The sequence below is a fragment of the Neomonachus schauinslandi genome, chromosome 4 (assembly GCF_002201575.2).
Source record: "Neomonachus schauinslandi chromosome 4, ASM220157v2, whole genome shotgun sequence".
Taxonomy (NCBI): domain Eukaryota; kingdom Metazoa; phylum Chordata; class Mammalia; order Carnivora; family Phocidae; genus Neomonachus; species Neomonachus schauinslandi.
The window spans coordinates 155036028-155157923 of NC_058406.1; the positions used below are offsets into that span (position 1 = coordinate 155036028).

Consider the following 121896-nt stretch of genomic DNA (forward strand, 5'->3'; position numbering starts at 1 on the left):
CCAAGTGTTTGTAACTCACTCTCCTGTGTTTGAAAATGCCTTATTTCGTTGTTTTCTAGAATTGATTTCTGGAACATCCATTCTGGAGAAAATACTGGAAAGAAATATGGAGTTCCTTTGTAACAATTATCCCCTTTGTCAATATTATGACTCAGTCACTTTGTGGGGGAAATGAAGATGCTGATTCAAAGCAATGTGACCCTCTCGTCACTTCTAGTTCCTTTTTTCCTGTTGTATATCAAAACTCAGAGTCAATGGGAAGGGCACTTTTGCACTCACAGAAGAACCTGAGAGGAAGCTGTAAGTAAACTTTTCGAAAATTCTGTTCTTGGAATTGCTTTTTTTAATGAAAAAAAAAAAAGTAAATTGGAATGAACAGTTGAGACCTGACGATACTTTAAGCTCCTCCTCTACCTCAGACAGTTTATCTGTGTATAGAAATACCAGAAAGAAGTCTTTGTGGATGCTGGCCCGAGGGATCCAAATACCCTCATCTCGGAGCATGATTATCCTCTGAACAGAGCAGCTTGGGTTAACTTGCCCATTTCCCAACTTTTGAAGAATTGATACCTGTTGGCTGAGCCTCCGGGTGGTGGTGAGGAGCAGGGCTGTCCGGGCCGGCCTGGAAGGCTGCCAGGCCTCATGGACAATGCCCTGCACAGTGACAGACTGAACTGAGCCCTAAATGCTCTTCTGTTTACCTGGTAGCTTTCATTAATCTTTCCTTTCTTGTGTGAAGTTTGCTTTCACGGAGGAAGGCATTTGCTGGCTTTCCCAAGGCAAGAACGATGAAAAGAAATGAGGAATTCATTCCACCTCAAAAGGAGGCCTCTGTGCTTGTTCAAGCTCTTTTGGCCTCCTGAGAGAACAGTGTGTTCCCAAGCAAACTAGAAGTTTGCAAGAGGAAGGAAAGAAAGAGAGAAAGAAAGAAAAAAAGAAGGAAGGAAGGAAGGAAGGAAGGAAGGAAAGAAAGAAAGAAAGAAAGAAAGAAAGAAAGAAAGAAAGAACGAAAGAAAGAAAGAAAGAGGAAGGAAGGAAGAGGGAGAGAGGAGGGAGGGAGGGAGGGGGAGGAAGGAAGGAGGGAAGAAGGAAGGAAGGAAAGAAAGAAGGAAGGAAGGAAGGGCTGAGAAACCCTCCATTCTTCCTCTGTCCCACTTACAGGTACCAGGCTGGAAAATGTCAGCACCCAGGGCCTGATCTGCTGCTCTCCTGTGCCTTTCATTTCAGACCATTGGGCTAGCAGGGACTTTAGAACTCATCCAGCTCAAAGGAGCTGTGGTCCTCAGAGGTGAATTGACCTACCCAAGGTCACACAGCTCATTCTGGGTAGAAGGAGGCTAGACCACAGGGCTCCCATCTCCCTGCCGGGTACTCTTCTTATTCCACTCTGACCTTTGTCCTAATTTCCTTTCAGATGAGAGTCTCATCAAGTCCTAAATATCCTGAGAGAGGTACTGGGTAGGTAGGTTCCCGCAGGGGGTTAGCGGAGCTGGCTGGAGGAGCACAGAAAGAATAGAGAGATCAGCAGGCTGCGTTTACTTTTCCTCCCCAGGGTGTCTACAGACTGCAGCTGGGCCTGTCGAGCATAAGCCATTGGCTTCTGCGTGGGGAGCAGGAGCAGAAGGAGCTGATCTCACTTAATGGAAATGTTGGGATGTCAGACAAGGCGAATGTTCCACAAGTAGGGAAAGAGGGGAGCAACAGGGCAATCCCTGAGATCCTGATCTCTAGGTCCCTCCACAAGGAAGTCCGCCTTGATTTCTCCTGCATTTGCACTGAGCTTTCTGTTTGCCTGCCCCGGAGTGGCACTGGGGATTTGCGTCTCCTGTATGCCCCCATCTAGAAAGTTCCTGGGATAGGCCATTTGTTGGGAGGCTCAAGTTATTATTTCGTGGCTGCATGTGTCCTTGGATGTGAAGCAAGGATGCGGTACACCTTGAGACAGGATCTGTGCTCAAAGGACGGTGCTCAGGAGCGTTGGACCCGCTGACTCCCCCACAAAGTGGACGAGCAGGCTCTTGGGGGGGCTGCTGCGGGACTTCGCTGCTGCCTCTGACATGTAACAGTGGAGGCCGCGGTGTATGCCCCTCACAGCCGGTGTTTGCAGGCGCACACAGGGCTGATGGAGGAGCCTGGCCACTGCTGTTTCCCATGGCAACAGCTCAGCTCCGCGTGAAAGCAGCGAAGTGTGGGCTCCGGCTGGCAACGCACACTCACAGGCTGTGTGGCGCTTGGCTTGGACCGGGGCGCCTCATCACCAGCCCCGTTTCCTGCCTTGCTCCCTCCCACCCAGCCACCCCAAAATGGCTTTAACCCATGGAAGCGAGATGGGGCCTCCTCCGTGTTACTGCCCTGTGCACTCCAGCTGTGGTTCTCCCACCCAGGCTGTGGTGCAAACTGTAGCTTAGAGATAAAGGCAGCAAAGTGGTGATTAGTCTTGGAATATTACTGTGGGTAAAAGCAAGAAGCAGGTACTCTGTCCTGGGGAGACAAGGATGTTGAGTCAGATAATAAACGTTATCGATAATGGAGGCAAAACAAAGAGAAATTGCAGGTTAAAGGGATCAGGTTTGCCTTTCAGCAGCTCCCGGAAGAGAATAGAATTAGAGACCTTTGGGCAAAAATAAATATTCCCAAGGCATAGAGAAAAACCTTTATGCATGAGACTGGAAACTGGCCTACAGCATGATTTTAAAATGTCCCAGGGGGGAAAAAGAAGCAAAAGCAATTCAGATGAGTGGGAAAGAGGAAAATAAGGGAAGGAGGGGGGCAGAGCAGAGAGGAGGAAGCAATGACGATTCCCCAAAGACCAAGGTTTGCAAACCGACAGTCTGGTGGCCAGAAACCAGCCAGTCAGAGTATTTAAAAATCATTTGAGCCAAGTTTGTTTTTGTTTTTTTAAGTCAGGAGATGTCACCTCCCAAAATCTAGATTTCTGGCTTCTTTTGGAAAAAAAAAAAATCAGAAAATTTGGCCACACTGGGTCTCCATACAGCCTTGAAGAACATCTGCTGGGATGGAGGCTCCTGTCCAGACAACTTAAACTGGGGCCTGGGCTCTCCAGCCCCCCAAGACCCACCGCCCATTGCTCCACATCCCTCACCCTGAGAAGTATCCACACCTCCTGATTTCCTTTATTCTTTCCGGTGCTAGTCTGACCCTTGTAGCTATTTAAAATCCTGAGTGCTGCCCACCCGCCCTGATTTTCCTGTGCAACAGAGAGTGTGGGCACCAGCCCTGAATGTACCTCCTGGCTCCCTGACCCTGGGAGAGAGGGCTTTTTGAGTTGAGAATGAGGGCCCTGCAGCCCAGACCTCAGACCAGGGAGCCCAACGCCAAATGGGCTGGTTTAAGGGATGAGTAAGTCTGAGCCTCAGGCTGGCTTAAACAGTCTCTAAGGAGAACAAGGAGCAGGCCACAGCTGAGCAAAGGGTCAGCCCAGGGAGAGGAGATCCACAGCCAGCTCTGGAGGGTTCGGTGGGGCTGAGCTGGCAGCCGAGGTGGGGGACGCCGGATGCAGATGGCAGCGCAAGGACAGTGTATACCAGCGTTGTTAAAGCCACATTCCGGGATGCATGCATGACTGGGATTCTGGGCATATATTCCAAACAAATTTAGAAGCTGCTCTTTGAAGATCATTTTAAGAAAATCTAGAAAGCTGCCCATCCTGAACCCTCAGGGCCACTGGAATGTGGGTTAGAATCCTGGCTCTTCCACTTATTAGCTGTGTGACCTTGGGCACGTTATTTGACCACTCTGAGCTTCAGTTCCCTCATCTAAAATATAGAGCTATAAGAATATCTGTAATATCTAGAGCTGTGAAGATTAGAAATAATGTACATCAGACGCTAACACAGTGGCCAGGCACTTGGTTAACAAATTGATAGCTATTACTATTACCTAGTATTAGGTTGGCTAAGTCTTGGAGGCACCGACTGTAGTTTGTCCACTTTTCTAGTTATGTATTTGCCTGAAGGCAAATTTGGCATGTGGGAAATTTTACCTCCATTATCCAGGAACACTGGTAAGGATTTTAATTTTTTTTTTTTAAAGATTTTATTTATTTAGTTGACAGAGACACAGCGAGAGAGGGAATACAAGCAGGGGGAGAGGGAGAAGCAGGCTTCCCACGGAGCAGGAGCCCGATGCGGAGCACGATCCCAGGACCCTGGGATCATGACCTGAGCCAAAGGCAGATGCTTAACGACTGAGCCACCCAGGCGCCCAAGAGCTCTTTTTTATTTATTTATTTATGTATTTATTTATTTATTTTTAAAAGATTTTATTTATTTATTTGACAGAGAGAGACACAGCAAGAGAGGAAACACAAGCAGGGGGAGTGGGAGAGGGAGAAGCAGGCTTCCCACGGAGCAGGAGCCCGATGCGGGGCTCGATCCCAGGACCCTAACCCAGGACCCTGGGATCATGACCTGAGCCGAAGGCAGATGCTTAACGACTGAGCCACCCAGGTGCCCCCTGGTAAGAATTTTAAAATAGGGTTCATGAGAAGTCAGAGGTGAGATGCTGATGTGACAGGTTAAGTGGTGGGAACTGGGGTCTCACCCCCAGCTCTGTCTCCAACGCCAGGACAGGCTCTGTGAGTCCCTTAGCCTCTTTGGACTTTTGTTTCCTCATCCGTGGAAACCAGCCCACCAGGTGTCAGTCCTCTAGAGCTGGGCTGCTCAACACAACGACACCCACCACATGCGACTATTTAAATTGGAGTTAATTAAAATTAAATAATGTTAAAAATTCAACTCTCCAGTCCCATTGGTTCTATTTCAAGTGCTCAATCACCACATATGGCTGGTGCCGACTGGGTCGGACAGCACAGAGAGAGAACATTTCCATCATCACAGGAAGTGCCATGAGACAGGGCTGAACCCCCAAGCTTGCTACCCAGCGTCTGGTCCTCAGATGAGCGGCATCAGCCACCCGGGAACTTGTCAGAAAGGCAGAGTCTCAGGGCCCACTCTAGGCCTTTAGAAGCAAAATCTGCATTTTAACAAGTTTCCTTAGTGATCACAGACTCACGTTTAAGAAGCTCTGATCTATAAGATTCATGTTAGCTCTGAAAATAAAATTCAGGGATCTGGGTATCTGCTTGACAAAGTCGTTGGGAAAGAAAAAGCAACCAGCTTGTCCAAATCCTGATTTGCCTCAAAGGAAAGAGTTGGGGCCATCTGCCGAGAAAGTTCAGCAGGACACTCGCACCTCTGCAGGAAAAGAGGAAGGAAATCAGCAGCCATCTGAAGGAGACCCGGAAAGTCAGTGCTGGGAAGGCGGTGAATCCAGCTCCTGTTGCTATGCTTCCCATCAACTTGGGGCATTCAGTCCTTGCCTGAAGACCTTCAGAGAAGGGAAGTTCTCAATTTTTTGTGGTAGAAAAAAAAAAAACAAGAAATGGGCGGCACTTTCTGGCCGGGTCGTCTTAAGGGGCTTGCGACAGCTCCCCTCTTCAAACCTCACCAGGAAGGAGCTCGGCAGATCTTATATTCAAGTAGGGAAAATGAGAAACCGATTGGAGAAGAAATCAAGGCCTCATTCAACAGTGACAGGAAGGGCAGATTGAACACCAGCTTCTGGGCACGTGGTCCAAAGCCCAGGTCTGTGGTTTGAACTATAAAATAGAGAATGTACAGCCGGAGCGGCCACTCTGGAAAACAGTATGGAGGTTCCTCAAAAGGTTGAAGATAGAGCTGCCCTACGACCCAGCAATTGCACTACTAGGTATAGACCGCAAAGATACAGATGCAGTGATCCGAAGGGGCTCCTGCACCCCAATATTTATAGCAGCAATTTCCACAATAGCTAAAATATGGAGAAAGCCCAGATGTCCATCGACAGATGAATGGATAACAATGTGGTGTATATATACACGATGGAATATTACTCAGCCATCCAAAAGAATGAAATCTTGCCATTTACAACGACGTGGATGGAACTAGGGGGTATTACGCTAAGTGAAAGAAGTCAGTCAGAGAAAGACAGTTGTCATATGATTTCACTCATATGTGGAAGTTAAGAAACAAACCAGATGAACATAGGGGTAGGGAGGGAAACATAAACTAAGAGGAAATCAGAGAGGGAGACAAACCACAAGAGACTCTTACCTCTAGGAAACACACTGAGGGTTGCTGGTGGGGAGGTGGGTCAGGGGAAGGGATAATTGGGTGATGGGCATTAAGGAAGGCACATGATGTAATGAGCACTGGGTGTTATATGCAACTGATGATTCACTAAATCCTACCTCTGAGGAAAAAAAAAGAAAATAAATAAAATAGGAGAGAATGTTGGGGCGCCTGGGTGGCTCAGATGGTTAAGCGTCTGCCTTCGGCTCAGGTCATGATCCCAGGGTCCTTGGATCGAGTACCGCATCAGGCTCCCTGCTAGGTGGGGAGCCTGCTTCTCCCTCTGCCTCTCTCTCTGACTTTCATGAATAAATAAATAAAACATTTTTAAAAAATAAAAGATAAAATAAAATAGGAGAGAATGCATTCAGTCCTCTCGTTGCAGAAAGTTTTGGTGTCTTTTGGTGACGTGCTGTTTTGAGTACAAAAACAAGGAGGATAATATTAGATCTGTTGCTCATTAAGAAAACATGTGCCTCTTATGGGACAAAATTGCAGTCCTATATCTTATTTAATTGATACTAGTTTTTATTGCCCAATGTTACAGTTTTAATGTGTCCATAAATCCATTTCTTACTTTCAGAGAAATATCTGTATTAAGAACACACTGTTCAAGAATGAAGGCAAAAGAAGGGAAATATGAATCCAAAATACACATTATTAATTTTTTAGGAAGCAAGCAAAATGGTGCTTCACAAAGGATATTAGGGGGGGGGAAAGCCAGCTGAGATTTCTGATCTGCTTTAAAGAGAAATCTGCTGATTTGAGACACAGCTTTCCAGGGCCAACTATCTTGATGCAGGGGGAAAATGAGCAGATAGAAATGGGTTTGTGATCTACAGGTCAGCTCTTAAGCGGTCACTGGCAGAAAGTGTAATGTGTTTCCAGCAGACACACACTGAGCTGAGTGTCCTGTCACATACCCGGGAGTCAGGGAATCTGGCCACGGTGAGGGGGAGCGGGGAGCTGGCCCAGGAGGCAGGGAGACCAGGTCTGGATTCCACTGCACCACAGACTCTCTGTGGGATTGCTGACAGATTTCAGCAAGCCCTCTGAGCCTCAGTTTCTGTGTGAAATGCAAAGGGCATTTAGGATGGAGGGAGATGCTTTACGGAAGGTGAGCAGAATAGGCAGTGAATCCCTTTTAGTGGATCATTTAGTCAAATAATGGTTTGGGTCAAATCCAAAGCTGTGATGAAGAGAGCGAAGGGGGCCACGCCTGGGTGGGGAGGCAGCTCTTCTGACCCACTCGGATGCAGAGTATCCTGCCCGTGGCCCACCTGCTCCGCTGACTGATGCTCTCCTCCTGTCCGGGCCACGAGGCAGCTCTGACTCAGGTTGTCAGTGCTGGGGAAGGTTCGGGAGCACAGGAGCCCTTCGGAGATTTCCAGGGATCAGAGTGGGGTAGGAATGGGGTCAGTGCATGGGAGCACTGCCAACCTCTAAACCAACCTCAGACCCTAAAAGGAGGCAAGTGTGCAGGAAAAAAGAGCTTTGTCCTTTTGCGGGTCCCCATTCTAATGGCGATTCCAATTTCCCTCCGGATAGAGTGAGAATATCCTCTAATGTGGGATTCTGAATTTCTGAGAAGGCCGGTCCCACATGGTAATGACCCTTCTTCAATAGTTACTTTCTCTCCAGATTTCTTTTCTGTTCCGAGCCATCTCCCTTCACGTGACAGGAGTTGCAAACCTTCTGCATTATTGCAGGAGAAACAACCGCAGGTTTGTTCCTCACCTGCCCACTTCCCCGTCTCATTTCTGCCCTTCATTCACCTCATTCAGCCCGAACAGAAAAAGAATCGTTTCTTCACCTTGAGTCGCTCAGTGCATGCCTACTAGCCAATGCCTGGGCCCCTCTCACACCCTGGGTGTAATCCACTGGCTCAAACCATGTCCAGCTAATCCAGAAATCCAGCCCCAGCATATCTGATGTGAGGAGGGATGTATTTGACTGTGTTTAAAACCTGATCAATGTCTTCATTAAAATCCCATGCATATGGTATAATGCTCATTAGATGTTTTCCTGCTAATCAGGAGAGAAACATCTCAAATTGATTTTATGTGGTTCCAAATGAACCCAAGACTATGAGTGCATCACAGACCTAAATATGCATGACTGACAGGGTGGTAGCAGCCCCATAGCACCTTTGTTGTAATTATGCCACAGCTGGGAAAAAACAAATGATGATTAACTCTAACAAAATATTCTTATTTTCCTTGCAAGATTCTCCAGGGGAGAACTGCCCTCGGAGGGTGGGGGCGGGCTGGAGGGGTGTGGGTAGGATGCAATTGTCACAGCACAGAGGCACAATGGCTTCAGTCCAGCGCTACATCTCAGTTTGGATGCCCTTGGTATGCTTTCTGGTTTGCAAAATTAGAGCAGGAGAAAACAGATGACTATCAAAAGTGATTTTACATAATGCGGTGCATTGAATTTCAACCTATCCAATCAGCCGAGGGTTTATTGCAATTATTAAGGTCCATGATACAGTATTACTGCTTTTATCATTTAGCAATCACTGCCTAATAAAGCAGCACAGAGTTCAGTGGCTTAAAATAAATAAGCATTTATTACTACTAAAGTATCTGTGATCAGCTGGTGAGCTGGCTGGTGACCGGCTGGTCTGGGACGCCTCCTTCAGCTGTCTGGCAGTTGGCTGGCTCGGCTGGCTGTTGGTTGGTGGAACTGACTGACCATGTGTCTTTGTCATCCAGCAGCCCAACCTGGTGCGATAGGCTGAATAATGTGCCCCCCCGCCCCAAGATGCCCATGTCCTAATGTCCAAAACCTGTTAGTAGGTTATTCTGCGTAGTGATAGAGACTCTACATATGGGATTAGTTAAGAACCTTGAGATGGGGAGACTATCCTGGATTATCAGGGTGGGCCCAATATAATCACAGGTGTCCTTATGAAGGGAGGCAGGAAGATCAGAGTCATAGAAGATACAAGGATGGAAGCAGAGGTCCAAGAGAAAAAAAGGTGCAACATTGCTGGCTTTGAGATGGAGGAAGAAGAGTCCATGAGCCTCCAGAAACTGCAAAAAGTGAGGAAATGGATTTTCCCCTAGAGCCTCCAGAAGGAACACAGCTCTCAGGGCCCATTTTAGACTTCTGATCTCCAGAACTGTAAGAGAATAAATAGGTGTTTCTATCAGCCACTAGGCTTGTGGCTGTTTGCTACAGCAGCGATGGGAGACTAATACACCGGGGCGTGTTAAAAAGTTAGCAGGAGGGTGCCTAGAGAGAAGCAGGGGTGAATCACAGACTCAGGATTGGCACCGTGACATTTCTGCCACATTCTACTGGTCATAGACATCACAAAGCCACTCCGAAGTCAAGGGTTGGAGAAATAGACTCGCCTCTTGATGGATTCTTCTCTTTCTCTAACCTCTCAATGGGAGAAGCTGTGAAGTCACATTGGAAGGGGTGCGGAGATAAAGATAGGTAAAGAATTATGACCATTGTTGGCTGCCAGTCTACCACCATGCCCTTTGCAAAGTGACAGGGGACATTGAAAAGCAACGTCTGACCCTGGTTTCTTTTTTATTTCCAGGGACACAGGGAGCATGGGTGTCTGGACCTCGGGCACTGCTATCTTCCTAGGTCTTTGGGGGACATATGTGTCTCCCAGACGTCCTGGCTGGATGGCCTTTATCCAACATTGGGGAGTTTGCTGTTTTGTGGCTTTCATTTCAGTGGGCCTCCTCTCTCTGGCCTTTTCCTGGTTTCTGTCCTCATTCATAGTCTTCAGCACCTCCTGGGTGATCACCAGTGCGCTGCTCGGCGGCTCCAAGCATGCACGATGTTTCATTCTTCTCTTCTTCCTCTCTTGCGGACTGCGGGAAGGCAGGAGCACCTTGATTGCAGCCGGCACAGGGATAGTGATCTTTGGACACGTGGAAAATATTTTTCACAACTTCAAAGGTCTCCTGGACGGTATGACTTGCAACCTAAGAGCAAAGAGCTTTTCCATACATTTTCCACTTTTGAAAAGATATATTGAAGCAATTCAGTGGATTTATGGCCTTGCCACTCACCTAAATCTATTTGATGACCTTATTTCTTGGAACCAGACTCTGGCGGTCTCGCTTTTCAGTCCCACTGAAGCCCTGGAGGCACAGCTAAATGACACCAAAGGCCAAGCCCTGGGTGTCTTGTACCAGATGGTGACAGCGACAGATGTACTGTCCTCGCTGGGTCGGCAGGTACTAGCCCTAGCAGGGCTTCTGCTGGTGCTGCTTGGCACCGGGCTCTTCATGAAACGATTTTTGGACCCCTGCAGTTGGAAGTTTGAGAACATCTTCATTACCAAACAATTCGTTCAGTTCGACGAAATGGAGAGGGATCTACAGAGGCCCTGCGTCCTCCCGCTGAATAAGAAGGAAAGGAAGAACTATGTAGTCATCCCATCTTTCCGATTGTCTCCGAAAGAGAGGAGAAACCTGGGGCTGTTTTTCCTCCCCATACTTACCCACCTCTACATCTGGGTGCTGTTTGCAGCCATCGATTACCTGCTGTATCGGCTCATTTTCTCAGTGAGCGAACATTTCCAAAGTTTGCCAGGGCTTGAGGTTCACTTGAAACTACACAGAGAGGTAGGCGCATGTCTAGAGGCGTGTCCCGGCTGTTTGCTGGGGTGTCTTAAGAAGTACCATGAACCTCACAGACCAGGGCAGTGTCTTATTCACCCTTGGATCCCTGTGATGGCACAGTGCCTGGCATATTGGCATTATTGGTGCCCAATAATTGTTGGTTAAATTGAATCGAAGTCCTACTGTTAAGAGTCTGATTTCAGCCTGAACATCCTTGGTCACTGTGTTAGTTTCTCGGGGTTGCTGTAACAAATGAACACAAACTGGCTGGTTTAAAACAACAAAAATGTATTCCCTTATAGTTCTGGGGGTAAGAAGTCCAAAATCAGTATCACTGGGCTGAAATCAAGTGTTGGCAGCACCACATTCACTTCGGACTCTAGGGGAGAATCCACTCTGGCTTCTTTCAGCTTCTGGTGGTTTGTCAGCTTTCCATGGCTTGCGGCTGCAACCCTCCACCTTCATTTCTGTCTTTGCATTGTCTCCTCCTCCAAGTATGTAAAATCTCTCTCTGCTTCTCTCTTAAAAGATGAATGTGGGGGCACCTGGGTGGCTCAGTCGTTAAGCGTCTGCCTTCAGCTCAGGTCATGATCCCAGGGTCCTGGGATCGAGCCCCACATCAGGCTCCCTACTCTGCAGGAAGCCTACTTCTCACTCTCCCACTCCCCCTGCTTGTGTTCTCTCTCTCTCTGTCAAATAAAATCTTTAAAAAAAAAAAAAAAGATGAATGTGATTGTGTTAGGGCTCACCACGATAATCAGGGTCACTTCTGCCAAGTCCCTTTTTTCCAAATAAAGTAACATTTATAGATTCTGGGCATTAGGATCATATATCATGGTGGGTGAGCATTTTTAGCTTTCTATAGTCAGCAAACACTTAAATGTGGGAATCGGTGTCTCTGATATGGAACATGAAGTTGGTTCTCAAGCAAGAGTACTTGGCATGAACCTAGGCTCCTTCTTCATCTCTCTGTCGGATCTCTGCCAGTAGACTTTGAGCACCTTTTGGGAATGAGAACTTCTTTTCTTTGAATCTTGAGCCCTTACACAACACAGGAGGCCTCCCAATGCATCCACATAGCATTTAAGACGATGGGCACCGAAAAAAAAAAGGGGCTCCTAAATAACCAAATGTTACGGCTGGGGCTGGTATGTGGTAATACCCACTAAAGCGATGAAAACAGCTACCTTGTTTTTTTAGGTCAGTGGTGCTCAACCTTAAATGTGTTTTAAGTATTTCCTGGGATGGATACAGAGTCTCAGCCTTCAATTTACAGAGAATCCGTTTTCAAAAGGAGAGTACCTTTAATAAGCACTCCATGTGACTTCAAAGTAGGTGGTCCATAGACCATACTTGGAGACACTTTGGCTCAGGTGCCAACACTCAAGGACCTTCTAAACCAGTGGTTATCTACTGTGACTGCACAGTGTCATCACTGTGGACCTGAGCAAGCAAAAGAACACCCCAGAAATTGAATTCAAATGGATTGGGGTGAGGCTGAGGTGGGGGATTTTTAAAAACTCTCCAAGTAATTCTGATGTGTGGTCAAGACTGAGAACCACTGATCTAAACCCCACCCAAAAGAACGGAGCCGAAGGCCATTGGTGGATCTATGACAATCTTAATTAGTCAAGACGGTGTGTTTCTCTAAGCTGGTGCCCCCTGAGTCTCAGGGAATCTGCCTTTCTCTCCTTTGTTCTTACTCCTCTTAGCAGCTGTGTCCTGAGCTAAGAAGACCATGGTTTTTGTGCATCCCATTTTTTTCTTTTCCATTTTTCTCTGGGGAAAGTTTGTGATTATGTGGGCATTTCAGAGGATGTGGATATTGTCAGATATTGTCTTGATTTCTTTTAAACCCAGAAGTTGTGAAGCTGAACTAGGTGGGACGTGTGTGCACGCAGGCCTGTGTGTTTGCATGGTGTGTGAGTGGGTGTGTGAGTGTTGTGCGTGCTGGGGTGGAGTGCGCTAGCCTGGGCTGGTGAAAACACCAACAGCTGTCTGCACATGTCTGATTTTCCCTTGCTTTTGTCAAGCTACAGTAGGGGAACTCTTAGAAGGAAATGGCAGAAAGGGTGTCTGCAAGCCTTCCTCTGAAGCCCCACTTTCCATGGCTCTCTTCATCTCCGGGCCTGGGGTCCTCCTGTGGTGTCTACACTCTCCCTCCCTGCTTCTTCTGGCTCCGCAGGTAGCTGGGCTCTGCCCCTTCTAATTCTGGGCTGCTTCTCAGAGTTGATGACCCCCAGCACGAGCACTCCGCTGCCTCGGAAGAATTCAGTGAATTACAAGATCCCTGGTGCTCTAGCTATCTGGAGCAGGGTCATAACGGGAGCGGTGTTTCAAGTGAAAGCCAAACTAGACTTTCAGACATGCTTGATCCCGGGGCTGGCAGGTAAAAGGGCCTCTCCCCTCCCCTCCCCCAACGCTTTCTCCTTTGTCTTTTTTCCTTGTTTGGTTCTTCCTCCCCTTCCTTCTCTTTTTCCTCCTCTCTCATTCATTTCTTCCGCAGCCAATACCCATGCCTGCTTTGTGAATTCTCACCATTTTAGACAGAAGGAGAGAAAAGCAAGTTCTGCCTTCCAAAAAAAGCCCAGAAGCTTTCCAATGACAATGTCCTGACAAATACATTTTGGGGCGTCACTGGGGACGGGGGATGCAAGGATGTCTAAGCTGTGCGGGCTGCCGTGGAGGCTCACATCCTGGTGGGGGAGGCCCCCGCGAGCACAGCGACAGCAGGGCGGTGGGCGCTGGGGCAGATGTGGGTACGAGACTGGAGACTGCCGTGGGGGCTCCTCTCAAACTCTCTGCCGCCGCACCTAGGAGACTGCCGTCGTCAGCAGCTGCCTCTGGGGACCCGCCGGGCCCGCCCTTATCCCAGGATGCGCTGGGAGGCTCCTGGTCCCTCCGTTGTCACAGGTTTGCAAAGGAGAGGCTCAGCAGGGAGAGAACCATCACCTCAGGGTTTTGCCAGTATTTCTCTCCCACCTTCATATGATTTTAAAGAAGTGTTTTAAGTAAAGAAGAAGGGAAATGACCCAAAGTGAGCTAGCTGGATGGGTGGACATCGTACGGGAAAATAGCCAGCGTTGTTACTTTTCCAGTCCCTACTTGTGCACAGCACTGGTCTGCATTAACTTCTCAGGATGGTCTGATACCAGACCTCGGTCCATTCCTCAATGCTGTCTTGGCAAATTGTTTACTTAAGAGAGGTAAACACATTTTAAAACATCAGGGTACCATTTAGTATATTGCTCTGCATTTTGAGAGAATTCATTTGTCTTCCACATTACCCTCCGCCAACCCGGTACAAAAATGTTGACTCAATCTTTATGAAGTCCTGACTCCCAATTGCAAAATCCCCAGTTAGATTCCTAGACTAAGTAACTTCTTCCCAGACCGGACACCCACTGCTTTCTTATTGCAGGATTTCTCATCACTGACTCAATCGATGTGGTTGTTTTTTCAACCGTATTAAAAAGAGTGCATGCTTTTGCTCTGGGGACCGAAATCTCTCTCTTTAATTGTAGGCGAACTGTCTTTTTAATAAGAGAAAAGGAGAGGCAGCGCAAATGCTTTTCATTGCTTAGGCATGGGGCCATGGAAATTCCAGATGTGACTTGACGATTGTAGAGAGGTCCCAGATTTGAAGTGTCCAGAGTCTTCACAGGTACTGGGGTAGATCAAGGTGCACTCTGTTCTCTAGGCGTGGTTGTGTTCTTTTGGAGAAGTCATTTCCCTCTTCCTGGCCCCAGGGCTCTGGGGTACAGCGGTGATAAAAACTTACTAAGGACTCCCGCCTGTAAGGTTAATGCTCCATCCCCAAGGTGCTTAATTTACACAGGGAGTAGTTTATTCATGGGCAGGATCTGGTCCATTAATTCCTGTTTTACCAAATCAGAAAACAAATCCACCGAGAGATGAAATGACTTTCTCAGGTCAGGGGAAACAAAGAACTGAATCAGCACACACTTCTCTTGCTGGTGTCTTGGCTGGGTGGTTCAATGTCATCCTTTGCCCTCTGTGTCAGTCAGCTGAGGGCAACTGGTCTGTACTCTTGTCTTCAAGCAGAAAGGAATGCACTCCACCTGAGCATCCAGGAAAAATGAGAAAATGTCCTGTTTGAGACCTCTACAAATAGGATTTAAAGCCACCTTCAGCAAATACTATTTTTAGTATTCTTTTTTTTTTTAAAGATTTTACTTATTTATTTGAGAGAGAGAGAATGAGAGAGAGAGAGCATGAGAAGGAGGAGGGTCAGAGGGAGAAGCAGACTCCCTGCCAAGCAGAGAGCCCGATGCGGGACTCGATCCCGGGACTCCAGGATCATGACCTGAGCGGAAGGCAGTCGCTTAACCAACTGAGCCACCCAGGCGCCCCTATTTTTAATATTCTTACACTAAGAATAATTCCCCACCCCCAATGTCTAGAAGGTTGCTTTAGAACATAATACAATGCTTCCACATCTTTGTGACATTGTGGTCCACTGTCAGGGTGTTTGTCAAGATGGGGAGGATCTGACTGGGTCTAAGTTCCAAAAATCTTCTCCTCCAGTTGAGCTAAAACCATCTTTCATCAGTCCCACATGTCCTACAGGGTAGAAGCAGGTGTTCTGTAAAACTGGGTGATGTGGTCACATTTGTCAGGAGAGCCGCTAGCTGACATTAACTGGATTTCTTTGTCTTCTTGAGACTTCAACAGTCTCATGGGCATCCCGACTCTGCAAAGAAAGGACAGAGTAGACAAACTTATCTGATACCCTTCTCTCAAGGAAATCTCTGTTTCCACAAACCCACTTTGGAAAAACACTGCGGTAGCTTCCCGTAAGATTTGGTCCTCCTCTTTACTCTGATCCTAGCACACAGGAGGTGCCGGCTTAGCTGCTCCAGCCCGAGCTCCTGCACGTTGTAAGATAAATGCTTTGCATTGCAGGGCAAGATTGAGAAAGACCAGGACTGAGGACAACCATGGCATGAATCTTAGGATTTTATTCTTTCATTTTAGGAGCAAGGAACTCAAGACATCATCCATGATTCTTCCTTTCACATATCTCTGTTCGAACCCACCTGCATCCCTGAACCAAAGCTCCTTCTGTCTAAGACCTGGATTCCTCTCAGCTTCATTCTTGTGGTACTAGTGATGCTGGGCTTGCTGTCCTCCATCCTGATGCAACTCAAAATCCTGGTGTTGGCATCCTTCTACCCCAGCGTGCAGGCGGAGCGCGTCCGATACCTGCATGGGAAGCTACTGAAGAAGAGATCAAAGCAGGCAGTGGAAGGAGGAAGCAGTAAACAGCGTCTCTACTTCACAAAGGCAAGGCCAAGATGGGGGCATAACCTGTCATGAAGGAGATTTTGAGTTTGAAGGGCAAGTGGACTTTCCAAGCACTCTCCAGCTTCACGTTAGGGCTCACGTCCCCAGGAACAGATGGGACACTGGGAGGAGAAAATTAACAGATGTGCATGGCTAAGGCTCTTAGCTTCTTGATGTTGGATGCTGGTCCAGATGATTCTACAAGCTGTTTTTCAAAACACTGATTTTAAGTGGGCACATTCAGCCATAAGGTAGAGAGACTGGCAGGAAGACCCTCTGTGGTGATTATTAATGGACAGGGTCCAATTAGTTATTTATCACGCCAAGCACACAGAAATAACAGACGGAACTATCTACAACAGCTTGGTAAACTCTAAAGAATTTATTCATTCTCCAGCATTAAAATATATGTCTGGTGTGTGTAAATATATATATATATATATGATATTATGTATATGACACATATGCATATTTATACATATATATGGTAACCTAATGACTTCCTACACATAAAATGAATGCTCGTCAAAGACTTCATTTAACTAATTAACGAGGGAAGAGTAAGAAATTCCAACCGATTCAAACAACAATTCAAAGCACACGCATGTGTAAGCCATCAGGAACACCAAAACAAATGAGCTCACTAGATGCAAAACTGGTTTCTTCCCCAAGGTCGGTGGAAGGATTAATTGCACTCCACAGGGTGAAAGTCATTTTCACGTCCATGGACAAGAATCATTTGCATTGCTGCTCTCGGCTCCCAACAACTTACAGAGTTGGAAAATAGCTCATAAACAATGAAAGACTAAGATAACCCACAAGGATCAGTTTCTGCCATTCTGAAGTGTTTTTTTGCATTTTTCCTGATGCCAGCCGTCGCACGATGAAAAGTTTATGTCAGAGGCACTTGAAATGACTCTAATGCTCATTCATCTGTCTTCTTTGTCTCTTCAGATTCACTTCTGGCTTCCAGTCCTGAAAATGATTAGGAAGAAACGAACGGGCATTGCAGTTGAAGGCAATCCATGAGAGACCCCCAGGAGCTCCTCGGCCACACCACTGTGGCCGTTCTCCTGGGTTTCCGCCGACACAGGTCCCCGTGCCTGCCCCAGAGCAGATAACTGTGTTCCGTGCACCTGCTGGGGTGTGCTCGCAGGCCAAGCCACTTTTCTTCCTAAGGCCAAAGGGCTACCAGGTAAATGGCGTTGTCATCTGTCTTCCAAACAAGGTACATGATCCGGACTGTGTGACAATGTAGCAGAAAAGTATAAACCAGACCCCTGGAGGATGAGTCTCAGCATAGAATAATACTCAAGGAAAAAACAAAACAAAAAAACCAGAACAAAAATTAGAAAAAATCAAAATCACTACTAAAGGCTTATAGGCAAATGCCAAGGAGAACATACACATTTAATGCAAGGAAAATATCTTTAAACTCTTCTGTCCCTTCTCTGCCCTTTGAAATATCGTTCATAGCTATTCCCGACCCCCAGCACTCTCTGCCCTCCCCCTGTCCTTTTTCAAACACCAAAGACTTTCTCTGAAACCCTTATCTAGCCGCTCCTAATTTCTCTGCACCACCACCTCGGCTTTGACCCTCCTCTTTCCTGGAGCACTTTTGGTTTTATGTCTTCTATCAAATCCTCTATCAGGTATTTATTTATTTTTTTTAAAAGATTTTATTTATTTATTTGAGAGAGAGAGAGAGCGCACATGAGAGGGGGGAGGGTCAGAGGGAGAAGCAGACTCCCCGCTGAGCAGGGAGTCCGATGCGGGACTCCATCCAGGGACTCCAGGATCATGACCTGAGCCGAAGGCAGTCACTTAATCAACTGAGCCACCCAGGCGCCCCCATCAGGTATTTAGACCACATGTATCCAAACCACAGGAAATGCTTGTTAAAAGGACCATCTTGGGCCGCTTTTTACAACGCTCGGTGTAGACTACATTGTATAAGGGCCCTATTTCCTCTAAACTCCAAATACCCAAGAGGGAGAAAAACCTCCTCAAATATTGATTCCATTATCTCGAAAGCCCCTGAATGAGAGAGAAATAATCATTAAATTTTTCTAATATTTTAACTTTTCATTTTGAAAACTTTTCAGACTTACAAAAAAGTTGCAAAATAGTACAAAGTTCCATTTACCCTTCATCCATCATCCCCAAGAACCGTCGCACAATTATCGAAACCAGGGAAACAACCTTGAAAAAAATGCATCATGTACAGAGCTTATTGAAGCTGTCAGTTGTCCCACTAATACCCCTTTTCTGGTCCCTGAGTCAGTCCAGGCTCCCACAACACATTTAGTTTCTTAGTCTCCTCCCATCAGGGACAGTTCTTCAGTCTTTCTTTTTCTTTTATGACCTTGACACTTTAGAAAAGTACTGGCTAGTAAGTAATCTTGTAAAATGTCCTGACTGGGGTTTGCCTGATGTTTCCTTGCGTAATTCCTCCGGATAATATATTTTTGGCAAGAATACTACAGAAGCCATGATGTGGTCATCTCGGTGTCCCCTTTTACCAGGGGGCACGTGGTATGGACGTGTCTCATTTAGTTAGGATGGGGTCTGCCAGAGTTTTCCACGGTAAAGTTACTGTTCTTCCCTTTGTAATTACTAAGTGTATTGTGGGGAAATATTCAGGCGATGCAAATATCCCGTTTCTCATCATCCATTGTTAGCATCTGTCCATGCAGAACCAGGGTGTGGACACAGAGTGATTTTCTATTTACCTAACATCATCTCCATTTTTCACTGGATCTACACTATCCCCAGAAAGAAACATTGTTCCAAAGACCAAACTTTTGTTTCAGGCCCCAGAGTGGGCATTTTACATACGTGATCTCCTTTAGGTTTCACAACAATTCTGTGAGGTAGGTATTATTTCCATTTGATAGATGGGAAACCCTCACTCAGCTGGCTGGGGGTGGGGCCCTGGCGATGGCTTGTCTAAAGCTCCCAGGTGATTTTAATGGGCAGCCAGGATTGAGAACCACCAGTCCAGAAAGTTTTACAGAATTGTCTTTCAGTTCAGGTTCAACTGTGAAATTTCTCTAACAGAAGGAGCCTCCATTAAAAGCCTGTCTGATTCAGCATTTCCCAAAGTGTGTTCCTCAGAACACACCAGTCTCTCAGCTGTCCCATAAAAAGAGTTACATGAGTTAGTAAATCCATACCATCTGCCTTCTAACTTTGAAGATTCATAAAGCATGTTGGCACAATTCAAAAACTTGAGAAACCCTATAATAAAGAAATCTCTTTAAAACTTATTTTGCCCCAAATTATGAAACCCTGGAATAATTTTCCCTGCAACAACGATTAGCATCACGTAGGGCCAGTTCTGCAGTCCATACTCAGGCAAATGCTGATGGAGTTGGCATGACTTCCAACCAAAAAAGGATTTGAGAAGATGAAGATGCATTTGCAGTTTTGGTTTATTTAAATCAAATCATTATCATGATTTCATACCTTGTTGTGTTTTCTAAATAAACAAATGTATATATTGATACATGGATCCAATGTGTGAATGTTTGTATTCATTTTGCATTTATTCCTCCTACAGAGAAGGGATCTGTTCCATATTAACAAAGGCAAAGAATGAACTGCCAAATTTTTAGAAGGAATTGGATGCTTTTGTGCTTCTAAATTCTGTTAATTAACTAACTTACTGATCTACCTAACAGCATCACCAACGACTAGAATAAACTTTTGGGACAGGCCATGTAGAAGGTATTGGTGATGCCCAGACAGTTCACCTGGGTCCCTGCCTTTGGGATGCTTTCAGTTTAGTCAGGAAGACAGACACGTGCTTAGACAATAAATGACAATTTACCCTAGGTTTTGGAAAGTGTCAAGGGCACAGGGCAGGGGGTGCCTGTAGGGCGCAGGGGCCAGGTTCTCTGCCCTGGCCGATTACGGTTGCCTAGTTTACCCCTGTTCTCTATGAGAAGGGCATTAGAGAGATTAGTCAATTGGTTTTAATTCCCTTGAAACCAAAATTACTTTCTGAAGTAGCATAATCTCTGTTGTTTCCAATGCACTGTGACTTTGAACAGTTCACAAGGCTCCTGGAGAGTGTCGTGCTGTCCCTGTTAGGCATGTTTGCCCTGACTTTGAAGTGCTTGCCCCTATTGGAAGGACAGGCTGACAAAGAGGGGGTGGCACAAATTGCAATTTGATCCTGAAAACAAGATTTAGACTTGCTCATTAGGGCCAGTCTAACTGGGATATAAAATGCTTATTTAATTACAGCTTATCCACTTTAGATTTAAAAATGAACAGTTGGTTAAATTTCTTAAGACATCTATTGTGAAATGTGCCTTGTTGATCTCGTGGCGGTGGAAAGATACCACTCAAAGTAATTTAACAGCGCTTCCTTTTTCACCTCTAATTTTAATGGCTTATAAAAGATATTGCATTATTGCAGTCTAAGTCACTATTTCTCATCTCACGAACCCCAGCTTGGTGCCATACTCCTTCCGGTCTTTCAAGTGTCATTCTGACGTCCTCATTGGCTTCGCATCTGTTGTAGGTTGTGTCTCTCTGACGGTGAGATACACTAATTCTAAACCCTTCGCAGTAATAGATCTCGTTTATTGTTCTTTTTTTTTTAGATTATTTATTTATTTATTTATTTGACAGAGAGAGACACAGCGAGAGAGGGAGCACAAGCAGGGGGAGTGGGAGAAGCAGGCTCTCCCCTGAGCGGGGAGCCCGATGCGGGGCTCGATCCCAGGACCCTGGGATCATGACCTGAGCCGAAGGCAGACGCTTAACGACTGAGCCACCCAGGCGCCCCTCGTTTATTGTTCTACTCGGCATGTTAAACATCATCTTTCCTCTTTTGATTTGCTCTCTGCTGCTTTCTTGATGAGGACCTCATCAATCCCAATTACAATATGGGATATACTGAAGTCTTCACACACCATGTATTTTTGTCTTAATTCACCTTAATTAATAAACGTATCTCATCCTCTGAAAGTGAGAACTAGCTTTCTCACCCAAAGTCAGTCATAGTGAAAAGACCATTAATTTCAATTATTTTAGTTAACTTATACTATGGAAGAAAGAGGAACTGGTTAGAAAAAAAATGAATATGGGCTGAACGTGGTTCTATATTCATATATATTTAAAACCCTGTTTCCCCTGCTCCACCCCCCCCCCCCCCCCACACACACACAACAGCAGGGAGGAAAGATTTAAATTAATAGGTAGCTGAGACCAACAAACTTTCAGGGTCAAAGTCTTCTTTGGTTTTAATCTCTAATGCAGTGACATTTCTAAAAGCAGGAAAGGAAAGATGAATAACAGGGTACAGGAGATACGAGCCTTTTATCAGCTAAATTCTGGGTGTCTATGAACCTCACTTTTATAATCAGAAAACAGAAGAAATCAGAGTTGTATTTGTCATTTGAGGAAATTCATGCAAATGCAAATGGGAAGTGAAAAAGGCAATGATAGAAATCAAAGTATAACCAGCCAAATCACTGCAATGAGGGCACAAAGTGTTTGCACTACTTTCCCGGATACTGTGGAAACACAGTGTGGTGTGTAAGGTGCCCTGGCCCCAAGCCTCATTCAGTAAAGATGAGGAACAATGTACCCACTGCCCACAGCACGGGGCTCAGGAAGAGGAAGGGCTTAGAGGACACACAGGAGGACCAGGAAGGACTGTGACAAAGATACAGACGTCCATCCACTCATTACCCAGAGCAGAGTTCCCAAAGCTGGCTGATCATCAGAGTTGCCTCCAGAGGCTAAAGAAAAAACGTAAAATTACAGATTCCCAAACCTAAATTCAGATCCACTGACTGGAGAGATGGGGGAGGGTCCCGGGAGTCTGTATTCTGTGGGACTTCATGGGATGGAGCAGGGGTTCAGATGATGAGGCAAATTTGGGAACCACAGCTTTAGAGGACTGGAGCAAGCTTTGGAGAGGATGGGTTGCTGGTTAAATAAAAACACATCTACGATGGGATTAGCTGTATGGACATACACATAGAACTTCCGTTCTACTCTTTGCTGAAGGAGCTATTAATCCACCAAGATTTTTCAATAACGCAAAATGCAAATTGTCAAAAAAAAAAAAATACATTGTTTTCACCTTCTGCAGCCCAACTCCCCACCCAAACAAAAACAGAACTGATGATGGTATCATAAAATTAAATAATCATAATGATGAAGGAACAGAAGGCAAGCTGAGAACAAAGCAGAAGCTGACACCCCACAACCCCCCCACCATGGGATCTGTGTGACATTCCTCGGGCACTCCTGGCTACCCTAAAGGAAAAACAAATAGTTAACTGATAGAGATCACAGTCTTGCAGGACAGGAGTCTCCTTCAGTTTACAAAAGTCTTAGCAATTTATGAGGACAAAGCATTTCTATCAATGGCCTAGCTTCCAGAAGGGAATGTAGATACAATTAAATGCCCTTATAACCTGCGGCCCATTGACAGATAATTGAAGCGGGCGAGTGTAATGTTCCTCCAGGAAGCTCCCAACTATCTTACTGTTAATGCCTTCCTAGAGGGGTCAACAACTTTAACTTGACAATGGCAAGGCCTCCGGTATCTGTAGGTCCTCTTTAGCAGATGAAAGTTCTTTTGAAACCTCCCTTTTTCCTCACCTCCCCCACCCCATAGTATATAATCAGCCACCCCTCACAACCCCGGGGCGGGAGCTCTTTCTGCCCACGGGTCCTGTCCCCGGGGCTTTAATAAACCACCATTTTGCACCCAAGACGTCTCAAGAATTCTTTCCTAGTCGTTGGCTCCCGACTCCACCCCACTGGACCTCACTTACATTCTAAAACTTCATCAATAACTAGCAGTTAACTATCAAACATAGTTTGGTACCCATACTATTTTTTAATTAAACTATCCCAACTTAGGGGATGGTATATCACATTTTTTGAAAAATGAAAGTAACCTCAACTGTGACAGTCACATGATACACTAGAGAGAACAGATTTTTAGAATGGGGAGGGCTGGATTCAAATCCTATTTCTGCTAAATATTGGTGGCAACGACTTAAGCAACTTAGCTCTTACCTCTCTGAGCCTCAATGTTCTTATTTCTAAAATGGGGCTTAAAATAGGAATCGATAGCATCTTTTGAGAATTAAATGAAATGACACATATAAAGTCTCTCAAAAATAAATAAATGTTTAGCGTCTTGCTCCTTTCTCTTTGCTCCCTGTTCAATCTCACTTTTTTCAACTTTTGACAAGACTAAAGTCTGATACAAAAGGAGTAAGGGGCGCCTGGGTGGCTCAGTGGGTTTAAGCGGCTGCCTTCGGCTCAGGTCATGATCCCAGGGTCCTGGGATCGAGCCCCGCGTCGGGCTCCCTGCTCACCGGGGAGCCTGCTTCTCCCTCTCTCACTCCCACTGCTTGTATTCCCTCTCTCGCTGTGTCTCTGTCAAATAAAATCTTTAAAAAAAAAAAAAAGAGTAAAACAGAAACAAAAGAACAACAAAAAAGAGTCTCCACCTGGCTTGGTACACACCAGGGATCGGCAACCTTTTTTTTGTGAAGGGACAGACAGTAAATAGGTCAGGCTTTGCAGCCACGGGGTCTCTGTTGCAAACCCTCTCACCTCTGCTGGGGTAGTGAGAAAGCAACGCGCGGACAAAACGTGAATGCATGGGTATGACTGTGTTTCAATAAAACTTTATTTGCAAAACCAAGAGTCAAGCTGGATTTGTCTGCCTGATAATAAAGGAAGGCTTTTTAGAAATGCATGGGTTGATGCCGGACATGATGCAATGGGGACTCAAAGTCAGAAAACCCAAATGGGTTCAAAATCCCTTTTACCACCCACTGGCTAGATGACTTTGCAAAATTCACTTCACAATTTTCTCATCTGTAAAGACGAAGGAGCTGGGCTACAGAATCTCTGAGGAAGCTGCCATCCCTTGTCTCTGATTCTTTGAGAGATCACAGTCTCGTGGAGAGAATCACCAACACACTGTCACCCGAATTTCAGCATTTGTTTGTTCTCTCATGGTTGATCAGTGAATCATAAAGAGCAACAGAAGCTCTCAGGTCATAAGTACGATTTATTTGATGAAAAAGGGGAAAGATAGCATTTGGTCAAAATAAATGGTGTTTTCTCCACAGACACAAAGAAACAATCAGAACAGTTATTAAATTTAAATGTCATACGTAATTTCATACGGTTTCAAGTCGGGCTAAGATGTCAGTGGCTGAAGACCAGAAAATTGAAAGCCTTGTTTTTTTCAAAGCGAGCAGTGCACTTACTCTAACTGTGATATGTTAATTAGGGACTGAAAGAAATCGATCAAAACTGTTTTTCCAAAAGGAAACCATGTGGAGGTATGTTTGCACTAAATAAGGGCCCTGTGTTTTGCAGATGCAAATGCTAATACAAGAAAATAAATAAGTCATCATTTTAAAACAGGATGCCTTCAAAGAAAAAGAGCGTTGAGTTAGAAATCAGAACTGACTTCTAATTCTGTCTCTACTACTACCTAGATTTAGCCGGGGCGCTTCCCTCTCTTGACACAACTCAGTCCTTCATAGAAAACATCGTAATAGCCATGATTGACTCTCTACTATGCTGCCTCCCAAAGCGAGGCTTTCCTGTGTCCTTTCCCAGCTTAAAGACCCAGATCCACACGTGCTGTGAGTTCATACTCCCCCCACCGGGCATTCAAGCTCCCTCCCATCTGATCCTAGCCCCCACCATATTTCTCATTCTCCCTCTGCCCGAGCCCTTCCTTTATTAAAAAGCCCTTTTTGCCCGGCCCCCTGAAAGAGTCACCTGCATCCCCCTTCAGCGCTGTGCTCTCCTGGATCTCCCCTCCCCATCCCCTTCCCTGCTTTCTCCTGCCTTCCAGGCCCTACCTGAGTCCTGCCTCTCAGGGAGTGAGCACAGTGGGCAGAGCACGGATGGGGGTCGTGTGAATGGGGCCATGTCCCGGCTGGGTCACAAACTCTGTGTGGGAACTGGGAAACGTCCTTTAAACTCTCCTGGCCTCAGTTTCTTGATCATTTGAGTGCTGGACTCCATTTGCACTTTTTCAAACTTGTGAACTCTTTTCTTTGAAGCGGTAGACCCCTTCCCCTAGTTCACTTTCTAGATAACCAACTCCCTGTCCGGCAGACACAGGTGCCCTGCTCCAAGGAGAGGCTGAAGCCTGGAGCCACTCTCTGTCCTCTTGTCCACCTTGGCAGTTTGGGAGGCACCCGAGCGATGTGCAGACCAGAGCAGGAAGACACAGGGGTGGCTCTAGTCTAGTCCCACCTGCACTAGTTTGCCGCATGTCGGCAGAGGTCATCCTCTATCATTTACTTACATGTTCTTTAAACCAATTCAGCGTTATTACTTAAATAAGTTCATTCAAAAAAAGGAACCTTTATAACATCATTGCAAATGGAAAAACAGTGTCACCTTCCATAAATATAAAGTAGCATACATGCACACTCACATCATATGTACGTTATTTGTTATATACACAGATTATACAAAGATACGTTATACACACAGTTATGTACATTTTATATATACTACACAGATACACACACGCGCACTGAAAACAAAACAACATTATTACAGCATTAGTCTAGTGAGGTATTTGCCTGCCAAAGCCAACAGCCTACTTACTCTGTGAAACAGCTTGCAGAACCCGTGCTAGGGGTTATCCCACCGCGGGGCGAGGGACTAGGGTATTTGTACACGAACTCCCACCACCTGCTGGTTGGGGTTGCTGCTGCTTTGGGGTGGTTTTCATTCCTCTCTGGCTTTCCTCGGTTATGGAAAAAAGCCCCCAGGCAAAGGGATGCAGAGCCCGGCAGCTGGGGTCAGCTGGAGCGCCCGGAAGCGGTGGGGGGAGGGTGGGGGGGGCCCACAGCACCTGCAGCAGCTCCATCTCAGTAAAATGGGAAGGGGCTGCCTTCCACGGTCACCCAGGTGTCTGCTGACACTAAAGCCCTGTCATTGTCATGATGTCGTTCTTGCCTAGAAACCACTGAGAACCCTTGGCTCTCATTCCTGAGTCCGGTCCTCCAACAAAATGCCGATGCCTGGGGCAGGGGTATTCACCCAACTAGAAAATAATTTTGCTGAAACATCATTCTCCATGTTACCTACTGAAAAACAGTTGTCACTATGGAGTACAAACCAATCACAGGATCATTAACTCAGCTTAAATAAATGAATAATTTTCTTTGAATGTCTGCATCATCCAACCATGAAGGCCTAGACAACGTCCAGAAAGCGGTGGCCCAGAACTCCCCGCTCTGCAGAACCCTATTTAGAAGAATGCCGTGTGTGCAGTAGTCTTTACAGACTTTTTTTCCCCTTCTCAAATGTTCTTTAGCCTATGTAGATGGCATTTATGCCATTCAGAGAAAGGCGCCGCAACAGGATTAGTCAGCAACACGCCCTCTGACGCAGCTTCTGTGATCTAGTTAAAAATAGGAAAGAGGATGTTTTGCATAAGTCATCACCATTGTGCAGGATCAGAGAACTGTCCACTTTTTTTGGTTTCCACATCCTGTTACTTTACCTAAAAATAGATGAAAACTCTGTCCCCGGGATTTTTGGACAAGACGTTTGCTTCTGTGATATAAGCTCCCTGGTCCTTCTTGTCTGCAGGTTCTTTTGCTGGCTTCCCTTCACCTTCTGCCATTTCAGTCCTGCGGGTCAGCCTCGGGTTCAGGACCTCTGCCGTTCTTCCCCACTCCCCGGGGATAAACTGCAGGGCCCACCGGGGCCAGGCCGGGGATATCAGCTGTGAAGCCAGCCAGGTGGGCAGGGTAAACCATCCGAAAGGAAGGAACTCTTCCTCAGTTTCTCACAGACCAACCGACTTTTCCCAGAGCGCCCAGAAACCCAGAGTTTTTTATAGGAACATACCTAATCTGTAAATGTTAGAAATGAATTTAAATATTAATTTTTTAAAAATAGAGTAAAGGTGGAGCCATGAGTTTGCAGTTTGTAACCTCTGTTCCACATATTCTCCTTCGTGTGTTACCAGCTGTAAAGTGGGGGACCTACAAAATCTACCTCCATAGGTCTAAATCCTCCAGTTCTTGATCTCTCATTTGGACTAGGAGAGGAGTCCTGGATTCTGATTTTGGCTCCACCCTTTGCTAGCCATGGAACTTTGGTTGATAGCTTCCTCTCTCCGGTCCCCAGCTGCCTCGTCTGTGGAATGTAGGCCTTGGAGTCAATGACTTTGAGGGCTCTGCCAAGCTCTATTAGCCTGTGAGTCTGATAGATCCTCCTCTTCATCCCCTTTTTCTTGCCTTTCTTGATCTCGAAATATCAATTTCCTACCACAGTCTGTGACCCAAACGTTTTCCAGGTTTTCTCAGCTTAGGAGTCAGTTTTATTTGTAACTCTGCTTCTAGGCAACACCCAACCAATTCTATTGCTGCAACATTCCTTAAATTTCCCTTTTGACCAGGAATGACCTGCTACCATCATTTTCCTACCAAACCAGGAGATTTGCTTCCATCCCTCCTTGAGCTTCTCCATTACCCCCAGCTCTAGAACTCTTCCTCCAAAGACAAAACAAAAAAAATAATTTTAAAAGCATTTTTTTCAGAAATTTTCCTTGGAAGAAAATTTACAATGGCTCTTTATAATCTGCATTACTTATCACATCCAGCCTTCAAGTTGCCTTACTGCCTTTGTAGGCTAATGAGTCCCCTCAGGCAGCCATATTCAATTCATTAGCTGGGCGTGAGGGGAGGGCCCAGTGGTGTATAGCATGGTCAGGGGTGGTTCACAGGTAGCCTCTCATTGGAGTATCAGGCACTCATACTCCAGTAGGAGGTATAAATATTTAGGTAGTATCTCAAATAAAAGTGTCTAAAGCATTGTGGGTAATAATGTTACCAATGTCAGGGGAGGAGGAAATCTCTGTATTTGTTTGCTCACATCCAAAAGTAAAGAAAGTATTCTCATCCCAGAAACAAACTGGGCACGTTTCCATTTATCCTTGGGGGAGTGGAACACTGGAGGCAGAACAAAATTTGAGAGACTCAAACCTCTCACTTCTACCTAGGTTTCCAGTTGGTGAATGAATTATTTCCTAGGGCTGCTATAACAAATTATTACAAACTGAGTGCCTTAAAACAACAGAAATTTACACTCTCACAGATAGAAGCTGAATAAAGTCTCGAAGGAAGAATCCTTGCTTGTCTCTCCTCCCTTCTGGCTGGTTGCTGGCAATCCTTTGCTTTCCTTGGCTTATGGCAGCATAACTCCGATTTCTCCTGTCTTCACACTGACAGTTTTCCTTCTGTGACTAATATTCTCTCTTATGATAAGAACAGCAGTCCTTGGGCTAAGGCCCACCATAATCCGGTAGGATCTCCTTTTAATTTGATTATATCTTCAGAGACTCTATTTCCAAATAAGGTCACACTTGGGGAACTAAGGATTAGGACTAGAGCATATTTTCGAAGGGGACACTGTTAACTCAGTACAGGAAAGACTTTCCCAACCGGAATGACCCCACATACAGTAGAGAGAACCACCTCTTCAGAAAGTATTTTTCACAAATTGGTCACAGCACAACTGCACAGTTAGGATGAACTTTGCATATCCTCTGCTGCCCTTTATCTCTGCATGCAGGCATGGAAAAAGCAGGAGAAATCAAACAGGACTTTCGATGCCACAGAGAAAAGGTTTTCTAAGGAACTTGGCATTATACCTTAGCTACCATGAATGGTCCGCTGTGTAGAGGCTCCCTGAGCTTTGAGGAAAGGACGTGGATGTAAGACCTCAGTAATACACTGAGTTGAGCCGTGAGAGGTCTTGTAAGTGGGACATATCAAATGTGGGAACCAATTTGGCGCTTTATGAGAAGGCAAGGAATGGTGGTAAAGGGACCCCAGTGAGGAACAGGACTAGCTGCTGGGCCAAGGACAAGACAGCCTATCCACACGGGCTGCAAGTGGTGATTGCATGGCAGACCGTTCTGCCAGGGGACGTGAAAATCCACATCGAAAAGAAAAGATAAAGTGATCCTGAACTGGCATTAGTGGGTGCCATCTGAGTGCTTCCTAGCTCTTACAAGTTTACAGCTGAGAAAGAGACTATGGTCAAGGCACTCTCTGTGAGTAGAACAAGATGGAGTCTAAGAATGGGTTGGATAGATCCTTCCTCATTAAATTGCTGAAATCCACGTCAGGAGCCTTAAAAACAGAAATGGATGGGTCTCATAAAAATGACATGGTAAAATAAAATTAAATGTGCACCACGACCCTTGTTCCCCTATTTTCTTGATTTAGTGTTCACATTCCCCAGTATTGAGGGTGAGACGGCTGGCGATAAGATCCGGGGGACAGGGACCAGCAAGGGGTAGAGTCCCCAGATGTAGGTGAAAATCTGACAGCCAGACATTATTTGGGGAGCCAAATACTTCTGGAGCCTCCTTCCGGGGCTGGCATACACTATGTGTGGAGGAAACAGTTTTGAAGAGTCAATGACAAGGAAGCTTATTTTTTGGCAAGGAAGTTGTGGAGAAATTTTATATTTCCAGTTGAGAAAAGAAGTCATACCATAATGTGTTTCAGTGCATTTTTAAAGTTAATTCTGAGAAGACAATGTTCCCTTAATGAAAGACATTCTGGATCAGGACAGGACATAAACACGGCTGGGAACTGAATAAGGTACAGCAATGGCTGGGAATTGGAGACAGGCTGGGTATGGCATAATGAAGAAGCAAGTTGCCATGGAAACAAGCCACTGAGTGTCCGGCAACCATCTTGAATGCATACAACTTATAAAGAGAAGGGAAGGAGACTGGAGGCATGCCACCTGGCCGAGCGTTCTCAGGAGGGACAGTGAAGGTAGCCTTGGCATTAGCTATATGGCATTATAAAGAAAGCCAAAGGCTGTCAAAAGCCACCAAAAGGGGGGATAAAAATTCCAAGCTTGCTGGGTATCTTGATTTTGGCCTTATTCATTTGCCATTCATCTGTTGGTTTATTCCAACAAATACTGACTGAGTGCCTTCTGTTGGCCAGGCTACAGAGAGGACTGAGATGTCCCAACTCTCAAGGATCCTGCTGTCCCTCCGTGCTTTCTGGAGGAGCAAGACCTACACACAATTCTCTTGTCTCTCTCCTAGGAATCAAGCCTCGCATAACTCTGCCGCTCTGGTCCTGTTCCAGGGTGCCTGCCAGGCTTCCATCCTGCCCGGTGACCTCCTGGCCTCCTTGCCTAGGATTCCAGCTCCTTCAGAGCTGGTTTTCTTGGCCTCCACCGTATCCCCGTGGCAGGTCCGTACACCTGCTGTCAGCCTCCTCTGCCCAGACATCCTTTGCTCATTCTGACCTCCTCCCACGGCCTCCGGCTGGGCTTTCTCAGAACCTGCCTGGACTGTCCAACTCATTTTACCTCCTGGACCTCCCGGCCCTGCGTGTCTTCTCCACAGATCTTTGGCACAGTCATCAGCCTGGTGCCGCGTACTTATTCCTGGCTCTGGCTTTTGCATGTGACCCTCAGTGTGGATGGTCCGGTGACTCACAGAATCATAAGCTCACATTATAAGCTGTTACCCCAGCCTCATATCCCCGGCATGTCAGAGAACAAAACCTTCAGCTTCCTCCAGTGGGACCCAGCAACACCTCCTCCTCTGGCACCGCTGCTAAGCTTTCCGTTCAGTGTCCCCATTTCCTGGCACCATCGCTCCAAAAGTGCCCTTCTATGACTGCCGTGATCTCACCAATCTATTTGTAAACTCCACGGCCTTTACAACCTCTCTCCATCTGAATCATTTCTGACCACAAACCAACTTTCCAGAGTGACTGGCTTTTTGAGCTGGCCACTGATATTACAATCAGATTGTACTCATCACATGCGTATAGTTTCATTGTTCACAAATTTCATTTCATGAGGTTCTTCTGACAATGCAGGAAAGTAAGCACGGCAGGCATTATTATCATTTCCATTTCATGGATCTAGAAATTGAGGTTCAGAGAAGTTCTGCAACTTTCCCCAGGCCACACACGGACGAGGGCTAAAAGCCAGCTCCTCACTCGGAGCCCTGGCTCCGGAGCCCCGGGTCATGTGTCCTTCGCTGTGGGGAGGCACTGCCCTTTGGGCCTCTGAGTCTTTGCCCACACCATGCCTCACTGTTACTCTAACGGGGCTTCCTTCTTTGTGTTAAGCCAGGCTCCTCCAAAGAATCTGAATAATCAGAAACAGCGACTTGCGCCTTCATTCCCCTTTTCCCTGTAGATTATTTGGTGGCATAACTGTAGATGCTAGGATCCTACCACCAAGATTCAGGAAGCTCCATTTTTCCTTTGTCGCCTACAAAACAGGAAAAAGCCCAAACCAAACCAAAACCTACAACAAGAAAACCCTTTTCTCGGGAACTCTTGAAATGCCAGCACTTCGTGCATAGCATCCTTGCCCGCTCCGGGGAAGCCTAGTGATGCTCAGGAGCGTTTTTATCACGAGCTCTCCCAGGGCTGCCTCGACATCTCCCTAATGTGCTGTAGAGCTCGCTGCCTCTCAGCGGACCTGTGCAGAGCCTGTAAAATATTGATTGAGGTGGGGGTGGGGGTGGGGGGGCGGCGTGTTCCTGTAGAAAGCAAGCAAGCCGTCTTGTTACTAGAATTCCCAAGACAAGAGAATTATATACATCGAGATTGGCCATAAGGTGTAAAGCAACGCAGGGTATTGTAAACCACTTAGGAAAAGAACGCAGAACCGGGCGGGGCGGGGGGAGTGAGCGGCGGAACCGGAGAGTTAATGAGTCCCGAGCGGGCCGCCTGCAGCGCGGGCAGTCTGGAAAGTTCGGGCGCCGGGAGCGGGGAGCCGGAGCGGGGAGCCGGAGCGGGGAGCGGGGAGCGTGGAGCGGCTGGCGAGCTCGGCGTCGCCCCGCCCCCCGGCCCGCACTCCCGCGGCCCCTCCCCGCGGGGGCCGACCCCGCCCCCTCCCCGGTGTGGGAGGTGGCGCCGTCCCGCTGGCTTTCTCGCAGCTCCGGCCGGGGGCCTGCGTGACTCAGGGAAGTGGCGCTGCCTGGGGAATTTGCAGTCGCTCTCCTCTACCGATGGCTCACTCCCTTCCAGCCCCGCGCCGGCTGCTGCGTGTGCACCGACTCAGCTGAACCTCACAGCACACTCCCCACGGTGCTGCTGCCTCCGTTTACCCAGGAGGAAACTGAGGCGCAGACCGGTGACGTCTCTTGTCCCTGATCTTCCCGCTGGTGAACGCTGGTTATCGGACTCCCAAACCGGTGTCCTTCACCTACTCTTAAAAATGCGCTCTGACCGGGCGTCTGATAGGGTTCAACGATTTCAGATTTTATCTCGTGTTTTGCCTCGTGTGTGACAAGCCTATGACACAGACTGGATGAATGCTGTCGTCCGTTGAAACTGAAGCTCAGGCTGAGTGATTGACTCCAAGCCACATGGCTAGAAAGGGGCAGAAGAGGGCTAAGAACACAGGCCCTTGGACCCTGATCTCAGGAGCCTGTTCAGAGCAAATGGAACCCTGTGGTCATGTCTCATGACCATGAGCAAGGTCACACGGAGCTTCCAACCCACAGGCCCTCAGCCTGGCGAGTGGGCGGAGTGTAGCCCACCGGACCGGAGAGACAGTGAGGTTGGAGCACGGGGCGTACAATGCCTGGCACAGAGAGCCGATCCAGAAGTGCTTGTTGAATTAACAAATGAATTTATGGGGAAGAATGCTCGTTACAATTCTGGCATAACAAAACTTAACATAACCGGCTCTGGTTTTAATAGTGTTTGCACAGTGACTGTTGCTGATTCCTAATCTCTGACCATTTCATTGTCTCAGCTTATCTGCGAGGATTTGTTTTCTTACCTCTGGGGAGACAGCTGAGGGTGTTGTAGCTGAGCTCCTTAAAGTGTGTCATTGTCATTAGGACACCTACTCTGCCACTCCCCTCTCCATCTTTCCTCCCAATTTTACGACCACCAAAACTCCCAAATCCCTCATTTACATTCATCAATTTAATTTAAAGTGGTTATGTGTGCCTTTTTTTTTTTTTTAGTGTTATATTGTGGTAAAATACATACAACATAAAACGGACCATTGTAACCATTTTATTTTTTAAAGATTTTATTTATTTATTTATTTAATAAATAAATAATAATCTGACAGGGAGAGAGAGAGAGAGACAGCGAGAGAGGGAACACAAGCAGGGGGAGTGGGAGAGGGAGAAGCAGGCTTCCCCCCGGAGCAGGGAGCCCGATGTGGGGCTCGATCCCAGGACCCTGGGATCATGACCTGAGCTGACGGCAGTCGCTTAACCAACTGAGCCACCCAGGCGCCCCCACTGTAACCATTTTAAAGTGTACAATTTAGTGGCTTTTTGTACATTCAGAAGGTTGTGCAACCAACACAACTTTCTAATTTTGGAACATTTTTATCATTCCCCTCCCCCTCCCCCAAGAAATCCCATACCCATTAAGCCGTCTTCTGAAAGGGTGAGTTTGAGCAAACAAAATCACCAGTTACACACTCCTGTTAGGCACATGGTAGGGACAGTCACAAGAGTGCGTGCGTAACTGATGGTTTTGTTTCAGAGGCTCTCTCAAGGCAAGGACTCTGATGGGGACAGTGCTATGGGATAGTAGAACTCCAAACTCTTCCAGAATATTTATGGCTAAGGGTTGTCAGAATTGTATGCTCTGTGCCTTAGAAACTCAGAGAGCAGACAAGTCAAGAATTGCCAAGGGGCTTGGAATGACGTAGCCACAGGGGGCACTTATGATCAATTTATTGCCCCCACGCCTCCCCCCACCACACACACATACCATCTTTCCCACCCCCAAACAACAAGACATAAAAGGATCCTCAGTCTCAGAGAAGGAAGGGTTGATTCTATCCTCAAGAAATCTCAAGATATTCTGTTAATTACACCAATTCTGTTTCACTATGATTCACTGTTAACATAGGCTTATTCAACAAGTCTTTTCTGTCCTATTACGTGCCAGGTACTGTGTTAGACACTTGGGAACAGCGATGAATTTGCCCATTGAGGTGTTGCTTGCCATGAGGGGTACAAGAGAAACCAAAGATCTGGCTCTTGGTTCCTCCCGGGTGTGGGCTGAATTTAACTGTGATGTGGCGCAAGGTTTGTGGCATCTAGAGGAGGCTTCAGGAGGGAGGACAGAGGAAGGGCAGCTGAGACAGAAGATGGAGAAGATTGAGAAGGGGTTGCAGGAGCTGCAGAGGGATCTTTGATTGCCGTCCTCCTTCTCTGTTTTTAAAGCACCCTGCCACTGCCACAGTCCTTCCCACGCTGTACTGGAGCCGCTGATTTGCCTGCCTGGGACTTCATCGTTATGTCCTGGCACCTAGTTCAGTGCCTGGTACCTGTCACCAAAAAATACCAAAGCTTTCTGCAGCAAGGGGACTGAGCACATTCTCTCCTATAACTCAAGCCACAGGGTAGAGCTTTGGACCACGTGCCCAGAGGCTGGTGTTCAGTCTGCCTTTCCTGTCATTGTTGAGCGTGGCCTTGATTTCTTCTTCATTCTCTGTTCCTCATTTTCCCTACTTGAAGAAAAGACCTGCCTGAGCTCCTTTCCTGTGAGGTTTAACAAAGCGAACCTTAGCAAGGACCTTAAGCCTTCTTGTTTCTTTTCTTTCTTTTTTTTTTTTTTTAAGATTTTATTTATTTATTTGAGAAAGAGAATGAGAGAGAGAGAGCACATGAGAAGGGGGAGGGTCAGAGGGAGAAGCAGACTCCCCACCGAGCAGGGAGCCCGATGTGGGACTTGATCCCGGGACTCCAGGATCATGACCTGAGCGGAAGGCAGTCGCTTAACCAACTGAGCCACCCAGGCTCCCAGGCTCCTTGTTTCTTAAGTTAATTAGGGAATTAATCAGTGCAATGTCATGGAAGTCAAAGGAAATGTAAGTTTCAACCAGAGAATATTTGTGTCGACAAATAGAGAGGGTGAGTGGGCTGTCTTGGGACATGGTGACTGGTGAACATCGGGACAAGTCCAGTTGTGGTGGGTGGGTCCAAGACTGGGAAGTTTTGAGTAGTGAATTGACAGGGAGGTAAATGGCTCCTCTTCCAAACTGGGCTGGGAAGGAAGGACAAGTAGAATCAAAATAATTTGAATCAAAAATAGGGTCAAGAAATCTCTTCAGGGTAGGAGAAACTTAAGCATACTTATAGGCAAAAGGGAAGGCACTAATAATAGTACTTGGTGCATTTACTGCATGTTTATCATGTGCTAGACACTGAAATATTTTCATTAAGCCGCCGCTAATCCAGTGAGGGAGACAAAATACTTCCAGCATTTTAGCGTTGATGACACTGTGGCACAGCGGTTGAATGACTTGCCCAATGCCACCGTGAGGACGACGGGACGGTCAGAGACTGCGCCAGGTGAGTGGGGAGAAGGGGGGCACAGGTGAGAGAAGAAAGCGGGCATGGTTGGTGAGAAGGTCCCACTGATTCACCAGCTTCAGAAGTTCAGTGATTATGCTAGACTGGACTGCCGTTTTGTGATCATTAGGCCCGAAGTGATTTTCTAATGCCGAAACAAGACCCCTGTTCACTCGGTATCTAAGCAGAATCATCAGAGCTATGGCATCTACCCGAAATGTCATCTGAGGGAGAGGAGAGAACGAATTCAGACCATAGGAGAAGAATATAGTTACTTAATGCCCGCGCCCTACCAAGCCCAGCTCATTCATAAAGGGGTGATTTCATATGCCTGGAGTCTAGCACATTGCCTGGCACAAAGTAAAAGCGACCATTTGCCTCTGAGGAGACAAGTGAGTGATGTGCTAAGTATAGGAAGGTGCAGTTACATCACAGGGAAGGGCCCAGAGCCTTCTGCACGTCAGACGCGATGCCAGAGCTTCACACCCACCATGGCACATAGCAAAATGTATTTAGTTCTCTATACCCACTTCATTTCAGAAAAGATGTGCAGAAATGCTCTCACTTCATCCCCACCTCATTGCTTGGATGTCAGGAGTTTTAATACTTGTATTTCCAGATCACAAAACTGAGGCATAATCAGAGGCCCAGTACTTTGGGTTATCTTGAGGAATTGGAGATTTGAGGTCTTTTCATATGAGTCATATCTATAGGGTTCGATGCTGCTGCTCGGAAACTGGGGTCTCTACGTCAGAGAATTGGCCTCTACATTTTGTTAGGGCAGTGAGTTTAGAGTCGGCCACAGTGGAGCTGTTGAATCTCAGGAATCTCATAATTGCCTGTAGGGCCCATTCCTCTCAGGTGATTGACCAGAGATAGATTCCAGGAAATAAGTTCCTTGATAATAATCATGCCCCAAGCTGACTTCTACTGAATACCTCCCGGGTGCTGCCACTGGGCTAAATGATTTCTTTACATTATCTCTTTCCATCCTGAGGTGGACACTGTGATGATTTCAACTTAAAAGTAAGGAAACCGAAACTCTTCTGTTTGGAGGGGATCTGCAAATTGAAATCTTGGACCCTGCTTTCTCCTGTAGATGTTTCTCCAGCAGCCTCTTTGATCTTTCCCCTCGGATCACTCACAAGCATCTCCAATATACCATGCCCAAACCCCAGCCTCTGATCTGCCGCTCAGATCCGTCGGGGTCGCATTTCTGCTGAAGACCTTGCAAAGGCTCCCGTTGCTCGTAGGACGAACAACTGTCCTGGTTCCCGCCTCCCTCTCTTGTCTGTCCTCTCTGTCTCTTTCTCTCTGTCTCTCCCTCTCTCTCCCACCAGATATTCCAGCCTTTGTTCCCTTACTCCGACTTGCAGGTCCTTGCCCTCCCCACCCCCAGCCCCACACTCTGTTCTCTGCAGGAAGACATTTCCTGCCGGATTTGCCTGGTTATATCCTACTTCAGGTCCCAGCTCATCCATCACCTTCTCTGGGAAGCCCTCCCTGGCCATTCTCCAAATCATCAAGTCTTTTCCCTCAGCTTCTCATTTCACTGTATATCTCTTCTTTGTAGCACTTGGAACAGTGACAGATTTAGGCTGGTTTGGGATTGTTTGATCCATGTCTGTTTTTCTCGGGAGGGCAGGGGCCATGTGTGCTTTTGCTAACAATTTTATCTCTGGTGCCAATACCTGGCACACGATGAATACTCAATAAATATTAGTTGTCCAAGGGCATGAGCCAGGAGTGGAACCTAGGGCAAGATAGCCTGTGGGGCTCTCTTTGCTCATCTCTCTTATATGGGGCTACAAGATCTTTCTGGCTTTAAATCTCTATGATGCTTTCATTTCCTGCCCAAGTGAAGTTTAAGTCTGATCTGTGTTTGAATGTAATGAAGATTTTGTCCTGCAAACAGCTCTCTCTCTTTCTATTCTTTTTTTAAAAGTTTTTAATTTTATTTTTAAAGATTTTATTTCCTCATTTATTTGAGAAAGACAGCGAGAGCGCGCGAGAGAGAAGCAGAGGGAGAGGGAGAAGCAGGCTCCCCGCTGAGCAGGGAGCCCCATGCAGGGGGCTCGATCTCAGGACCCTGGGATCAGGACCTGAGCTGAAGGCAGCCGCTTAACCCACTGAGCCACCCAGGTGCCCTTCTCTCTTTCTATTCTGATACAAGTTTTGAGGCATAAGCACCCAGAGTTTAAGTTTGTTTTTTGTGAAAATAAAATTTCAAAACATTTATGACTTTGGAAGAATTGATTGCAGAAATGTATTAATTTCATGTATTGTTGACATCTCATTCCCCGATAATTAACTCAAATAATAAATTTTATGAGACCGAAAGACGTATGTTTAGTTGGCTCATGAGAAAATTTGAAAACAGCAAGATTTATTTCTCAAGTGGTTTCATAAATTACTGAAGCAAGAGGATGTGCTTCCCTGCCCCTCGGTGGCTAATAATGTAATCACTTTTCAGTCAGCCAACGAAAGTCGATAGGAAGATAACAGTCCATTGATCACTGTGGAATTTCTTTTGTACAGGGTTTGTTTTGTCTTTCAGTTTTAGTTCTGGGACTGTGCTGTTGAGCAACAATGGCCGTGAAGTGTGACTCAGAGGAGACCGTAGGCTCCTCAAATGGCATTAGACGGCTTTATTCCACCTTGATGTAGAACAACAAAGCAGTGAAGTTCAAAGACATAACAGTAGCTAACGTTGATTGGGGATTTACTTTGTGTTCAGTCTAGTGTTAAGTGCTTATGCCTTACCCCAGCACTGTCTTAGGTGCTTCAGAAACTGTTTACCAAGAAGACTTAGTACACCTTGGAAACCCCCTTCCAGGTCATCCCGTGACACATCTAGGGTCTGAGAAGTTATAATTAATGTGCCTCAGTTTCACCATGTGTAAAATGGGGGCAACCACAGTCCCCTTCTCGGAGGATGGGGTGAACTAATACTTATAAATACAGTATGTCGGGCTCTAATAGGTAGGCTCTTAATGATTGTTAGCTGCCATGATTTTATCTGGCTTTAATGAAGTTCAGGCAACTGTACATCATCCAGGAGTGGGTTCTTTTGAAAATCTTTTTTTTTTTTTTAAGATTTTATTTATTTATTCATGAGAGACACAGAGAGAGAGAAACAGAGGGAGAAGCAGGCTCCCAAGGAGCAGGGAGCCCGACGCAGGACTCGATCCCAGGACCCTGGGATAATGACCTGAGCCGAAGGCAGACGGTTAACCATCTGAGCCACCCAGGTGCCCTCTTTTGAAAATCTTGACTAAGGAATACACTATCATGGTCAAGTGGAGTCAAGTGGGCTGGGACTCACATCCTGGGTCACCCGCTGACCAGCTGAATGCGTTTGGGTAATTATTTAACTTCTCTGAGGCTTCGTTGCCTCATCTGTTCAATCAGGATGATCATAATAGCATCTACGTCATAGGACTGCAGGGAGAATGAAATGGCAGGGTCTATACAGAGCTTAGCACTGGGCCAGACACCTAATAAGGGCCTAAGAAGTGTTAAGAATCTACTGAGCACATTTATAGGTTTCATTACAGAAAAAGCCAAAGGTCCTGTATTCTTGTGGAGACTATATCTTATTTTCAGGCAAAAAGCAGTCTTTAAAAACCCCTGTTGATGCTTCCCTACTCCAGCAGCTTGTTATGTAACCCCCGTGGGTCCATGCGGAGCCTCAAGGGCCCCAGGGATGAGCTCACCTGCGCTTTTGTTGTACTGTTTTCCTTTCTAAAACATACTTCTCTCTCTCTCTGGCAGACATGAGTGCCTTCAAAAAACAGGATTTAAAATCTTTGTTCTTTAGAAAGCCTTTCCAAATTCGGACATTTTCCCCTAAATCCCCTTAGCTGTGATACATTGATTTCCACTCACTAAGCCCATTGTAAAGGTCTACGCTGTGTAAATCATTGTGCTGGTGTTGTCCGAGGCACAAGCTGTTAAGAAATTGTCCCAGTCCTCAAGGAGCTTACAATTACAATTTGCAGTTGCAAATATTTGTTACAACACATGTAACATAATTATTTTATCATATTGGATTTTCATGCAGACTGAAATAAAACATAGGCAAATATATGTCAAAATTGGCCATTTGTATTTTTAGAAATTCCCCCCCGACAGGCTAAAGAGGCAGTCCTGACCCCTGAACACGAATAATAATTTGCTGTAGTGCGAATTTTCATTCGTGAATTATTTCTCTCCTCCTCCTTTGTCATCACCACCGTTTTCTTCTTTTATTCCTAGGATGAATTCACGGAGCACCTGACTGTGCCACTCACTGTGCCTTTGAGGAACAGATGTAGCCCACACTGAGGGGTTTCGTTTAGGGTTCTATAAACAGTAGGTGTTTAATAAATGGTAGATCCATTGCTTTTTTTTTTTTTTTAACTTGTCTACAGATATTACGCAAAAAGAAGGAAAGGGAGAGAGTGGGTTTGACAAAAAGAAATCTAATTACTCTATTCAGGCCTTCAGGGGGCTCCGGAGCAGGTAGCTGGGAAAGAAGGTAAGGAGGAGAGAAGTGGGTGTCGGGGAGGGGCACGGGGCAGAGGGCGAATCTGACCTCCAGTGGCGGAGAGCCAGAAGCTTTACACATATCCTCTCAATTCATATTCTCAATTAACCCCTGCAAAGGAGGTATTAATTATTCCCACCTTACCAATAGAGAAACTGAGGCTCAGGAAGGTCAAGGGTCTCAGTCAAGTGGTACAGATCCAGCTTCTGTGACTTTAAGGCCGGCGACGGGCCCATGATCCTTCCCCTACAGGATGCCTGTCCAGTGGGCGGGCGGAGGGGAGAGCGAGCGTTGGGACAAGAGGGTAGAGCTGTAACTGCGGCAGCTGACAGCGGACCCGCTGGACCTGCAGGGGGCGCTTGAGAGCCAGTCTCCACCCACCCCGGTGTTTCAGCTTGTGTCAGCCCGTTCCCACTGCTCACAGGGCACCTGCTGGGAGCTCCCATGCCCACTGACCTCCGAGCCCTCTGCAGACCCGTGCTGTGTTCTCACCCCGCGCCCGCTCTCACTCTGCCTTCTAGGCTAGGCCTCCATGCTCCTGAGGCCGCGGAAGGGGCCGGCACCACCAAGCCCGGGGAGCTTCCTTCCCCACGGAGAGAGCAGAGTCAAGACTGGGGCAATCTCTGGGTGGCATGTCTTTTAGCAGTTTGCCACGTGGCACAGTAATCCGAGCTAGCTTGTGCAGACCATGCAGGATGGGCTTCCTAACCCTCCCAGCAGCCTTGGGTGTTAGGTTAATACTACTACCAGTCTCATCTTATAAATGAAGACACTGAGGCTTAGTTAGATCAATGAACCTTTACAGTGAAAGGGAGCCTCATTAGCATAACTTTCCACTTAGAGAACAATTTGCCAGAATCTAAGTCAGGGGAGAATGCGCACACTTGCGGAACCCCCAGCCCCACTCTTCTGCTCTGCAGCCACATCCTCTGGAGTTCTCATGAATCACAGGAGAGACCTGTACGGAAATGCTTAGAGCAGCATCGTGGGTGATAGAGCAAGACGATGGAAACAACCTAAAAGTCCATCAACAGGAAAGTCAAAAGATTGTGGTGTGCTTACACAGTGGAATGTTATGTGGCAATAAAATGGAATGAGAATTAGTACTGATCAAGGGGCACCTGGGTGGCTCAGTTGGTTAAGCGACTGCCTTGGCCTCAGGTCATGATCTCAGGGTCCTGGGATTGAGCCCCACATCGGGCTCCCTGCTCCACGGGAAGCCTGCTTCTTCCCTTTCCCACTCCCCCTGCTTGTGTTCCCTCTCTCGCTGTCTCTCTCTCTGTCAAATAAATAAAATCTTAAAAAAAAAAAAAGAATTAGTACTGATCAAAACAAAGAACTCCCAAACACCTTAACTGCAAAAAAAGCAGGAATCAAAACCATATGCACTAAAAAACAAAAAAACCCCAAGGCATACTATATAATGTTTCTACAAGATTTCACCACATACAACACAATGCTTAGACATCTGTGCATGCGTAGCAGGGGTATAAAACATGCGCATGGTAATAAAACACCAGACTCGGACAGAACCCTGATTCCTATGGGGGAGGGAGGGGACTGGGAATGGAGAGGAAAACAGGGCACTTCGATTGTGTTGGTGACGTATTTCTTATACGGGATGATAGATATACAGGTGTGGCTATGTTCACTTTTTTGCTTTTTGTATGTTTTAATCAACTCATATTTTGATTTTAAAAATTACTAAAGACCTCAGAGTTAGTAAATAGAAGTGTAGAGCCCATGCTTTTTTTGCTTTCCAGTACATCATACTGACGACTGAAAGAAGTAAGCAATGGAAGGTGAAAATGAAGGAATGCTACTCATTCCATCTGTTCTTTGCACAGACCTTGAAAATGCAATCGTTTAGTGATAAAGGGATCTCACTTTGTATACCAGAGGCAATCCTGAAAAACATTATTAGATATTAATAGCTTGAATCCCACTTTCCTATGGCTTTATATTGTTATTTAGAATTAGGTTTCTACAAAACTATTCATGACAAGTCGAATACAAGCAACAAAGGGATCCCCATATTCGTTTCAAATGACTTTGTTGACACAGAATCCTATAGCTATTTCATTCTCCAGAATGGATCTGTCAAACAGATAATGAATCCTCGCTCTGCATTTAAAGCACCTTTGCATTCACATACTCCACCAATTCGTCCCTATTTTGTGCAGAGTTCTCACTCATTTCATCTCTATCAATTTAGGAACTTAGCGGGAACTCCTTTGCTTCCTCCTTTATTTTAAAATTAATAAAGATGCATTGAATGCCCATCAATTCCCAGGCACTCTGCTAGATGCTGGGAAAATGACCGTGACCCAGACAGGCCCTGCCCTGAATGAGCATTCAGTATCCTGGAGGAGACAGACTCGTAAAGCAGTGATTATAGCGCAGTAAGACAGGTGCTGTGATGGGGCGTAGGCTGGGCCCTGGTAAAGAGGAACACGACCTAATGTGACCTCCCATGTTGGATCTGGGAAAGCCTCTGAGAAGGGCTGATATTTAAGCCGAATACGGAAGGATGAGTGGGAACTGGCTTTTTGGTAAGAAAGCAATTTAATGATTTCTTTTCAGAGGTTTCAGACATTTTACTGCGGAGTTTCTATTGTCAACCAAAGCAGGGGAGAATACTAATAAAATATTTTAAGATATCTCTTACCTGACAAAAAAGACCTGTAAGTCTTCTTTAAGTGTAGTTCACGTCCTTTTTTCTGTGTGTTCAGGACAAATTATAATTGAGCCAACTGGATTCCTATCACTCTTTGTCAAAGGTGCAGGTGCACTCCTGATCTAAGAGAGTAAGTCAGGGGCAGATGTATCTGCAATGAGAGCATAATTGCCCTGATTTTACTCCATGTTTTAAAAATTCCTCTTGACCTAGTTACCTAGGAGAAGAAATAGAAGCTCAGCTTCTCTGCATACACAGAAGCCTCACAGGACAGATCCGGAAGCACAGGAGAGCGAAGGTACCACTGTAGCATCTTTCGGCCATGCTGATTCTCTTTAATTCCCCCAAATCCTGCACTCATCTGTGTGCTTGGATAATTTTCCTTGGACTTAATCTAAGGTTGAGAATCCAGTTTAATTACATGAGGTTTGCTCAGGGACCCGCTTTCCAGAAGTTGCTGAAACAGATGTCACATAGGAAATTATGCTTTTGAATCAAACCCAACCTCCCAGAGTCCCAATCCTATAGGTTAGAAGAAGATACACATAACCCAGAAAACAGGATATAAAATGAAGATCTAAATGTTTATTAATTATAATTGCATGTAAAACCACAGAGTTCGCTATTTTTTATTTAAATTTTTTTTTTAATTTATTTATTTGACAGAGAGAGACACAGTGAGAGAGGGAACACAAGAAGGGGGAGTGGGAGAAGGAGAAGCAGGCTTCCCGCGGAGCAGGGAGCCCGATGTGGGGCTCGATCCCAGGACCCCGGGATCATGACCCGAGCCGAAGGCAGACGCTTAACGACTGAGCCACCCAGGCGCCCCCAGAGTTCGCTATTTTTAAACAAATGTAGCCATTAAAAAACCCTTCAACAAGAAAGTGATTTTTAAAATTTCCAAGCAAGAAATCCAGGACAAGTGAAGATGACATTTTAAAGTATCATCAGTGAATTTTCACATCGACTTCCTATCACAATAATATTCATTTATGTCTTCAATCTTACACAACAACAAAGTCACAGTAAGAAAGACAGCAATTGCTTCTGAAAGGAAATCAAAGAGGCCTGGCGCGATTATTTTTTCAAAAGGATCTTGGGGGGTTGAAATAAGGCCTGCTTCTCCACGGGCTGACAATGCTTCACAATGATGGGAACAGCAGAATCCTTTCCTCTGACTTTACCTTTGAACAGAATAAAAGGAACTCAGTGTAATATTCCCCCTCACAAAGAGATGCAGAACTCAAGCCTAACCCCCAAGAAATGCTATAATCAAAGAAAACACTAATCCTGCTCCTATAATTTCTGTTAATAGCATGTTGCAGCATTCAATAGAATGTCTTCCTCTTGCTAATCTTCCTCTGAATTTTTAACACAATCTTCCTGGATTGGAAAAATAACTCCAATAGGAAGGAAACGACAAACAAAACAAAACAAAACAAAAAAACAAACCTTGAAACTTTTGGCTGTACAGCATCGTTAAAGACAACATTCCATAATAAAGAGAACACAATACAGTCACAGCACCTCATTATTCAAGTCACGGGGTTTAGGAAAGCATCGGTTGTCCCAATGTGAAAATGTGCAACTCCTAAGTGGATATGTATAAAACTAGTCCTTTGGCAGTGTCCCTAATTAACACAAACACCTACCCCTGTTCATTATTTAGAGTTTAGTGAAATTGCAAACTGGCAAAACATGTAGATTTCATGAATTCCGTGGTGTTGGCAAAGCCACTCCCAAATAGACATCTGACAGTGCGGGACCAGAAAATAAATGAAAAAAAAAAAAGAAAGGAAGGAAGGGAGGGAGGGAGGGAGGGAGGAAGGGAGGAATTGATAAGAATGATGATAATAGATGCTTGAAAAAAGAAAGATCTGGATGTCAAAAGACAAAACTGAGGAAGTACTGAATTTTTTTTCAAAATGACCATATCTACAATATTTTTTCAAAATGACCATATCTACAATATTATTCCAAAAATTAAGTGTACAATAAAGTACATCAAATACTATCAAATAATTTTCCTGAAAAATTATACCCCCCAAAGCAACACTTGCTTCATTTCTCATTCATTCTAAGTTCTAGAACATAGTTGCATTTACAATACGAAGATTTATTTTCTCAGATAAAGCCCTAATTGAATAGTTTATAAATTCTGACCACAAAACTATAATCTCTGTCTTAAGACGTGTCATATTTCCTCAGTAACAGGTCCCTCTGTATGCTACCGGCCTACTTGCCTCTTGCTCATATTTGATACTTCAAGGCTTTGCTGAATGTTTCCTAACATCTCAGAGAATAAAACTCTAACTAGACCAAGGCCTTCTTCAATCCGGAGGCTCATCTAGGTGTTCTGCGTCAAGAGGTCTTTTATCAGTCTCCCCTTAACTAACCTGCCCTGGAGACTTATGTCACTTTGAAGCCTTTGACCTTGGCTTTGGACTCTTCAAATGCTTAGGAAGACAGAGATGCTGATTTCATAGGTTGTCATGCAGGAATACTTTCTTTGCCCACCGTCCCTTACCCACAGCATCCAGCTCAGGGGTGGGCCTGTTTCCTGATCCCAGCTGTGGAGTCTTCTTTTGTCTCTCTCGATCTTAGTGTGATGACTTCTCCCTTGTAGGGTTCACGCTCCACAGGAATGGGTGTGCAAGTCTGAAACAGAACAGTTCATGTTTCTCTTGTGGTTTGGTGACTTCCGGAATTCAGAGGGTAATGCAGCTCCTTTGGTGAAGCGTGAGAGCAAAAACGAATCTTGCAAATTTACATATCACGTGCCTCCCACCCCTTGCCCTTTCACAGAAATTCCTGGCCACCTCGGGGACCTGCGCTGTGCCCCACTCTTTGCTGTGTCTGACAAAGGCCCAGGGAGCACTCTCTAGCGATTGTTCTTTTCACTGAAACTTACACTGAAGCCTCTGCCACGTCCTCATGCCCTTCTCGTTCCATTACCACCTTGCAGTCCTGCCGACCTGCTACCCTCCCCTCTAGTTTCTGTCTGAGATGTCTGTGTTCCTAGACTGCTTTGTTGTACCTTTTCCAAGACTCGGAGCATGTTTTTCAGATTCTAGCAATCTGTGTGGGGGTTTTCTCATTTTCTCACCTGCTCCCGCGTGTCATCAGGCATCCACATAATCTCACATCTCTCACTATACCTCTTGGGTGGCCGGTTGAGCAGCGGACCGCCCCCTCCCCACCCACCCCGCCCCCGTCCCTCCCCGCCACTGGATTCGGCTTGAGTTGATTCAGGGCTTGCTCAGAGTTTAGAAATCTGGATTTTATAAACAAAGGAATTCACAAGAAGTAACTAAAGCATACTGTTTGTAAACATGGATACACATTCACCGACAAGTCAAGAGGCAGCAAGACACAGTGATTAAGGGCCTGGGCTATGACACCAGAGTGGGCACATTTACTTATCACAGTGTTTCCATTGCCTCGATTTACACAGGGAGTAGTAACAGCACCTACTTTATGGGGTGGTTGTGACAGGCTGACAAATAAGTAAATCATTTAGAATAATGCCTAGCATAGAAGAAGCTCTTAATAAATGTGTGTACACATAAACATGTACACACACACACACACACAAATAACATTTGTCTTGTTTTGAATATATTGTAGTGATCAACAGCGTGGGCTTTGGCATACGATGCTCTAGTTGTAGGAAGCTGGCAAGGTAACAGACCCCCCTGAGTCTACTCACTCGTCTAGGAAACGGAGGGAATGAAAGCCATCTCCCAGATACAAAGCATTTCCTTCCTTCATTCAATATTTATTGAACACAGACCGCCCCAGGTATTTTGCCAGGCACAGAGGACGAAACAAAGAACAACACAGAGATGGTCCCTTCTGCTCTGAGATTTGAAGTATAGCGTCGGCTACATGCTGAGCACTTAGTGCCTGGGAGGAGCCCTGCCCTCTCCTGCTCAGCAGCCCGGGTCTCCGTCCACTTTCTGTGTCTGGTTAGATGATTTGCTAGACTTGCATTTTGGCTCACTATCGACTCTGTCCTTCTCTTCACCCTGGATGCTGTTGTCATTTAAGGAACATCCACACCGGGAAACAGAGGACCCGCTTCCTATTTCTGCCACCCAGCACCTCGAACTTGGGGTTACCTGGAGCCAACCACACCTGAAACTTTAAACCCTCTTAATACCCAACTCTCTGACCACATCTTCCCCTTCAGGGAGGTCTTCATGTTTTCTCCTCCCCCGGTTTACTTTCCAAGCCAGACTGTCTGATCTATCACTTACGCCTAGGGTGACCATAGAATTGATCCACACTGGGACACGTCTGAGGCTGTAAAGGGAACTAAACATAATTAACAGGCATCATCAGAACCGGCTAAGAAAGCCAGGATGCACTTCCCTGAGTTGCCTACAATCTGAAGGGTCTTGCCTTTCTCTCTTCCTTTCAGCATTGACACTCGGCCAAACCTGTGGTGTATTTCCGATCAATCTCCAGTGACCTAAATGGGCAGATCTTTGTGTCACCTGACATGCTACATGTCCCTCATCAGCCCCATCCTGTCTCCCTCTTCATCCAACAGTTCCTTTGAAACTTCACGGCTTGTGGTTTTCAGCTCTTACTTTTTCCTCTCCTGGACTCCTTTGTGGGAGCTGGTGGCTACCACTGATGGGGGCAGGGCCGACACGCCAGGGCACCGCCCTCCTCAGTCAGGGGCGGGCTGAGGATCCTTCCCCGACCCCTGCTGCAGGCTGGGGGGGGGGGGGGGCATTTGACTCAAACCCGGTGACCAGTGTCCTTCCCAGGTCCTCCTGCCAGGGCTATGCTCTTGCTCATGCTGGCATTACCACCCTCCTTTGGGCCTAAATATCGCAGATTCCTCTTCTATAACTCAGCCCACACAATCATCAGTCCAGGAAGCTTTAACCCTCCCTGACACGTCCTCTATCCTGCTCACCAGTTTTCTGTAACCATCTGCTTACCTGTCCCTCTCTTCCAGCAGATTCAGGGCTGGGGTACTTGCTCTGTTTTTCCATAACAAATACTCAATACACAGTTGATCACGTTCTACCAAGGGTGTGATGGGCAGGAGACCCCCTTCCGAGCTTTGTCTCCTCTTTGGGTGGGTTGTTCTAGCCCAGGCTGACTCCGTTTCCCTCACACAACGTTGTTGGGCTTCACCGTTTCTCTGTTCTCGGGGCCGCGCCTCCCTGGCCGGCTGCGGGCCACGGGCAGGTCTCAGCTCAGCTGGTCGTCTAAGAACCGCTTTCTGGCTGCTCCATCACTGCACTCGGAGCCTGGCTAGTCGCTCTGGTCACGGTGGCCACCATGTATCTCCGGCCTCACTGGCCGGGTCTGATCTGCACACGGTCCCACTCTTGACCTGCCTCTGAGGCTCTGGGGGGGCAGGACCTGGTTTCCCGCCAGAACCACTCCTGCCCGCGCGGCCACCTCAGAAACAAACCAACCCTCTCTGAGGAGGCTTTTCTGCTCCACACTTGACAGTCTTCCCCTTTGATAGATGACTGGACAGCAATCAAAGACAATTTAAGTTCTGGTCCCAAGCCTCCTAGTACTTTTCACCTTTCTTACCCTTAGAGGTGCGTTGCATAACCTCTTTAATGCTAGACCCACATCTTGTTCATCTTTGTCCTATCTCCTGCCCCTGGCATTGCACTCGATGTTTATTTCAGAACCTCAGTAGATGTTCACGGGACAAAGCGAAAAGGTCACGGTACACGTTCTACAAACTCTCAAGCCGTCACTGCGTTATTCAGAAGCTGAGTGGCACATCTGTTTTCTGAGTAGACCTAACCTACAACTCTTGTGACTTCTCTCCAGGGACAATGACAAGTCTCCATCTGAAGTGTGAAGTGCTCAGTCCTCACACGACCCCCAGCATGTGGGGAGACCAGTGCGTCATGCTCATGAGCTATCCTAAGTGGTTGGGTCTGAAATAAAGTGGGCTTCGTTCCCTAGTATCCCCGATGAGTACAGTGATTAACGTGGACTCCATCCTGAGTGTCCCAGCTAAACCCATACTTAATTCTTAAAGGACATTTATGGAAGAGCAAGACCAAGAAGCAGAGGGCTCTGGGTTGAACAAACAGAAAGGTCTCTTCTCTGCTTGCCTTCTCTTCTCCATGTTCTCCTGGTTTTCTTCCTACCTCACTGGTCAGCTTTCTCAGGCTCCTTTGCTGGCTGCCCCAGAGCTCCATCTCAAGCTCCCTTTCTTCTCTGCCTACAGTCTCCTTGGTAGCCTCGGACTTATGGTTTCAAATCTACATGCCACAATTCCCAAATTTTAGATTCAGCTCTGATCTCTCCCAATCTCCAGACTCCTTTATTCCAGTGGCTAATTGACCTCATCACAGGGAGATGTAATGAGTGTCTCCAGCAGACCCGGAACTTAAGCACCACGAACTGTAGGTGAAACGGAAGTAGGATTTAAGGTCTCTGAGACCAAACACTGCTGTCATATTTACGCCTGCATCCCCAGGACCTTGGATACTGCCTGGTGCTCAAGAAATATTTGTTAAATGAAAGAAGATTTCTTAACTGTAGGACCTCTTAGAACTTTTTATATGATACTGGGCAATAGAATCTCCCGAGAATAACATTATCTAAAATCATTTGACAGCTTTCTCAAGGTGCACCTCAAGAGACCAGTGTCCTGACTGAGAACACACTTTCAGAAGGCTCAGCTGGGTGGGGGCATCTTTCCCTCTTTGTACAGGCGGGTCAAAATTCGATGATCTCACCCACCAGCAGTTCTTTCCATCTTGATGGTATCACAATCCTACAAAACGGCTTGAGGATAAAACCGTGTGAGAGGCTATCCTAAGTCATATACAGAACACAGAGGGCACCTCGTCTGGTAGGGTGCTGGTGGTTTTCATTGGCAGATGAAAGTTCAGTTTAGGTTTACAGCATTTAATGATGATATTGTCATTGTGATGAGTTAGTTGAAAGACAAAGATAAGAATTATATCACAATATGCAGTGCAATAAATAAATACTAATTAAATCATCATTACACCGGCATCACTGCAGAAATGCCTTTTGGTTAGCTGATCAGGGGAAACAGGAAGTTTTAAGTTGATAGAAAAATGTAACTGTATTGTTTGCAGAGAGTGGAGTGCTAAGATGCTAGCTTTTCTGAGACTAGGAAGACTGACAGAGAAGAATCTGGGGCCGCAAAGGAGGTTCTCATACCAACCCATCCACGGACGCTAAGAAACTAAAATATCAATAAAGACAACAGAACTTCTAGATTCCAAACAGCAGACACTGGCCCAGCACTGAACAGTCCAAATGAGCAGCCAGTGAAATCCATGCCTGTCTGGTGAACTCAGGCACTCAGCACACATTGAACTGAACTCTTCAGGGACAGTGAATCCCCAGCACATGAGTAACCCCTAGGTTCAACCGAGGTGACCTAGAACAGGGAAAACTTGCATATTTTACAGTCCACCAAATGTTTCCATTTAAACTTCGACACATCTGCTGAGCTATTTCTCAAGGACAGTGTGACAAAGCTGGGCCCTCTCATTTCAGGGATGGTTCCTCCAGTAAGTCTGCCAGTCTGAGAGTCGGTGAGCCCCGTGTGTAGGAGGGGAGGTTGGTGGGGTGACACCCTGAGCATGGGGGCAGGTGGCCATGTGTGTGAGGGGGGATTAAACGCTGTGATGAGTATGCTGCAGCACAAGAGCGTAAAAGGATTGGCTTTGAAGGTCGGAAAACCTGGGTCTGAGTTCTGAAGCTGCCACTGAGTCACTATGTGACCTCCTTAAGCCTTGATTTCTTACTTTATGAGATTGGGAAACTGCTACTTGCCTCAGAAGGTTGTGGTAAGGATTAAGCTGGGCCAGGCACATAATTGGTTATCAATAAATATTTACTGAATGAATGGTGAACGGTTAGATAAAGCCCAAAGGGAGAGTACTTAGAGAGTCCCTATATACAGTGGTATGCCAAGCAGCTCTGCCTTCCCTTTTCTTACCACCCCCCAAATCCCTGATTTATAGCACTTGCCTATTTCTGGGGTGTCAGTCCTGTCACCACAGCTGATTTCAAGCTACCAAAGTGACCTCACTGAATGAAGAGTTGGGAGGAGGTACACATAAGTGTCTCTCAGGAGCTGCAATGAGCTGACTCCAAGAGAGGTCTCACCTTTTAGAATTCTTAGCCCTCACTCTGAGGAAATTAGGATATATGGCAGTTACCGACATCTCTTAAATTATTTTCTCTGAGCTACCACATTGGGAAAGACATTGACAAACTGTTACCTCAGAAATGGAGAACACTCATTTCAAGGACCAGATCAGCCATCCTTTCAATTTTATCTTATCTAAAAGGCAAATTATGCTTATCGTTGCAAAGCTTTAAAAGTTTAAAAGCTTTGGCAGCCGTGCTCTGAAACCATGCCTTGCTCCACGAAGCTATTCCTGTTTCTCTATAAAATGCAATGTGACCCTGATTTCCCAGAATAGATTGGGTTGCTTAATACTGAAAAAAAAAGAGAGAGAGAGAGAAAAAGAGATGACTTAAAGAATTGGTGAAAATTACAAGCCTAAATACAAAAATCCTAGAAAAAATAATCCATTTGAGTTTCAAGAGCTATATTTTTGGGGGTAAAGAATTAACAGTGTGTAAGTCAATTTTGTTTTTTCAATATGCTCCTGAATATGTAAGTTGCTGTTACTTTTTTTTCTTCTCCTTCCTTCATGCCCCCAAACTCTCCCTTAAGTGACTTTTTTATAAAAAATTGAAACATATTTTATTAGGTTATATTTATCAAATAGTTTGATGCCTCATCTTCTGATTTAGATTTTTTCCCTCAAGGATTAGCTGCTTAAATGTTAAAATCAATGAAGTGATAATTCCCTAAAGCTATCAGATTGGATAAAAATGTTTCTTTCCTTTGAAATTCCTCAGTATATCTAATAACAGTGATAGCTGCATGGCAGGATGATGGTAAGTTTTATCAAGTAATAAAATCATGGACAAGAATCAGGCTCACAGACAGCTCCACTATTTGGGACGAGTCAGGGGGCAATATTCTGGGTAAATTGATTTAAATTTCCTCCTATGACCTCTGAAACTATAGTCTTTGCTCCTTCCATTTGTAGTTTGTTTATTTGTCAAATTCCTACTAGTACCAAGCACTGGGCATGAAAATATAAGATGCTGTCCTCAAGAAACCAACACTCCAGCCAGATCAGGTGAGTTCTGGAGCAGGTGATGTGTCTCTACCATCTGTTCTTCGGGCGTCCAGAATGGTAAGTGATTAATGTTCTTGGGTTGGATAACAAGTGAACAGGAGAAATGGTATAGGCTGTTTTTGCTTGCCTTCCAACTCTTATTCCCACTCATAAACTGGTATTTTTCTGGAGCAGGTTTCTTTTATTTTTTATTTTTTTATTTTTTTTTATTCTTATGTTAATCCCCATACATTCCATCATTAGTTTTAGATGTAGTGTTCCATGATTCATTGTTTGTGCATAACACCCAGTGCTCCATGCAGAATGTGCCCTCCTCAATACCCACCACCAGGCTAACCCATCCTCCCACCCCCCTCCCCTCTAGAACCCTCAGTTTGTTTCTCAGAGTCCATCGTCTCTCATGGTTCGTCTACCCCTCCGATTTCCCCCCCTTCATTCTTCCCCTCCTGCTACCTTCTTCTTCTTCTTTTTTTTTTTCTTAACATATATTGCATTATTTGTTTCAGAGGTACAGATCTGAGATTCAACAGTCTGCACAATTCAGGCGCTTACCACAGCACATACCCTCCCCAGTGTCTATCACCCAGTCACCCCATCCCTCCCACCCCAACCCCCACTCCAGCAACCCTCAGTTTGTTTCCTGTGATTAAGAATTCCTCATATCAATGAGGTCATATGATACGTGTCTTTCTCTGTTTGACTTATTTCACTCAGCATAATACCCTCCAGTTCCATCCACGTCGTTGCAAATGGCAAGATCTCATTCCTTTTGGTGGCTGCATAATATTCCATTGTATATATATACCACATCTTCTTTATCCATTCATCTGTGAATGGACATCTTGGCTCTTTCCACAGTTTGGCTATTGTGGACATTGCTGCTATAAACATCGGGGTGCACGTACCCTTTCGGATCCCTACTTTTGTATCTTTGGGGTAAATACCCAGTAGTGCAATTGCTGGGTCATAGGGTAGCTCTATTTTCAACTTTTTGAGGAACCTCCATACTGTTTTCCAGAGTGGCTGCACCAGCTTGCATTCCCACCAACAGTGTAGGAGGGTTCCCCTTTCCTGGAGCAGGTTTCTTACTGCTTATCCCAGGGAAAGTTATTTAATCTTGCTGAGACTCAGCTTTCTATTCTGTAAGATGAGGAAGATAATATCTACCATACGGCTTGTGATGCAGATTAAGTAAAATAATGAATATAAACTACCTGGCAGATAGTAAGTGCTCAGAACAACACATGACAATAATGATAACAACTATCACTTATTGTTATTGCAAAAAACAGTAATGTACTTGAATGCCTTAAAAGTTGGTCATGTCAGAAGAAAATACTAGGAAACTAACTCACAAAATTGGTAGTGAACTCTTGAAAGAGGAAGTTGACATGAATTTTGCCCACAAAACATAAAATGATCATTTATAAAGGAGAACTGATGAAGCCAGTCATTTGGTGATCTCTGCTGCTTCAAACATCTTCTCTACAAGAGAAAGACTCAGGTAAGGTCAGCCATTTAAATACAGTCTGTCAGGCGTCCCCAGGTAGTCTAGCGTCCCTGCTGGTGAACAACCAGAACTGAACCAGAACCAGGAGCCACCCCTTCTTGAATCCCTTCAAGTGTCACCTAACCTATCACTCAGTTCTGTTGATTCCCCCTCCTTATGATCCCCTAAGCCTCTCCCTTTCGGCTCATCCCTTGGATTACTACTGCAGCTGCATGAATGAATTTGCTGCTAGCAATGCCTCCAATTCAGATTAATTATTTTTTGAGAGACTGTTGTTTTTCACAGCAAATGCTGAATCATTTATCTCCCATGAACTCACTTAACTCAATCTTTATGATCTACAATATCATTTACTGCTCACGTATACAGTTTTTGGAATCAAATAACCAGAGTTTATGTTTTGGCCCTGCCATATACTAGCTGTGTGACCTGGATCAGTGTCTTAGTTTCTTGAAGCCTATTTTCTAATGTTTAAAATGGGCAAAATAATACTTCTTTCCCTCACAGAGCTGTTACAGCAACAGCACCCATGCCCTGACTTGCACTCAGTTAGCAGTTAGTAAATGTCAGTACTGCTGTTATCTATCACATAAATGGTCAGAAACACATAGGCTGCTTCTAGTCACTATTTACCTGTCACCTGTCAGTGTCAACATTTACAAATTAACCTTAGCAGAATGAACTGTAATCGTAAACATTTTGACTGAAATGTAGTTTATAAAGAATTATAGCACCCTGAGAATTTAAAAACCTTCTGGAGAGCTTATCTACTTAATCAAAGCTTTAGGAAGTGTTAAAACAACAACAACAAACAGGATGAATCTTGTATAATGGACTCTGAGAATCCACAAGTAAAAATTTCTCACAAGGCATAAGAGGAAAAACCAAACAGACTACAAGACCCAAATGGAATGCACTGAAAAACAGCCAGAGAACTTTAGGAAAATAGAAGTATATTTTAAAATGGAAAGAAGAGAGAGAAGCCTTAGAACTAATCCAAGGGTTCCAAACTCTACTGTCTCTATGGCCAGATGAGGAACATAGCGAATGAAGTCTGCAGAGTAAAAATCAGAAAGGCAGCCTTGGAAGGTCTTGGCCATCCAGTCCTGGCCTATTGTGTCCATGTGGGATTAAGGACACAGACTGCCTCCTCCCACCCCAAATCCAGCAGTTGATATGGCTTTAATCTGAAATTTCCTAATAAGTTAGTGTATTTAGTGAGATGAATTTTCAGAACACAGTGTAAAGTAAACAAAGGTGTGAAAGCCCAAGATATATTAAGAACAAATATCTCTTTTATAATAACAGATTTATTACAAAGTCTTGGGGGAACTTTGTTATGGATTTAGTCATCAAAAGAGGAAAGCAAAGAGACAAAACTAACATTTGATTCCTACTATGGGCATTATATTTAAAATTCTCATTTGAGTCTTACAATTTGTTAAGGAGGAAATGTTGTCATTCTCTAGATGAGGCAACTGAGTCCAAGGATGAGAGATCTTGCTCTTGGCCACACAGCTAGGAAATGGAAGGGCAAGGTAGAATTCATATTTAGATCTACCTGAACCCCAAACTCTACCATTGCTCTCATGCCATTAGAATGAACCTTCATACATTCAACTATAAGGAGCAGAATTTTTTGAGGAGCCATTCATTGCTAAGCTCTGAACTCCACCTCTATTTCTGCACAGAGACCACACCTCCCATAGCTGCTTCCAGAAAATGACAGCATGCCATGTAGCTGGTTGACGGGAGACTTGGCTCGAGGGCTACCCCAAGGCCCTGCTCAATCTATCTTAGACTGTATGAAGACTAGGATGCTTTCACTCCTTTTTCTCTCTCCTTCACCAGGGCAGACTTGAATTGCAGTCTGAAAGCTCTCCCAGCCTTTTCTAGCTCCCTCCCATCTTTTCACACAGGTGTTTCCCCTAATAAAAACATAAGTGTCTGCTTCCTGGAGGACACTGACTAATTCACCTGCCAAAAGTCCCCAGAACCCTGAACTTGCCTGGGGAAACCTGACTTGGTCGTGAGGAAACCCTCAATAGACACACCAATCATCAAAGGAAAACGCATCCATCCAATAATGATTCTTTCTTTGAAAACTGGTATTTTCTGGAACCTCCCCTATCAATCCTGCCATCCCAAGAATGTGTTAAACCGAGCGTATGTGACAACACCACCACCAACATCCAGAAACAGGTGACAGTCCAGCCCCTGGTAACAGCCCACTTTTGCACAACTCACCTGGTCCCGCTGTTTGATCCGTTTGTAAACATACTCAGCAAATGGTTTGCGAGGAATAAACTTCCCATCTCCTGCTGAGACACTGAAAACTCCAGCTTCAAACACCACTTTGCCTCTGGAAATAGTCACGAGGGGCACCCCATGGCAAACCATGCCCTCGAAGATGTTGAAGTTAACAGCCTGATGATGTGTTCTTGCCGAAATAGTCCTGTTTATAAAAACAAGGACCCCCCCGCATCATCACCAGCCCATCTGACAAATATAAGTATTAAAAGAATGACTTTAGAAGAAAATTTAGCAACTCTATTAAGCCATATTAAGCTTTATTATTTGCACAAGCGACTTTAAGAATAGAACATAGCATTAACATTTCATTACAAAGTAATTACATTTTCTGAGAAAAAACCCAATAGATCACTTCTTATGGTGATTAATAAGGATGAAGTGGGTGAAAGGAAGGTATTGTCTTTCATGTTTAGATTTTTAAATTTTTTACAACATGTATGAGTCTGATGAACATCCTGACCCAGTACCCAGCTCTACAGAATTTTATCTTTTTGCAGATGCATGTCAGCTTCTTCATTACCTCTCCCCAAATCCCATTCCTGTCCCTCCCTTTCCAGAGGGATTTGCTAATTGATAGTTACCAAATTGAATTTGGTTGTTATCAAGGAAAATTGTATCTTGAATTTCTTTCCATTGTCTGCAGCAAAACTGAAAATTTGAGGATAATAAAATAACAAAATACATTAGAATATAATCTCTTAGCAGGATCTATGTCATCCATTTGCAAATTCATCATCATTCTCAGTAGTTTATTAATACTTTCAATCTGACACAATATGATTGATGACTTCCAGGCTAGATCCTTGGAAATGCTGGATGTCTTCTTGTCCTAAATCTTATTTAGTGGAAAGGGGTGAGGGGAAGTGATCTGGCAGCAGTGACTAATATGAGCATAATCTGAATTCTGGTAGAAGTTTCTACAAGCCCTCCTCAGGAATGGACTGAAGAGAAGTACTTTGCTAAAAACCCCAAGGCTGAGTCTGAGTCAAAGGAACAGCAATCCAAAGCTCTCTCAACTCTAACCTGGAAGGATGGAGCTGGGAGATTCAGGCTTTTGTGTGCTGCCATCCTAGAAATGAACGAGACAATGCTGGCCTGGATCTTGGGTCCAGAATCCTACACCCAACTACCTACTTGGTTTACAACCCTAACACGTCCAAACAGAATTGATTTTTAATGCCTCCCACAACTCCCCACTCGGGTTTATTCTTCCCTTGAGTTCCCCAACTCAGGAAATGATACTCTTTACTTTTCCACACCCCCCCCCCCTGCCCAGTCAAACTATCATCAAGCCTGTTGGTTCTATCTCCAGTAATAATAATAATAATAATAATAATAATAATAATAAATCCCAAACCTGCCCACTTCTGTTGCTCCCCATCGTTTCCACCCAAGTCCATGCCACCATCATCTGTCATCTGAGTGACCCCCAATACCTCTTATTGGCCTCTTTGTTCCCCTCTTACCTTCCTACACTCCTCACCACCATCCACAAAGACAGGCTTTAGGAACCAACTTAAATGATACAAAGAAAAGTTGTAAAGGGGCACCTGGGGGGCACAGTTGGTAAGTGTCCAACTCTTGGTTTCAGCTCAGGTCATGATCTCAGGGTCGTGAGATCGAGCCCTGCATCAGGCTCCATGCCCAATGCAGAGTCTGCTTAAGACTCTCTCTCCCTCCCTCTGCCCCTGCCCCACCTCGAATAAATAAATAAATCTTAAAAACAAAACAAAACAGGGGCGCCTGGGTGGCTCAGTCGGTTAAGCGACTGCCTTCGGCTCAGGTCATGATCCTGGAGTCCCTGGATCGAGTCCCGCATCGGGCTTCCTGCTCGGCAGGGAGTCTGCTTCTCCCTCTGACCCTCCCCCTTCTCATGCTCTCTCTATCTCATTCTCTCTCTCAAATAAATAAATAAAATCTTAAAAAACAAAACAAAACAAAGAAAAGTTGAAAAGATCAAATGAATCAGAGGTAGGTACAAATATAGCAATAATAATTTCAAACACTAAGGAGGAGGGAAGGCTACTGATCAAATAGTAAGTCACTAAAGTAGGAAAATGAATAAAATATTTAATGGATTACTAAGAATAGAATGAGTTATGAGCTATGAGTTGGTGATGAGAGATACAAACTCAGAGAAAATAAATCTAAGGAACAACATAGAGGAGCTTCAGACCCGCACGTTAAAGTGAGTTTTTACGACCACCACAGTCTCTTTCGGATACTTCTGTAGTCTGGGCTGTGGCTTTCCTAGCTACCACAGGCACACTGAGAGCAGGAACTCTTGGGCTTGTTCTGTAAAACGTGACATAAACATGACTGTAAGGCCACTAGATAGAGAAAGGAAAATGCATAAAAATCCATGCTGAAGTGGTTATTCAATCCAAGAACGGGAGGCAAATAAGGGGAAACTCTAAATCATAAAATTCTATTTTTCCTGATGGGAAGTTAAGAATTACTGACGCTCTTAGGGAAATGATTTAACAGAAGAAATAAGCTCCATACACCAAGACTGTCATCATGATATTGCCTAAACTATTCAAAATCTGAAGCATAACGATTTCCTAATGACTATTCAATGGAATATCAGGCATCTATGAAAGACTAGAATTAAGAATATGCTGGGGTGGGGCGCCTGGGTGGCTCAGTCGTTAAGTGTCTGCCTTTGGCTCAGGTCATGATCCCAGGGTCCTGGGATTGACTGAGCCCCACATCGGGCTCCCTGCTCCGCGGGAAGCCTGCTTCTCCCTCTCCCACTCCCCCTCCTTGTGTTCCCTCTCTCACTGTCTCTCTCTCTGTCAAATAAATAAATTTTTAAAAAATCTTTAAAAAATAAAGAATATGCTGGGGAAGCAAAGAAAATGAAAACTGGATAATAATACACGGAAAAACATTATATACGAAGTATGTATATTATATCTACAGGGAAAATACATATGCGGGCAGACAAAAACAAAACGAAATACACACAGTGAAGTGTTTTTGTGAGCTAGGAATGAACGGATATGCAAAAAGACCCAAATAAGAAAGCTAAAGGTCTGTGACAGCAAAATGTCAAATCAGATTTCTCTGCCTTAGCCAAATAAAGGTCATGACCTTGACTTTCTCAGCCTTGGGGTTGCAAGAGAGAGAAGACAATTAGGCAACATCTAAGTGACTCTTTATAATAAAGCATTATGTAAATGAGGTCCAATTAGCACAAAATGTAAATTCCAGGCAGTATCACCAGCAGCAAAAAGAACTCGCTTGCACTTTCCCATTCAGAGGTGTCGGACTGGGCGCCTCTCCTCTCCCAGCCCTTGCCTTCCAGGCCCAGCTGCAATCCTACAGTTCTGTAAGAGCTTCTGCGCTTCTGGATCTTGGTGCATGAACTTGAGGAACTTTCACACTTCTGCATCTTGGTGCATGGAGTTTTCTTCACTCCAGATCCCTCCTCCTTGCTCATGTCCACCTTCCCTAAGACCCCGCTCAAGAGTCCTAGGGCCACGTTCGTAACATCTCAAAAAGCTGGGGGGAAAAGAGAATCCTGGCCCTGAGAAGCTGACCCCAATGGCCCTCTTTCTGTGGGTTAGCACTATCTGAATGCTAAGTCATCTAACGATCTCCAGATAAGTCCCTCTTTTCCTACTTGGTGCACACTTTAAGACTGAGGCCATGTTGTTTCATCCCCAGCACACAGTAGGTGCTTAATAAATATGTAGGAAATGAACAAAAAGAATCGCACGATTTTCCTTCTGTATGTTTTATTTCCTGCCTCCCCTGTCCTCTAGGACGTGACTGCGTTTTGGAAATAGAGCACTAAATTAAAGGAGAGGTAAACATCTAATCCCAGAGTTCCGTTGTATATTTGACATTTCTGGTGAGCTATACAAACTCAATACTAATACAGACAGACATAAATAAATAAAGTAAATTGTTATCATTATCATTCTTAATTGCATCTTATCAAGTTATATGAAATGCTTGTTCATCAATACCTAGCAATATTTAGCAATGCCGATATGATCAACACTAATACATACACAGGTAAGTATTATTACCCCATGTCCCTGCTGATAATGCTAAAATAGAGCTGTATGAGAGCTTGCCCAAGGATCACAAAGTCTGAAAATGAATGAACCTTTGAGAGGTCAGAATAACTTTCACTTGAGAATCCAGGTATATTTGTAATCCTGCCATAAGAAGGTTAAAAAAATTGTGGTACACTTCAATATTTAATTGTTTTAAAGAAAAATAGAATGCAATATCATCACAAGATTTCTAAAATTACTACGAAATATATTTAAAATCTATTCGTTACCAGTGCAGTGTGGGAGATGTGGTCGGTTAATGGAATGAATACAAGTTCAAAGTCACACAATTGCCTTTGGAAGGATACCTGTTGTTCCTTTGAACATGCTCCATTAAAGGCAGAGGCCTTCTGTTAAGGCAAGAGGCAAGAACATGCTTTCCCACCCTCCTTCGCAGCTGGGGCCCAGTTATGGGATCTGGCCTCCTCCAAAATCATGTCTTCATGCCAGTCTTTGCATGGCAAGCTGGCGACTCCGGATACAGGTATCACAAGAATCCATGTCAGTGGGGATGGAGATGGATAAATCTTGTTTTTAGGGCCAGCTGTGACAGAAGTTTAGCAGTGGGGTCCGACCTTGCTTCCATGCTAACTGTGCCCAGGGACTGCACTGGGGCTCCCCGTTGCCCTGTGGTAGGCTCAGGGTATTGGTCCTGGCTGGACAGCCTCTCAGCCTGGTCCTCTGGTCCTTCTGGAGATTCTTCTGAGCCCCCCAGTGTCCTTTAACACATTCCCCTTTTGTTTACCTCGAGTAGATTTCTCTCGGTTACAGCTAAGAACCTTGCCTGATACATATTTTTCTTTTAATATTTGCAGTGTACCTCTGGGACTTTTAGAAAAATCTTTGGTGATCATCTCAAAGGTATAAAATTGAGGGCTTCCTTAAGCATGAAGCCTGAGTCCAACCACCCTTCAGGCCTGTCCCAGTGACAGGTCCTGAGCAGAGGGGAGCATTAAGCACAGACTCTTCGCTGCCTGGATCAGGCCACTGTCATGCAGGACATAGGAATGGACCCATCCTTCTCAGAACTTCATGGAAAAATAATGAAACATCCCCCTGGTTTTCCTAAGTTGCTCACAGGGGCTCCCTCAGATGCAGCACAAGCTCAGGTATAAAGCCAAGGTCAGACTCATAACAACCCCCCCCACCCCCCCACCCGCAGAGCCAATGGGCCCCACGTCACCTGATGAGCTGGCAATGCTTTGAACACTGAGACACCATTTTGGAAGAAAGCAAGAACGCCCTTACCCAAACTCTGACTATTTTTTTTTTTTTTAAGATTTTATTTATTTGACAGAGACACAGCCAGAGAGGGAACACAAGCAGGGGGAGCAGGAGAGGGAGAAGCAGGCTCCCCACTGAACAGGGAGCCCGATGCGGGGCTCGGTCCCAGGACCCTGGGATCATGACCTGAGCCGAAGGCAGACCCTTAATGACTGAGCCAGGCAGACGCTTAACGACTGAGCCACCCAGGCGCCCCAACCCAGACTCTGACTAAAAGAGAGACTGAATTAACAGACTCGTGTGTCATCGTTGTAAGGTTCGGCAACACCGTCAGACACATTGGAGCAGGTGTCATGGAGATTTGCAGGGGACTTTGGTTCTGAAATGGGCCACACACATAGTTCCATCCTGAGAAATGCAAGGCGGCAAGCACCGTAGTTTTGTCCCTTGGCTTTCATTCTCCCTTCCTCTGGTGTCAGCACCCCAATCTTTCTTTAAGACCTTTCTCTCCCCCATTGGAGAGAATTTGGTAAGACAGTTGGGCATGGTGCCCTGTTCTTACATAACCAAGGGATGAGCAATTGCATTTTGTTTCCTAGCAATCTGAATCATTGGCAGAGTGAAAAAATAATTAAAAGTGATCGGCAGGTGCATTCCTGAATGCAAACCCAATTCCTGCTGCAGGCAGCCCAGGCTCCACCCTTCCCAAGCCTGCAGCCCTGGCTGTTCCTTTGGTCGGTGAGCTCCCCATAGCCATCCCGTAGCGTGTGTTTTTTGCTTAAGGGAGAACGAGTCGGTTACTCTGATTTGCAGCCAAAAACCCTGACTGATAAAGATTTTGTCCCTTGGAGAGTAAGTGCCTTAACGAAGAGCCCATGGATAATAACTCTGAGGCAAAGTTCAAAAGTTCTGTGATGCAAAAGGGACCTAGAAGCTATGTTCAACCAAATGTGTCTGCAGAACAGATGCAAAGGTGGGGCGATGCTCTGATTCCAGTTGTAAGCCAGACCCAAGAGCTATGAGATTCATCACTAAATCTTTTTCAAATTTAACAGTATGCAAGGTAGCTCAGGAGAGTAGCCTTTTGAGAGATCCCTTCTCTCGAATGACCGGATGGCTGGGCTGTTGGCCTGTTTGGGGGGTGGGGGTGGGCGTGGCAGGAAGGATAGGGATGATTAAAGCCTTCCCAGGGGCTAAGGGAGGCTCGGGTTCCTGGGCCACTCCCTCTTCATTAGCAGATTCACTAGGAGGGTGTTCTCAGTGGTCACTCTGCCCCAAGGGAAAAGCTGCTCTTTGTCAAGCTCGCTTTGAGCCTGTATCAAAGGGCATGTCTCCCTGAAGCGGAGCATCAAAGTTGTCTTACCAAGTCCCAGTTATACACATCTCCAAGGCCCAAGCCGACAGGGCAGCAGAAGCCCTGAAGATAACATCAAGCTATTTTCCAACTTAGTCAATAACTTTGATACCACTGACATCACAGCTGCAGAGAAAACATTCTGTCCCTTTGCAAATAGCTTTCTATCAAAGAGCCGTGTGCTCTTCTAGATGAGAAAGTCACCGAAGCAAAGCCTGCAGGAGACTGCAACACCACCTCTGTGCGTTTGGGAAGAACACTGTGGAGAGCAAGAGGATTTCTGAGAGCAACGTGCGTCTTTTTGACCCCAGAGAAATGACTTGTTTCGGTATTTAGTTCTATTTTCTCCAGCTCGGCCACTTTGTCCATGGCACGGGTGGATTCTGAATCAGCCTGCCATGAGAACCCGAAAAAGTTTTAAAAAATCATGTCAGGTCTCTTAGTGGCTTCTTTAAAACTATACCTCATCTTTCTACACTGTGTTATAGGACACCTTATCTACTCACAGGAAAGAATAATCATCATTCTGTGGAGTAGGGGCTATTATTACTCCCATGCAATCAACGAGCCTGAGGATGAGACACAAAGAGGTTTATAACTCACCCCACATTGCACAGTCCCTGTAGGTCAGGTGAGATAAGAGGTTGGGGTCTGAACCCCTAGACAATGCTGCCCTTGAAAGCTTGATGAAAAGCCACGTGCACAGCATTCAATCAACGAAAGCATTCTTCATCAACCAGAAAACAAAAGGCAAGCAGCTCATTCCATACTTCCTGATGTTTCTTAGTTTGTTTTCTATTTAGCAGCAAGGGATTTCGTATGCTCTTACAAATTTCTTAAACCAAAATTGACCGGTCATTCTCAATGTGATCACGATGGAAGATATATATATATATATATTTTTTGACATGTGTTCTAACTGTCTATTTCAAACTACCTCTTCTGTCAATTTCTGGGACCTGACAAGTTCTATAAATGGGGGGGCACAGCAGCCACATCTCTGGAAATGCTAATTGGTGCTACTTCAAGCACAGTGTCATTATTAAGCAAAATTGCTGCTCACTGCACCCATCAATCTTCCACCCTCTCTTCAGACTTTTCCACCTGCCTCTCAGAAGAGAAAATGGGAATTGCTTCAGCCATGTTATTAAATCTAAATTGGACAATAACTTGGAACTCCATTGGTGCTCAATGCATGATGAGACATTTAATGCAAGTTCATAAAAATGCTCCCCAACATTGACTTGAAGAAATAAATTGGTTAGGTAACCCTGCTATTTTGTCCTTGAAGTCGTATCATATAGGTCACGAATGGTGGTGTAGATCATGGTTAGAGAAAGTGAATTTAACAAGTTGACCTTGGAAGTAGGTATCACTCCTTCACCTCCCATGCCTCACACAGCTTTGAGCAAGTAGAAGGCATTTTATATACATATTTGTTTATCTGAAAATAACTTATTAATAAATGTCTACATTATTACCTAACATAAATATTTCATGTTCCATATATTAGTTTTCAGAAAGTGGGGAACTAAAAATAATTTAGTGTCTTAAAGGAACAGGAACTGAATGTGACTCAACATAAGCTAGCATGATTCTAGGATGTATGTCCTATGAATATTGAACAGGTAAGTGTGTATACGTGAGGTTTGATTATTTGCTTGTACCAGGCAAGGCTGTTGGCCTAACAGATTGGTCAGAGTTAAAAGTAACTTTCTGGGGTGGTGTGGACTTGGTCTTGTAATTACATTGTCCCCATGCTGGGAAGTTGCCTTGCCCTTGGCTGATGACATTGTTTGACAGACGACGTATGGGCACAACTTGGGGAGAAACAAGATGTCGGTTCTCTATGCAGGAATACACAGGCTAACATTCACACAATCCCTTCCTGAAAAGTCAGAGTAGGCCAGATACTTAGGATGTTTAGCTGTAATGCTATATTTTAGGAAGAGAAAGGAATGCCTGGAATATAAAGGGAAGACAGTTGAGTTCTTGAAGGGGTTAGAAAAGAGAAGGCTGGGTACCAGAAATGAATGTCTGGGGGACTTCTAAACTTACTCTTTTTTTTTTTTTTCTGAAAGAAAGATGACCTATTTTCCTTCCATCCCTACTAAGGGGAATAAAAAGAGGTAGTAAGCATAAACACTGGCAGATGAAATGCAGTTTGACACTGGAAAATCACTGCTTGACAACTGAGAGGTGTGTTAGTGGAGGAGAGAGGCAAAGGCTGTGGCCACGTGAGGCTCCGGGAACGCAGGCTGCCAGAGAACTGGGAGATGCTCTGCGGGGAGTCGGAAAGAATTCCTAGTTTGAGATCCGAGGAGGGGAGGCCTGGCCTCCAGGATTCCCGGGGAGGTGAAGAGGCAAGCATAATGTCGCATGATTCTGTTCCCTAGACATTTCAATGAGTCACGTCTGGGATAGTTTCTTGCAGGGATCTCTTTCCTTCTCTTTTGCTATCCAAAAGCATTCACCTTTGACATTTTTACTTGCTCTTCTTACATTTCCTAATAGCACCTCAGTGGCTAGGAGCCATGGCCAAGTCACCAATGCAAACATGATGATGATAAATAATAACATTCAGTTGCAGTCTCTATTTACTGCATGCTTATATGTCAAACTGTATGCTAGCATCTTTTCGTGCATTATTTTATGTAATCCTCCTTATAACCCTAAGGAAGCAGGCTGCTTTTAAATACCTATTTTATAAATAAAGAAATTGAGGCTCAAGGAAGCTGAGTAACTCATCTAATATCATACGTAAGAGTCCAATACTAAGTGCTTAACCACTATATATTGCCTCCCACTAGAAGAGATCCATCCAGGACACAGGTCTTGAATGAAATGTGCTTTTATATGAAAATTTACACAATCTTCCTCCAGAAATACTAAAGCACTTTGAAAGGAAAACACAATGTGAGGTAGGATAATTAAGGATAAAAACAGAACGGAAACACTGTTGAAAAGAACACGGTACCAAGCCCCTGGGTGGGTAGTTGAATATAAGTCTGTACATGAGATTATACTCATCAGCATAAATTTCTATGCAAAACCTTTCCCCCAAAATAGGCAACCAAACAATGAATCAATTTTAAGGACTACCATCATGTTTTCTTCTAGACTTTGTGCACAATTTATTCTCATAGGTGCCAGAAAACAACAAATGGGGGATGCGGGGACTCAGAAGTGCCATATATTTAGGGACTCATAATGCTCTCATAGGAAAAACAAAACAACAACTGGGTCTTTCATCATATTGCTGAAAGCCATGCTTGGGTCATTAAACTCTTCTTGTCTCTGGTTTATCACTTAAATAAATGTGGTAAGAATTGCTAATTAGGCTTACAATGTCACTATATAGAAAGTTAGATGCTAAGAAATGAGTTTCGTAAGCCCAGAATTGTGAGGCTACTATTTCAAAGTTCTGACCTCCTGGCTGTCTACAGTTCTATTCACTTCTGGCTTGAGGCAAAAAAGAAAGTGAAATGAAGAAGTCATCTTGGTGGAACGTTGTAGAAAATCCCTTTCTATCTATGTGTTTATCTTATACTCATTCATTTAACATATATTTATTGGTTACCAACATACTGATTAATTACCATTGATTAATTACCATTGATTAATTACCATTGATTATGGCAATCTGTTGATTGCCAACTGATTGATTCCATGCCATGCACTGTTCTAGGCCCTGGAGATCCAGCAGGGAATAAAACAGATAGAAATCCCTGCCTGAATGAAGCTCCCACTCTCGTCATGACTATTTCTGAGTTTGCAAGGCCCTGTTTGTTATAAACTTGACTCTAACATATGAACAAGGTCAACTTTTTAATAACAATAATATATATATATATATATATATATATATATATATAGCGCTTTACAGTTTCTGTGAAACACTTTCACATGACAATAGCATTTATTCCTCAAAAGAACTTTGGGGAGTTTGCAAGAAATATGACAGACTATTTAAATAAAGAGACAAGTAATATGTTACCAAAAGAAAAAAGAACAAAGGGCATGAGTAGATATTTCTCTATAAGAAAAAAAAAAACCCAATGACTAATAAACATGAAAAAGTATTCAACTTCCTTAGTGCTCAAATATATTGCAGCTGAAGGTAACATTTTTTACTTGCAAAAATAACAAAAAGCAAAGGGGAAAAAAAGATTGTGTCCAGAGCTGGTGAGGAGCTATGGGGTGGTAACCACATATGCAGAGAGCCCTTAAACCAGCATATACTTTGATATAGTAATTCCGCTTTCAATAATCTGTCCAATGGAAATAATCCCAAATCTGGATTTAAAATAGCAAAAACAAAAAGTAAAAACTTTATTATAAGGTTATCCGAGTATATGAAACCTGGATAAAGGGTCTAACACAGGGGCGCCTGGGTGGCTTAGTCGATTGGGCATCTGGGCATCTGCCTTTGGCTCAGGTTATGATCCCAGGGTCCTGGGATCGAGCCCCTCATTGGGTTCCCTGCTCAGCGGGGAGCCTGCTTCTCCCTCTGTCTGCTGCTCCCCCTGCTTGTGTGCTCTCTCTCTCTGTCAAATAAATAAATAAAATCTTAAAAAAAAAAAAAAAAAAAAGGCCTAACACAAAGTCATTATCTAGAGAGCCTTGCCTGGAGAAGTGAGAAAATGTTCAACAGCCCTGTATAACCTGATGTCTAGGGCTTCCTATGCAAGTTGCAGCTACAATTGTGCCTCGTTGATCTGCCAGTTACACCCTAAATGTGCAGAGGAGGATATACAAGCAGGAGTGAAACTGTGAGTGACAAAACAAACTGGAATTCTGGGGCTATTGTGGATTTCTCTAAGCGTCTGTCCCTCTAGATTCCCATATTATAAAGGTCATTTACTCTGATTCCTCCCTGCTAGTTTGTAAATCTTTCGTGTCTGATCATTTTGTATGATAATGATAATAGTGATATTAATGTCTCTTAAAGTTTTGCTATATGCCAACACATCAGGTTGAAGGTATTATCTCCTTCCAACAACCCCCAGAGGCTGGTATTTTACTGGCAGGAAACTGACCTCAGAGAGGTGAGGAACGCTTCCAAGGTCATGCAGATAGTATTGGCATAGCTGGGATTTGAATCCAGTGATCCAGTTCTGCTCTAGATCCCACGTCCCTTAACCACTGGGCCATACACACTCCCATCTATTACTTTATACGATAGTTAGGTTGAGTATTTTTTTTACCAGTCCAGTTAGGTCCTGAGTTACATCAGGGGAAGACACTTCTCACGCAGCTGTGAGTACGATGTATGGCCCCCGTTGGCATTCAATAAATACTTGGGTCATAAATTAATAAAGCTGCAGTTGACTCCTCTACTTCATTTATTTCCAATCTTCCACCAAGTTGTCGGGGAAGAGTCTTCCTTCCAGGAAATCAATCAATTAAATCAATTCCTTCCCCCCCCCCACACTTTTGTTGCCATCATCTTGTCTGAGGTCTTATCCCCTCAAGCCAGAGTCCACCAACAGCCTCCTGACCATTCTCTCAGACTCCAACCAGCCCTGCACACTCATCACCCTAAAGTACTGGGTCATCAAGCTCTCCCGACTGATGAGCCTAGATGCAGGATCAAAACGCTCAGGTCCCAGGGTGACCAGGTGTGGGTAGAGTTCCTAGGCTTGTCACCTGCGACCAAAAGCACCCTCCCAGGTGACAGACAAGCAGTCCTGGTTGTAGGCTTAGGTTGAAGGGTTTGTTGGGATGTGGGACTTCCAGTGCTAAAACTGGGAAAGTTCTGGCCAAACCAAGACAAGCTGATAATGTGACATTCTCCTCTTGGTCTCTAAATTCTCCGCACTACCGCGCACCCAACAAGTAAGAGTTTCTGCTTACGTCATGTGTAAATGAGGACGCACAGGTTCCGACCAAGTCCAACCCTCACTCAAAACCATTCAGTGACATGTGCTGCCTCAGGAAACCCATATTTAAACTAACATTCAAAGCCCTTCGCAATCCGGCCAGGACCAACCTTAACTTCGACTGCCTGCCATCCTGACCCTTCTGCCCAGGCTCTCTGGTCCCTTGATAGCCCCTTGATTGTATCTTTTCCATTTCTCCTTATTTACCCCTGACTTCTCCAACTTTATTGGGGCTTTACTGCGCTCTGTCTACTTACCCAGAGCCACCCCAAGGATTCAGTTAATTCAAAGCCCTTTCACAAGCCCAACCCAGCCTTTGGTGAAGTCTTGATGACCTCAACTCAGGACAATTAGTTAGACCACTCATTTGTTGGGGAGTGAAGCACATGAGACCCTTCCCACTTCTTAAACTGCTGTGTTGAGCTGTTCTTATTTTCCTCTTCCAAGAGTTATTTATCCTTTCCCATGTGTATATCTTGTCTGTCCAACCAGAATGCAGCCTCTTTGGTGGCCAGTATTATACCTTTACTTAGGTCCCTCACAGCACTGAGCAATGGCATATCTTAACACAGAGTGAGCATGCAGTAAATACGTGTTTATAGACAACTGATTACTACTGTCTTTCTTCCCCCGACCACATGAGGAATTCAGCAACCCTTCCACACAGATCAATGCTCCAGTTTTTTCCGTGTGGGTAAACTGCCTTCTCATGCTTCTGCCTCCAGAATCCTAGCTTTCCTTAAATGCCTCATAGGAGAATGAAACTGAGAGCAAAGTATGAGCATTTCCCTCTGATGGTGATAAGAAAAGGGCAGAACCCCTCATCGATTTCCCCCCTTCATTTCTCCCTTCCTACTATCTTTCTTTTTTTTTTTTTTAACATATAATGTATTATTTGTTTCAGAGGTACAAATCTGTGATTCAACAGTCTTACACAATTCACAGCGCTCACCATAGCACATACCCTCCCCAATGCCTATCACCCAGCCACCCCATCCCTCCCACCCTCCACCACTCCAGCAACCCTCAGTTTGTTTCCTGAGATTAAGAATTCCTCATATCCGTGAGATCATATGATACTTGTCTTTCTCTGATTGACTTATTTCGCTCAGCATAATACCCTCCAGTTCCAGCCACATCATAGCAAATGGCAAGATTTCATTCCTTTTGATGGCTGCATAATATTCCATTGCATATATACACCACATCTTCTTTATCCATTCATCTGTCGATGGACATCTTGGCGTGGGGGGATGGGTTAGCCTGGTGATGGGTATTAAAGAGGGCACGTACTGCATGGAGCACTGGGTGTTACATGCAAACAATGAATCATGGAACACTACATCAAAAACTAATGATGTAATGTATGGTGATTAACATAACATAATAATAATAAAAAAAAAGGGCAGAACCACAGTTGGGAAGGGTGGGGAGAAGGAAGACGGGAAGAAAATATAACAGAAATGGAAAGAAACTACCTTGAAAAATTTTTGGAGAGGGAGAGAGCACGCCAAATATAGAAAAAGATACAAAGGAAAGGTAGGGAGAAAGGGCTTTGCAGAACATAAATAAAAGAAAAGAAAAGAAAGCTGTCTGTATGAGAGTGCGGCCAGAGAAACACGTGCAAAAGGGCCAAGCACAAATGCCAAGCTCTGCTGTGAGAGCAGCAGCCCGCTTGATCCCCCAGAAGAGCGCTCCGGGCGGGCTCCGCACACATGGCAGGCTTCGCGTGCCCATCTGGGGAGGCCCTTCACTGCCCACGCGGCACGCAGCCCCAGTATGGGACTGGAGGCGGGGACGCTGAACCGATGGGAAATTTCCTTCAGGCAACATAATCTCGGCATAAAAAACAATATTGATCCATTTGCCTCCCAGCCAAAAAGAAATCAAGTTAGACAAAGGAAATCAGGCAAGAATATGATTCCAGCTGCAGCTGCAGAACAAACCTAATGTTCCCTGACTCTCCTTCCAAAGCTCGCGCCAGTTTGGGAAGGCCACTCTCGTGGGAGGGCGTGGAGTAGGTGTTCACAGGCACAGGACATCTTTTAAATGGACAAGTCAACGGTCCTCTCGTGTCCAAGGAATCCCACTGCCAGCCAAACGTGCTAGGAGTGACGTCCAGGAGTGCTGGCAGATTTGCAAGGACCCATGCCACACGCCAGCCAAGTGCACACTTGTCACCAAGGACAGGGCATGCAATCTGCTGCCCTGCAGAACGGTGAGGTAGCCCCCGCCTTGGATTCACAGGCAGACGGGCAGCTCAGCTCACTGAGCACTCCCAGCTCATCGCTCTACGTGAATACACACACACACACATATGTACATTCCTTCATCTCCGTTTATATGGGTAAGAGTGAGCAGATCTCTCCGGCAGTGAGAGCTAATACCTGAAATGTAAGACTCTCAACTCGAAAATCAATGACTGCAGCAGAAAGGAAGGCCTGCCCTTGCCACCCTGGGTAAAAAGTGAGATTATGCCTTATTCACTTTGTCTTCAGCTACCTCCTGTGGCCTCTGGATCATAGCAGGGGCCTGATGTCTGGCTTTTAATAACTGAATAAAGGAAGGTGGGACAAGATAAAATGTAATAGGGACAAATGGAAAGTTCGGCATTTAGTTTAAAAAACCAAGCTATTTTATATGCTTCTACTGGCAAAATTTGACAGCATTTGATGTCAAAGAAATCAGGGGCTAGATGGAAGTGCTAGAGAAACTCTCACACATGTATCCAAGGATGTACACAGTGTCTGAAATAGTGAAATGTCCTAAATGTCCTGAGCAAAGAATATATAATCAATTATGCTATATTCACAAAACAAATACTATATAGCACTGAAAATGAATGAAACAACCTACACATTTCAACATGGATAAGTCCCAGAAAGAGAGTACTGAGAAAGTCACACAATAATATATGTAGTACAAGACACTTCATACAAAGCTAAAAATTCACAAAATTATATATATGTACATATACATAATGGTCTGGGACGGCATCTCCATATAGTACAAATAGAAAAAAAAAAAAAAACACATGGGAGTGATAAACATCAAATCCAGGATCCAAGGTAGTTTTTGGGGGTGAATACACAAGGGCATTATTTTTTGCACTTGCTATCTATATTAAATATTGCATCTTCTAAAAATTATTATAACATTGAGTGCTAGAATAATTTATAATGCTATAAATTACTCTCTGCTCAAGTGGACTTAAAAGTGTAATATAGAAAAGCAGTCAATGAGTATACTCTTAGTCATTTTAACATAAAACATCAGAGAGGAAGACCCAATACCAGTTTTTAAATTACCAACTGAACAAATGTAATAAGATATCGGAACTTCGGGCGCCTGGGTGGCTCAGTTGGTTAAGCATCTGCCTTCGGCTCAGGTCTTGATCCCAGCATCCTGGGATCGAGCCCCGCATCGGGCTCCCTGCTCGGCGGTGAGCCTGCTTCTCCCTCTCCCTCTGCCTGCCTGTCTGCCTACTTGTGATCTCTCTCTCTCTGTCAAATAAATAAATAAAATCTTTAAAAAAAAAAAAAAGATATTGGAACTTCATGCAATTGCTTACATTTCACTGTTTGTAACCTGCATATGGCAATTTCATAAAGTGCATCCTAAAAAAAATGTAATAAAGGAAATGCAAAGTTCTACATTTAGTATAAAACTAATCAGCCTCACATGTTCCTGTCTGGTGGTATTCCAGGCAGAATCATGTCCAGTTCTCGGATTTGAATCTTTGTAGGACACGGACAGGTGTGTGTCAAGAGAAGGGTGAACAGAGCCTGGTCAGGACATTGGGATTCTGCTAATCATGGACCTAAAGATCTACTGAGGGATCAGGAATGCTTATTTGGTGATGGGATAGGTTATTGGGGGCCAATGACTTTCTTCAAATATTTGAATGAAGGAATGAATGAATGAATGAATGAACAAACTATCTTATGAGAGCATAGATAAATTCTGCATAGCTCCAGAGGCAAACATTTTAGGAGCTAGAAAGAGGTAATTTTGAATGCAACCAAAGGAAGAACATCCTAACAATTACAGCCATCCCAGGGAGGACTGAACAGTTTGGTTAGGTAGTAACTTCCTTAAAACTAGTAGTAATCAAGCAAGGTCATAGAGAACTCTGTTTAGGGAGTTAACTGGACTTTATGAATCCCAAAGTCTTCTCTAATTCCATGAGAACCAGTGGTTCTCAAACTTGGATATGCATCAGAATCCCCTGGAGTCCTTGTTAAAACACAGGTCGCTGGGCTCCACCCACAGAGTTTCGGAGGCAGCAAGTCTGGGGTAGTGCCTGAGAATTTGCATTTCTAATAAATTCCCAAATGACGTTGATGTTGCCGGCCCAGGGACCATACGTTGAGAACCTGTTCTCTTAAAAAGAAAAGGTAGATCAGCTTCAATTAAGTTTTTTGGAGTTTTTTCAGGCCATTAGAAAAGACTGCCCTTCCCTACATCACTCACTGCCTCCAAATAGACTTCCACTGTGATCCTCTTCTGATGGGAGGGGCGCAGTTTTACTGATGTTTTCCCCAAAGGCCTTTGTAAAAAGCCGTGGCTCTTTGCTGTGCTTTCAGAATCTAAGGACCCTGGGATTCTTTCCAGGTACGGATATTAAATTTCTTTTGATCCATTTTCACTTTGTTTTCTTGTTTCCTCTGTAACCAAGATTCCCGTGTTTTTAAGATAAGTGGCCAGAATTAAGAGTGAGTCTGGGCAAAAACCAGAATTATTTGACCCACTAAAGGATCCAACCTGGCTTAAGCCACATTCCTGGCCAGTTCTGGCAACGCTGCTGGCCACTGACTCTGGAATTCCTCTTTGCCAACCCCTACGTTGGGGAAGGAGGAGGTAGAAGTGCCAAGAATTATTATTTTTTTCTTTAACCCAAAAGGAAGTAATGTAAAAACTGATCTTAAACCAATTCAAGGAACAGATAAACAAAGCCCAACCGAAATTTTTAAATCACACATTGGTTCATTGGCCCAAGACTATTAGTATCTGGTTTATTCACTCAACAAATAACTATTGAGCTCCTCCATGTGATGTAACAGCACTGTTTTGAAACCTAGGGATGCACCTGTTAATAAGATAGGCAAATGCCGAAGACAGAAAAACAGATAATATATGTCAGGTAGAAAGAAAAATATAGTAGCTGCTTGGTTAGAAAAGCCTATGCTTTTTGTACAACCACGTCCCCTTTGTGTTTATTTTTTACCCTAATGCTTAAAATAAGCTGTGCTTACTCTGACCAAGGCAAGTGATCAACGGTAGAATGGGTTACTGTGATCTGTTCCTAAGCTGCTTTTCTTTTATAATTTAAAAAAAAAAAAAAATGCCGGGCGCCTGGGTGGCTCAGTCTTTAAGCACCTGCCTTCAGCTCAGGTCATGATCCCAGGGTCCTGGGATCGAGCCCCGCATCGGGCTCCCTGCTCGGCGGGAAGCCTGCTTCTCCCTCTCCCACTCCCCCTGCTTGTGTTCCCTCTCTCGCTGTGTCTCTCTCTGTCAAAGAAATAAATAAAATCTTAAAAAATAAAAATAAAAAATAAAAAAAGTGCCATTAGTAGTGAAGTCCTGGAAATCTTTTCCAGCTCACTTGAAAGGTTCAGTTGCATAAGAGCATATTTAAATAAATAAGCTGGAATAAATCGTGGTTAAAATTTTACCCATATGTAATCAGCAAAACCAGCTTTATGCATGCATAGTCAAAAACTTTTTTTAGGGGCGCCTGGGTGGCTCAGTCGTTAAGCGTCTGCCTTCGGCTCAGGTCGTGGTCCCAGGGTCCTGGGATCGAGCCCCGCATCGGGCTCCCTGCTCAGCAGGAAGCCTGCTTCTCCCTCTCCCACTCCCCCTGCTTGTGTTCCTGCTCTCGCTGTGTCTCTCTCTGTCGAATAAACAAAACAAAAACAAAACTTTTTTTAAAAAAGCAAATGTCTTCTGAAGGCCAGAAAATAAATCCTAGGTGGTTGGTTGGAACAGTTTCACAGCAAACAATTTTTCAAAGGAGTCAGCTCTGGGGGCACTTGAGTCCTCCTTTAATAAAGTTATCTCAGCCAAAAGAATCCATCCAAGCTTCTCAATTTTAGTCCTCCTTGGTGAAAATTGGACGTGAGCAAGACACACAGGAGATGGAACTTCTATATGAAATAGAATTCTAGTATCTTTTGGTCATGTCTGAATTAAGTCGTTACTGCAGGGACTTTTGAATCGCAGCCATAGTTAATAATAGCTCCCACCTATTCAATAAATTGACAACCTTACTGCCACTTACCACCTACTCCTACTAACTAAGCACCTACTGTATGCCAAGCACTGCTGGACATTAGTTAATTCTGTCCCAAGCATTTTAGTTATTTTGTTTTTAAATACTCAAGACCATGCTATGAAAAAAATACCATCATTATCATCATCCCTATTTTACAGAGAAAGAAACCGAAATTCGGAAAAATTAAGTAACATTCCCAAGGTCACCTCTAGTTAGTAAAAGGAATTAAACCCCAAAGCCTTTCGCTTTACACTATGGTTCTGCTCGTGCCCCCGGGAACCAGGAAGATGGGCAGGATTTTGTGTGGATTAGCAAAAGACACTCATTCCTCAAGATACTTTGCTATCATCTGCCGGAAAACAGTCATAATTACTGTCTACATCTATGGTCACCACTACGAGAAGGGTGCCCCTGTAGTTGTGCAAAGCATAGCCGGGACAACCTTAACTTCACACCACGTGGCCTCCATGAATGGACGCAAGACGACACAGTGAACAACCAGGCATAAACTGTCATTTCCACCCACGTACCTGGTACGAGGCCTGGGCCTCCCACCCTCTCCTCCCACGCATATGCACCACCATGGTGTGGGTTTGGGAACTGGGGGAGGAGTTATAAACATGCTTAGAAACAGGCGTTACGAGCAGAGTCTTCAGGCTAACAGACCTTTATTTATTTATTTATTTATTTAAAGATTTTATTTATTTATTTGAGAGAGAGAGAATGAGAGACAGAGAGCATGAGAGGGAGGAGGGTCAGAGGGAGAAGCAGACTCCCTGCCGAGCAGGGAGCCCGATGTGGGACTTGATCCCGGGACTCCAGGATCATGACCTGAGCCGAAGGCAGTCGCTTAACCAACTGAGCCACCCAGGCGCCCAGCAACTGCATTTCTGCCTTTAAAAGTCGGTCAGCCATGGGGCGCCTGGGTGGCTCAGTTGGTTAAGCGACTGCCTTCGGCTCAGGTCATGATCCTGGAGTCCCGGGATCGAGTCCCACATCGGGCTCCCTGCTCGGCAGGGAGTCTGCTTCTCCCTCTGACCTTCCTCCCTCTCGTTCTCTCTGTCTCTCATTCTCTCTGTCTCAAATAAATAAATAAAATCTTTAAAAAAAAAAAAAAGAAAAAGAAATGCAGTTGCTGTGTTTATGTGCATGGTGTGAGTGTGTGCTAGTATGTGTGTGTGCGCATGCTAGTTTTGAGGAAGAGGAAGATTGTAGTGTACCAGTTAGTCAAACGATACCCAGTGTGCAACTTCAGGGGAAAATGCCTGAAGCTTCTGTGAAACAGTCCCTGATAATATAGCTATAATAAGAAGCCATCACTATTCGCCAAAGGGCACTTTCTCCCTTATCTCTTCTTTGTCCCCACACTCCACAACCCCCATTACCCAAGGGTGAAACAGTCATTCTTCCCCTGCTTTCTTGCACACGCAAGGCCCCCTCCAGAATCCAGAGGGGCACTTTCATAGGCGACAAGTCATTACTCCTTACTGCATATAAAGTAAAATTCATTTTTCTCTATTTTCCATGAGAAAGGGAAGGAAGTTAAGCAGGAGAGATGCACAATGCCTTTAAGAATGGTAGATTCAAGGTCAAAGCCTGCTATAATTGAGTTAAAAAATAATAAATGAAAATAGCCGTGAGCAAAATAATGCCTGCTTTGCAGAATACGGTCTAGCTAGAAGTCTTCATTAAACGTTCTGGTGCACACAATGTGTTAACTATGTGTTCGCGTGCTTGAGATGCTGTGAGATATCCTGTAGCTCATAAATACCGAAAAGGGACAGTTGCCATAGTAACTAAGTGCTATTTAATGAATACCAAAGAACTGGAGCTCATAGGATAGTCTTAAATTGCCAGAACGTGAGTTACTGCCGCTGCTGTGAGCTTGCAAGTTAACTTACATGCCATCCCCCCCAATATGATTTTTAACAAGTTGGCCAATTTGACGGGTCTCCGTGTTGACCACACGAGGCCACAAGATTCTCTCTTGACATCACATGAAAATCCTACTCCTGATTTCTTCCCCTTGACTCTAAGTACCAAAATATTTTACAGAAACGAGCCAAAAATTTAGATAAAGAATGTGTCCTTAAATTTGAATCTTTGACCCAAGGAGTGAAGCGTTAGGACACATATCTCTGTCACAACCAATAGACACTGGCTCAAGGAGCCATCAAGCTGAACACAGCAGACTCTTTTTACTTCTGAAAAAGGTGGATGCTCCATATGCACCAAATGCAGGTTGTTTTCATTGTGCAATGACACAGAAGAGCTACTGCAGTTGATTTTTGCAGGCACTTTTTGTAGGCTGGTAACATCGTAGGTCATCTTTCATTAGGATGTCCAAACCTTCTCTACAGACTCCCACTCCCAATTTTCTCTCACATTCATCCCACATGTCAGATTTCTCATCCTGGAATCATCTGGCTTTACACAGGTTTTTTAAAAAAAAGAATAAAGGGGGCAGGGCTGCATTGCTTTTTCTTGGCTCTGGTTGCCCTCGGGTTTTTAAGGTTACAGATTGTGTTGCAAGCAGACTTACTTCTACATGCCATTAATAAATAATGAGAATTTAGAAAAAGGGGGAAACATCTATGTACCATGAAGCCAAAAATCATTAGCAAACACATCCATTCTCCAGAGGCTGGCTCGTTCTCGCATAACCAGCACCTCAAATGGCCCTGTTGGGTCTCAGTGTGGGCTGTGGGTGCCCCCTTCAGGCTCTGGGGTGAAATGCATGCTGCTCTCATTTGAGATACTAACGAGTCAGCCGGGCAGTTGTTTTGGTTAAAATATTTCGGGAAATTTCAAAGGAACATTGTGGCCCAGCTGTGTTGGTGCGGCCAGACGGAAAGCCCTCACATCACCAGCCTTCACCTAATATCAAAACCAGGCAGGTAAAATAAAAGACAGTGCCATTCAAGAAAAAAAAAAAACCATAGATATATTCATTGTATTCATTTGATTAAATGATGCTTTTGCACCAGATGAGCTCTGTTTAAAATTGTCTCTGTCTGTAATAAACAAAATTAAAACTGGAGAGAGGCACCCCATGACCTCCTCACCTTCCTGCTTCCTTCCACAGCCTGAACTTGTTCTCTCACGTAATCCCCGGCCTTAACTCCTTCCTCCCAGACCTTTGGTTTATCTTGCCTTCATGTTTAGTCTTGACATTCAGGGACAGAAACCCCACTGACTGTCCTCTCCAATGTGGTCCTATGCCAACGACGGTGTGAAGGTGAGAATGATCTTTGAACTTCAGTGGTATCTTGCTTCCGCCTCTCCTGTGATATTCTTAACCCATTCCTTCTAAGATGGAGAGTATTTGACATTATATCTCCACTCCTCTCCTCTCCTCTCCTCTCTTCTCCTCCCCTTCCCTCTCCTTTCCTCCCCTCCCCTCCTCTCCCCTTTCCCCTCCCCTCCTCTCCTCCCCTCTTCTGCCCTTGTCAGCTTCCTAAAGGTGGGGCCTGGCTCTCACAGAGTGTGGACCCTTAGGTCCTGCCCACGGCGGTGCCCCCCATGACGAGTGACCCCATGAATGAAGGAGCACAGGAACGCAACTCTATTTGCTTCATTTTCTTCTCTATAACAGCTGCTTAACAAGTTAGTTCTTCCCCGACCTCAAAAATGAAGAAGACACAGAGAAAATAAGACCAGTGGAGCAGTTCTTCCTCCTCTCCTGGGAAAAATCCTTTCGACTCACATTCACCTTGATTCATTCTTTCAACAATCATTTATTGACAACTTGCAATAAGTTAAAAGCATAAGGTGAGGAAATGCTATTCTTCTTTACTTTTCCTCTCACTGTAATTGCTGCTGAATATAATATTTCCAACTTTCCTTCATGCCATTTCTTTATTTTTCACCAGCCTCATTAAAATATAATGGACATATAACAAGGGGTAAATTTAAGTTGATTTGATAAACCTACATAGTGCAAAATCAGTACCAGAAAGCATTAGCTAACACCACCATCATGTCACAAAATCACCATTTCTTTTTTTGTGGTGAGCACATTTAAGATCTGCTCTCTTAGAAACTTTAAGTATATGATGCGCTTGTTGCCATTTCTTAGTCACGTGACTCCTACATGCAGTGTGGAAGGCTGGCTCCTTCTCGCTCACCCGTTCAACATTGTGCTTCTACTCTGTGCTGAACTGGGCCAGGTCCTGAAGATGTAGAATCGGTTAAAACATAGAACTAGAGCATAATTCCCTGCTCCCTAAGTGTGAGCTGTGCGCAGTGACTTCCTTCTAAAAAGTACAATCTGGAAAGGGAGGAAATGAGTTCTTTGTATAATGGAGAAAGCTGAGAAGCTCTATGTCAGCCGGCTGATCCAGATCAACGTCAGCGGTGATAAGTCGTGTTGATAGCGTGTATCCACGGGAGGATGGGATGGCAATGGCACTACTTCTCTGGTCTTCCTCCCCAAACCCATAACCCCAGGCCGATCACGAGGAAGGTATCAGAAGAATCGTAACAGAGAGACATTCCACAACATGCCTGACCAGGACTCCTCAAAACTTTCAAGGTCATCAAAAACAAAGAAAGTTAGAGAAACTCACAGACCACTGGAGCCTAGAGAAACATGATGACTGAATGTTGTGTGGTGTCCTGGATAGGATCCTGATCAGGAAAAAGAGTATTAGGTAAAAACTAAGGAAATCTTGGGGCATCTGGGTGGCTTAGTCAGTTAAGCCACCCACTCTTGGTTTCAGCTCAGGTTATGATCTCAGTGTCGTGAGATCCAGCCCCTGGGACTGGCTTCACGCTCAGCTCAGAGTCGGCTTGAGGTTCTCTCCCCTTCCCTCTCTTCCTTCCCTTCTGCTCCTCCCCCCTGCGGGTGCTCGCACTCTCTCTCCCTATCTCGAAAATAAATAAAATAAAATGCCCCTAAGGAAATCTCATTAAAGCATGGACTCTAGTTAATAGTAACATATCAATATTGGTTTATTAATTATAAAAAATCTACCATAGGAATAATAATGGAAACTGACTGTGGATTATACGGAACTCTCTGTACTATCTTTGCAATTTTTCTGTAAATCTAAAAATATTCTGAAATAAAAGATTTATTTTAAAAACTGGATTTGACTTCAAGAATGTTAATGAAGGAGGAAGACAGTGAGTAAAGACCGTGGTCCGCTCTGGGAAGCAGCTGTGCAGCGGTCGGCGGAGCTGAGTCTGCAAGGTGGGAAGAGACAGACTCTCACAGCAAAGATGGGACAGCGTCAAAGGTGGGGGGAGGCTCCGGGTGGTGGATGGGCAGTTAGAGAAGGTTAAAAATATTGTCGTGACTCAGAAAGGTCCTTGTTGAGGTCATCAGCATAAATTTTGGTCAGGAACAGCCAGCCCAGATGAGCAACTTTCTCATAACAAGCAGGCCAAGAATAGAGAAAGCTAGAGCTATGATCGACCTAGATAAGGAATCCACAGTTTCCCCAAAATTCTCTCTTTTGATAGGAAGCATGATAAATGCACTTTCTTCCTGTTCAACTATTCTTCCAGATTCATTATTCTATGAACCCTCCTCTCCAATTGCCCCTTCTCTCCTGTTTCCCACATTCTGCAGTTTTCACACTGAAAAATATCAATCATGATAGTGCAAAACGTTCTGAGGGTGGCTTAGAGAAAATTCTTAAATTAAAGGGTTGAAGAAGCAAGATGCAGAAGAAGTTCAAAGAAATCCAAAGGGGGGCTGGATCCTTTCAATATATCCTGCCAAGGAAAGATATATATTTCTCCATTTTTCAAAAGGACAGTAAAAAGGAAAAGAAAAACAAAGAGGTCTCCCATTTTTTAAAAGAATCTGAGGGTCAGAGAAATAGAAGCCTCTGGTTCATCGGCCTCTTGGACACCTCAGGCAAACAGCTGAGAACACCTAAAAATGAAGATGGACAGCAAAGAATGACACCAGCTCACATAGATAAACAGGAAGTAATCAGGATAATACATATCTTGTCTCTGGGGAACAATTTCTTAGTTTATAACATATTTTCACACACACTGTTTCATGTGATTCTAACAAAAACCCGATGAGGTGGGCATAACAATTATTAATAATCTCACTTTACATATGAGAGGGAGGCTACTCAGAGACCATAACTGACCTGCCTGGGTTCCCAGCTCAGCACGGATGGAGCTCTGCTGTTTTCATTTAGCCTTGTGCCTAGGCAGACACCGTATGCAGATGTAGGTAAAGAAGATCTAGTGCTTGTGATTAAATGTCAATGCATATCTTTATCCCAGAGACACATATGTGAAAATGTAAATATTTAGTTTTCTGCTATCATGACTGCTATAAAGTGAAGGACAAGTATCACTTAAGAAATACTAGAGAATTGAGAAGAGAGAGAGATAGAAAGAAACTTAAACGCAGAGAAACTTGTTAGTTTGACCTTAAGTTAGTTCTTCTTGGATGGGAAATGAAGGACACGAAGCAGGTAATAGATAGAGCCGACAAAATAAGAAGTAAACATCTGGATCGTTACGTGCTCTTTTGCAACAACTGAATAAGAAAGGAAGGGCAAGACAAAGTTATAGAAATCAGCAACTCAAACTTGTGCAAAAATGCTCCAAATTTATATCATCTAAAAACATGACTCAAAGAGACATAATCACAGCCTATAAATATCCCCCAAGCAACAATATATGTGGAAATAAAGTAAGTGAATTATTCACACCCATAGGTTTGGGTCATTTCTCTTTGTCCAGTTGTCTAAGGAAGACAATGCTTTACCCCTGAGCTGGTGTCATCCCTCACAAATGAAAACAGCCAAGGAGACTCTTAAGGTAGATCCTGCCACAGATGCCAGGTGTAGGGTTAAAAAGAGGAACCACAGGCAACGGCCTCCCATGGCTCTTCACGCTATCGGGAATGAGGCTGGATCACTCTATTGGCCATTTTTATTTCTCCCTCACCTTGAAAAGGAATAATAGAGAATAGAATCAAATCCAAAAAATCTTTCTGTGACTGGCCCACTTGATTGGAAGAAAATACAGACCATGAACAAGCACATACAGTATAAAGTACTCTGCGCTGGTGTCAGGAAATAGCATGGTGCCAAATCTCATGAAAAACATAAAAGTTGGCAAAGTCAAAGACACTGTTCACGGACGCCATTGTGCTATGGTTTTCCCATTGCCGTAAGGGGGAGTCCTATTTGTCTTACCTTGTAAGTCACGTTTCAGATACCAAAGCATTTTTTAAAACCACTGAGAACTGGGGCGCCTGGGTGGCTCAGTTGGTTAAGCAACTGCCTTCGGCTCAGGTCATGATCCCAGAGTCCCGGGATCGAGTCCCGCATCAGACTCCCTGCTCAGCAGGGAGTCTGCTTCTCCCTCTGACCCTCCTCCCTCTCATGCTCTCTGTCTCTCATTCTCTCTCTCGCAAATAAATAAAATCTAAAAAAAAAAATTTTTTTTAAATAAAAAATAAAACCACTGAGAACTGTGCAAATGCAAATGGTTGCTAATTATTATCATTATTAGGACTCTCCCAGATGCAATGCTTCAAAAACACCATTTTTCACAAATATTTCTTCTGTGTGATCGTTTTCTCCCTTTTGAAATTTTTGAGGTTTCCTGATTAAGAATCATCATTTCCTTAAGCCACAAATCATTTCAAAAGATCTATCTGTCCCAGTACTTGGGGGCAGCCTAAATTCTTTGAATCACAGCAGAAATGATGCTGGGCGGGCCCCTGCTGGGCGTACAATAGCGTGAGTGCAGTGATATTTAAAATATCAGGAACTCTAAACACAGCATGTTCAATGCATCCACAGACTAATCCAAATCCAAGCAATTTTTTTTTTCCTTTGTCTTCCCAAGGACAGTTTTTCTAGTCTAGTAGAGGAGCTGCCCCAAATTTGGTTTTATTTGTCTTCATTTCTTCTGCATGGAAAGGTGCCTAGATGATTTGACCACCAGATATTTAGTCCTTAAATAAGCAATAGTTCCTTTTTTTTTTTTTTAAGATTTTATTTATTTATTTATTGGAGAGCGAGCGAGAGAGAAACAGCATGAGAGAGGAGAGGGTCAGAGGGAGAAGCAGGCTCCCCGCTGAGCCGGGAGCCCGATGTGGGACTCGATCCCAGGACCCTGGGATCATGACCTGAGCCGAAGGCAGTCGCTTAACCAACTGAGCCACCCAGGCGCCCAGCAATAGTTCCTTGTTAACATCATAACGCAGACCCTGAGTTGTGCCTTGTTGGCATCTTAGGACCATGTACTGCGCTGCATGACTGTAAGCCAGCAACAGGCTGGTACCCGGTCCCACTAATGCTTTGCAACGACCGTGGACTGCCCACGACGTGAACGGCTGCCTGAACTGGGACAATGAATGCCCAGACAGTGTTAAACCACAAAAGACAAGCATTTTCTATGGGAGTATCCGGGGCTTAGTTTTAAGCTCATAGCAGTGGTAGCCCTAGTGCTTCTCCGTCTTCTGTTCCCCAGAGGTAGCCCAGGAGCATTTCAATTGCCTCTGGGCCTTTGTGACAAAAGCACCTCCAAGAAACTATAGACTTTCGCTTAGTACAATAATAAACCTAGTAGACCTGGAATAAATGCCTATTCAGTGGAGGTAGAAGGTCTTATGCATCCCTATCTACACATGTATGCACGCGCGCACACCCCCCCCCCCGACAACATTAAAGCATGTGGGATTTTCTCCAGTACAGATGTAAAGGTTATGGAAGACACAAATTGGGATGCAGATGTTGTCTGTGCTAATGTCTTATAAGGAGAAATCACCACAGCTTCAGCTTCTATTCAACGCTTTCCTGAGTTGGTGGAAATTGCCAAATCTGCAATATTAACATAGAATTATGGAAATCGGAAACAAAAAGCTGGAGTCTACTGGGAATGATAAGCTCAAGAGGAACTCAACTGGAAAATTTGGCTAACTAAAAGTGACATCCTTTGTGCTGGAATTTTTCTATCTGAAAGCTTTAAAAAGGCTGTAATTATTTTGAGTTTTCAAGTCAGCCCTTCTCAAACTAAGCCTCCTATTTTCTTTCTTTCTTTTTTTTTTTAAAGATTTTATTTATTTATTCATGAGAGGCAGAGAGAGAGAGGCAGAGGGAGAAGCAGGCTCCCAAGGAGAAGAGAGCCCGATGCGGGACTCGATCCCAGGACCCTGGGATCATGACCTGAGCCGAAGGCAGACGCTTAACCATCTGAGCCACCCAGGCGCCCTAAGCCTCCTATTTTCTTCATTGCTCTCTATACCTTTCCTCCAAGCGAACTCCAGTGTCTGCCAAGCTTACCACTGAAGTGGTAAATTCATACTGGTTTTACACACAAATGCATCTCCAGGGAGTGGTAAGCAACACAACTTTTGTATCCTCTATGCCAAGGGAAACAAAGGAATGTCTGTATATCAAAACTCTTATCTTGGGGCACCTGGGTGGCTCAGTTGGTTAAGAGTCTGCCTTCAGCTCAGGTCGTGATCTCGGGGTCCTGGGATCAAGCCATGTCAGGCTCCCTGCTCAGCAGGGAGTCTACTTTTCCCTCTTCCTCTGCCCCTCCCCCTCACTCGTTCTCTCTCTCTGTGTTTCTCAAATAAATAAATAAAATCTTAAAAAAAAAAAAACCTCTTATCTTGTTCACAGGCTCAAAATATATGGTAAATAAATCACCTAATAAGAAGTGTCTGATTGAGGCCAATAAATAATTTCTTTGCAAGTTAGTGCTTTTTCTCCATGGAGAAGCTAAGGAATACAAGAACTTAGACTTACCTGGTGGCTTTTGGGTCCCAAATCACAATGTCTGCATCTGATCCCACAGCTATTCTTCCTTTTCTTGGATAGAGATTAAAGACCTTAGCTGCATTTGTGCTGGTAACTGCCACAAACCGGTTTTCGTCCATCTTACCACCATGCTGTAAAACAATTCAAGAAAGAAAATGCATGTGTTTTAATGACCATGTACTTAAACATCTCCTATCAATAAAAGGGCAAGACTTGTATCTCTTAGAATCAAACAGAACCGCACCTAATTTCTTATATTGTAGAGCCAAACACCTCTGTGGATGCTGCTAAGTCTTATATCATAATGATAATGATGGGGATGATGGGGTAACACAAGCCTGAAGACAACTTTTCACAAACCTAAGCTTAACCCCCACCCGTCACTAATTTTTTCCATCCTTCCCAGAATCACACAGACAACAGCGAAACATTGGCAATAGTATTTTCAATTTTTGTTTAGAGTTTACTACCACCACCTACTACATTTATGATCTAGCTTATTTACTATAGACCTGAGATTTATGAGATGATCATGTAGACAACAGGTAAAATATTATAGAGTAAAAATAAGACAGACCTTTAAATCAGATGACAAGACTTTTAGAAAGAGGAAAAATCAACTCAAGAGATTAAATTTTGTGCTATTGAAATGTACATGAACCAATAATCATGGACAGTCTATTAAAAGAGATTTTAATATGGACAAGCTTTGGATAAATGTGGTCTCTCTAAAACCATATGATTTGTTTTTTTTAATGTTGAGAGTTTATCCTTATGTACATTTATATGGTTAGGAGTATCCTTAAGGTTTATTTAATTCTCAATGTGTCCATGTCTCACAAAATGATTAAGAATCACATCCTGAGAGTAATATTCCCATGAGTAAACCATCTCAATGTTTCATAAAATAACATAGTTTCTGTACATTATTAAGAAATATTCAATTATTTTTTTATTTATTATTTATTTATTTATTTATTTATTTATTTATTCTTATGTTAATCCCCATACGTTACATCATTAGTTTTAGATGAAGTGTTCCATGATTCATTGTTTGTGCATAACACCCAGTGCTCCATGCAGAACGTGCCCTCCTCAATACCCACCACCAGGCTAACCCATCCTCCCACCCCCCTCCCCTCTAGAACCCTCAGTTTGTTTTTCAGAGTCCATCGTCTCTCATGGTTTGTCTACCCCTCCGATTTCCCCCGCTTCATTCTTCCCCTCCCGCTATCTTCTTCTTCTTCTTCTTTTTTTTTTTTCTTAACATATATTGCATTATTTGTTTCAGAGGTACAGATCTGATCAATTATTTTAAAGTCATTTATACACTTGATATATTATGAAAGTTTGCTGTAATGAACAGACTCTTTTAATAGCACGAGTTCAGAGAAAAAGGTTGAACTTTTAGCAAGAAAATCCAGGCAAAGAGGAAGAGGAATCATCTGGGATGATTAGAGTTAGGGTAGAGGTACAAAGGGCTGAAAGGATGATTAGCAAAAGATAGGGCTATGGAGATGTTTTGAAGATCCTTACATGTAAATTGATTGTTCAAATATCATCCTATAAGTAATGGAGAATATTAAAGAGTTTTAAAGAAGAAAGTAGCATGAATAGTCCTTTGGTTTTGGAAGGCAGCACTGGTGCTAGAGGATAGATAGCATAGGCATATAGCATAGGCAAGTGAGAGCCTGGTAGTAAGGGCACCAGCTGCGAGACTACTGCAATGGTCCAAACAAGAGCAGGATTCAAACTAGAGTAGTAAACATGAAGATGGAAATAAGGAGACATGTTAGAAATCCAACTGACAAGAACTGGTAAATAATTGGAGTTAGAAAGAAAGGTATGTGGAGGGGATTCTGAGGTGTGAGATAATGTCATCTAAGGGAGGGTAATATGTCATCTAAGGGAGGATTTCTGAGAAATGGATGATAATGACATGAAAATGGTGGCCCCAGGTACAACCAGGCAAGTCTCCCCACTGATTGTACAGCTACACATGTCAAGTGGAGGGACAGGTGAACATATGAACATTTAGCCACCTGATTCTTCTCCATGCTCAGGGAGATATTTTTAAATCATGGACATTTAAAAGATTTCTTTTTCTAGACTTTGGATTATTATTTATGTGACTTTATACAGCCGTTTCAAAAATATGATATTCAAAGATCCTCAAAAAGGGACATCTATAAAAATTTCATGAAAAGGAGATATGAACATAATAAAAATCCTTCCTGTATTTTCAATCATTCCAAGTATTTACACTAGTGAGACATGAGGAACTGGGATTCAAAAATAAGAAATCAGGTAGAAGGGCTATAACATTTCATAGAGTTAGAGAGGAAACCTCTTGGTACCCAATCTAAATTTACCCCCTAATGTCTGTATAATGATGCAATGCATCTTCTAAACTCAATTATGCAGAGATCAAAATGATTTTTTACTATTATCCTGGAGGATGGGGTGACAATGGTCATAGTGTTGCAGTCCCAGTCTCCACTCTAATAAAAACAATCAAAAAGCTTTTCTCTGAAGGTTTGTGGTACTCTGATCCTGAAATGAGCCAGATCCTGGCTAAAGAGTTAAGCAAAACAAGCTGGATGCTGTGAAACTCACCACGCCTTTTTCCCATATTACTGACATCCGGTCCTCAACACCGTTCACCCCATTGGGAATCTTAGTGAAATCGTCCTTCCCCAGAGCTTTCTGGCAAGTGTTGAAAGTGCAGTGGTCAGTTCCTGTTGTGGTTAGATCACCACTGAAATAGAACACACAAGAGTGTGGGATGAGTAGATAAAAGACGTCAGAAGGAAACTACCAGAACCTTTCCTGTTCTTCTGATGCCCTTCTCAACTGAAAGTCAGAAAACTGCAATGGACAATGAGTGGCTTTTTCAAGTATATATTTCAGCCATACCCATCTCTATTTTATTTTATTTTATTTTATTTTATTTTATTTTTTTTTTTTTTTTAAGATTTTATTTATTTATTTGAGTGAGAGAGAATGAGAGACAGAGAGCATGAGAGGGAGGAGGGTCAGAGGGAGAAACAGACTCCCTGCCGAGCAGGGAGCCCGATGTGGGACTCGATCCCGGGACTCCAGGATCATGACCTGAGCCGAAGGCAGTCGCCCAACCAACTGAGCCACCCAGGCGCCCCCCATCTCTATTTTAGAAAGCACTTTTGGAAAATAATACTCTTATAAGAAGTGTGATGCAGGATCATACTCATGTCAGAAAAACTGGTTCTAGGCTCCATCACTTGCTGGTTCTATGATTATGAGTTTGTCCAATGCTCAGTTTTATCTAGAAATTGATGATGGTATGTACTCGGTGATAATTATTTTAGGATCACTGGCAAAAATGTAAGTGAAAAATCTTTGTGAGTAGAGCACTACACAAAGATGAACCTCAGTGGACCCACATGAACAGAGGCAGCCCCTGGCCAAATGGCAATGTTGTGATGACAGAGACGTGACATTGGCCGAGGATGTTCATGTCACCAGCGACAGATAGCCCTGCTTTGAATTGTGAATAATCTCGGAGATGTAGACATGTGCAGGAGGAAGGAGGCTGAAAGAAAAAGGTAAATGAACTCTTGAATGTTGTGAAAAACTCTTTAACTTGGGTCTAGTATCTGAATGGGGAGCGCTGGGGTGTCCATGAATGGTGTATTTCTCAAGAAAAGTAATCATAACTTCCCAGAAAGAAGCATCTCTGAAAATGGTCTGGATGGCTGTTCATGGGGATAACCTCTCTGAGGGCAGGATTTTTGCCTTTCACCCCTACAGTGGCTCTGCCCTAGATCATAACCTGTCGGATATATACAGGCACATCTGCCTCTTGGCTTATAACAGCATAGAAAAATATTCAAGAATATGTGAATGATAACAACAAAACATAATGAAGAGACCGGGTTCTAGGCAATAAGTGACAGAAAAGATGAGGAAAAAATTAGGAGAGTAAAATTTTATAAAAATTATCTGATTTCTCTGTGTCCAGGAGAGATTTTGACACCATACCATAATTAAGCCACTGTTTTTTTGGTCTCAGGTGAGGGACTCCCCACGGCCTATGATGTCAAGTAGAACAGAACACTGGAGGTCAATGGAAGGTCAGATGATAAGATGTCCTATGCTCAAACCCGAGACTCACATAATACCTCATTTTGGCAAAACCCTTCACAATCATCTGCTAAATTATTACTTAGCCAATAGATTCATGAGGAAGTGAGGTGTTGAAGGGTCCGGTCGCAGGGGTGGCCCCATAACATGGTGGGCTGCATGGCGCCACTCTTTATGCCAGTAGTGAGTTCCATCTGTGCCGAGACTTGCTGCGATGGGTTCTCCATAGACCACTTTCCCTGGAAATTTCAAAGGAAGCATTCAGTCCCTTAATTTGCTCTCAAGAGAACCATCTGACAAACACATAAATATTAGTCTTCTCTGTGCTAGCAAAATATGATAGGAATCCCAGACTATAAGTTACCTTTTGTGAGCAGGCTTTAAAAATGAAAACTACGGGGTGCCTGGGTGGCTCAGTTGTTAAGCGTCTGCCTTCGGCTCAGGTCATGATCCCAGGGTCCTGGGATCGAGCCCCGCATCGGGCTCCCTGCTCGGCGGGAAGCCTGCTTCTCCCTCTCCCACTCCCCCTGCTTGTGTTCCCTCTCTCGCTGTGTCTCTCTCTGTCAAATAAATAAATAAAATCTTAAATAAATAAATAAAAAATGAAAACTACTGCTTAGTGAGCATTTACTATGTTCCGGCGCAGTGCATGCCGTGGTAGGTGATCGTACCCACTCACTGATACTAGGCTTGACCACATGGCTTACTTTGGCCAATTAAATACGAATGGAAGGAACATGTGCTGCTTCCAAGCAGACGCTGTTATAGCCACAATGAGTTTTCCTTCTGTCCTTAGACTATCACAGGCTGCTTCTTCAGTTGTATCTCAGGATGAAGAGAATATGGAACAGAGTTAGACCAACCCATGACGGACATGACTATGAACGAGAAATAAGTCACTGTACTTGGAAACCATTGATATTTCAGATTCATCTGTTACTGCAGCATAGTCTAGCAAATGCTGGCTGATATGTGTGCCCTTCTCAAGAAATTATCTCAGAAACCCTACCAGGCAAATGCTATTATTATCCCCATTAAAAGATGAAAATCAAGTTGATGGGGTTAAATAACTTCTGTACTGGTGCATTACATGCACTCAACATAACATAGATGGAGTTGGGGAGGTAGGCTCTGAATCCAGGCATTTTTGACGCCAGCCCTAAATTCTATGCAACACTACCCTTCTGACAATTACCACATGGCCATATGGCATTCAACCACAGCATATCTCTGTTACAAATCGACTGAGAATCTCTTCATACCCTTAAGGAAAAAACCAAAACCAAAACCAAAAAACACAAAACTCCTCCAAAAACTCATGTTAAATAAAAGAACACTCAGATAATAAAATTGTAGCCAGAAATGCACATTTTAAAAATCATGCAAATGAGGCCATCAAAGAGCACACAATGTTAGAAAAGCAAAAAGTGCATAGTGAATTTGAATTTAAAATCAGAATCCTCTCTCTGATTAGCATTTGTTGGGATAATAGATGCACTGGCATTGGCATTGAGCTGATCATCCCCAAGCAGTCACAGAGGTGAACACAGAGTAAGGGATGCCTGTACATGGAACTGGTTCGCTCTGGCTAGTCCGACAGTGGATTTCAGTCAAAATCCTGATAGAGAACTGAAATTAACTCATTTCATCAGAGGATACTGACAGTGGATGGCCACCAGCTTCCTACGTCATATTCAACTGGAATGTAGCACCCTCTCACAGATCATTTCTTCCCTAAACTAGCCACTTTCCTCTTGCAAACCACGAAACAAGGCTTACTGAAGCCTAACAAACCTTGCTTCTTAAGTAACCAAGTATCATGGTCAATAAAAGTTACCCCCCAAGAACATAGCCAATGCTAAGATCCCTCACTTTCATGTCTCTCTCTCTCTCACACACACACACACACACATACTGAACCCCATCCCCCTTCTGTTTCTTACTGTCTTACTCCCAGAAAAAAAGAAATACCATTAATATCTTGTTCTGGTGTGTAGGACAAGAAGCAATCCTTTTTTAATATGAATGAAGAAGTAATGTACTATTTGCTGGAGAGATAGCAGGAGAGACCCCATATCTGATTTGCGGGTATGGAGAGACTTCCTATCCCAAGAGAACATACAGATAGCTGTTCAGACAATGAAAAACTCAGAGACTTGATCTGTAATCACTTTACAAGCTGCCAACTCAGGATTTTCCATGGTGCTTCATCATACAGAAAAGATTCTTGTCACATGCTCTATTCAATCATTTGGCCCATCAAGGTGAGATGGGGATACAGTTCCAAAGTTCTACAATTTTAATAGCTCTCAGGAAAAATTAAAAGTGTCAGCATCTACCAGGAGTCTGCCAGAACTGTTTTGAAACCAGATGACATGTAATCTCCTTGGAAGGCTTTAGCACCTTTAAAATGTGACAGGCCACAGTTTTGGTGTATATACAACAAGCTCGTCATTAACGGGGCTATTTTCAACAGTCTCCCCATTAAGCATCTGCAAATATACTTTTAAAATTTTAAGTAAAAGTAAAAATTCCTAATTACTCTTCCCCCTATTTCACAATGGTTCTAAGTCATTTTCAGAAAACAGATAGTATTCAAGAAGTAAAAGACGAGAAGGAAAACAAGGAGCCTGGGTAATCCATAAATTGGAGAATCAAACTGGATAATTCAGCATAATTGTGGGTTTATTAGATTTGGGCCAAAAATAAAGTAATAAAAATATCTAACATATGTATAGCACTCTATAGTTGGCAAACATAGTTTGAAGGTCATGTATCTTCTTTGACCTTCACGGCAACCCCCATGCTGGTTTGACAGATAAAGGAACTGACGTTCAATGAGATGAACTAAGTTGCCCAAGTCACGCAGGTAGTAAGTGATACACCAGAATTAGAACCCTAGTATTTTGATATCGTATCATACATACGCATTATTACTAGGTAAAATGTCATTCTTCATTTCTTGGTAAAGAATGTATGTTTTTAAATGTTTAAGTCAACCACAAGCCATTTGTGGATGGGGCTGAGCAATTTTTCAATTTCACTTACTGGTTTCATTTACTATGCTTAGCAGGTTAGTAATGAAAAGTGCTATATCTGTCCTAGTCTGGTACTCTCCTGATTACATTTGAGACCAGATGGTTTCAACAACTCTCTGGAAATAGAACATCTTCATCATTAATCTCCTCCCACTGTCTCAGCAAGATTCGCATTGTACCTTGTCTACCCAGATAGGGTCTCTCCTCTCTCCAGTGTTTGGCCCCAAGACAAAAAAGACTCTCTACTCGTGATGCTATCTCCCACTTAAAGGAGTTTTTCCCTCTGAGAGATTCTAAAGATTTCCAAATAATGAAAATGTCCAACCAATCCAAACTCCCCTCTGACCAGACAACCCATTTATTAGATGAAAGCGATAGAGCAGGTGTTCACACTTTGTCTAGATTTGCTAGTAGCACCTAATCAAGTCCCAAGATCTGTTATAAAAGGCCAAAAAATGCAGACAGGCTGGCATGAGTACCCAGGAGTGCAAGCATTGGCTACCAACAGAAAGCCAAACACATCTATAAAAATAATTTTTCCTAGCTAGAAGGACAGAGTAGAACCTTCCTCGGTTCTGCTTTGGTTCAAAAATATTACATTTACAAAGAAAGGAAATGACTGAGAAGGAAAATCCAGAAGCAGCATAATAGAGATTGAACAGATTCAGGTTCAAATCCTGATTGTGCTACTTTTTAGTTAGTGACGTGTGCAAGATGACTCATTGCTCTTAGCCTCAGTTTTTCTCATCTATGAAGTGGGGTCACAATGTCTCTCTAGAGTGGCAATTTCATGAGGATCAAATAAATTAATGCATATGAAAGTACCTAGCATCTTGCGATTCTGGGTTCACTTCATGTTATGGGCTGAATTGTGCCCCTTGCCAAAATTCAAATGTTAAAGTCCTTACCTCCAGTATCTCCGAATGTGACTGTATTTGGAGGGTCCTTTATAAAGGTAATTAAGTTAAAATGAGGTCATTAGGGTAAGCCCTAATCCCATATGAGTGGAGTCCTTCTAAGAAGAGGAAATTTGGATGCAGACACACACAGAAGGAAGACATTGTGAAGACAGAGGGAGAAGACAGTTATCTACAAACCAAGGAGAGAGATCTAGAATACATCCTTCCTTCACTGCCCTCAGAAAGAACCAACTCGGGGTGCCTGGGCGGCTCGGTCGGTTAAGCGTCTGCCTTCAGCTCAGGTCATGATCCTGGGGTCCTGGGATCAAATCCTGCGTTGGGCTCCCTGCTCAGCAGGGAGCATGCTTCTCCCTCCCCTCTCCACTCATGCTCTCTCGCTATCTCTGTCTCTCTCAAATAAATAAATAAAATATTTTTTTAAAAAGGAATCAACTCTGCCAACACTTTGGTCTTCTGGTCTCCAATACTATGAGAAAATTCATTTCTGTTGTTTAAACTGTCCCGTCTGTGATACTTTGTTACAGCAAGTATGTCCCATAAACGTTAGTTTCCTTATGGTTACACAATTCTTTTTTAAAAAATGTTTTAAAATGGCCAATCTTCAACCGCTTTGCAGTTGGACATAAGGTAAATCATCTTGTTCTAAATTTAAAGGACAAAGGAGTGTTCAGATGTTCACATACAGAAAAAGGAAGTCTGAGATTCAGATCCACCTTGACTCAGCTGCATGTGAGTCCTTCCTTGGGAACAGCACTGGTTACTAAGCATCAGCTAATCATGCTTGTGATAACAAGATTTGATTTATTCTTGTTCAGCTCTCACAAGCAATGGTCAATGCAACCACACAGAGAGAGAGTGGCCCCTGTGTGGACCTTTCTGCCCATCTTTTAAAACACAAGAGGAACATGGTGGGGAGGGGGGGGTGCAGGCAGAGTTTAAATAAAGTGGAAAATAAGACATCTAAAACCTCTCTGTAACAGAAGTTTATACTTTACAGCAATAAGCCTGGAAAGTAAAGCTCTTTACAGTAAGTAAAACCAAAACCAATCCACATCAAACAAAAGAAAAAACCCCCAACCACAATGTAGCTCAGTTCACTGTAAGTTACTTGAGGATCAAAATTAACATAATCACTTTTGCAAATCCAATGCTTAACATATATTTGGTGTCCAATAATTTTGGGTTTTTTGGTGTGTGAGAGCATAAAGAAAACATTTTATTAATAAGTTCAGATGAAAGTCTTATTTATACCCTAAAGACAGGAATATGGATATAAAATAGAGTTGAACTTTATTAGGACAAGTTAAACTGGAAACTAAAAAAAAAAAAAAGCATTAACAATTTCAGTCATAGTTGGAAAACAAATTATAACAGATATACATCAAGTAGAGCATGAAGTAAGTTCTGAGAGAAGTCCCCACCATTTGAAATAAAGCACCAGAAACACAGTGACTCCACGTGCATGAGAGTTCTAGTGGAAGGGGAGGGAGAGGTAAATGATACATATTTGAAAGGCCATTAATAATTCCAGATGCCAATACGTGGAGAAGTGGAGGCATTGATAACCAAAATTACTCAAACCAAAATAAAAAGCGTCACTGAAGCCAGTGAAACATGTTGACACATACACTCTTTGGACAAAGACATGAGTGAACGCGGTCTGGGGCCGGGCAGATGGGGATTTCTATATATGACACAAACACAGCTGGTTTGTCCAATTTTACACGTGGGTTATGGAGTAAGGGAGGCAGATGCTGCTTCTGGAAGAAAAAAAGGATAGCATTCTAGGGGCAGCCTTCTGGCTCTCTTACCTCATTTTTGCAAAAGCGGCTTCTCACATGAAGGATGAGAACTAACCTAGTTCTAGTTACTCAATTTAGATGAACTAAGACCAGAAATAAGCATGAAATTTAAATTCCTTGCAAACTGTCAAAAGCGATTCTGATTTCAATGGCTTACACGTGACATTTTTATTCTTTCTTCCTGTAACCTGCTTTTTGTTTTTTATCGCAAGTGCTAAAAGAAAACATCAAGGTAGGAACAAAGGGGAAGCTCAGGCTTCAATTTAAAGTTGGGGACACAATGTACATTTCTGTCTCTTTCTTCTCAGTTCACACCAAGATTTCTGAGAGATGGGCAAGACCCACAGCGGCTCTGAGAAGGAAGGAGGGCCCACAGCTGACCAGAAGTTTAGGTAGATTTTAGGAAGACAAGAAAGCAGAGGGATGGCAATAGCTTATGAAGGACAGTCATGAACATAGTCCAGGAGCACGACCAAGATGTTAAAAAAAAAAAAAGAAAAATTGACTCAGCAAGAAACAGATGTGGTTGTCCGTTTCTTTTTTCTATTTTAATTTTATTATTTTTTTAAAAGATTTTATTTATTTATTTGACAGAGAGAGACACAGAGAGACACAAGCAGGGGGAGTGGGAGAGGGAGAAGCAGGCTTCCCGCCGAGCAGGAAGCCCGATGCGGAACTCGATCCCAGGACCCTGGGATCATGACCTGACCCGAAGACAGACGCTTAACGACTGAGCCACCCAGGCGCCCCTGGATGTCCGTTTCTTTCCCCAGGTTTGGGGAGTTCTCAGCTGTTCTTGCTTTAAATACACTTTTTGTCCCTTTCTCTTTCTCTTCTTCTGGAATTCCCATAATATGATATTGTTCTTTTTGTTGTTGTGTTTCATAATTCCTATAGGCTTTGTTCACTCTTTTCATTCTTTTTCCATTTTAGTCTTTCGACTGGGTAAAGGTCCTATCTTCTGGTTGTTGATTCTTTCTTGTGCATGGTCGAGTCTACTTTTGAAACTCTATTGAATTCTTCAGTTCAATTACTGTATTTTTTGAACTCTGAGATTTCTGGGGTTTTGTTTGTTTGTTGATGGTTACTATTTCCTTGTCAAACTTCTCGTTTTGTTCATGCCTCTTTTTCCTAGTTTCATGTGGTTGTCTGTCTGCTGCTTGTAGTCCACTAAACTCCCTTAAGGGGATTATTCTGAATTCTTTGTCTGGCAGTGCATAGGTCTTCATTTTGTTAAGGTCAGTTATTGGGGCTTGACTAGTTTCCTCTTGTGGTGTCATATTTACCTGATTTTTTTTCTGATCCTCGATTCCTTACGTTGGTGTCTGTGTGTTTGAGTAATTGGGGTTCTCTTCCAGACTTTACAGGGTTGCTTTGGCAGCAACAATCCACCAGTTGGCTCAATTTAGATTTCTGTGTGTGTCTGCTGATAATGTCTTTGGGCAGGTGGGGCCTGCTGTTATGGTGTATTTTTGGCCGAGGCAACTGTGTGAGGTCTGGGGATAGGGATGGGGGAGAGGGGGTGTGCCGCTGGCTGAGAACAGTCGGATGGGATGGCTGGCTTGGTTCCCTACCCAAGTGAGGCTGACGGGTGGGCTCTGTGGGTACCCGAAAGCTGCGGTCAGGCTCACTCGGTGGTCAGGGTACTCTCTTCAGTAGTGGGGTGGAGCTAGGACTTCGCTTCCCCGCCCTGGAGGGAAGGGCTTTTGCAGCTCATTGTCTGAGGGCCCAAATCGAGCCTGCGTGGACACTGAATGCTCTGCCAGGGGAAGGGACTGGTTTTGCTCTGCTCTCTGTCCCAGGGCCACCCCACGGAGGGCTGGTGAACGGGCTGTGCCCCTTCCTCTGTGTTCTGGCTTCGTCTCCCGGTCAGACAGGCTGAAGGCTGTCTTCAGTGACAAGTGGGGCTATGAATTAGATTCCTTGCCCAGGCACAGGGGGAGAAGCAGCTCTAAACTGGTCAGGCTTTTTGTTTGTTGTCTTAATTCAAGCCGACCTGCACCCCAAGTTCCCTGGCCAGACAGTGCCTTTGGCTTTGCTCTGAAAACTATTGCTTCTGTCCGCTCTTCTCTCGGTCTGAGAGCCGCTGGACCACACAGCTTCAGGTGTTCTCGCCACTTCTTCTGGCCAGATGGGGCCAGCAGACTCTCCACGGCGGGTGGGGCTACGTTTCAGCCCCAGTGCCTGGGCAAGAGGGGTGGGGGTCGCTCTGGACTCTTCTCAATTTCCCAAACAGGCTCTCTGGTTGGCAGGGGTCAGGAGCTACCCTCAGCCTTGGCTCTGAATGAATCTCCTGCCTCTGCACAGCACGGGGAGCCTCCGTGCCTGCTGCTGGCTCTGCTCTGTGTGATCAGCTCTACCTGTTGCTTGTGATCAGCTCTACCTGTTTGCCTCCGAGCTTGAGCACTGCCAGGCCACACAGCTTCGGGGAGTCGTGGCCAGCCCTTCTTGTCCGATGGCATCGGAAGGCCCTCCCACAGCAGGTGGGGCCCTGACTCAGCTCCTTGCCTGGGCATGAGCAAACCGGGCTCTAGGGTCAGCAAAACTCCTGGTTTAGGGATGTGAATCGGGCAGGTCTGCCCCCCACAGAGTCCCCTGGCCACAGTGTGCCCCCAACTTGGTTCCGCAGATGAGCAAAGCTGCTGTCTGGGATTACTACTTGGGCAACTGCAGGTACGAACTCTCTGTCAAAATCTGTGTGCTGGTTGTCGCCGCCCTTCCCTTCTTCCCCCACAGTCAGATTCCCAGTGGGTAAGCTCTGCGGATTCCCCTGAAATCCTCACGGTGTCAGACCAGAGTAGAGGCTCCCCAAAGTGACGCACAATGCTGAGGGAGGTTGGCTCTCCCCCTGGATTCTCTTTTCCCACTGGAGGAACCAGAGGCTCAAGGGAGACCTCTACTTGTGGTTCTGCCCTGGCCTGGGGGAGGGGCAATGCAGTCAACGTGTAGTCACTTCTCTTACCCTCCTAATGCAGTCTGTCTTGGTCTCTGTGGCAGGGGGTGCTTCAGTCTCAGCCCTGTGTTCTGGGATTCTCTCAGTGTGTCTTATTCTTGAATAGATGTTAGCTGCTCCTGTGAGGGGGAGCGGAATCAGGAACGACCTAAGTCACCGTCTTGGCGACATCACTCCAACCATGTGTTTCTCTTTCAGTAATGATAAAAAATAACAAAATGATGATAATGTTTTAAATAAAATTTTAAATGTAAGGCCAAAAACCAAAGCCAATTAAATACAAACTTGATATCTGCATTTCCCAAATCTGTAAACCAATTTCTTCTTGAACAGAGTGGACAGGAATGGAAAAAATTGGGGCTTTGGGGCCATACTGACTTGGGCTTGAATTCCAGGTTTAGCACCTACTAGTAAGTGATCTTGGGCTTAATTTACCAAACTTTTCCAACCCTCAATTTCATCAGTCAGAAAACTGATAAAACTTGGCTTAAGCATTGTTATGATAGTTTAAAAAGATAACATACATTAAAATGCACGAATGACATAATATATAGTAAAACAAGAAATGATATAAGACATATTAAAATATATGCCAGGCACATATTAAGTACTCAACAAATAATGTTGGTTGTTATATAATCATTAACCCTCATGCTGCTCTCTTCTGGGTAGATAGTTGGCAATTCAACAATGACATCAAACTTAATAGCATTGTATCGCTAGGCTACTACAATAAAGAATTAATAATTGGATCCCTTTTGTGCTTCCTGGAGCAGTGATTCTCAAACCTTAATATGCATATGAATCACCTAGGGCTCTAGTTATAAGTGCACATTCTGATTAAGTGGGTCTGGGATGGGGTCCAAGGCTCTGCATTTCTAACGAGCTCTCAGGGGATGCTGATGCTGCATTCTAGGGGACACACTCTGATGGTAGGGCCCTGATGATAGAATGGGCTGGCAAAGGTATTCACAGATAGGACGTGTGCATATCATAAATCTGTAAGGCTGAACTGTTTCTTATTTAAACATGATAACAATGAATAGATGTGTATTGCTTTTTCATGTTCTGAAATTTTGTTAGATAATAAATGAGCAAAAGGTCAGTGTGGTCCACCAGCTCTTGTCACTCTAGACTCTCCAGGGATCTGCCCTTGGGTTGGCGGATACAGTCACCATGTGAACAGTCTGGCATTGTTTATGCCCAACCCACCCCTTACTCCCTCTGGGTTCCTGCTTGATCACATGTGAGAGTTCACATGCCAGGCGTAGGAAACCTCTTGTGCCAATTTATTCTGGACCTCGGCTGCCTCTGATCATTGCACATTAGAGGGTTTTCACAAGTGTTACCACAGTAAGTGTGACTCAGCTGGAACATCTGGGTTGACATTTTAAATATTTCCTATTTACAGCCTCTTTAGAAAGGGATTTAGCAGTATCCAAAAAGTATGTATGCATTTACCCCTTGAACCAGCAGTCCCACTTTTTAGGACGCTACTCTGAGGATCCTTTTCTGTGGCCGGCAGAACAATGGTGCCCCAAAGACCTCCATGTCCTCATCCCCATAAGCTGTGACTATGTTCTCCTACGTGGCAAAAAGGACTTCACAGATGGGACTAAATAAAGACCCTTGAGAGAGGGGCTTTATCTCGGATTAACTGCAGAAGGGAGGGACAGCAGAGGAGAGCAGAATAATGCAACGTTCTCCACCCACCCCTGCAGCTTTGGAGATGGAGCAGGGGAAATGTGAACCAAGGAATGTGGGTGGTCTCTAGAAGGTAGAAAAAGCGAGGGAAGGGATTCTCCCCCTTGAGCTTCCAGGAAAAGAACCAAGCATGGCCTACAACTTAGTTTTAGCCCAGTAAGATGTGGGTTAGACCTCTGACCTCCAGAAATGTAAGAAAATACACTTGTGCTGTCTTAAGCCGCTAAGTTTATGGCAATCTGTTTACAGTAGTGATAGAAAACGAATACACCTTTCACATAAAACAGCATACGTATAAGGCGATCACTGTGGTTTTATACGTAAGAGCTAAAGACTGAAAACAGCCCAAGTGTCCATCAGTAGGGGACTAGAACAAATACAGAGGCATACTCTGCACCCATAGGAAAGAATGGAGAAACTCTAGACCTAACATGAGCTGACCTTTAAGACATATTTTCAAGTAGAAAGAAAAGCCAAATACAGAACACGAGATACACTACTTTACCTTTCAAGTAGGAAAGAAAGAGAAATGAGAATATGCATATATTCTTTTTTCATAAAGAGAAACACTATAAAGATAGGCCAGAAATAAATTAATAAAAATAATTACTAATGAGGTGGAGGATGAAGTTGCTAGGGAAGGAAGTAGGGTTTCTCTGAGAATACTTTTTTTTTTTAATATGTAATTTTGACTTTGGGACCATGTAAATGCTTTACCTATTCAAAAAATAAAATAAAATTTAAAATTTAAAATAAAATTAAAATGTCCATACTTAAGTTTAATAGTTTTCTACCCATGATTTATTCCAAAAACCTTCTCTAGACTTTTACTCTGCACCTAATGGAACTCTATCCCTGTAAAAAATTAATACCTAAGATCAACAAACTGTTTTCTGACAGGTCTGTCAAAATCGTAGCTTGATGTGGGTTAAGACTGCCCATTTCTGCTGATTTTGCTATTTCTTAAATCATATTCTGACATTATGGACCTGACTGACAGGCTGTAGGACATGGCACATGATTTACAAAGCAAATAATTATATAACAACCAATTCCACAGAGTTGGCAACAGAGCCGCCTGGTGGCAGAAACTAAGACTGTAACTTTAAAATTGCAGTATTTTCTTTTTGAACTGCTGTGCTCTTTTATACTGAAATTATATTATTGGGGAAGGGGAGTGGGGAGAAGTAACCAGAAACGGTTGGTAGTAAGACCTTATGGGCTCCTGTGTAAAACTGAGTTTACTCTGAACACAAGGTTTATCGATGGATTACATTTTTTAAATGCATTCAACTTCCACAAAATCCTTATTGAACCTTCGTGCAACAAGAAGCGATTTTGACAAAATTAATGTTAGTGTTAATTAAAGACATGCCGAATCTAATTTCATAATTTTTATAACCCATATTTTAAAAAGTTCAGTCAGTTTCAGTTTAAAAAGAAAACAAAGAGCCAGGATGATTTATAAAACTATTTCTGATTTCCTGACTTTTAAAAGTGAGATGATGCTAGCACATCCTAGGAGGGTCTATTATATTTTATGGGCGGGGGGGGGGGCTTTGGTTTTAAAATCTTAAAATAATTGTCATAAAAATACTATTTGGATAATTGCTCTAATAGCTCTAATACCCAAGGAGCTATGGGACAAATCAACTCAATTTGAAAGAAATTTGTTGAGCATCTACTGTGTACCCTGCGCCATCCTGAGTCAGGTACTAAGAGGATAATGGAGATGCCTAAGAGACAGGTAATCTTCTTTAAAATTAATCAGAGAGTTTGCACTTAGCCATCAGATTAAAAAGTGGGCTGCAGATTAAAAAGTGGGGGACCTGTGGCTGAAGGAAATGTCCTGAGGTTCCAAGGATGGTGGAGAAATAACCTAAGGCAGAGAAGCAGAAAGGAGAATACAACTAGACATGCATAAGGTGCAAGAAAACAGAAAGGATGTTAATGGAAAAGGAGGAAGGCGAGCTGCGGAAATTCATGCGCAACTTTTTTTTTTTTTTTACAAAGGTAACTTCCTGTGATATTTATTTATTTATTTATAAAGATTTTTTCATTTATTTGACAGAGAGAGAGAGCGAGCGAGAGCACAAGCAGGGGGAGCACCAGGCAGAGGGAGAGGGAGAAGCAGACTCCCCACTGAGCGGACAGCCCGACTCGGGGCTCCATCCCGGGACCCTGGGATCATGACCTGAGCCGAAGGCAGATGCTTCACCGACTGAGCCACCCGGGCTCCCCTCCCTGCAACTTTCTCATAAGCAAAGCAGGAACTGCGGCCGATTTACCTCACTCTTCAGCTACTACTGAGCTATAGGCGAGCTTGTCGCTCAGGAATTACCATCTCTCCTTGCATCCGCTATGACCTTGGCTGCAGACTTGCTCATCACGTGCACGATGTAGAGAGGGCAGTTCACGGCGCTGGCGATGGTGATGGCTCTCAGCGTGGCTTCTGCCTCCACCTCTTCGGGGCGGCACAGCTCATGGCCCTCGGGCCCTGTTATCCCCAACCCCAGCATCTTCTTTGCTCCCTAAAAAGACGGCGGGAACAGACACATGTGCGAGGAAGGTCTACTAATGACAAGTACCATGATCTTCTTGTGAATTAAATACACAGCCAGGCTTTCAGACCTATTAGGGGTAGAGGTGTGTGTGTGTGTGTGTGTGTGTATTTGGTAAACACAGTTTTAACACAGAAACATGACACTTGGTATATGTTAGCTTTTCATACACATATTTCACAATTAAATTATTTCGATGGAAAGGCTGAAAAAGATAGGAGGTAATGTGAATCACATTCTTATTGCTGGTTCAGTACAAAATAAAATAAAACCAAATATTCAAATTCCCAATATTTTTAAGTGACTCATATGACATTACGTAAGTAGCTGTGCTTTTTACTGAATCATAGTCTTCGCTGCCCTCTGTCCCACCCACCGAATGATATTGGACGAGACATTTTCCCACTCCAAAATGTTATTTCTTCCTTACAAAAAAAGCAGGAAGTCAACAGTCGGAGTGGGAAAATGGCCGGCCCGGTGTCATACAGCTAGAAACGAGGAGTCCATTTAAACTCTGGTCGGCTTGAATTTACAGCTCAGGCTCACTTCTCATGATCCCTGGTTGCCTCCTGGCCACCCAGCCTCACTCTCCCTGACTTTAATGGGAGGTGAGCCTGGGGAGAGAAAAAAAAAAAAAATCAGCTAATATAAAGGGTAAGAGACAGCACTTTAAATCTTGCAGATAGTGTATCCTTCGGGCATTAATAATGGAACTCCCATGAGAAATAAATACCCCATCTAGATTCCTTCAGAGCACATTTTAATACCAGTTTCTGAAAAGAGTGGGGCTTTAAACAGCACTTAATACACTGCTTAAGTCATCAGATCCCACTCATGTCCGCACTTTAGCATTCTGAACCAGCAGGTGGAGCTACTAAAAAAAAAAAAGTGCTGGGATACACAAAGAAAAGTACTTGTTTGAGAAACATGTTTGAGATCTGATAGCTAATCTGAAAAAGGGAAATCTTTATTCCAATGCATATATCACCTGAATAAAAGTCAGAGCATGGACTTAAGTAAACCGAGTCAAGTGTTTCCAAGCCATAGGACATGAGTGTCTGAATTTCCATTCTTCCAATGCACAGAATGAGCTCACCCACTTGGGTCCAACTGTCTCTGGCTCAAGTGATGGCCGTTTCATTTGTGGCGAAGCTCTGGGATGTAAATGCTTACCTCTGCAATCAGGTCTCCGTTTTCCGCGTGGACCTGAGCAATTGCTCCAATTTCCTTGCACTGAGAGAAGGCCGCATACAGCTCCTCATCCCTCACCATGTACAGGTCTTTATAGGCCATAAACATCTTGAAAGAGTTCACACCTTTGTCTTGGGTAAGGATTTTCATTTCTTCTTTAACCTAAAAGGGTAACAACAGCCACACACACACAAAATGCCATGCTTTCGTTCAAATAATAATCTCAACATTCTCTTCAACATTCGAGATGTTGCATTCAGAAGAGAATTAAGTAAAATAAGGCAACAGTTAAATTCCCCAAAAAAATGCAATTAAGGCCTTGATCCTTCCCCCAGGTTAGACCTCACTTCATCCGATGAAGTGCTGTTGGTATGATGCTTTTTTTTTTTTTTTTTTTTTTTAAAGATTTTATTTATTTATTTGAGAGAGAGAATGAGATAGAGAGAGCATGAGAGGGGGGAGGGTCAGAGGGAGAAGCAGACTCCCTGCCGAACAGGGAGCCCGATGCGGGACTCGATCCCGGGACTCCAGGATCATGACCTGAGCCGAAGGCAGTCGCTTAACCAACTGAGCCACCCAGGCGCCCTGGTATGATGCTTTTAATCGTGAAAGAGTTCATAGTTTTCCCCAAAGTACTTCATTTCTTTACTCGGACATAAAATCCTCGGCATCTATCTCCCGATGGGAGGAAATTATTTTGGAAAATGAGAACGAAGCCACTTGGCAGCAACGTGAGAAATCATGTCTCTAAAAGGGATCAAAGCTAATGCGAGGTAAGGCTTTGGACTCAGATCTGAAACCCGTAGGATGGGCTCTCAGATGGAGGAGGAAGACCCGGATTGAGCCACCGGCCCCTCCTGGGACGTGAGAGACTCTGGACAGGTTGGAATCCTTAGGAGACTTCAGGTGTGCCAAAAGTAAGGGACAAGGTAAGATCAAAACAAGCTCACTCACTACCCTTGCAGGTCCAATTCAAGTCTCAATAAAAACTAAAAACTTCAAAGAAAAAATTGGTAGATTTGACCAAATACAATTGTTTGAATTTCTATATGTTAATACACACACACATACACCCAACACATGTTCTAGGCATAGGATTATTGATTGCTTTTAGTTGTCTATCAACTTAATAAGAAAAACTCTAACATGCCAGGTGAAAAATACTACCAGCAATTCAAACAGTAAATACAAATGACTAATAAACATGAAAAAAAAATGTTAACCTTTCTGCTGATTAAAAAGCGCAAAATAAAACAATGCCATTTTTTTCTATTGAATCAGTGATGTTTATAAATGACTCTATTACATGTCAGATGACTCACTTCTGTCACTTTTGATTCCCTTACTAATTTTTCTTACTTTTCTCTGTGGTGCTTTATTTATTATATATTTCCTTTCTCGTGGCTTCCCCCACTAAAGAGCAGGGGCTTTGCAGAGTTTGTCCACTGCCGTGCGCGGGAACAGTGCCTGCCGCGGTGGCCATGCCAAAACTATCTGCTGGATGGATGGCTGACTGAACGGACCTATATACAGCGTATTCATCAAGAAATGGAAAAAACGCTCAAATGTTGACAGTGGTCATCACTGAAGGATGAAATGAGCTCCAAGGTATGTTAAGGGACAACAGCAAGGGGCAGGACATGATATAGAGTGCCTCATTTTCGTTTTGGGTTTTTTTTTTGTTTGGGGGTTTTTTTTTGTTTTTTGGGGTGGTTTTTTTTTTTTACTTTTCTATAGTTTCAAGTTTTCCACCATGAGTATAATTTTTTTTATTTTATTTTTTTATTTTTTAAAGATTTTATTTATTTATTTGACAGAGAGAGAGTGAGAGCAGGAACACAAGCAGTGGGAGTGGGAGAGGGAGAAGCAGGCTCCCCACTGAGCAGGGAGCCCCATGTGGGGCTCGATCCCTGGACCCTGGGATCACGACCCGAGCCGAAGGCAGACGCTTAACGACTGAGCCACCCAGGCGCCCCTCTTTTTTTTTTTTTTTAAAGATTTTATTTATTTATTTGACAGAGAGAGACACAGCGAGAGAGGGAAGACAAGCAGCGGGAGTGGGAGAGGGAGAAGCAGGCTTCCTGGCAAGCAGGGAGCCCGATGCGGGACTCGATCCCAGGACCCTGGGATCATGACCTGAGCCGAAGGCAGACGCTTAACGACTGAGCCACCCAGGCGCCCCTTGAGTATATTATTTTTATAGTCAGAAAAAAAATGCCTTAAACATTGTTAGCATATGCACATGACGGGCTTCCAAATGCAGGCATGGTGGCTTAAGCCTTACTGCTCTGAAAGTGTGCTACCTGAACCAGCAACCTTGGCATCGCCTGGGAGTTGGCCAGAAATGCAGATTCTCAGGCCCTGCCCCAGATCTGCTGCTATGGGTTGACTTGTGCACCCCCTAAAATTCGTATGTTGAAGTCCTAATCCCGAGTACCTCAAAATGGGACCTTATTTGGAAATGGAGGCATTGCAGATCACATCAGTAGAGATGAGGTCACGAGGGTGGGCCCCAATCCAAGATGACTGGTGTCTTCATAAAAAGGGGGAATTTGGACACAGACATGCACACCGGGGAACGCCATGTGAAGACCAAGGCAGAGACGGGGTGCTGTTTCTACAAATCAAGGAACACCCAAGATTACCTGCAAGCCACGAGAAGCCGGGGAGAGGTCTGCACCAGATTCTCCCTCACAGCCCCCAGAAGGAAGCAACCCTACCAACATCTTGATCTCAAACTTTGAGTCTCCAGAATGGTGAGACAATAGATTTCTGTTTAAGCCACTCAGTCTGTGGTTCTTTGTCACAGCAGTCCTAGCAAACGAATACATTTTCTGAACATAATTGGTGCTTTAACAATTCCACCAGGTAACCATTTGCATATTAACGTGTGAGAAACACTGGTAAGGACAAACATCTTCATCTTTGCTTTATATTGTAAAATAAGAGTGGGAGGAAGGACGGAGAGAGGGAAGGAGGAAGGGAGGGAGAAAGGAGGAAAGCAGGAAGACCCTAAAAGCAGAAAAGAGATTAGATGCATCACTTAGAATGGTGTTTTGGGAGAAAAATTAACTTTTGCTGTGGACTGTAAACCTTGCTATTATGTTTGCAGACCCATTGGTTAAAGATTAATTACTTGTTTTATATTAATTTGGTTCCTGAAGCCCAACTTCGAGGGGGGAAGTGCGGACATAAGTTGCATGGTAACTTCAAATAAAATCACCCTTGTGAACCCTTTCTGGCAAAGGATTTCCGAATTAAGTCCAATGTGGAAAAACTGTTGGCAATTGAAATTCAAGTAAAAATTTCTTCCAAAGTACACATGCATGTTTTTTATGAGGAGAAATAAACATGTTTTAACATCTCTCAAAACTATCTTTTCTATCTGAATTCTGTCGTCCTTTCTGCCATGGCCTAAATGGTTGGCAGATAAGGAAAGCTGGTTTCAGCTCCTCCATGAAAGGATCTGACCCCATGTTGATACTAGAGAACAGAGCAGGAAGGGCACCAGGTGAGGGAGGATACAGCTGGGAGGCAGCCTTCAAAACGTTCCTGTTCTATCCCTTCTTCTTTTTTTTCTCCAGATATTAAACATTTCTAATACAAGTTCTACTCTGTGGGAAAATACTGCTTAAAAGAGCCTGGAAGGTGTTAAAATTGAGAAGTTCAGTACTTTTAAAAATTACAGCTAAAGGGCGCCTGGGTGGCTCAGTTGGTTAAGCGACTGCCTTCAGCTCAGGTCATGATCCTGGAGTCCCAGGATCGAGTTCCGCACTGGGCTCCCTGCTCAGCAGGGGGTCTGCGTCTCCCTCTGACGCTCCCCCTCTCATGCTCTCTCTCTCTATCTCATTCTCTCTCTCAAATAAATAAAATCTTTAAAAAAAATTACAGCTAAAGATTTTACAATCCTTGGATCATGTATTAGGAAAGGCTATTGTGAATGGGTATAAGGATGTATCCTATCATCTTTATATGCTTTAAAAATTTTTTTAGTTTTTCAAGTTGATAATACTTCAGAGGATTCCAAATTCAAAAAGGTACAAAGGAATATGTAAGGAAAAGTCCTCCCTCTAATTCTGACTTCCAGTCACCCAGGAAACAACTGATATCACCAATTTCCTAAGGGAGCAAGGGCTAGGGGACTAAATGGAAGAAATCCCCCCCCCCACAACTCCCAGTGGTTCACCTGGTCACTCCACCATGTCACCGCCACATGAAGGCTGTAGTCGCAGCAGACTTTGGGGTCAGCCCAGCTTCGCCAGGTCTCGAAGGCCTGGAGGAGGGAAGCGCCTTTCTGAGGAATGGCAAAATCAATGATCATGGTGGTGCCTCCTGCCAGGGCAGCCTGGAATCACAAGAGGGTTTCAACAGGTTAGCCGTCAGTTTTCTAGCTGAGTCATTTTTCTCCTTGAATGCTAGGCACTGGCAAGCCCTTGGGCAAGCTTGAGGGGTCCAGGAAATTGTGCAACAATGCTGCTTGTTCAAAAGACCCCGAGGGACATGGGGCGCCTGGGTGGTTCAGTCAGTTAAGCGTCTGCCTTCAGCTCAGGTCATGATCTCAGGGTCCTGGGATCGAGTCCCCCTGCCCCCCAGTTCCTGCATTCATTCTCTCTCTCTTACTCACAAATAAATAAAATCTTTAAAAATAAATAAATAAAGACCCAGAGGGACATGAATAGACTTTCCATAAATTAAAGTTGGAAGTACTGAAATTGCTGGAATTGTTTTGAAAAATGACATGTCTGATGAAAAGAAAATGGCTTTGGCCCAAACAAAATTCTCGGACTGCAAGGAAAAACTGAGACGAAAACATGGAGAAGAACGCAAAACTTTTTCTTCCCCAGAAAACTAGACTCATTATTGTGAAATCTCATTTCATGAGAATCAGTCTCAGTGAATTATATCTCCAAACTGCCCATGCTGCATGCAGAATCCCCAGAGACTCACATGGTGCCTGCTTCACCTTCATTCCCCACAACCAACTATCTTTCCTTAACTCCCAACTGGCCCCTCTAATCCATCCCCACTGCTCTGGTCTTAGTTCAACCTCTTGTCATTCTTCCCCTTGATCGTAGTGTCTCAGGTTTTGCTTCCACTCCCTCCAATACAAACTCCTCGGGGCAAGTAGAAAGAAGCACATTCCGAAGCACAAAGGTTAAAACTGAATGCTTTTCACCGCCTCTGGAATGAAGTTGAGTCTTCGTAACAGGGTCTATAAGGCCCCACATGATCTGGCTCAACTCATATTTTCCTTGGTATATTATAGTATATTATGTTAACTCATGATTAATTTAAAAAGTAAGTTAAGTAAGTTGCTTAATTAAGTGTCTTTGATGAACTACTGAAATTGATTTTACTTAAACTATAATCATGAGGTGGTTCATATGCTTTTAACTGTTGTGGTCAAACAAGGTAGGTGAGGAAAACAAAGGGGCAGAGAGGGATGCTCATGCAGTCATTAAGGGCATTGACCACGGAGGCTGACTGACTCCAGGGCTGGAAGCTCAGATTCAGTGCTTACCAGCTGGGAATCCACCAGCCCCTCTCCCAGGTCCCTCTGCCTGCACCCCCATCACCCCCCGCAAAGCCTCCCTGGTTTACAAGCTCTATTCTTGCTTACTTCAATAGATTTTTTATTTTTCCTAAGTCACTTGGCCCTACTCCAATTCTTTTTGCTCTCAAAAAATCTCACTTTTTGTACAGGATCCTATACTTCGTTTCTACCTTTAGATAACGTTGCCTTATTCACGGCAAACAATACCTATTTGCATTTCTTAAGAAATCCCTATTGGTTCATTACAGTAATGACAATACTAGAAAAAAAGTCCTCAGGTTCTGTATTTTTATTTGAATGCAGATTAATCTCCTCGCCTTTTTCCTTCTTAAAGTGTTTTCCCAGTGCATCGCAGACATCCCTTGAGGACAAAGGGCATTTTTCTAAAAGCAAGTGCTGTTAATTAAAGTGTTAGAAGAAAGTACTTTTTTAGTGTCTACTGAACTATAAAATCAAGCTTAAAGAACTATTCTTTCCATTCTTTCCGTATTAAGTCTTCCACATTCAGGATGTGGGCAAACCAGATACACTGCTGATGGAACTACAAGAAGATGGCGCAGCCACTTTGGAAAGCAGTTTTTCAGAAAGTTAAACCTGGAGTTACCCTATGAGCCAGCAAGTCCAATCCTAGGCATTTATCCCAGAGAAATGAAAACCTGTCCGCACAAAAACCTGTCCACAAATATTCAGTGCAGCATTGTTCATAATAGTCCCAAAGTGGAAACAACCCAAATGTCCATGAACTGATGAATGGATAACAAAATGAGGTAGAGGAACGCTATGGAATCTTATTCGACCATAAGGAGGAAGCACTGGCACATGTGTGGATGAACCTTGAACACATTACGCTAAGTGAAAGAAGCCAGTCACAGAGGATCACATACTGTCTGATTCCACTTGTACGAAATATCCAGAAGAGGCAAATCCACAGAGACAGTAAGTAGGGTAGTGGCTGCCTTGGGCTGGAGGGGTTGAGTCAAGGTGATAGCTAAGGGGCACCTAGTTTCTTTTTGGAGAGATAAAATGTTTTAACACTGATTTTGGTGATGGTTGCCCAATTCCAGGAATATACGAAAAACCACTATTAAGGTATACCTTAAATGGCTGAAGTTAAGTTATCTCACCAGATCTGCAGCAGGGAATATTATTAGCCCCATTTTAGGGTTGAGGAAACCCAACAGAGCACTCTTAAATTTAACTTGACAAAGGCGGGACTGGAACCACGTCATCAGGCTCCAGAGCCTGTGCTTTGAGGAACAGCCAACAGCATGGAGTCACTCTGAGGAAGGGCCCATGAAGAAAAGCCGGCAGCTCGGCAGAAAGTGGTAAAGGGCAGAATTGAATTAAGACCTAGACTAGGGTTAATTCAAAGCATTGGTTCCAACAAGAGGAAGACTGTGCTATCAGTCTGGGCGACAGGGCTCTGAGCAGATTCTCACTGGGATGACTGATCAGGTGACAGATGAGGAGACAGAGGAGGGAGGCAGCTCTGGCATGGAGGGGGAGCATGAGTGTGGTGTGGAACATCCTGAGAGTGAGGGGCCTGGGCACATGTCCACTCTGTGTATTTGCACACAGAGAGAAATGCAGACCTGACCCTGAGGAGCAAGCAAGGGCAGGAGAAGGTTGTGGCAGTCGCCTTGGAGAGGATGCCAGAGGGGTCCTGAGGGTGGCCGAAATGACCCCAGGACAGAGAAGGGAGACATGATAATATAAATCACAATGCATGCTCCAGAACATTCCAACACTCAGCAGGAAAGCAACAGTATCGAGCCAAAACAACCATTTACAGTGGCTATTTCTGGGTGGCGTGATGGCAGGTTGCTTCAATTTCCCTCTAGTTAAATTTTATTTTTAATATTTGCTAACTTTTCTATAACAAAGCACAAGTTTTACAAGAAGAAAAAATGGCTTTACAGATAGATGATCAACATGAATGCATATGCTATGTAAATAAAGTAGAGACTGTTGCTGATGCAGATGTGATGGTCAAAGGGCCATTTTCTAAAATGACAGCAGTTCGAAATTCCTGGGGCTTCAATTTGCAAGCTCCCAAATCAGGATTTATCACACCTGCTCCACCTCCCTAGTTCCCCGGGAGCAGGAAAGGGAGAGGAGAACTGCCATGCACCTCTCCTTTGTTTCTTCTTGTTCTGTTTCTCCTCCATGCCCTTCCTCGCTCTCCTCCCCTCAACACGGGAACACATTTTGAGAAGTTCTACTGAATGGGAGAGGGTGTGGGCAGATGTATGGAAAACAAATCAGGGCGGCATGAGCCACTCACCGCAGGGGGCCCCCGCTGCCACCCTGGGTCCTGGCGATCAGCTGCAGCCACGGTCTGCGCCCCAGCCTCCTCTGAACCTCCTTTTTCCCCCTCCTCTCCTGGTGTCTCTGGTTACCCAGGGTCCTTTCACCGCCCAAGTCTACCTCAAACCCCCGAATATTATTTCAGTATTATTTCCTTCCACAGGATCCAGGCAGCCACAGGCTAGAGCGGCGGATCTGTAATCCCAAATAGGGTGTTAAGGAGACGTGTTCCTCCCAGGAGGTACTGACCTCTTCAGAGAAGAGCTTGTAAATGCCCAGGCCTGGGTTAAGCATCCTATACACACTAGATCATTTAATTAAGCCTCGCGGTCTGGAAAGGTAGGAATGGTTTTCACTTTACAGTTGGGATGTTGAGGCTCAGAGATGTCGAATGACTCCCCAAGGTTACATGGAGGAGCATACAACTCTGAGGGGTAAGTCTTACTTTCAGCCTACTCTGGGCCTCAATCCTATGCAAGCCATTTTCCCTCAGCCCCTCTTCCATGTCCTGGGATCTGATTTCCAGCCAGTTGTCCCAGGTCACCGGTGAATCATTCCTTTGAGAAATGCAGAGGTTGATAAAGTGAATCAAGCACTTAGGAAACCAAATGCCTTACAAAACAAAACAAATGCCATCAGACTGTGAATTGGAAAGCCACAAATGAAACGCAGTTTTATATGGCTCAGCTGATGTTCATCACTGTGACAATCACTACTGAAATAAATGTGTCCCTAGAAAATTAATAAGGAAGGACTCTCTATACTAGTGCTCCTTCATCTCCACGCATCTACGGGCCCTGGAAGAATCTCCTTTATTCAGCAAACCAGCTGGTCAGAACATCACCTTCCTAGCCCACCTCAAATATTTTCAGGATCTTTCTGTTTTTTATCATCAGATCCTTTTAGGTTCACTTCACAAATGTTCTTCAGGGTTTACCTAACATTTGAGGAATGAAAAGAGTTGGGGGCGGGAGGGAGAACCAGTAAAGGGTGAAAATTTCTCTCGTATTTCTGGGTGAACCTGAATTGTTTCCTTTGTTTTTACTGCTGATTGACTTCACTCCACTTTTATTTGTCAGATAGCCAAACAAAATGTATTTACCTTATCTAATCTTGGCTCATAAATCAATTCTTTCAGCTCCTAATTACTTCGGCTGTTCTCCCTTGAAAACCTTCCAATTTATCTAAAGCCTTCTTTTTGGGGAGGAGAGCATGTGCTGTATCAGGTGCAAATAAACTCAGGTGAGATAAACTCCAGCCAACAGCAGGGCCACAATATTATATAACACAAGATTCTATTTAAGAATGTATTAGGCGGTAAATCGTTATTGAAAGCATCCCAAGCATCGTCTTCCTTTTGACGGGGTCACCAAATTTTCATTTCTAAGCTCATCCTGGAACAAGTGACTTTGTCTCATTAAAATCAATCATAGGACCTGATCAATCAACCCAAGTAAAGCAGAAAGAAATCCAAGAGGACATTTGAGCCTTAGGGAGAAACCCTGGACTGAATTCTCAGCTTTCTCAGAGTCGCTAAGACTTATGAAAACAAACTTCATGATCCCAATTTATGTTCCAACTCCAGAAGCACATTTGGCTTTGTAAAGATGGCCTCTGCATTGCCTGTCTCCTTGTGTCCCTGAGTCTGACATATTAGCTGCACCACTGTCCATCCAACTCTGCAAACCAGACTGAGGAGTCACCTTGGACATTTATCTCTCTTCTTCTCGACATCCCCAGATCCAACCCACTGGCAAGCCCAGCTCTCCCCCAACCCCCGCGGGCTGCCTCCTACATATTCCATGAATCTCCCTCGTTCCTGCGTCTTCACCTCTGCTGCTCAATGCCATCTGCATCCTCTGACAGGACTAGAGCAGTAGCTCTTCATTGTCACCTCATCCCCAGCCATGTCTGCCACTGCCAATCTTATATTGATTTCCCTTTGCTCTTAGGTTGGAGAAAAGACAATTATTACACATCCCACAAGGCTGAACTTCAGCTGACCCTTCCGCTTGCTCTTGAGTCACCTCCTTCCCAACCCATCCGCCCCACTCCAGTGACACCGTCCCTCCCTCTCCTTGGAGAGCTCTGAGCTACTTTCTTCCTCAGTGAGAGAGGTAAGAAGAAGCTCACGCCTGCCCTTCCCTCCCCAGCCCCTCTTCTACTTGGTCCAGTGACTCTTAACCTTGGCTGCACACTGGCATCATCATGGGAAATTTATCCCATCCCTCAGAGATCCTGATTGGATGGATATAGCTTCATCTCTGTCTGTCTTTTGCCCATTACAGCGCCTGGTACATAAATGTTCTTTAAATGTTTAAGGGAGTGTTAAAAAGAAAATCACAGTCCCAAAATGGAATGACTTACACTAGGCCAAATCACCAAACCAGGGCTTAATACCTAATCAAACTGCAGTTTCAACCTGCCTCAGAAAAGTAGTCAGGAATTTTCTGGTCGGCACCAATGAGGTAATCTGTCACATGGGCCCTCTCCATCCCCCAAAGTAAGAGGAGGTAATCTGCATGATAAGACACCATGCCTCCCCGCCCCCCCCCCCCCCCCCCCCCCCCCCCCCGGAAACTGACCATTCATGAAACAATCCTTTTCTCTTCTTTTGCTAGTAACTTCCTGCCCCACTCTCCTTCCTATAAAAACCTTCCATTTTGTGAACTCTTTGTAGCTTCTTTCTACTTGCCAGATGGGATGCTGCCTGATTTTTGAATCGCTTAATAAAGACAATTAGATCTTCAAATTTACTCAGTTGAATTTTTGTTCTTTAACAGGAGAAAGGAAGGGAGGGATCAATGAATTTCCCCCAATAGCTATGAGATGGAATAATTTTGATGGTTCACTTTCCAATAGCAAAATGAGAAAGCAGTGTAAGTTGCATGTTAATGTGACATTTCATTTCTTAAAAATATTGCTAGCCCTGGCCATGTAATTTCCTGTTTCCTTCTAGGAAAATGTTAACGTGGAATGTATACTCTAAGCACCTATGAAAGCTAAACCCTCAGTTTTGTCCAAAGCCTATCACCTAATCAGTGTTAACCAGGATTGTTAATACAACAGATTGGAATCCATATTTGCCTCAAATGATTTTTTGTTTGTTTTTTTTCAAAGATTACACTTTGTCTTACTTTAAACTAACTTTTAAGGTCTTTGTTTTTATGTGTGAACAGATTCTCAGGGTTCATAACCACCATGATAACAGCTTCTCTGTTAGATGCAATAAAACATAACTGAAGAATTGAAGAGTCCTCCCTCAATTTGTTACTTGACATGTGATAGGAAGCACACAAAGTGGAAGTGAGCAGTAGACTCTGGGTAGTTGCCCACTTCTCAGCTAAATAATTTGCTCAGAAACATAGCTTGTGATGCACCAAGCCATTAGGACAGGGGACCTTGCAAAGGGGAAAATGCCAGACCTTAAGTTTTCACTCAAAAATAGTCACAATCATCAAAGTTAAGCCCACAAGTCCAAAAGGCTACTGTATATAATTCATTATTAAGGCCAACATAAATTAGAGCCCCATGTAGCTCTAGTCTGTCTGCCATTGGTAACAAAGACCACCATGGCTTTCATCTCTATGAGCCCAAACACAATGCCTGCCACTTAGTGGGTTACCAAAAATATTGGTTGACTGAAATAATAGCACCTAACCATCGACTTGAAAAATCCTTAGTTTCGGATCATTCCATATTGGATGGCAGTGACAAGGTCTACAGTGTGCCACTGTAGCATAGAAATCATTCTGAGCTGAAGGTATTTAAGAATAGGGGTGTGTGGGGCGCCTGGGTGGCTCAGTTGGTTAAGCGACTGCCTTCGGCTCAGGTCATGATCCTGGAGTCCCTGGATGGAGTCCCATATCGGGCTCCCTGCTCGGCAGGGAGTCTGCTTCTCCCTCTGACCCTCCCGACCCTCCCCCCTCTCATGCTCTCTCTCTCTCAGTCTCTCTCTCTCAAATAAATAAATAAAATCTTTAAAAAAAAAAAACGCACAAAAACAAAAAAAGAATAGGGGTGTGTGTGTGTGTGTGTGTGTGTGTGGGTGTGTGGGTGTGTGTGAACTCCCTTATCTGCCTAAAAGCAAAGCTGCCCAAAAGAATTCAACTGTAATAAATCCCCTTCTAGGAAGTTTCACCACCAGGGAAGATTGACTCTTAACACCTGAGACTAGAAACCTGTACCAGGCCTCAAGAGACCTTGTCACAAACTCTCATGTCTCCCACCTCTTCTCTTAAGAGCTCATGTCTTTCCTAAAAGTCATTTGTTTTCCCATAAGTGCCCTTTCTACTCCCCCTCTTCTCTTACTAAGAAGTCATTTATTTTCCCATACGTGCCCTTCTATCCCTTCCTTTACCCTGTTAAGGTGGCATATAAACCCCAAATTTTAATTGCCTCTTGAGTCACATTTTTCGGTGAACTCGCAGGTGTGTGAAATTTAAAGACCTGTCCTTTCTCTTGTTAATCTGTCTTTTGTCCATTAATTTGCATGCCTCAGTAACTAAACCTAAGAGGTTATAGGAAAACTTTTTTCTTCCGGACAGTAGCATCATGAAAACCTTGATTTCTACACTACCTTTGTTGGACATTAAAAACACCTGGTCCAGGCAAATGAGGGTGGAAACAAGCAGTGGAACTGAAAAGCATAGAGAACTCAAGTATGCAAACTGAAAGAAGACATCCTAGATTCTGTAAAGTTCAGTGAAAGAATCCCTAACATACAACATCCTCAGTAGGGCCCTATTTAACATCAAGTTGTTTCAAATTAATCTTGGAGATTTTTTTTTTCTTCCTCTGATTAGTGCAAAGATTAACTCTGTAATTAGTAAAGAGCTACTCAAGGAAATCATAGAATTATAAACTCTTAGAGCTGCAACAGGCAAACTATTAGCACGAAGACATTCAAAGCTCAGCTTCACCAGCAATGGAAGAAATGCTTGTTTAAAAACATTAAGAAATTCTATGTTTTTCCAATTAAATTGGCATTGATTTTTTTTTTTAAGGCAGTAGCTACAATTAGCTAGGATTCAGTGAAATGAGGATTATAATATATTGCTCATGGGAGCACAAACTGAAGAGTGATCTGAATATATGTATTAAACTCCTTTAAGACCGATCCAGTACTCTTTGGTCCAGTCATTTCATTCTGAGGGGTGATTTCTAAGTCAATTATCAAGAATCCGTGTGATGCTTTCTGTTCCAACATTGTTACACAAGCAAAAAAACCCCTGGAAACCACCAAAATGTCCAGCACTGAGAAGATGGGAGGGGCGCTATTAACAGTTGGTGAAACAGGATGAAAAATGGGTGGTGCATTGGAAAGAAAGGATGAATTTGGTTTGGAACACGCTGAGTTCAAAGTGCTTGTGGGACATCCAGGTTCCTCAGACAGGCAGAAATAGAAGCCTGACGCACAGAGACACCAAGACTAGAGAGAAAGCCCTGAGACTCAGCCCTGCGAGGATAACAGGGCCATGGAAATCATGTTCTCCAGTGATAGTCAAGGTCCCAGACAAATGTCTGATGAACACGGCTGTCTCTGAAGAGTATGCAAAATTTAGTAGAAAATGTTTATATGGGGGCGCCTGGGTGGCTCAGTCGTTAAGCATCTGCCTTCAGCTCAGGTCATGGTCCCAGGATTCTGGGATCGAGCCCAGCATCGGGCTCCCTGCTCCGCGGAAAGCCTGCTTCTCCCTCTCCCACTCCCCCTGCTTGTGTTCCCTCTCTCGCTGTCTCTCTCTCTCTGTCAAATAAATAAATAAAATCTTTTAAAAAAATGTTTATATGCCCCCCAAAAGAAAAGCGTGAAAATACAGGAAGCAAAATGTTAAAATTATAGGTGATTTAAATATTATTTTCTTTACACTCAACTGTATTTTCTTATTTTTTTTTAAAGGAAACTAATATATATTGAGCAATTATAATGCTCCAGCATTTTCCTATAGGTCTGGATAAGGAATAATATATATTGTCTCCGTTACTTCCAACATTTTTTTTTTTTAATGAAGTTGCTCTTCTAACCGATGCATCATTATAGAGACAAGATAATGTTAACAACCCTGAGAGAAGTGACTTGCCCAAGGTCACACAGTCAGCCCACACAGCCTCTGAAGCCCAGCCCATTCCGGCAAGCAACAGAAAGAGGGATTTGGCTGGCGACCAAGTTTTCTGAAGCACAGTTCTCCTACAAGGTGAAGAAATTCTATAAATACACCACAAATGCATGCTTAATCACATACCTTCCACTGCCTTATTATAAGTAATCATCTTGATGGCACTTTACCAAAAAGTTCCAGAGCAAAGTATAATTTCCTTTCTTGATAATTTTGAAGACTTTTTGTCCTACACAAAAAAAAGTGTGCTGCGTGTTTTCCCAATTAAAAAAAAAAAGATCCTTCCGCCAGCTACTGATCCTGCCAGATTTTTAATGTGAGTCTACCTACTCCAAGCTGCATATATTCTGAATATTAATAAATATATATTTGAAAACTAGCCGAGCTTTTGTAATTTACTCTCTTATCACAGGATGTAGTAAAAGCAAAGTTATAATTTCTTCAACTTTAATTCACAATTTCCATTTGAATAAAAAATCCCATTGTTTTTCCTCATGGATATTGAATTATTGGAAGACGACTGTACTTCTAGTATAGACCAACAAGATGAAATATGATTTCTTTAAAGCAGAACATTATTTCTATTAGTTACATCAGATAGAAAGCTTTTATCTGTAATTAAGTAAATCAATTATAGGCTTTAACCCAACCTCTGCCATAAATTAGATTTACAAAATATACAACCTTTGGCTGACCTATATTTCATTTTTTAAACTGGGCCACATCACAATCTGGTGATCAATAAATAGAATACCACAAACACTATCTTTTCTATGTGTCAGATGTTATAAATGATCAGCCTGGGGCATGCAGAAAGCAAACTTTTAGAGCCCATCTCCTGAAAGCATCATGTATCATTTTTCCTCTAGAGCTTTCTCTATGTGACGTACCCATTTCTGTATCCTTAGAGATGATGTGGCCATCAATGCAGTACAAATGCCTCACAAACCTAACGCCTGAGATGTGTATTTATTTTAATAACCTTAACTGCCTCTAGCTTTGGGAAGGTGAAGGGCTACTGTATTTCTTACGGATGACTCTGCTCGATTTTGCAACTCACCCAGCGTTTTCATACCATCACCTGTCACTCGGACAAATCTAAACATCACACGTTTTCCCAATAGTTTCAGAAAGGAAGAGACCCTAGTAGGTAAGAGCTCTAGCAATGGCAGGCTGTAAGGAATTTGAAGAGCCACTTGGTCACTTACTAGTGTGTGACCTTAGGCAAGTGACTTAAATTTCAGTTTGTTCAACTGCAAAAAGAGATAAGGCCCCCTGAGAGTGTTGGCAGATGAACAGCTTAGCACAGTGTCTAGCACCCAGTGAGTGCTGGATAAAATAAATGGTACTTTAACCTTATTAATAAGATGTTTTCAAGTGTTATATACAGCACAATCAGCATCTACAAAAGACTTCTTTGTTTCTATTTCCGGGAACTAGAAACTCTACCAACATTGCCTTGGGAATTATTGTGAAGACTATAAAAGAGGACAAGATGACTCCATAACGCTCTCCTTTCAGAACTCAGGCCAATACTTGAATGCTCATGTTTATCTATATTTACCCATCTAGATCCTTTTCATGGAGTCTCCTCTGTTTCTGGGTGCCGGAGAGGTTATCTCCTGGGATCCAACCAGTATTGAAGTAGACTTTTGTAACTTAGTGTCTTTGTGAGTACTGTTTAATGTTCAACATGAATTTAGCCTCTGCTAAATCTTTGACCTTAACATCTCTGACTATATTGTTTAATTAAGACCATTCTATTTAATTAAGATCCTAAGCTCATGAGTCAACAACCTTTAAGTATGGAAATACCTAGAGAATCAGCTGGTGGATAAGTTCTTTCAAATGCTGATGACTATAATTCTAGGATATGCTTCAAAGACCTGCCTTCTCACTATAGAATTGTAAATCTCTCCATGCTAGGCATCCCTGAATGGCCAGAGAACAACAGATAGAAGACTAAGAACCAACTTTCAGGGCCTTGGGGCATGCACAGATAATCTTGAGAAAGGGAAGGAATGTTCCTCCTCCAGAGCATTCCAACCCCACTTCCTGGCTGCATCTGTAGAACCCTGATAAGAAAAAGGGAGATGCTGAGCGGAAATGATGCTAGTGGGCCTGGCAACTGATGACCAGAAGGAAGAGCTTTGCACCTAGTACATGGAGGTGTCAACGGAGTGCCCCACCACCAGCAAAGCATTTTGTTAATGATGAGCCTGTGATAACAGGAAGTGTGTCTACTGTAACTGAAAACAACAGGTTACAAAATTTTATATACAGGTATACACACACACTCATACATACATGCATAATATGGTCTCAATTATGTAAAATAAAGCATATTAGAAAGCATAAAAGAAATACATCCAAACAGTTGTCATGGAGTTAAGAGATTATGGGTAATATTTTTTTTTCCAATTTTGTACCATCATGTATTGCTTTTATATCTGAAAATTTTATTTAAAATGTAAAAACTAAGTTCATTAAATTTTAAGAAATTTTACTTTTTAACAAAACGGCAAAATGAATATTCAATGTTCACAACAGATAATGATATGTCCTACAAAAAGACTTCGACCACTGCCCTGATGGTAAAGGTTAATAATTAGTAACTAGGAGTAAGCTTTCCAAATCTTGATGTGAGCAGCAAGCCCCAGACCCTTCTCTCTGGGTCAAATGGTTCTTTTTTCTATTAAACATTCTACTCAATCATAGATGACTGAGAAATGTGGAGGGGTGTGTGTGAAGAAAATAAAACTATTTGAGAGAAGTTAGTAAGGTAAATGAACTATCCTCCAAACTGCTCTGAAAGCCTGCACAACTAAGTAACCTGATCTGTTTCACACACAAGGGTTTAGGCCTTAAGCATATCAATACTTTCATTCTGGAAAGAACCATTTTTCTCCTTGCAGCCCCAAAACGCAAGCCTCAAGAAGGGTGAGGGCTGGGCTTAGCAGAAGTGCTGAGCGGGGTTTTAACTGTATGTAGCTGTAAGGCCGCCCAGTTCAACTCCAGATCTTGTTTTCAGGAGCTTTGGAGAAACGTTTAAGGTTCTTTTCAAGAACCACAATCTCTAGGCCTTTGTGTCTAGAGAAACCCAAGCCTCTCTCACCTGGGTTTGGTGATCTCAAACTCCTGCACCATCAGCCAGGCTGCCTCGGCTCAAGCAGCAAGAATCAGATCCCTATTTGACGTCCTCAGGGCAAGCCGGTTAAGAAGAGATGGGGCCAGGTTGCCTTGGGGCCAGTGTGAGTGCTGGGAGACCATTCTGGAATATTTCTCTTCTAAATTCTTGTCAGGGCTGTGTCTTTTCTCCCCGGGGGCTGGGGGAGTGGGGGTGGGGTAGAGGCAAAGATTGTGGACGTGGTGGGCTTCCAGCCCGCCCAGACTTACCACGACCCAGCGCACGCTGTGAACTTGAAGTCAGGGCACTAACTACTGGATGAATGGATTTTTCATCTGGTTTTGGCTGGGGATGGAACATAGGGAGAAAATGGCTGGGAGTGCCCCCAAACGAAAAGATTCTACAGATATTATGAAAGACGTGTGGACTTCCACAGAATACCAATGACGGTGGGGAGGGGAGTGTGGGAGTATAGAGTGCAGAGAAATGAGGGTGAGGGGACAGGTTGCCTTACACTTGTCAAATTACCCAGAGGGAGGAGTGGAGGGCATCTGGCTCGGCCAGAGCTGGGCCGGTGGCCGCGAGAAGGGGCGCCTAGAAGAAGGGCGCGCGCGGGGAAAGGCAAGCCCGGCTCCCCAGCCGTCGGTCGCTGCGGCCGGGCTCGCTCCGCAGCCCCCCCCCCCCCCCCCCCCCCCGGCCCCTCCGCGCGGCGGCAGCGGCGGGAGGCCCCGGAGCTCGGCGGGGTGCCCGGAGCTGGAGGGCGCGGCGGCGCGGGTACCTTGGTGCCCTGGTGGAAGTCGTCCACGGACCGCGCGCCCATGAAGGGGAACTGCATGTGCGTGTGCGTGTCGATGCCGCCGGGCAGCACGAGCTTGCCGGCGGCATCGAGGACCCGCAGGCCGGCGGACGCGCCCCCGGGCGGCAGCAGGTCGCGCCCGAGCGCCCGCACCACGCCGTCCTCCACCAGCACGTCGGCCACCTGCGAGAGGTCGTCGTTGACCACGCGTCCCCCGCGGATCAGGAGCCGCGACGGCCCCGCCATGGTGCGGGGGGTGGGGATGGGGGCGGCTCCTTCACGGTCCCCGAGGGCGGTCGGCACCCTCGGCTCCGGCTCCGAAGCGCGGGCGAGCGCGGGCGAGCGCGGGCGAGCGCGGAGCCCCGGCGCCCGGGCCGGTTTCTCGACTGGCAGCGAGGGCGGACTCCACCCCGGGAGGGCTGGGCTCACGCTGGCAGGCTGGGACAGGCCGGCCCCGCGCCGCTCCCACCCCGGGGTCCCGTCGCGCCGAGCCTAGGAGTCCGAGTCCTCCGACGGGAAAGTCTTGGAGTTTTACACGTCTGTTTTCCTTTATAAGAAAAGGCACTTTGGGGGAAAGAAATCTACCTGTGTCCCTACCCTTGAAGATGAACTGTCTGTCCCAAGACACACACACACACACACACAGAGCAACACCTGCAGCAACAATGATAATACCCACGCCAGAAAGAACCACTTGATCTGGATTTCCTTGTAAAAATATTCTTTATATGAGGAGTGAATCATCATCACACAATCCGAGTAATTGGCAGACACAGAGTGAAAGTTCAGAGTGAAGTATTTAATCTATTTGAAAGTAAAGCGGTTTGATATCAACTATTCTCCAGATTTTAATGATGCAATACAGACCAGCAAGGTTTTCATGGAAAATAGCTGGTAATGTAACTCTAAAGATCTAGGCTTTTCCTCAGGTTTTTCACAAAACTGGCTTAGGGATCTTCAGTTAAATCTTTCACCGTCTTGAGTCCTCAGTTTTCTCATACATAAGACTGTGATAATACTTGTTCTCCCCTTCCAGACTTGCTTTGAGAAGCAGATATGGTGATGGATGTGAATGCCCCTTAATAAAATGGGAAATACCATATAAACTTATTTAACAAATACTGGCTTTGTAAGGACTGACCATTGGGGCTGGATGGGGGTGTGTTAGAGGGGTAAGCGATAAAGATAAATGACATTCTTGTCCTCAAGGAGCCAAGAGCCAATGGTGACACACATAGACATTCAATATATGACAAACAATATATAAAACAGAAAATTCTACCTTTGAGAGAGGATAAAGAGTTTAGAGGAAAGGGAGAGTGGATTTCGTCTTGAAGAAAATCAGATATAGAAGATTCACAAAGAGATATTTGAATCAGGACATAGAGGGCACGGACATAAAGAGATGAGGGGTGGGAAGAGGAATGGCATTCTAGGTCGTGGGAACAGAGTATGTAAAAGGTTGGGGAGGTGATGGCAAGTCAAGTCTGATAAAGCTAAACAACCATGGACCACCCCACAC

General features: G+C 44.1%; 2 protein-coding genes across 2 annotated transcripts; one reads left to right on the forward strand and one right to left on the reverse strand.

Annotated features, from left to right (window-relative positions):
* The first annotated feature begins 9700 nt into the window (after positions 1-9700).
* LOC110578897 (dendrocyte expressed seven transmembrane protein) lies at positions 9701-17062 on the forward strand. Its single transcript, XM_021688420.1, has 3 exons — positions 9701-10729; positions 15725-16033; positions 16988-17062. Exons 1-3 carry the CDS (start codon positions 9701-9703, stop codon positions 17060-17062), a joined length of 1413 nt encoding a protein of 470 aa, XP_021544095.1.
* Positions 17063-54632: 37570 nt separating this feature from the next.
* Positions 54633-120733, reverse strand: DPYS (dihydropyrimidinase). Its single transcript, XM_044914277.1, has 9 exons — positions 120357-120733; positions 106661-106819; positions 102457-102636; positions 101064-101253; positions 88388-88544; positions 86800-86941; positions 84172-84314; positions 55559-55766; positions 54633-54829 (listed from the first exon to the last, which is right to left on the reverse strand). Exons 1-9 carry the CDS (start codon positions 120618-120620, stop codon positions 54770-54772), a joined length of 1503 nt encoding a protein of 500 aa, XP_044770212.1. The 5' UTR covers positions 120621-120733; the 3' UTR covers positions 54633-54769.
* Positions 120734-121896: the final 1163 nt, after the last annotated feature.

Coding starts and splice junctions, on each gene's coding strand:
- LOC110578897 (XM_021688420.1), top strand. CDS start 9,701: ATGGGTGTCTGGACCTCGGGCACTGCTATCTTCCTAGGTCTTTGGGGG. Junction 10,730..15,724: donor ACTTGAAACTACACAGAGAG/GTAGGCGCATGT, acceptor CTTTCATTTTAG/GAGCAAGGAACTCAAGACAT. Junction 16,034..16,987: donor AGCGTCTCTACTTCACAAAG/GCAAGGCCAAGA, acceptor TTGTCTCTTCAG/ATTCACTTCTGGCTTCCAGT.
- DPYS (XM_044914277.1), bottom strand. CDS start 120,620: ATGGCGGGGCCGTCGCGGCTCCTGATCCGCGGGGGACGCGTGGTCAAC. Junction 101,254..102,456: donor ACGGAGACCTGATTGCAGAG/GTAAGCATTTAC, acceptor CCGTCTTTTTAG/GGAGCAAAGAAGATGCTGGG. Junction 88,545..101,063: donor AGCGGATGCAAGGAGAGATG/GTAATTCCTGAG, acceptor TGAAATTTCCAG/GGAAAGTGGTCTATGGAGAA.